General features: G+C 45.9%; 2 protein-coding genes and 2 non-coding genes across 12 annotated transcripts; 1 reads left to right on the top strand and 3 right to left on the bottom strand.

Moving 5' to 3' along the window:
* Window positions 1–18495: 18495 nt before the first annotated feature.
* Window positions 18496–40061, bottom strand: ZNF287 (zinc finger protein 287). 3 transcript variants are annotated; one of them, XM_062216242.1, is made up of 6 exons: window positions 39830–40061; window positions 38284–38880; window positions 37291–37388; window positions 34461–34587; window positions 33937–34023; window positions 18496–23027 (listed from the first exon to the last, which is right to left on the bottom strand). In XM_062216242.1, exons 2-6 carry the CDS (start codon window positions 38684–38686, stop codon window positions 21469–21471), a joined length of 2274 nt encoding a protein of 757 aa, XP_062072226.1. In that variant the 5' UTR covers window positions 38687–38880; window positions 39830–40061; the 3' UTR covers window positions 18496–21468. The 3 variants fall into 3 exon arrangements, with proteins under 3 accessions (XP_062072226.1, XP_062072227.1, XP_062072224.1); XM_062216243.1 differs by lacking the exon at window positions 39830–40061 and adding an exon at window positions 39342–39684; XM_062216240.1 differs by lacking the exon at window positions 39830–40061 and having other exon boundaries at window positions 38284–39684.
* A 19223-nt stretch (window positions 40062–59284) lies between these two features.
* Window positions 59285–59356, bottom strand: TRNAW-CCA (transfer RNA tryptophan (anticodon CCA)). The gene has a single exon. It is a non-coding gene; the product is annotated as a tRNA-Trp (tRNA).
* A 4511-nt stretch (window positions 59357–63867) lies between these two features.
* On the top strand, window positions 63868–63975 carry LOC133747374 (U6 spliceosomal RNA). The gene has a single exon (XR_009864329.1). It is a non-coding gene; the product is annotated as a U6 spliceosomal RNA (small nuclear RNA).
* Window positions 63976–67017: 3042 nt separating this feature from the next.
* On the bottom strand, window positions 67018–123505 carry ZNF286A (zinc finger protein 286A). 7 transcript variants are annotated; one of them, XM_062175710.1, is made up of 9 exons: window positions 123439–123505; window positions 122879–123039; window positions 121495–121583; window positions 118113–118227; window positions 117117–117209; window positions 88139–88227; window positions 84718–84844; window positions 81014–81109; window positions 67018–69961 (listed from the first exon to the last, which is right to left on the bottom strand). In XM_062175710.1, the coding sequence occupies exons 1-9, from the start codon at window positions 123495–123497 to the stop codon at window positions 67755–67757; spliced, it is 3036 nt and encodes a 1011-aa protein (XP_062031694.1). In that variant the 5' UTR covers window positions 123498–123505; the 3' UTR covers window positions 67018–67754. The 7 variants fall into 7 exon arrangements, with proteins under 7 accessions (XP_062031694.1, XP_062031695.1, XP_062031696.1 ...); XM_062175711.1 differs by lacking the exon at window positions 81014–81109; XM_062175712.1 differs by lacking the exon at window positions 123439–123505 and having other exon boundaries at window positions 121495–121569; window positions 122879–122961.
* Between the last annotated feature and the right edge of the window lie 2531 nt (window positions 123506–126036).

Below are 126036 nucleotides of genomic sequence, written 5' to 3'. Positions count from 1 at the left end.
AAGCCAGAAGGCGTACAGGGATGGCTGAGAGTGTATGTAAAGCTAGGATTCTAGGCCGGTGCCGCGGCTCAATAGGCTAATCTTCTGCCTGCAGCGCCCGCACACCGGGTTCTAGTCCCGGTTGGGGAGCCGGTTCTGTCCAGGTTGCTCCTCTTCCAGGCCAGCTCTCTGCTGTGGCCCGGGAGTGCAGTGGAGGATGGCCCAAGTGCTTGGGCCCTGCACCCTATGGGAGACCAGGAGAAGCACCTGGCTCCTGGCTTCGGATCAGCAGCCATTGGAGGGTGAACCAACGGTAAAAGGAAGACCTTTCTTTCTCTCTGTCTCTCTCTCTCACTGTCCACTCTGCCTATAAAAAAAAAAAAAAAAAAAAGCTAGGATTGTCACACCGTGGTGTGCAGGATCCCAGGAGAGCCATCCCAGAGTTTCTGGTACACTGGGCGGGAGCATTTGCATTCTCAAGAGTTTTTCACACTTGCTGGGCTCGAGGGTAGGAGGGAGCCAGTGGGTGTGGTTTTCTCCTGAGGTCTCACTGTGAGATTTTTGTTTCTGGGGCTGGCGCTGTGGGGTAGGGAGTTAAGCCTCTGCCTGCAATTCTGGCTGCCCCTCTTCCAACCCAGCTCTCTGCACTGGCCTAGGAAAGCAGCAGAAGATGGTCCAAGTCCTTGGGCCCCTGCACCTGTGCATGGGAGACCCAGAGGAAGCTCCTGGCTCCTGGCTTTCAATCGGCCCAGCTTTGGCCATTGTGGCCATCTGGGGAGTGAACCAGCAGATGGAAAACCTCTCTCTCTGTCTGTTTCTACCTCTCTGTGTCTCTAACTCTGCCTCTCAAATAAATAAATAAATCTTTAAAAAAAGAACAGTGCAAGGCTAATATTACATTTTTCTCTTCGCTTCTCTCATTATTTCCTCATTGCTTCATGCGTGGCTTACTTTAATTCAGTTATGTGCTTTGTTATATAACAGGTGCCCACGAACTCAGCATCCGAAACAAAACACAGCCAGGCCGGATCCTTGGCAGTAACTGGCATTGAATCCCTGGCTTCCCTTTCATCCCACGGCCCGGCCTCGCTCCACTTGAATAACCTGCTCTCACCATCCTTGCTCTCTTTGTATTATGCTGAAGCTTCTCTCTTATAATGGAAAATTTCAAACATCTACAAAGCTAGAGAGGCTCCTGTTGTCCAGATTTCTGCTTTTCAAATCACACCCAATCTTGCTTTATCCTGTCCTCTTTCCTCTGTGTCTACATTTTTAGGCAGTTGTATTGCATTTATATTAACCCTAAAGTCTATGTTTTTATGAGAGAGAGAGAGAGGGCTCCCATAAGCTAGTTCATTTCCCAAAATGCCAACAATGCCTGGGCCTGGACTTGGAGGAAGCCAGGAGTTGGGAGCTCATTCTGGCTCTCTCACATGAGCAGCAGGGGCCCAACCACCTGAGCCATCAGCGCTGCCTCCCAGGGTGCACAAGAGCAGGAAGCTGGAGTCAGGAGCGGAGCCAGGACTCGAACCCAGGCCTCCATCCAAGATGGGATGTGGGTGTCTTAATCCCTAGATCAAACATCCACCCCAGGCTAGCTAGTTTTTGATTGTTTGAATTATATAAAAATGCATCTTGCTGTGGTGTGTTTTCCAGAGAACCTATTTGTCACTTAATATTGTCTACTGAGCATGATTTTTTTTTAAAGTTTTTTTTTTCCTTTCTTTCTTTCTTTTCTTTTTTTTTTTTTTTGACAGGCAGAGTGGATAGTGAGAGAGAGAGACAGAGAGAAGGGTCTTCCTTTTTGCTGTTGGTTCACCCTCCAATGGCCGCTGCGGCCAGCACATCGCGCTGATCTGAAGCCAGGAGCCAGTGCTTCTCCTGGTCTCCCATGCGGGTGCAGGGCCCAAGCACTTGGGCCATCCTCCACTGCACTCCTGGGCCACAGCAGAGAGCTGGCCTGGAAGAGGGGCAACCGGGACAGAATCCGGCACCCCGACTGGGACTAGAACCTGGTGTGCCGGCGCCGCAAGGCGGAGGATTAGCCTGTTAAGCCACGGCGCCGGCGATTTTTTTTTTTTTTTTTAATTTGACAGAGTTATATACAGTGAGAGAGAGACAAAGAGAAAGGTCTTCCTTCCGTTGGTTCACTCCTCAAATGGCTGCAACGGCCGGAGCTGGGCCGATCCGAAGCCAGGAGCCAGGTGCTTCTTCCTGGTCTCCCATGCGTGTGCAGGACCCAAGCACTTGGGCCATCCTCCACTCCTGGGCCACAGCAGAAAGCTGGACTGAAAGAGGAGCAACCGGGACTAGAACCTGGCGCCCATATGGGATGCTGGTGCTGCAGGCAGAGGATTAACCAAGTGAGCCACGGCGCCAGCCCTCTTCTTTTTATTAAGATTTATTTATTTATTTGAAAGGCAGAATTACAGAGAGGCAGAGGCAGAAGCAGAGAGGAAGAGAGGTCTCCCACCTGATGGTTCACTCCCCAGTTGGCCACAATGGCTGGAGCTGAGCCAATCTGAAGCCAAGAGCCAGGAGCCAGGAGCCAGGAGCTTCTTCCGTGTCTCTTGTGTCAGTGCAGGGGCCCAAGGACTTGGGCCATCTTCTGCTTTCCCCAGGCTATAGCAGAGAGCTGGATCAGAGGAGAAGCAGCCAGGACTCAAACCAGCGCTCATATGGGATGCCGGCACTGCAGGTGGTGGCTTTACCCACTCTGCCACAGCTTCGGTCCCCTAACTGTTTTATTTTTAACAGTGAGGCCAAATGCCTGCCCCTCTAATTGAGCTTTTTTGATTGTGACTTTGTATTTCATCTCAGTCAAGGAGCTTTCAAATAAAAGACTTATGCAACCCTCTTTGCTTGATATTCCAGAGCTGTGCATAGTCTCAGTGGGTCTGGAAACTGATACTTTATTTATTTATATGCACTTCCGGTTTTCACCAGCCTGCATGGACTTCATCCGGTATTCCAAGGCAGTCCATTTCCTGCAAACTAATATCCGAGCTAGGAGTCTATCCACTCTTTAGTCCACTAAGTCCAAAAGGAGCAGAAATTGCCCAAGTGTTTACAATATTGTCTTGTGTTAGGTGAAGAGACAAAAATTTTTTAAAATATTTATTTATTTATTTGAAATAATCTCCATCTCCAGTGTGCACATCTCCAGTGTGCAAACCCTGGGAGAGCCGTGGGGCTGGGCACCCCTGCCAAGGCTGGAGCAGATGGGGACAGATGCCACTGTACTGTCTATTGCACCAGGAAGTGTGCCCCTCCCCTGCCCACCCTTCTTGTCTTTGCCTCCAGTCTCTGCTGCTCTGACCCAGGGAATTAAGGTGAAGGACTTGTGGAAAATTGTGATACTTTACCAGACTAACCTGCTAAAAAAACAAGAAAGTTTCAAGAAAGGTCAGTTAGAAAGTTTCAAGAAAGGTCAGTTTCTGGGAAACTGCAACTTAGCAGATAACAGGGAATAGCAGTTTGGAAACCCTCCTTGTGCAATGGTTAAGATAAGTAAAACTGATGTGTACTGAGATAAGTAGAACTGCTGTATACTAAGATAAGTGAAATTACTGTAAACAAAAGTCCCCTTCCCCTTTGTATTCACTTGCTTAAGATAATTTGTGGTTTTTGCCTTTAAATACTGCCTGTAACCCTCGTCCAGTACCTCACTCTCTCAGGAGGGAGGGGTCCGTTTTGCGCAAAACGTGAATAAACCACCTCTTGCTGTTTGCATCGCCGGTGTCCGGAGTCTGAATTTCTGGGTCCCCAGGGTGCTACCAAGGACCCCGCCAGCTTTGGGTCCTTCAAAGGGGTGGGGAGTTACACAGAGAGATGAGGAGAGGAAAAGAGAGAGAGAGAGGTCTTCCATCTGTTGGTTCACTCCCCAATTGGCCGCAACGGCCGGAGCTGTGCCGATCTGAAGCCAGGAGCCAGGAGCTTCTTCCGGATCTCCCATATGGGTGCAGGGGCCCAAGGACTTGGGCCGTCTTCTACTGCCTTTCCAGGCCATAGCAGAGACCTGGATTGGAAGTGGAGCAGCTGAGACTCGAACTGGTGCCCATATGGGATGCCAGCACTGCGGGCGGTGGCTTTACCCGCTATGCTACAGCGCCACCCTTCCCCTCCAAAAAAAAAAAAAAAATCTTGCTCACAATAGATATGTCAGGGGAGCTACACCAAGGATCTCAGGAGATCTGTGAGCTTTTACACATTTTCCTTATTGTTATTTTTTATTTGAGAGACAGACATAGAGAAAGAGAGCTCCCACTTACTGGTTCATTCCCCCAAATGCCTTCAACAACCAGGGCTGTACTGGGGGCTGGGCTCCCATCAGGGAGGCAGAAACTCAACTGCCTGACCACTGCGTGCTATCTCCCAGCGTGCACATCAGCAGGGAGCACCTCTGCTTCAGATCCGGCTTCCTGCTGATGCGCCCGGGAGGCAGCAGATGATGACCCCAGGACTCGGGTCCCTGCCACCATGTGGGAGATCCAGATGACGTTCTGGGCTCCTGGTTTTGGTCTGGCCCAGTTCTGGATTGTGGGCATTTGGCACTTGGAGGAGTGAACCAAAGATCCACACCCTCCCCCCTTTCAAGCAGATGAAAATAAATATAGAAGCATTAAGAAAAAAAAAGGGAAGTGGCTCAGAAAACCAGCCCAGGGACCCTGGGAATGGTGGGACTCTCTTCTCCACTTCTCATCTGCATTCTGCTTTGCAGTTTAGCCTCTTCACGAAGGGAGGGAGCGCGCCATCCTCCCTGAACTTGGGCCAGGGAGGGAGAATCTTCCCCATCTCCAGTGTGCAAACCCTGGGAGGGCCATGGGGCTGGGCACCCCTGCCAAGGCTGGAACAGGGTGGGGACAGATGCCACTGTACTGTCTATTGCACCAGGAAGTGTGCCCCTCCCCTGCCCACCCTTCTTGTCTTTGCCTCCAGTCTCTGCTTCTCTGACCCAGGGAATTAAGGGGTGAGGAGGGGCCTCAGGGAGCAAGTCACAGGGCTCTTCTCTCCACTGTTTAGCCCACAGCCTTGGTGGTGGTGGCTGTCCTAACCAGAACAGGAGAAAATTCTCAGCTGACTGCAAGATGCGAGAATGCATAAAAGCTGATGGCGCAGGGAATCCGCTCTGTGATGTGGATCCCAAGCATCCTCTTCTGGTACCACTGGTTCCTCCTGCTTTGTTTCATTCATAGCCCTTGTCCCACTCTGCAGTTACAGGCGTCCCTCATTGTCTGGGGGGATTGGTTCTGGGGCCCCTGGATGGACACCAAAATCCATCAATGCCCAAATTAAATAGCTTAGTGTTTGCACGGAACTTAGGTCTAGCTTCTCATATACTTAACATTTTTAAGACATTAATTTTGAAGGCTGATAGAGAGGAGAGAGAGAATTTCCAATATCCTGGCTCATTGCTCAAATGATGACAACAGCCAGGGCTGAGCTAGGACTAAGCCAGGAGCCTGGAATTCCCTTGTGGGTGATGGGGACCCAAGTACTTGAGTCACCATCTGTAGCCTCCCTAGGTATGTTAGGTAGGAAGTTAGGTATGAGCTTATGTGTGTATGACAAAGGCCTCTAGAGAAGACTTCTATGTCTAGCATATGCATCTACATCTCAAAGTCATCCCGATAATGTTTCAGGGACAGCCCAGTGTTGGCATCCTGCCCTGCCCCCTTCTACCTGATAACTGCCAAGTGGGGGGGGGGCGCCCCTTCTGCCTGAGAAATCTTCCACAATCTCCCAGATGCAGCCCAGTATCTGCATTTCAAACACCCTGCTCCAGATCCCCATTCTCTAGGGGGTCCTGCTCACCCTTCCTCTGAACCCAGGTGGCGCCAGCTAGGCTTCCCCCTGTCTGATACCTTCAAGGGAAAACTCAGATAGGAGCTTCTTAATATTTACAGCCATAAAATCCTTTATTTCAGGAGGAAATGTGTGAAGACAGAGACCCATCTCCTTAAAAACCCCCGGCCTAAATGTACTAAATGTAGACCGGGCACTCTCTCTCAGGTCCTGTCTGGAGAGATGCCCATCCGTTCTTGCGGATGTCCCTACCCTAATAAACTTTGCTACTTCTACTTTCCACTACTCTGTCTCACGCCTGAATTCTTTCTTGTGCGAAGACAAGAGCCCTCCAAATTTCTCCGGTAACAGATACACACCAGCAGGAAGCTGGATTGAAAGTGGAGTAGCTGGGGGGGGGGGGCACTGTGGCACAGTGGGTAAAGCTACTGCCTGCAGTGCTGGCATCCCATATGGGTGCCAGTTCGAGTCCCAGCTGCTCCACTTCCGATCCCACTCTCTGCTATGTCCTGGGAAAGCAGTAGAAGATGGCCCAAGTTCTTGGGCCCCTGGCTGAGAACACTCCATCTGGGTCTCCCATGTGGGTGCAGGGGTCCAAACACTTGGGCCATCCTCTGCTGCTTTCCCAGGTGCATTAACAAGGAGCTGGATTGGAAGCAAAGCAGCCAGGACTCCACCCAGCACTCCCATGTGGACATGGACCCCAGTGTTGAAATTCTTGCTGGCTGAGCCCTGAGGACATCACAGGCCAGCGTATGGCACCATTGTGTCATCTATGTGGTCTCCAACAAAGCCACCCCTAAGAGTCACTTTCCATAGACTCTCCCTCTGAACAAACATTACCTTTCACCCTTCTAGTTCCATTGACATAAGACGATGAGGAACCACACTCCTGAGTTGCAGGACAAATATTCAAACCAAACCCAGAGATGACAGTGTGTTCGAATGACGGCCACGCCCACCGTGAAGCTCTGTGAAAGGGGGGCTTTGTTGTTTGGTGCACTGCTGTGTCTTCAAGGTCCCACACGATGCCTGGTGTCCAGCAGCCAGTCAACACACACTAGGAATAAACACCACCACATCCACACAGATTGAGGATTCCGGCTGCCCGGGGGGACGTCCACATTCCACTTGCTGCTCAACAGCCAGACGCCAGCTGAGCGCCTCTGACCAGGTCTCCCAATGACTCAGAGCAGCGCCTTCCTGGGAGGAGTGGGAGGAGGTGATGGGTGACAGAAATAACCACAGGCGCAGGAGGCTGCAAGGAATCTCTGCTGGTGGCCCGGAGCAACCTGGGGGCGAATGTGCAAGTTTCCTCTCTGCTCCCCACCGCCCTTCCCCTACCTGCACCACCCCCTCCCTCCTCCCGGTCCTGTCCAAAGAGGCAGACAAACTTGGAGTTAAATGGAATCGAAAGCTGCAGCTCCCAAGCATTTTGCTTGTTCTACGCAAATATTCTTTGTAAATTCAGAAGGAAACCCACAGCCAGGAGCTGTGTCAACACCCCCACCCCCAACCGGAGGTGCTAATTCCCCGTGTTTGTCTCTCTTGCTCTTGGCCAAGGGCTTTCCCAGCCTTTGTCACATGTGATGGTCCCATCAGCCAGGACAGAAAGGGCGGTTTTGCTGAAGACGGCTCGGGACACCAAAGCAGGCTTGTGTCAGGCCGGGCGGCAGCACCTGGGGACTTGTCAGCCGGGAACATTCCGGGCTCCTCCCAGGTCTGTGGAGTCAGGACCTCCTGGAGCGGCCTGGCATCTGTCACTCGGGGCTCCAAATGATCCAAATGCAAGTGCAAGATTGAGTCACAGCCCCTGGGTGAGAACAGAGCATGGCCTCAGGCGCTGTCCAAGGCAGAGTTACACAAGAGAGGCAGAGAGAGAGAGAAGTCTTCCATCCGCTGGTTCACTCCCCAGATGGACGCAACAGCTGGAGCTGTGCCGATCTGAAACCAGGAGCCAGGAGCTTCCTCCAGGTCTCCCACATGGGTGCAGGGGCCCGAGGACTTGGGCCATCTTCTACTGCTTTCCCAGGCCATAGCAGAGAGCTGGATGGGAAGTAGAGCAGCCGTTGTCTCCAACCAGCGCCCTTCTGGGATGCCCGCACTGCAGGTGAAAGTTTTATTTGTTATGCCACAGCGCTGGTTCCCTGAGATACTAATTTACATTTTCCTTTTGCTGTCCACCTGCTCACTGTGTGTGGTCTTCCCTCTGATCCTTAGATAGTGCCATGCTAGTTCCTGTCCCAGGCCTTTGGTACTTCTATGTGGAATGCTGCACCATTTCACAATCCTACTGCTGGTACACAGGGTTCTAATTTGTCCACATCAACACTTGCTGTTTTCTGATACTCATTTTTATTTTGTATTACTTTAAAAAATTTTACTTATTTTTAGTTTGTTTGAAAGAGAGGGAGGGAGAGAGAAAGAGAGATCTTCTATCTGCTGGTTCACTCCCTAGATGCTCCCAACAGGCGGATCTGGGCCAGGCCAAAGCCAGGAGCCAGGAGCTCCATCAGGGTCTCCCACATGGGTGCAGGGGCCCAAGCACTCGGGTCATCCTCCGCTGCTTTCCCTGGTGCATTAGCAGGGAGCTGGATTGAAAGTGGAGCAGCTGGGACTCGAACTGGCATTGCAGGCAGTGGCTAAACCTGCTGTGCCACATCCCAGGCCCCGAGAGTGTGTTGAAACCAGGAAGTCCTGACATTTCAGCTAGGGAGATTTCCCTGAAGATGTAGCCGCGGAGGCTCAGGAGGGCAGAGCCTTTGCGGAGTCCCTGCCCTGCCATTTGGTGGATGGATAAGAGGATTATGCAGAATTCCCTCTAAGGACAGCGCGTTTTGTTTTGGAGGCTGAGAGAGCCCTTCGGTAAATGCACTGTGATTAGTCTAAGTTAAGGCGAATCCAGGGCAGCAGCTCCCAGCTGCTCCGGCGGCCTGATCAGCCGTTGGGTGGACATCTGTTCACGTGTGGGTCCCTGCGAAGAGTGACATCAGCCTTCTCCGGAATCAGCTCCCAATGCCACGGGAGCTGGACTTTGGAAATGCAGACATTTAGAGCTCGTGGATGGCAGTGCCCCTCTCACCCAGGGTTTTGCTTTCTCTGGATTCAGTGACCTTTGGTCAACTGTGGTCTTAAAAGGTCAAGGGGCGGAGCCAGCACTGTGGCATAGTGGGTAAAGCCACCACCTGCAGTGCCGGCATCCCATATGGGCCTGGTTCTAGTCCCAGCTGCTCCACTTCCGATCCAGCTCTCTGCTATGGCCTGGGAAAGCAGTAGACGATGGCCCAAGTCCTTGGGCCCCTGCACACACATGGGAGACCCAGAAGAAGCTCCTGACTCCTGACTTTGGACTGGCGCAGCTCCAGCTGTTGCAGCCAATTGAGGAGTAAACCAGCAGATGGACGACCTCTCTCTCTCTGCCTCTCCTTCTCTCTCTGTGTAACTCTTTCAAATAAATAAATAATTCTTAAAAAAAAAAAAAGATCAAGGGGTCCGCACTGTGGTGTAGTGGGTAAAGCTGCCACCTGCAGTGCTGGCACCCCACATAGATGACAGTTCAAGTCCCAGATGCTCTACTTCTGATTCAGCTCTCTGATATGGCCTGAGAAAGTAGTGGAAGATGGTCCAAGTCCTTGAGCCCCTGCACCCATGTGGGAGACCCAGGGGAAGTTCCTGGCTTCAGATCAGCTCAGCTCCAGCCATTGGGGAGCAAACTTGCGGATGGAAGACCTCTCTCTCTCTCTCTGCTTCTCTTCTCTCCGTGTAACTCTTTCAAATAAATAAATATTTTTTAAAAAGTTATAAAAAATATTTATTTGTTTATTTGAAAGGCAGAGTTATAGAGAGGCAGAGAGAGAGAGAGAGAGAGGTCTTCCATCCGCTGGTTCACTCCCTAATCGGCCGCAACGGCCGGAGCTGTGCTGATCCGAAGCCAAGAGCCAGGAGCTTCTTCCGGGTCTCCCACGCGGGTGCAGGGTCCCAAGGACTTGGGCCATCTTCTACTGCTTTCCTAGGCCGTAGCAGAGAGCTGGGTCAGAAGCGGAGCAGCTGGGACTAGAACCGGCGCCCAAATGGGAGGCTGAAGTCACAAGTGGAGGCTTCAACTCACTGCCCCACAATGCCAGCCCCAAATGTCCTTTCTCTTCAAGGTGGACTAAAAGTCCATTGTATGGGGTATAACACATCTTGGTTATTTAGTCATCTGTTGATGGACATTTGGATTGCTTCCTCCTTTTCATTGTGAATGATGCTGTTATAAACATGGTGCACAAGTGGCTGTTGGAGTCCTCGCTTTCAGTTCCTTTTGGTTTATCCCAGAGGTAGAATTGCTGGATCATAGGGTAAATTTTGTTTAACTTTTTGAAGAAGTACCATCCTACTTCAGATGAGCATTAAACCCATCCGTTCTTTTCACACTCATAAGTTCTAGGGGAGAGGAAAATTATGATTTTTTAATAAAAACTTTTATTTATTTATTTGAGAGGCAGAGTTACAGGGGAGGGAGCGAGGGAGGGAGAGAGGGAGAGAGAGAGATCTTCCTTCTGCTGATTCACTCCCCAAATGGCTGCAGGAAGCAGGAGCTTCTTCCAGGTCTCCCACATGAGTGCAGGGACCCAAGGACTTGTGCCATCTTCCACTGCTTTCTCAGACACGTTAGCAGGGAGCTGGATTGGAAGTGCCGTATTGTGCCACTACGCCAGCCCCTTGGCTCACTCTTTTTTTTTTTTTTTTGACAGGCAGAGTGGACAGTGAGAGAGAGAGACAGAGAGAAAAGTCTTCCTTTTCCGTTGGTTCACCCTCCAATGGCTGCTGTGGCTGGCACACCACGCTGATCCGAAGCACGGAGCCAGGTGCTTCTCCTGGTCTCCCATGGGGTGCAGGACCCAAGCACTTGGGCCATCCTCCACTGCTCTCCCGGGCCACAGCAGAGAGCTGGACTGGAAGAGGGTAGCCAGGACAGAACCCGGGGTGCCGGCGCCTCAGGCGGAGGATTAGCCTATGGAGCCACGGCGCCGGCCTTGGCTCACTCTTTAAAGGCCCATGATGGCTGGGGCTGGGCCAGGGCCGCCATGGAAGCTGGGATTGCTGTTCAGGTCTGTCCCGTGGGTGGCAGGGACCCAGTCACCATAGCCATCTCTACAGCCTCCCAGGACCTGCCTGAGCCGGAAGCTGAAGTCAGGACCCAGATTAGAAACTGAACCCAGATAGGATGCTGCAATCTGGATTGTGGGTGTCTCCGATGTCAGGCTAGCAGCTGGCTCCTCCATGAACCTCTTGATGAACCCTAGGAGAGCCAACTGGAGACCGAGCTGGGATTCACCCTCTGGCCGTCTGATCCCCAAAGCTGGGCTTTGGAGCCCTGCACTGTCTTTTCCTCCCTCCGCAAAGCAAGTGTGGGGGGTGGGCTCCCTCCCTCGCCTCAGTGAGCAGAGGCTCAGGTCCCTAAGTAAGAAGCATCTATCTTACTTGCTGGTGGTCCCTGAGCTGGATGTGCCCACAACAAAATGCTACCTTTCCTGGGATGCGCTGAGCCGGTAAGTTCATAAATCAGAGCCGGTTATTACAGAATCCCTAATTCGGCTCTCAGTAACAGCTTGCTTGCTTTGTAGTCCTCTGAGGTCGGGACTTAGTCGGGGGTGGGGGGGGGGAGCAGGTCATTTCAATTTGGAACAGGTTTTTGTAATCCTACATCTTATTGGTTCCAGGCACGAAAGAGAGAGTTGATCCACTTAAAGTCTATCGAGTCATTCAGAAATAATCCCCCCCGCTAAAGAGCTTTGCCAGCTATCTGATCTGAGGCCCAGCAGCTGATGCAGCCTGCCCAGTGAGTGGTGGGTTCTGAACTCACACCCACAGCGCCCAGACTTCTCCTGTGTACACTCACTGACAGACAGAGAGCAAAGGAGAAATGGCAGAGGAAAGCGTGGTGACGTCACACTTTGGCATCTGCTTTCTGTTTCCAACACACAAGGGTACTTCAAAAAACTCCTGGGACAAATGGAATTAAGAGTATGTGTTTATTTTGGTGCCAGGGTGTTTTTTTTTTTATAATAATAAGTGGAAAATGGATATTATGAGAAAACTATGCATGGGTTTCAAACGTCTTTGCACCAAAATAAACTCAATTATTTTTTTAAAAAAGTAATTTATTTGAAAGGCAAAGAGAGAGCGAGAGCAAGAGCAAGAGAGAGATCTTCCATCCACTGCTTGACTTCCCAAATGGCCACAAAGGCCGGGACTGGGCCAGGCTGAAGCCAGGAGCCAAGAACTCCATCCAGGTCTCCCACGTGGGTGCAGGGGCCCAATCACTTGAGCCATCCTCTGCTGCTTTCCGAAGTGCATTAGCGGGGAGCTGGATCGGAAAGGGAGCAGTCAGGATTTGAACTGGTGCTTATATGGGATGCCTGCATTGCGGGCAGTGGCTTAACCCAATGAACCACAACACTGGCCCCAATTAAACCATTTTTAATTTCAAAATTTCTTTTAAATTTATTTGTGAGGGCAAGGGAGAGAGAAGTGGAGAGAGAGAGAGAGAGAGCGAGAATGCATGAGGTCCCATCTGCTGGTTTACTCCTCAAATCCCAAATGCTCACAACACCCATCACCTGTTGTGTCTCCAGGTGGCCTTTAGCAGGAAGCTGGAACCCGGGCACTCTGAGGTGGGGTGCGGGCGTCCCAAGCTGTATCTTAACTGCCAGGCCAAATACCCACTCCCAAGCTCACACGTTCAGTTCTATTATTTCCCCCACGTTTTCTGAAGCGCCCTCCTGAAGCAGGGATCAATCACATACTGAACTAACGTACTCGACAGAGATAGGATGAACCCCTGAGAACAGGAGCATGAAGCAAGGACAGGGCCTCCGCCTCAGGTCTGATGGGCTCTGGGCTGGAAATCTTCGGAAAGAGCTGGGAGTTTGTCGCCAGTGGGATGAAGGGAACTGAAACTGCTTCAAACGAGGCTCCCTGGCGACAGTGCCGGGCAGGCAGGTTAGGTAGGGGGAAGCTGGGAAACAACTGATGCTGACGGCCAGCTGGGGAGGCGGCAGGAAGGCACAGCTTCACCTCCTGGCCAAGTCCTCTGTGTAGCTCTGAATCCACCACCGCAGGGAGACGGGGGAGCGGGGAACGAGTTCCCACACACAGAAGGCAGGCGCTCCGGGGTGGGGGTGGGGGACTGTAGTTCATTACATAGATTAATCTGACACACATAGTATAACTAAAGCAAATTACAGGGGCTGGCGCTGTGGTGAAGCGGGTAAAGCCACCGCCTGCAGTGTTGGCATCCCATATGGACACCGGTTCGAGTCCTGGCTGCTCCACTTCCAATCCAGCTCCCTGCTAATGAGCCTGGGGAAGCAGCAGAAGATGGCCCAAGTGCTTGGGCCCCTGCACCCACGTGGGAGACCCTGAAGAAACTCCCGTCTCCTGGCTTCAGATCAGCCTAGCTGCGGCCATCTGGGGAGTGAACCAGTGGATGGAAGACTCTCTCTCTCTCTCTCTCTCTCTCTCTCTTTCTCTGCTTGTCTGTAACTCTACCTTTCAAATGAATGTCTTTAAAAAATAATTGCCTCTCAAAAAAAATTGCGGAAGAATATTTTGCAACATAACCTGTGACAGTCTCTACCTATTACCCCTAGAAACATACATATGTAGTAAAAGTATCAAGATAATTTTTGATATAGCTAACAGCTGCAGAAACAGACCACGGAATGAGCCTTGGAGCGGGGTATAGGGGACTTCTACTGTATCCTGTTTTTAAAACTTTTTGCATTTACATTTTATTAAGAATATTGGCGGGGCTGGGGCGGTGGTGCAGCGGGTTAAGCTGTAACACCAGCATCCGTGTATCCGAGCCCTCCTCAGAGGTGGGCAGTACCCGCCGAGGGTCCTTGTCACTTACACCTGCAGTCAGCCCGCCCACCCCTGCAGCACCACGCCCCCCAGCCCCCCAGCCCCGGCCTCGCAAGAGCGCGCCAGGGCGCTCGGGATCCGCGGGGCCGTGAGCGTGCGGGGTGGGGCTCCGCCGGCCGGCAAGGCGCGCCTGCGCCGTGGGTGCCGAGGCGTCGCAGACCACACTTCCCAGGAATCCTGGCGCGCCAGGCCCCGCCCACTGTCCCAGAGTCCTTTTCGGGCCGGAAGCGGAGCTCGTGGCCGGCGTGTCTGTCTGGTTTGAGGTTGTGGGAGTCGCAGGGCGGGGAGGGTCTGCTGTTGCAACCAGGGGGCCGTATGGAACCGCATCCTGCGGGGAGTGCTAACCGGCGCCCAGGTGTCCTTTTGCTAGGTTTTGGAGAAAGAGTGGGCGAACACCAGCCCCCCAGAAAGGGAAGAGCGACCCTCTTAAAAAAAAACGTAAAAATATGGGTTAAAGGATTTTAGTGGGCAGTCGCTGTAGGTGTTTAAAGGCGACGGCGTGGGGGTGGTTGTCATAGGCATCACCTCCGTAACCTGCTGGGATAACCCGTGTTCGGCGGGTGCCGCACTCCAGCTCGGTTCGAGACCGTGTCGCAGGTCACGGGCAGGCCGGCAGAGGGCGCCCTTGCCCGCCCAGTGCCCTCCGCACGGTCCACCTGCTTCCCGGAATTAGTAAAAAGAAGTTTTACGCCAGTCCTTGGTGGAGAAATCAGTGAATCCGGGAATGCAGAGAGAAAAGTGCTGGCCAGAATCATGGACCTGTGGCTTTTCTGGACCTGCAAGAGGTCAGGACTACTTCCAGGCGCGCGTCTGACCTCTCCCTTGGGAGTCACAGGGTATGGATTTGGGGGACTCCTGCCAAGCAGGTCCGAGACTCCGGGGTTTCCTTCCCTCCCCAGTTTCCTACAGCCCAGCGAGTGTCAGAAGTGCAGGAAGAAATGGCCGCCATGCGAGGGCTCAGGTTTGAGACTTTTTTTTCTGGTTCCTGTTTTTCACAAGGTCCTACCCTTTCTTTGTCTTCCTTTGCTGGATCACCTTTTATAGGTTCCCCCACTGTCCGTGTTCTGGCTACTAGGAGACGCAAGGTGCCCGGGTCAGTCCTTGGCCCCTGTGGAGTCTGACACATACAGGGGAGGAGGAATGAATGTACCAGGGTATGTCAAAAGAGCTCATGGGACAATAAAATTAGGTTTAGTTTTGGTGCAAAAAATATTAACATCTGTTTTTTCATATTATGTATTTTCCTTGAATTTTCTGAAGACCCCTTGTATACATAAAAATGCTTTGTGACTACAAAGCGCTCTACAAATGTTATAGTAAAGCAAAAAAAAAAAAAAAAAAGTATGCTTGCTACCTTCCTTTTTCCTGGAGTGTGGGAAACTGTCTTTACTGGACACTTTGCACTTGGCTGAGTAGCTGTTACCTGGCCAGTATGTTGCATAGTGCATAACTAATACGGTGAATGGATTTATTAATTCAGTGGTGCCTTCCTGGTTCTCACGTGAGTCCTCTCCACTGCTGCTTTCCTGTGGCTCCAGAAGGGGAAGGACCACAGGCGACTTAGCCGCTGGGATCCCCTCTGTTTGTGGTACTAGCTTTCCCTTCATAGCCAGGGATCCCGAGGTCACTAGCACCGTGAGTGATACTCTCGTGTGAAATGCGGTGCCCACAACGAACATGATACTCTGGTATCATTTTGTAATGACGACCTTTTAAATGCAGATCTTATGTTAGCATCAGATTGCTCCTCAGAAAAAGACTTCTACTCTGTAGGCATCAAACGGGCAACTTCACCCCAAGACCAGCAGGACGATGACAACTAGTGGAGAGTGGCCTCGAGCTTCTTGAAGTTATGGCGAATTTTTTTTTTTTTTTAAGTTTCGTGGTTAAAACAATTCAGTTTTACATGAAACCACTTAAGTTATGTGAGGTCCCTCCAGATGATTATTGGCTATGAGGTTCTGAACTTGCGTGGGAGACCGAAACTTGGCATCTTGAGTAGGGTTGTTCTCATTTAAAGACTTGACTTTAAGAAACTATATGGGAGGCCGGTGCCGTGGCTCAATAGGCTAATCCTCTGCCTGCGGCGCCAGCACCCTGGGTTCTAGTCCCGGTTGAGGTGCCGGATTCTGTCCCAGTTGCCCCTCTTCCAGTCCAGCTCTCTGCTGTGGCCCCGGGAGTGCAGTGGAGGATGGCCCAAGTGCTTAGGCCCTGGACCTGCATGGGAGACCAGGAGAAGCACCTGGCTCTTGGTTTTGGATCAGTGCTGGCCACAACGGCCATTGAGGGGGTGAACCAACGGCAAAGGAAGACCTTTCTCTCTGTCTCTCTTCTCTCTCACTGTCCACTCTGCCTGTAAAAACAAAAAAACCCACAAAACTATATGGGAGAGAAGACACAAACAGGTTTTAAAAAAAAGCTTTCTTTCAATGCTCTAATCTCATAAAAATACATACTGGTATAAAATGTTAGGTTCATACTGTTTGTACTCAGGACTTCTATTTAACATTATTTTACAAGAAGAACTCAACTCAGCGCTGGCGCTGCGGGCTGCAGTCCTTACTTCTGTCACTGGGTGACACACAGCCTCCAGCAGACACTTCCACATCACGGGTTTCCCTTCCCCCGTCCATACAGAGTGGAAGGACAGATGGTGCTTACAAACTTACACACATATTTACACACACACCGTCGTGCACATGCTGTTTTTTTTTTTTTTTTAATGGTTATAGTGTTCTATGGTGCTAATAATTATAGTGAAATAGAGCGCCGGCGGGGAGAATAACAGAAATACAGGACCAGGAATACATCTACAGGCGCGTGCAAGTGACTTGATACACAAACACAGAGTGATAAGACAGCAGCCTTATGGTTTTACAGACCAAATGAAGGTCTGGTAAGAAAAACCAGTACTTAGGTTTACAGGAAACAGAGGCTCAGGAAATTTCGATCTTATCAGAAGCCCTCCTTAAGCAGTGTGATGGAAAAAACATGATTAGTCCTTTCTAGTCACATTACCCCAGGCAATGTGTTAGCTGAGACAAGAGTAGGTGTCATGTTATCTAGTTGCTCTTGAGTGCCTTCCCTTTAATCATTGTCAGGTTAACTAAGCTCCATTAACTAAGCTGATAGTTTTGGTCACAATGCCCCTTGTGAAGTTCATGGCTTTCTAGGATCTTTCTCATTTAGTTGTGTGTTTAACAAGACTTAGCTGTCTGTTAGTTTATCCCACTATGTAATTAGACCCCCTTACGGGTGGGTGCAGAGTTGTCTGTGAAAACTGAGCTGAATGGGAGTAGTGAGCACGTGAAGTGCCCGAATCTTGGTTTCTCACCAGTTACCTGTGAAAAGGAGCCAGGAAGTCTTAACAGAAGTGTTTCCTTCCACATCTGGGGCACTGAAAGTGCAAGACGAGGTTGAGATAGTATGTCAGAGGGCAATGTCAAAAACGTGTGGAGCCACTTTAAGGGTTCCACCTGGCCAAATCTGGGACAATTTGAACATCAGAACAGACCAAAATTGGCTGACATGTTTTCAGCACTGCAGATGACACCGACGCCTTACAGGCAGTGACGCTCCAAAACTGATAATTAAAAGGAATTGAGGGGGCTGGCGCCGCGGCTCACTTGGCTAATCCTCCGCCTGTGGCGCCGACATCCCATATGGGCACCGGGTTCTAGTCCCGGTTGCTCCTCTTCCAGGCCAGCTCTCTGCTGTGGCCCGGGAGAGCAGTGGAGGATGGCCCAAGTGTGTGGGCCCTGCACCTGCATGGGAGACCGGGAGGAAGCACCTGGCTCCTGGCTTCAGTTCAGCACAGCGTGCAGGCCATAGCGGCCATTTGGGAAGTGAACCAGCAAAAGGAAGACCTTTTTGTCTCTTTCTCTCTCTCTCACTGTCTATAACTCTGTCAAATAAATTTAAAAAAAAGGAATTGAGAGTGATTCTGCTCTAGTACACTCCAAGTAGATGACAGGAAAGCAATTCAATAAATGTAGAAAGAAGAATTTGAAAAATTAGCAGTTTGATAAAAAAAGGAACTGATTGAGGCAAGGACAATGACCTGGTACCACATAACCTGAATCCAGTCACACCTTTGGCCCTTTTCACTTTACAGAAATGACAAGGGGATACAGAAACAACCCACATTGGTAATATGGAAACACAACCAAATAAATCCCGAGACATTCTACAAGGAAACTGATCGGCTCTCTTAAAGACAGGAAAAACCAGGGGCTTCGATTCAGGGTTAAGCTGCCACTGAGACACCCACACCCTATGTTGGAGTGCCCGAGTTCAAGTCCTGACCCTTCTAATCCCAGATTTCTGCTAGTGCGTGCTCTGGGAGGCAGAGGTGACGGCTCAAGTGGTTGGGTCCCTGCCACCCATGTGAGAGAGCCAGTGGAGTTCCTGGCTGCCAGCTTTGGCCTGGCCCAGTCCTGGCTGTTGCAGGCATTTAGTGGGGAGTGAACCAGTAGATCAGGGAGTGCTGTTTCCGTTCCTCTCAAAAAAACACCACCATGGGGTTATTCTGGATAAACCCTTAACAAGGAAGTACAACGCAATGTGTGAACGTTGGCTGGTTCAGTCTTCAGGAGCTTAAAACATGGACTAGGTGTATAAATATTAGGGAGTTACTATACTTTTTTTTTTGAGGTATGTGATGGTATTGTGGTTATGTAAAAGATTCTTTATTTTTATGGGAAACATGCTTAAGTATTTAGAGGTAAAATACCATCTCTTGAAGTTAATTTCCAATTGTTCAGTAAGAAATATGGAAAATGTTTTTAAATCTAGGTGGTGAGCACAGTTCATTTTATTATTCTTAAAAGTTTCTGTATGACAACTTTCATAATAAAAACTTGTGGTAAATAAGGGTATTTGTTGAATTACTCATGGATCAGATAAATGTAAAAGTGGGAAAAAAGACATAAAGATCTAGGATTCCCCACTATTCTTTTACAAGGGCATCAACTGCCTGTATATTTGTGGAACACTTTACAAACACATTATTTACATAACACAAAAGCAGGAAACACAAGCAAATGCAAAGAAAAGTGCTATGGACTGTAACCCTCCAGATTCATTCTTTATATATGTTGGTTTTTTTTTTTTTTTTGAAGGGCAGAGTTAGAGACAGAAACAGAGGCAGAGGTCTTCCATCCGCTGGTTCACTCCCCAAATGGCCACAATGACTGGGCCTGGGTCAGCCCACAGCTAGGAGCCAGGAGGGTCTCCCATGCAGGTACAAGGGCCCAAGGACTTGGGCCATCTTCTACTGCTTTTCCAGGCCACACCAGAGAGCTGGATTTGAAGTGCAGCAGCCAGGACTCGAACTGGTGCCAATATGAGATGCCAGCACTGCAGACGGCAGCTCTACCCACTGCACCACAGATTCATTTCAAGAGCAAGTGCTGTGTAAGGGGTGAAGCAGCATGAAAAAAAATCATAGCTTCAATACAGCTGTTAAAGTCACTATGTAGTAAGAAAAATTTGAGTATTTTGCAACCTGTGCTTTGTGAAGGACATTATGTAATCAAACTTAGCTAAACTGAAGGAAAAGGGAAAGCAACAATTTCTTACAGAAAACACTTAACCATGTGGCCTCGAAGACGCTAGCAGTTCGGGTTTCCTTCAGCACTTGTTTGAGGGATGTTTATGTAACAATGTCCAAATGAAGCGGCATTAGCAATACATGATTAAATTGGTATGTATGGTACCAGAATTTATATCAATTTCCCATTTCGCTCAGGAAAACTGCCCTGTGCAAAGATGTTCCATGACTTCTGATTTTCCATGTCAAGCTGTCCTGATTACCCAGTCATCTACATTTGGTAAACGTCTCTCTAATGTATGCACATCCCACACTGGAGTACCAGGGTTCAATTCCTGGCTGTTGCTCCTGGCTCCAGCTTCCAGCTAACATGCACCCTGGGAGGCGGCGGTTACACTCACACGATTGGATCCCCACCATCCATGGGGCAGACATGGGCTGAGTCCCAGCTTAGCTCAGTCCTGACCATTGCTGGCATCTGAGTGATGAACCAGCATATGGCAGTTCTGTCTCTCCATTTCTCAAAATAAAATGTAAAAAAAAAAAGAAAGCACCAAGAAATACTTTTAGTTCTACCATTTTTTACTTCATGCCAGTCAATTCTTATAACTCAACTCTATGTAACTTATTCATCAATTCAACCAACAGGTATTGACCACGTGCTATATGCAAGGCACTGGAGAAACAAAAATGAGCATGAAATCTCAGCCTGGAAGATGGTCTCTGACAGTGGCACACTGTGGATATTAAATACACGAGTGTTCTCATCTACTCCTATTCGCATTCCTGCCAGTTTTCATGGTGGTCAGGACCCACAAACTCAGTTCTCATTACTGAATCCAAATTTTTTTTCCAATGAAACGTTTTTCCTGACATGTTAAGAGTTATTTCTACTTATATGTATGAAGGAGTTTCAAGCTTCTAATTACTCTTTAAAATCAATCATTTGATTTTTAGCTTTTTCTTATCATTGGGCTGAATTTTACATTTTTTTTCCTTAGCCACTCTCATTTTCTTAGTAAACAAGTCCAATTATATTTCATGTCACATCAGTTACCTGTGTATTCTTTCCTCACCCCACTGCTTTTATCTTGATTCCCCCCCACACACTTCCTGCAGTGAACTCGGATCTTCCCCTTTACGTATTTATCGCATTATTTATATTACTGCTTTATTACCTCCTTGTGCTGAATATGGAGTAGCATTCCGCAGCCCGTCTTAGCAGGTCTCATGCTCATTCCATGACATAGTGAGGTTCCTGCCCTTTAGTAAGAGTTCTCATTAAGTCAGCTGTGATTTTTAGCGCTGTGACAAGCCAGGAAAGGATCCAGTTTGGGAGTCTGGCACCTGAGCACCAGAAGTATTCAAGAAATGGACTTTCTGCAGTAAAAGTTATAGGGGACCTTAGTTTACAAATTAAGTGACAATAATGGGAACCAAATGCCTGATCTTTCCCTTCAGGATGACTTCAGATGTCCAAATCTAGTGAAACTATAGCTACCATGTTTTAAAGATTAATTCATGTTTAGGATGTTTACCTTTTGCCTGTTTAAATCTGTACACACCTAAGGGTTATATATACATTAGTTTCTCTATCCTAACAGATCATCTTTCATTAAACTCATCTTCCTTTAATATTTCAGTATCTGTGGGGAAGTGTAATTAAACAGTGGTCACAAATCTTTAAGTGACTTCCTTTCAGCTGGCTTTTACCCCAAACCTACTGGATCCACGTGGCAGTGCCTGCACAACAGGAAAGGGAAGTTAGGAAAGGGGAGGGAACCCTCTACATATCTTAAGGCTTCAAAGCTGGGAAGAGACAGAGGCCTACAGGTAGCCTTTTCTATAATCACAGGATCACGCTCTAGGGGGAAATCTCCACTTAATGGATGCTTTCTCAAGTTACACTTTCATAAGGCCTCATTAAGAAGAACATGAAATACAGTAGGAGTTGAGAGTTACAGGTTTTTGAACACCCTTTCACAGGGTTCTTCCTGGAATCAACAGAACTAATAACAGTTTAGAAGCCAATAAACTTTCCTTCTTAAATTTCGTATTAAATTTACATAGGTTCTATTCATATCACTAATTCTGATATTTCTGCTGAGTAGCATCTAACATATATTGCACTTTAGATTTCTGATACTATATTAACACACAGCGCACAAAATACAACATAAAATGATCAAGCTGTAACACCTAAATGAAGTGTCTCATATTCATTAATTACGATGTTTGGCACCCGTATGAACACGCTGATGCTGAATAAGGTTTGTACTCTGGGTGAAGGTTTTACCACATATACGACATGCATAGGGCTTTTCTCCTGTATGAATTCTCTGATGTTGAATAAGGCATGTTCTCTGGCTAAAATCTTTATCACATTCATTACATTTGTAAGGTCTCTCTCCAGTATGAGTTCTCTGATGCTGATTAAGTGACGAGGAGTAAATAAACGCTTTCCCACATTCATTACATTTGTACGGTTTCTCTCCAGTATGAATCCTTTGATGCTGAGTAAGATTTGCGCCCTGTCTATATGCCTTCCCACATATATTGCATTTAAAGGGTTTTTCTCCATTATGAATCCTCTGGTGTTGAGTAAGGTGCACACTCTGGCTGAATGCTTTCCCACACACACTGCATTTGTATGGTTTCTCTCCCGTATGTGTTCGATGATGCTGAGTGAGGTTTGCACTTTGGCTGAAGGCCTTCCCACATATGTTACATATATAGGACTTCTCTCCAGTGTGAGTGGTTTGATGTTGAATAAGCGTTGAGGAATGAGCAAAGGCTTTTCCACATTCATTACATTTATAACACTTCTCTCCAGAATGGATTCGCTGATGTCGAATAAGGTAAGTACTCTGACTAAACACCTTCCAACACTCATTGCATTTATATGGTTTCTTCCCAGTATGTATTTTTTGATGCTGAAGAAGGTGTGTACTCTGACTGAAAGTTTTCCCACATTCATTGCATATGTAAGGTTTTTCTCCTGTGTGAACTCTCTGATGATTAATCAGGGATGAACTATGGCTGAAGGTTTTACCACACTCCAAGCATTTATATGGTTTCTCTCCAGTGTGTGTCCTTTGATGGATAGTAAGGTGTGCGCGCTGGCTGAAGTCTTTCCCACAGTCATCACATTTGTAGGGTTTCTCTCCGGTATGAATCCTCTGATGTATGGTTAGGTGTGCACGCTGGCTGAAGGCTTTCCCACACTGGTGGCACTCGTACGGTTTCTCTCCAGTATGCATTCTCTGATGTGCGATGAGGGACGAGATATGTCTGAACTCTTTCCCACACTCTTCACATTCGTAAGATTTCTCTTTGGCATGGCTACTTTGGTGCTTCAGGAGGGATGGATATTTTCTAAATTTTTTCCCACACACGTTACATTTATAAGGCTTATCTCCAGGAAGTATTTTCCCATGTACAACACCATACGGGACATGATTGAAGGTTGCCTTACCTTCATTATACACAGCAGTTTTATTATCTGATTGGGTATCAAACTGTATATTTAGGTTTGAATGCTTTTCAAAATCATTTCTATATATATCATATTTAAGATACTCTTCTGTAAGATCATCTTCTTGTGAAAAGATTGACTTCAAGCGAAAATCTCTTCCACTCATAGGAATTTTCCTGAAGGTATCTGTCTCTATTGTGATATCATAGTCATAGGATTTTTCCACTTTGATGGTCTGGGTTCTATCCTTTTTGAGTCTGGAAATATCCTGTATTGGACTACATGGTTTGGCTTCCGTTTCCCATTCTGAAATAAAAAGAATGCAGTAAGTTTTCCTTTACTTGGCAAAGGAAACTGCCAAAACAGACACAAAATAGCAACAATGAATAAGATGCTGAACACCATAGCTCTGGCAGCCTCACTAACATGGCCTTCAAATTTAGGAAAGGAGAATAAAGGGCAGGAAAGCAATGTTATGACATCATTAAAAATGAAGAGGTTCCTCACTGCCCATCACGGGCACCGTGGACACACAGCAAACAAAACAGATTAGTTCATTTGCCCGCACTCAGCACAGGAAGAGCAGTGGATAACTGTGCAAGGACTTGGGCTGATTCCATGGATTTACTGACCTTGTCATTTCCTCTTCCGACCTACCCCACGGCAATTTCATAGAGTGCTTTCTGAGGTCAAGCAGCTCTAGTAAATCACCCCCAGCTGACAGTCCTGGTTCTGAGTACCAGCATACTAGCGGTGCACACATCACTATCCCCTGGGGAGGTCTCAAGTTATTGGGTGCCACCGAGACATTCTGAATGAGGAACTTTGGCAGTGGGGCTGAACAATCTAAGAGCAAGGCCTGCAGGTGGTTTTGCTACACACTAAAGCTTGAAGACCAGTAGTTTAAAGGGTAAAAGTTAAAGAGAGAAAAAGGAAAAACGTTAGAAACATTTCCATTTGGCATTCAACCACGTAAGATCTATCCCTTCCTATTCTGTGATCTCTTATTCAACCAACTTAAAGTTTAAAGTTACCACCACTTCCTCAAGGCCAAAAAGGTCATGCCAATCCCAGACTCTAGGCCTTCTCTTATGATACCTATTAAAACTTATGTTTAGGGGCCAGCACAGTGGTGTAACGGGTAAAGCCACTGCCTGCAGTGCCAGCATCCCCTATGAGCGTCAGTTCAAGTCCCAGCTGCCCGACTTCCAACACAGCTCTCTGCTCTGGCCTGGGAAAGCAGTAGAAGATGGCCCAAGGACATGGGCCCCTGCACCTGCGCGTGGGAGACCCAGAGGAAGCTCCTGGTTCCTGGCTTCAGCTCCAGCCATTGTAGCCAATTGGAGAGTGAACCAGTGGATGGAGGATCTCTCTCTCTCTGCCTCTCTTTCTCTCTGTGTCTAACTCTTTCAAATTAAATAAATAAATCTTTTAAAAAAATTATCTGTAGAAAAAAACCCTCCTGTTTACAGTCTTGCTCATGTTTCTCTGTACAGTGTTCCTTCTTAGACTCTGAAGTGCAGATTCAGCTGAATCAACCTAATATTGGGCCCATGACACAAGATCATCTCACATTATTACTTCACAATTGTTGTGTTTCTTATATTTCTAACTTAATATAAACTTTGGAATTAGCTTATTATCCTCTTTTACAATTCCTTCAGAAAATGACCTAACACTCTGGATCTGAAAGCCACTCCATGAACTGATGAATGATAACTTATAAAATGGTGAACTCAGATGAAGGTGTGCACGTGTGCATACACACAACCAAACACACACACAAAACAAATAAAAAACCTCTGACCTCAATCCTGGCTGCAAAGCAAATACATCTTTGTTGATACCTAATGGGTTTCCAGTATGATGATTTAAAACAAACTTTATGATAAAGGATGTCTTTCTCCTTTGAAACCAGGTGGGAAACATGAAGCTTATACATTTAAGCATCACACAACGGTAATATAATCAATGTTGGAATTTATAATATAGCAAAAATGGTACTGAATAGTTCAGAAACTTTCTAAGATTCAAAGTATAATAACTTGGGGCCGGCACTGTGGCGCAGCAGGTTAATGCCCTGGCCTGAAGCGCTGGCATCCCATATGGGCGCCGGTTCGAGACCTGGCTGCTTCACTTCCGATCCAGCTCTCTGCTATGGTCTTGGAAGGCAGTAGAAGATGGCCCAAGTCCTTGGGCTCCTGCACCCGCGTGGGAGACCAGAAAGAAGCTCCTGGCTCTTGGCTTTGGATCGGTGCAGCTCCGGCCGTTATGGCCAGTTGGGGAGTGAACCAGCAGAGGGAAGACCTCTCTCTCTCTCTCTCTCTCTCACTCTTTCAAATAAATAAATAAATCTTTTAAAAAAAAAAAGTATAATAACTTTAGTAATATATCCGTTCAATAGAAAAGTATGTAGTCACTGAAAATGATAGCCATACCTGTTAGTAAGGGCCTAGAGTAGGGGCTAATGGAATATTGATAACTGACAAAACCAATTAGGTAGGTCTAGATATATATATATATATATATATATATATATATTATATTAAAGATTTATTTATTTTTTACTTGAGAGTCAGTGTTACACATAGAGAGGAGAGGCAGAGAGAGAGAGAGAGAGGTCTTCCACCTGCTGGTTCACTCCCCAATTGTCTGCAATGGCCAGAACTGCACTGATCTGTAGCTAGGAGCCAGGAGCGTCTTCCTGGTTTCCCAAGCGCGTGCAGAGGCCCAAGGACTTGGGCCATCTGCTACTGCTTTCCCAGGCCATAGCAGAGAGCTGGATAGGAAGTGGAGCAGCCGGGACTAGAACCGGTGCCCATATGGGATGCCAGCGCTTCAGGCCAGGGTGTTAACCTGCTGTGCCACAGCGCCGGCCCCAGGTCTAGGTATATTGATAAGAAAAGGCACGCAGGATACCTGATAAAGTGAGAAAAAGGCAGGTGTGTGCACAGCATGTACATCAAGAGTCCATCTGTGTAAAGATGCTGTTATGTATTACAGACACACAAAACATACACACACACTGATAACCCAGGGGGAGAAGTTCTTGGTAATGAATGAGGGGGGAGACACATATTTAATTTGCTTTCCAGTACTGTTTGAGTTTACAAAACTACTTTTATTCAAATATAAAAATCAGTAGTATGGTTGGTGAGCCTTTGGCCTAGAGGTTAAGCCACCAGTCGGGAACCCACATTCGCTATCAAAGTGCCTGGGTCCTGGCTCCATCTCTGCTCTCAATTCCAGCTTCCTGCCAGTACAGAGCCTTGAGGACAGGAGGTAATGCTCAAATATCTGGGTCCCTGCCACCCATGTGGGAGACTTGGATTACATTCCAGCTGCTGGCTTTGGCCTGGCTCAGCTCTGATTATTGTGGGCACTTGGGGAGTCAAGCAGTAGATGAGAACTTGTTCTCTTCCCACCTCTGCTTCTCAAACAAATATACAAAAAAACCCGTTAGTTGACACTAGAAGATGTTTAAGAATAGGGAGCAAGGTTATATGAAAACACATTAGCAGTAGAAAAAAACAGTACAATTATAGGTTTTCTTTTCTAATTTTCAATAAATTGGCTATATTGCTTTAATTGCTATTTAGTACTAGAAATGTGGTTATTTCACATTATTATTTCACATTTATAGAGGTAAAAAAATTTAAAACCAATTTTCACACACCAGGATGTTATTCCCTTCCTCAAAAGGACAAACTGAGCGAGTGGACTGCACAGGAAGGTGCACACACACACAGGATGAGATGGCACCAGGAGCTGGGTGCGATAGCTGTGTAATGGAAACAGTCGATGGTAGTCCACAGTTATAACTAAGAACCTCGAAGCAACAAGTCTGCCTAATGGTCATGAGTAAATTGTTATACTATAATAAGTATACATTTTTGAACAAATACGCATCTTACAAATTCAAACAGATCATTAAGCAGGGCTCATATGTGTGTATTTCACTACTGGCAAGTATTTACTAGTCAATTAGGCCAAAACTGGTCTCATACTTTCAATGGAGGAGATCTGTGTTGAACCTGAAACAATGACCAGGTCTCACATAAAGAACTATCATAGGTTCTGAGATAGTAACAGTCACTGGAGACTAAAATTACTATTTGTGAATTACTCATGGTTCCACTTCTTAAAATCTGACTGGTTAGATATTCCTGTGGCGAAATTAGACACACAAGGCAATTCAAAGATGGCGCCCAAAGGAAGTAAGGTGGGTGGAACCCAAAGTTGTTTACCACCAAAGCTAATTGGCCACGCAACATCAGGGGAAGTGACAACAACTAATGACAAGTGTACAGGCATATGGCTAGTTCTATAAGAAATCGCCCTGTAAAATGACCTTTAAGTGATTGATTAGTCCTTATGCCCTGCCCCAATGACTGCAGTTTTGTGCTTTAAAAGGCTTTGCTATGAGCGGAATAAACAAGTTCTTGCCTGACTTGACTCCCCGTTGCGTCTGATTGCCTCCGGGATCGTGAGGCTGGGAAACAGGCGAGCGGCGCACTTACTTTTCCTTGGACCCAGTCCATCCTCGTTCGGGTGGACTAAGACCCTGCATATTCCAACTAAAGGCTTAACTTTTTCTTTTTTAAAAGATTTATTTATTTATTTGAAAGTCAGAGTTTTACACAGAGAAAGGAAAGGCAGTAAGAGAGAGAGAGGTCTTCCATCCGATGATTCACTCCTCAGATGGCTGCAACAGCCAGAGCTGCGCTGATCCGAAGCCAGGAGCCAGGAGCTTCCTCTGGGTCTCCCACGTGGGTGCAGGGGCCCAAGGACTTGGACCATCTTCTACTGCTATCCTGAGCCATAGTAGAGAGCTGGACAGGAAGTGGAGCAGCCGGGTCTCGAACCAGTGCCCATATGGGATGCTGGCACTTCAGGCCAGGGCGTTAACCCACTATGCTGCAGCGCCAGCCCCCTAAAGGCTTAACTTATATATCTCTGAGTTGCCAAGAAAGTAAACTCCTCAGAGGCCAAAATCTAGCAAAAGCAGGAAGGCAGGAGGGCCGGGCTTGGGCGCTGTGAGAGCTCCTCAAACCTCTTGATGACTTTACCCTTCTGCCCTGAGGGTGCAAGGGGCCTTGTGGTTGGAAGATGAAGCCTGGGGCCTGACCCAGGAGAGGGGTGGACAGGAGTCCCTTGCACAGAAGACAACACCTATGTAATAGGCTGGAAAAACAACCCTCTCCACCTCACCTCTAGATCAGGAAAACAGGAATTCAGCTTTCTCAATCTTGGTACTCTCTGGAAGGAGCAACATCTCTCAAAATGCATAAGCATAAACTGTCCCTCTTGTGGACTTACTGCTCTAATTCGTGCTCTCTGAATGACCTGAAATATTCCTCCTGATGCAAAATAAACTTAAGTGGTCCCAGGCTGCCAATACCTCCCAGAAGACCACCCTGACTCCAGTGCAGGCATATTTCCATTACATGGTATCTACCTAGATTTCCTAAAGAATTTCATGTGCTCAAGGTGTATTTTGTATCATTTTGCCAACAAAGACAAAACAGGGCCATAAATTATGGAGAATTAGCTTTTCAAGCAGTTTGATGAACCTTAAACTAATGACTAAAGTTGACTTTTAGGAAAAAGTGAAGCAGTTTATTCTAAGGTAGCATATTAAATTACATCATACTGTTACTATTATAGTATAATATCAATATTGAGAGATAGACTAGAATTTAGTGTCTTGGACCAGCACTATGGTGTAGTGGGTAAAGTCACCACCTGCAGTGCTGGCATCCCATACGGGAGCCAGTTCGAGTCCTAGTTGCTGCACTTCCAATCCAGCTCTCTGCTATGGCCTGGGAAAGCAGTGGAATATGGCCCAAGTCCTTGAGCCCCTGCACTGGCGAGGGAGACCTGGAAAAAGCTCCTAGCTCCTGGCTTCCAATCGGCACAGCTCCAGCTGTTGTGGCCAACTGGGGAATGAACCAGTGGATGGGAGACCTTTCTCTCTGTTTCCCTCTCTCTTTAACTCTACTTCTCAAATAAATAAATCTTATATTAAAAAAAAAAGTCTTCAAAAATCTCATACAAAGGCATATTGTGAAAAAACTATGTAGGGATTTCTTTTTTTTCAACAAAATTAAGTTCAGTTTTAAAATTCCATTTCCGGGGCTGGCACTGTGGTACAGTGGGTTAAAGTCCTGGTTTGTAGTGCCAGCATCCCATATGGGTGCCGGTTTAAATCCTAGCTGCTTCACTTCCAATCCAGCTCTCTGCTATGTCCTGAGAAAGCAGAGCAAGACAGCCCCAAGTTCTTGGGCCCCTGCACCCACGTGGAAGACCCAGAAGAAGCTCCTGGCTCCTGGCTCCAGATCAGCACAGCTCTGGCCATTGCTGTCATCTGGGGAGTGAACCAGCAGATGGAAGACCTTTCTCTCTCTTTGCCTCTGCCTCTCTGTAAGTCTGCCTTTCAAATACATAAATACATCTTTTTTTTTTTAATAAAATCATTTCCATAGCTTTCTGAAGTACCCTCATATATGAGCCTCACAGAGAAAAGATGAGGCTACATTAATCGTTCATTTTTGCAGAGAAACATATGAAGGATACACCAGAGACGAGTAAACATGGATTCCTAGGGAGTAGACAGGAATGGGGAAGAAGGCAGGGAGTATAGAGCTTTCTATGCAGTTTTGGCTTCTGAACCATGCCAATGTTGAAATGTAAAATAGAAAAGACTGAAGCAAGAAGGGGACAGGCGTTTGGTGCAGCGGTCAGCTGCTGCTTGAGATGTCCACACTCCACATCAGACTCTGGTTTGAGTCCCACCTCTGACCCCAGCTTCCTGTAATGTGCACCCAGGGAGGCAGCAGCTGATGGCTCCAGTGGTTGCAGCTGGGTTCCTGCCATCTGCACAGCAGACTCAGAGTTAGTTCCAGGTACCGCGCTTTGGCCTGGCCCAGCCCTGGCTGTTGTGGACATTTGGGGAGTTAGCTGGTGGACAGAAGCTCTCCCTTCATCAATTTATCTGTCTCATGCTGCCTTTCAAATAAAATGAAAACAAATAAATAAATCTCAAAAAACAGGAAAGCACTCTGTTATTGGGATATAGTCTAGCAACAAAAAAGGACTTCAAAGACATATTGAACTTTCCAGATGGTTTGTTATTGGTGGTGGTATTCCTATAATTCTGAAACTACTTTTGTGTGTGACACATGATAGGACAAATAAATATACTGACGTTGTTGGGAACCAGGTTATTCATTGTGTGGGAAAGCAATGCAAAATGGAATACTCTTGGGGTGCTGGATTTGAATTCGAGGTACTGGTATGAACTAAGGATCTTTTTTCTTTTTTTTTTTTTTTTAAACTACACACATACAGGGACCAAGGCTGTGGCACAGTGGGTTAACACCCTGGCCTGAAGCGCCAGCGTTCATATGGGCGCTGGTTACATATTTCTCAGTTCTATCTACTAAACAGATCTAGGAGCAATGATACCCATAGTAGTAAGCACATCCACTGCCCAGACCGTGGCCTCATTAAAATGAACCAGGGTTCCTTGGAGAAACTATAGGTGCAAGGAAAGCACAAGGTGAGCCTTAAAAACATCTCACGCCAGAAGGCAAGGAAACACTCCACCTCTAATGGGGACGTGTTAAAAGGATGCTGGACTGGGTTTGAAAGGCTCTTACTGCCCAAATTTGGATATTTTGTTTTTGAGCATCAAAAACACAAAACACAAAACAAAAAAACTGGAACTCATGCACTGTTACCATACTGACTTTTTAAACATTCCATTAGTCCATAGTGGCACACACACATAAAAATGGGATAGAGGGACCAAGAAGTATTCTTTACAGAGAATGCTATCAATCCTTTAGAAGCGATGCATAGATTAGAAAATCATCATTTTGCAGCCAGAAATATAACAAAGCAAGGATCATCAATGAATGCTAAAGTTATTGAGGAATGGAATAGTAATGTGGCCCCAGTTATCCCTCCGTAGATTACTTATTAATTACAAAGAAAACAATGCAGTTTTAAAGAGGGAGTGATCCTGGGACACCAGGTTAATCACAAAGAGCATGCTCGGTGATGAGACAAAGTGATGTCACGTGCCTCTGAGAGCATGCAATGCAAAGTACACGTCACCTTTGGACAGTCCTGGCAACAATGTTTAATCTGAATCTAGCTACGATGAAATAAACAGGTAAATGCAGATTGTGGGTCATTCTGCAAAAACTTGGCCTGGATCCTTCAAAACTGGCAGTATCATGGAAGATTAACACAAGAAAGAGAAAGAAGAAAAGGCTTAAGAGTGGCTCTATTTTAAGAGACTAAAGACATGAGGAATAAGTGGAACATGTAGGCTGAATAGTCTGGATAGGGACAAAAGCATCTGTAGAAGGTATTTTTGGGACACCTGGGAAAATGTGACTATTTGACTATACATATGATGACATTATTGCATAAACGTTAAATATCTGGAGAATGGTATTGTGCTTAGATAGGAGAAGGTCATATTCTTAAGCTATTTAGAGATGAGATGTCATGATGCCTACAACATCTTTTTTTTTTTTTTTTTTTTTGACAGATTTATTTACTTGACAGGTAGAGTTACAGAGAGAGGAAGACAGAGAAAAAGGTCTTCCATCCACTGGTTCACTCCCCAAATGGCTGCAATGGCCAGAACTGGGCCAACCTGAAGCCAGAGCTTCTTTTGGGTTTCCCACACGGGTGCAGGAGCCGAAGCATTTAGGCCATCTTTTACTGCTTTCCCAGGTCACAGCAGAGAGCTAGATCGGAGGAGGAACAGCCAGGACTAGAACTGGAACCCATATAGGATGTGGGCACTGCAGTCAGAGGCTTAGCCCTCTATGCCACAGTGCTGGCCCCTGCAACAAATTTCTAAATGCTTTAATGTAAAAACAAAGTGTGTGTGTAAAGAGATATAGCAAAAGTGGACAAGTAATGACAATTAGTTATTACAAGTGAAAGGTATATAGGTGTTCAATATACTGTAATCATGAGTTTTCAAAGGAAGTTGTTGTGGAAGACAGGAAAAAAAGGAACAGAGACTACCAGGTTAAGCCACTGCCTGCAATGCTAACATCAAATGTGAGCACCAGTTTGAGTCCTGGCTGCTCCAGTTATGATCCAGTTCCCTGCTAATGTGCCAAGGAAAGCAGTGGAAGATGGTCCAAGTCCTTGGGCCCCTGCACCTACATGGGAGACCTGGATGAAGTTCCTGGCCTGGGCTTGGCCCAGTCCCAGCCACAGAGGCCATTTGGGGAGTGAGCCAGCAGACAGAAGTTCTCACTCTCTCTCTCTCCCTGTCTCTCTCTCTAACTTTACCATTCAAATAAACAAAATGATATTATTTTAAAAAATAAAAAGGGAGGCTGGCGCTCTGGCATAGTAGTTGAAGCTGTTGCCTGCAGTGCTGTCATCCCATATGGGCACCGGTTCGAGTCCTGGCTGCTCTACTTCTGATCCAGCTTTCTTCAGTAGCCTAGGAAAGCAGCAGAAGATGGCCCAAGCCCTTGGGCACCTGCACCCACCTGGGAGACTTGGAAGAAGCTCCTGGCTTCAGATCGACACAGCTCTGGATATTGTGGCCAATTGGGGAGTGAACCAGCGGATAGAAGACCTCTCTCTCTCTACCTTTCCTTCTCTCTGTGTAACTCTGACTTTCAAATAAATAAATAAATCTTTAAAAAAAAAAAAAAAAGGAATGCAAACTAAATAGTCCATCAATTAAGGAAGAGGTTCAATAAATTATGAATCATGATAAAATATGATATACATATTTAAAAAAGGAATGAGGAAGCTTTTTTTTTTTTTTTTTTTGACAGGCAGAGTGGACAGTAGAGGGAGACAGAGAGAAAGGTCTTCCTTTTTGCCATTGGTTCACCCTCCAATGGCCGCCGCAGTAGGCGCGCTGCGGCCGGCGCACCGCGCTGTTCCGATGGCAGGAGCCAGGTGATTCTCCTGGTCTCCCATGGGGTGCAGGGCCCAAGCACTTGGGCCATCCTCTACTGCACTCCCTGGCCACAGCAGAGAGCTGGCCTGGAAGAGGGGCAACCGGGACAGGATCGGTGCCCCGACCGGGACTAGAACCCAGTGTGCCGGCGCCGCAAGGCGGAGGATTAGCCTACTGAGCCACAGCGCCGGCTGAGGAAGCTTTTTACATACTCATTGGGACCACTTTTGCAAGGTATAGTTAAAATATACCTTGAAAATACAAAGTACAGTAAAATTTCTAAGTAAAATAAACAAGGTACAAAGCAGTATGCATAGAATGCTACCACTTACAATAAAAATATGGAGAAAAACTTTTTTTTTAATGTTTATATTATGTTCAAAAAAATCCAAAAGAAAAAACTATACTAAAACCAAACCAAAATAAAGCCTGGATCAACTATTTATGCTGATTAGAGTTTACTGCCTGACTGCTACTTACCTGAGGGGACGAGCCTCTGCAGGAAAACAGTGGTTCATGGGCTGATCTAGTGACAGGCTGCATTTTTGGGGAGAGGTAGGAAGTGGGCTGAAGGTGGGATGCAGGCAGGAGACTTTTGACTATATTTAAAAATTTTCAGTGAACAGAATAAAAGAAACTCAAGGGGCAGAAGTTGTGGCACAGCGGGTTAAGCCACTGCTTGGGAGGTCTGCACTGCATTATCAGAGTGCTGGATCAAGTCCTGGCTGCCCCACTTCCAATCTAGCTTCCTGCTAATGCACCTGGGAAAGCAGAAGACAGCCCTAGTACCTGGGCCCCTGCAACTCACGTGGGAGAGTTCCTGGATGGATTTCCTGGCTCCTGGCTTCAGCCTGGCCCGGACCTGGCTATTACAGGCATTTGTGGATTGAGCCAGTGGATAGATTGAGTCTGTCTCTTTTTCTGTCACACTTTCAAGTAACTGAATCTTAAAAAAAGACCAAAAACGGTGGTGGTTTGAAATTTAAAATTTTAGGGGAGATTCATGTGTGTTTAAATATAAAGAGGGGAAACTGGCACAATGAAAACCCTGCTGTAGCTCTAGGAGCTGGGGGCCAGGGTTCACGTAGAGCACACCACGGGAAGAGACAAGGGAGACAGGTGCAGAGACGCTGTTGGAAACGCCCTTCCTGAGCTGGCCTCTATGAGCAACGACGCCAAATAGCTCGGGGTTCGGCAGATTTCAGCACAGTCAGGATTCGGACTCTGAAGCACAAAGCAGCTTGGGGCTGGTTTTTCTCTCACCTTGGCTAGGGCCTTCTAAAATTTCTTTTATCACCATCCACGGTTCTTCCAGTATGGGAATCACGGTTGGCCTGTACACGGTGAGTCCTGTTCAGGAGGAAGATCGTGACTGTTACACTGGGATAGAGTTGCTCAGAGTTTATTAGCTGACTTCTACTTGGACCTTGACAGGAGAACAACGGCTTGTGGACAGGACCTAGTAAGAGTTCAGAGCTGGGATAAGAATTTCCTGCCGCCCGAGGATCTGTGCCTGGAGACCCTGGGGGAAGAGTCTTTCCCTCAGGGCAGCAGGGACAGGCCAGGCAGTGATGGGGGCAGCACCGTAACGCTGGACATCACGGTTTTTAACGACTTTTCATTTGGAAAACGAGGGTAGATCAGAGCCAATTTTGTACCCAGAACACTCATCTCTAGCTCCAATTTTAGCCAGGTACTTCAGAGATCCAACCCAGTTTTAACTACTGGGAGAAGGAAAGTACTCCAGTGCGCATGCTGGGAGGAGCCGGGATGGAAACAGTTCTTACCCAGAGAAACCATGTTCCAATAGTTCTGTAAGGTCACAGTTTTGTACAGTTCCTTCTGCACAGGACGCATCAGCGCCCAGTCCTCCTGGGTAATGTCCACAGCCACATCTGTGAATGTCATTGATTCCTAAAACGGCAAATAAAGTGGATTCAAGAACTAGTGGGACAGGGAACAGTGATAACGCTGGGTACATGTGTGGCAGGAGGAAGAATCTTCAGGATCCTAAAAGTTGCCTAGTCAAGACCCTCATGCAGAAGCAGGCATTTGGCTTAGCAGGATGCCTGCATCCCACACTGGAGTGGCTGGGGTTTGACTCCTGGCTCTGGCTCCTGACTCTAGCTTCCTGCCAGTGTGGATGCTGGGAGTCAGTAGTGACGGCTCAAGCCATAGGGCTTCTGCCTCCCATGTGGGAGACCTGGATTGTTTCCGGCTCTTGGCTTTGGCCTACTGCAGGCATTTGGGGAGTGAATCACTGGATCAGAGTTCTCTCGGTCTGTCTTTGTCTGTTTGCCTTTCAAAATAAAACTCAAACCCTCACTCAAAACATGGGTGTCCAGGGGCTGGTGCTGTGACATAGCAGGTAAAGCCGCCACCTGCAGTGCTGGCATCCCATATGGGCACCAGTTTAAGTATTGACTGTTCCACTTCTGATCTAGCTCTCTGCTATCACCTGGGAAAACAGTGGAAGGTGGCCCAAGTGCTTGGGCCCCTGCACCCACGTGGGAAACCTGGAAGAAGCTCCTGGCTCCTGGCTTGGGATTGGCCCAACTCCAGTCATTGCAGCCAATTGGGGAGTGAGCCTGTGGATGGAAGACCTCTCTCTGCGTTTCTGTAACTCTGCCTTTCAAATAAATAAATAAATCTTTTTTTTTTTTTTTTTGACAGGCAGAGTGGACAGTGAGAGAGAGACAGAAAGGTCTTCCTTGCCATTGGTTCACCCTCCAATGGCCGCCGCGGTAGCGCACTGCGGCCGGTGCACCGTGCTGATCCGATGGCAGGAGCCAGGTGCTTCTCCTGGTCTCCCATGGGGTGCAGGGCCCAAGCACTTGGGCCATCCTCCACTGCACTCCCGGGCCACAGCAGAGAGCTGGCCTGGAAGAGGGGCAACCGGGACAGGATCGGTGCCCCGACCGGGACTAGAACCCGGTGTGCCGGCGCCGCAAGGCGGAGGATTAGCCTAGTGAGCCATGGCGCCGGCCATAAATCTTAAAAAACAACAATAAAAACCCACATGAGTGTCCTTCCAGCATATCAGTGGTCCTAAAAGGAAATTTGAAAATAGTTTATTGCTTTCAGTTGGTACTAGTGCAGGTATTGATGGCTCTGACTTAAAAAAGAAAGAGTTGTCATCATAGGTGAGAGACTGATTTTGCCTTTCAAGCTTTTTCATGAAAGCAAATCCAACACATTATAACTTAAAGCTTCTGTTTACATGCTCTATAATAAACCAGAGTCTCTCATTCCTTTTTAAAATAAAGCTAGAACCAATAACCACACTATTGAGCTACCACAGTTTCAGGTGCATTTTTATACTCTGGTAAGGTTAGTTTCCCCTTTTGTTCCTTTTTTTTCCTCTTGTTAAAAAAATTCTTGATGATTCTTTTTATTTGTTGTTTTTAAATTTATTTGTTTACTTGAAACTCAGAGTTACACAGAGAGAGAAGGCAGAGGTAGAGAGAGAGGTCTCTCATCGCTGGTTCACTCCCCAGTTGGCTGCAATGGCCGGAGCTGTTCCGATAGGAAGCCAGGAGCCAGGAGCTTCTTCCGGCTCTCCCATGCGGGTGCAGGGGCCCAAGGACTTGGGCCATCCTCCACTGCTTTCCCAGGCCATAGCAGAGAGCTGGATCAGAAGAGGAGCTTCCAGGTCTCGAACCTGCACCCATATGGGATGCCATCACTGCAGGCAGCAGCTTTACTGGCTATGCCACAGCGCTAGCCCTTCTTGATATCTTTAAAAAATTATTTTTGGATTTTAAGGTCATATTGGCCAGCACTGCGGCTCACTAGGCTAATCCTCTGCATGCAGCACTGGCACCCTGGGTTCTAGTCCCGGTCGGGGTGCTGGATTCTGTCCCGGTTGCTCCTCTTCCAGTCCAGCTCTCTGCTGTGGCCCGGGAGTGCAGTGGAGGATGGCCCAAGTGCTTGGGCCCTGCACCCGCACGGGAGACCAGGAAAAGCACCTGGCTCCTGGCTTCAGATTAGCGCAGCGCGCTGGGCACAACTGCCTGTCAAGAAAAAAAAAAAAAAGGTCATATTAATTCTATAGATAAAACTGACAGTTCTACAATATTCAGGTTTTCAAGAAAAGTTGTATCAAAGGAATGCAAAGGAAGGCCATTTCTTTTTTTTTTGGACAGGCAGAGTGGACAGTGAGAGAGAGAGAGAGACAGAGAGAAAGGTCTTCCTTTGCCGTTGGTTCACCCTCCAATGGCCGCCGTGGTAGGCGCGCTGCTGCCGGCACACCGCGCTGATCCGATGGCAGGAGCCAGGTGCTTCTCCTGGTCTCCCATGGGGTGCAGGGCCCAAGCACTTGGGCCATCCTCCACTGCACTCCCTGGCCACAGCAAAGAGCTGGCCTGGAAGAGGGGCAACCGGAACAGAATCGGTGCCCCGACCGGGACTAGAACCCGGTGTGCCAGCACCGCAAGGCGGAGGATTAGCCTATTGAGCCGCGGCGCCGGCCAGGAAGGCCATTTTCAATATAGCACATTCACCTACCTTAGTAGGCCAAGCTAACTAAGAGGAGAAACTAAGACTCAGGTCTTATAGGGTTTTGGGGACACAGTAGTTCAGAAGACATGTAAGAACACCAAAGAAATTCATACTCACTTTGGTCTCCAGGTCATTTAGCCAGCCTGCCTGGAAAGCAGGTCTTCCGTTGGGGTCTTCTTCTGGGGTTTCTTGGGAAAGGGCAGAGTTCTGAGGAGCTGAGAATGAGATCAGGATGGTTAGTCTTGTTAGAAAAGCCTAGGAAAGCGTTCACTGCACAGACCCCTACACTTTCTTAAAGTAAGGTCAGGAGAACCAGAAACAGTACCCGTCCTTCCAAAATCAGTGGGAAGACCAGTGGCTTGTCCTTAGAGTTCAATGCCAACGTCAAAAACAACTCTGGGGGCCGGCGCTGTGGCGCAGCGGGTTAAAGCCCTGGCCTGAAGTGCCGGCATCCTCTTCTGATCCAGCTCCCTGCTCTGGCCTGGGAAAGCAGTGGAAGATGGCCCAAGTCCTTGGGCCCCTGTACCCATGTGGGAGACCTAGAAGAAGCTCCTGGCTCCTGGCTTCAGATCACCACAGCTCCGGCTGTTGCGGCCATCTGGGGAGTGAACCAGCAGATGGAAGACCTCTCTCTCTATCTTTCCCTCTCTCTGTAACTCTTTCAAATAAATAAAAAATAAATCTTAAAAAAAAAAAAAAAGTCTGCTTGGGGACTCTTATGGACATGTGCACAACTCACAATTTCCTACAAAATTCTTACATGTGATAAAATTTGTGAGTTGGCTCTTTTTTTAAAAAAGGAATATTCTTTGGAAACATGTTATTGCAAAGACCAATTCACAGAGCAAGTGATTAGTAGAATAGTGCAAACCTCTCCAGGTTCACTTCCTGAGGGCTCACCCCGGTAACGACCAGCAATTTGGTCATTCTTTTATGACATTTCTCCTCTGGGTTGAGGTGATGTGCTTGGGCTCAGTCTGGAAGGGGAGCTGATGTTAAGAGGCCTGGTTCTGACCCACAGACTGACCTTGGCTCTTCCCAGATTCTTTGGTGTGCCCGTTGTCCCTTCTAACCACCCGGGATTCCTCCCTTCTGCTCTACAATTCTCACCTTCCTCTTCCAGAAGCTGAGTCAAGTCCTCCACCAGAGTCACCGCCTCCTCGCTGCTCTCTGGGTACTGGGATTTCACCCATGTCCTAACCTCCCCGGGCAGGATGGTCAGGAATTGCTCCAGCACCAGCAGCTCCAGGATTTGTTCCTTGGAGTGAATCTCAGGTCTCAGCCACTTCAGGCAGAGCTCTCGGAGTTGACTCAATGCCTTTCGAGGTCCAGCCAGGTCTGGGTACGGAAAATTCCGAAAATTCTGCCGGCAGGTCTCAGTGTCACGCAAGAGCCTTGAGGTGAAGGTTTGCTTCTCAACATGGCGGGACCCACTCTGGGCCTTGTCTGGCTTCCACATGAGAAGGATTTGAGAACGCGGAGAACTGGCCATCCTCTTGCTTGAGGCGAACATGGCTACGGACAGGAGGTATGATCTGGCAATGTCCTTTAATTCTCCAGGAGTGAGCTAGTTGCTTGAAGTCTCATGCTAGAGCTGTGAGGACATGCTATCAAGGGCTGCTGCACCCAGGGGCAGAACAGAATCAAGGCCAAGTTGGCAGCCTTAGGAACAGATTCTGAGCCCAGAACGGGGATGGGGAAGGGATCCTGAAACACAAGAATGGACCACACAGTCAAGGTGCACCCTGCTATACATATGTATGCACAGGAAAGACTCCCCAGTGTGCACAGCCTTAGACTGATAAGAAAAGGGCTACCTGCTTGCAGGAGGCAGTGGAGAAGTGCAGCTGCCTTAAAGATGGGGGCAGAAGCAGTTTTTCAAAAAACCACGAGCAAAAAACGACAGATCGAATTTCTAATGGCAACGACAATTAAACACTTTGACAGGAGAAAAGACACAAGTGAGTCGCTGATGGTACCGAAGCTGTGAGGACTGGGGTAGGCTCTCAACCAGCCACACAGGCACATCCCCCTTTACTCGGAACACCTGGGGAGGGGGCTGTCTTCTAAGGGAAGCTAGCAATCAAGGTTTCCAAGGGAACCTTCGGGTAACAGGGGCGGGCCATTTATCTGCTTTGTAAGTCAAGGCCAGGGAATGCCAGGCTTACCCGATCCTGGGAGGCCAGGGAAGGGGAGCCGGTTGGACCGGAATGCAGATGGAGGGGTGGGTGTGACTGCTGAGGCCCTCCAGGGGAGACCCAGCCCGAAAACACCATTCCGGAACAAGACCTCAGAAACGGACCCGATCAGGCGAAGCGACACCCCCTGTCCCCGTCGTCTCCTGCTCCACCAATCGTGTCACTCAACCCCAGCGTTCACGAGGCCCTGCGGGGGCGATGCGGCGGCCTGGCCTCAGCCGCCCCGAGCCCGGCCTCTCCCCTTCCGGGCGGTCCCCTTTACTGCTCTCCCGCCCCGAGGGTCGAGGGCCGCGGGGCAGTCGGTGAGCCCACGCCGCGCTGGGCTGGGACTAGGCCCCCGCACAGCAGTCTCCACCCCGTCCTCGCCCTCCGCGCAGGCCGCGAGCTGCAGCCGCCGCTAGGGAGGACGGGCTCGGGCTCCGGCTCCGCCCGCGCCCGCCGCCCGGGGACATCGTTACCTGTAGCCGGGACCCAGCCACCGCTCAGCCGGAGCGACCCGAGAGGCCCCGGGCAACAATGGCGGCGGCGTCGCGGTCGCCTGCGTGGCGGGCTCGGTCCCGCTCTGCCGAGGGGCCCTCTGGCTCCGCCACGTCCCTTTCCCTCAGATAGCACAAGGTAGCTGGGCCGCTAACCGCACGTCCCAGCCAGGTCCTCACAAGCCGGCCCGGAACCACCTCCCCCCCCCCCCCTTCGCGCGCCTCCGCTTCGCTGCGACCTCGCCTCGGCGCCACTGCGCATGTGCGCCAGGGGAACGCTGCGCGCCCGCACAGCCAATCGGAGGCCGAGCTCCGGCCCCCCCCTCCCACCTCCGCCCTCCGGAGCCTCTGGCCCTGGACCTGTCTCCATGGCAACCTCCTCCACCCATCACTATGACTTGCTTGTTGAACCTGCAAGGCTCTGAAGCCAACTTCAAAGTTTCGCCGGGCAGAGACGGGTCTGGTAGACAACTTGGCGGTCCCAGAAGCTAGGGCAGCCCTTGGGAGTTGAAGCCCCGCGCCGATCACCCAGAGGAAACTGGAGGTCAGAATAATTGGAGTGGAAAGGCGCGAGTCTAAAGGCAGAAAGACCTGAAGTGCTGGTTTAGGATTTACTTGGCGAAAACATTCACTGTTAAAGGTTCGGCGTGTCTCCTCAGACTCAGATGGAAGAAGAGTAATATAAAACACGAAACGAAAATCCATAAAATTCGGGAAAATAAGAGGATAAAACATTTCAGTTGTTTCTACGATCTATTCTGTTAACAAACCACCTCAGAACAATCATTTTATTGTGTTCTTGGATTCTGTGGGGAGGAGCTCTTCTCCCCCATTTTGTTTGTAGCCTCGGTTGAGATGATTTGATGGCTGTGTTTACTTCCAAGATGGAGTTTTTGCTCACATGTCTCATACCTGGATTGAGATGGCTTATAGACGAGTTCAGCTTGGATTTCACAGGAGTGCCTAAATATGGTGTCCGAAGCAGGAAAGACTCGGGGTAGCTGGATTTGTTACAAGGCGACTCTGGGCTTCCAAAGTGAGTAGTTCAGTGAGCAGGGGGGGGGGGGACACTCCATGGCTGATTATGACATAGCCTTGGAAGTCACGTGACACCATTACTCTCCCACTCTTGGTCAAAGCAGTTACATAGCAAGTCTGTATTTAGACTTAGATACAGATACAGACAGAAGCCTTTTGTTTGCAATAAAACCAGTGCCCATCTCAGGATATACCCTTTCTTTCCCTCCTGGCTCCTAGACCAATAACTAGGGTCAAGTTAACATAAACCCAAACAGGAGATTCTGGGCCTGACCTGTGTGTTATGGGTTGAGATTGCTGCAGGCTGTAACTTTTAGGTGTTGGTAGGAATCAGAGCAGTGTCTAGGGTTCTTGATCCTGAGGCTGCTGGACCAAGGAGGGCAGAATGTACAGTGCCATACAGGGGACTCTATTGAAAAGGAGCACCTTCCCATAGTATGTGATTGGAATACTCTGCCAAGGATGTCGGGGGTGGAATTTTTGGAGGATTGAATGGCTCAAACTCAACAGAAACACCAGAACTGTTGACAAAAGGTAAAAGAAAGGATACAAAGTCTCAGAAAATTGGACATACCCTGTTTTTCAAATAAATAAGTCTTTTAAAGAATAAATCTTTTTTAGGCCGGCGCCGTGGCTTAACAGGCTAATCCTCCGCCTTGTGGCGCCGGCACACCAGGTTCTAGTCCCGGTCGGGGTGCCGGATTCTATCCCGGTTGTCCCTCTCCCAGTCCAGCTCTCTGCTATGGCCCGGGAAGGCAGTGGAGGATGGCCCAAGTCCTTGGGCCCTGCACCTGCATGGGAGACCAGGAGAAGCACCTGGCTCCTGGCTTTGGATCAGCGAAATGCGCTGGCCGCAGCGGCCATTGGAGTGTGAACCAATGGCAAAAAGGAAGACCTTTCTCTCTGTCTCTCTCTCTTACTATCCACTCTGCCTGTCAAAAAAAAATTTTTAAAAAAAGAATAAATCTTTTTTAAAAAAGTTCTGGAGAATATTAATAGAACATAATCTCTCTACAACAAGGTCTATGGGCAGACAACAGGAGCACTGATCAACCTATACAATAAAATCAAATAAAGGATGCATGAACAAGAAACCGAGGCTGGCCGGTGCTGCGGCTCAATAGGCTAATCCTCCGCCTTGCGGCGCCGTCACACTGGGTTCTAGTCCCGGTCGGGGCGCCAGATTCTATCCCGGTTGCCCCTCTTCAGGCCAGCTCTCTGCTGTGGCCAGGGAGTGCAGTGGAGGATGGCCCAGGTGCTTGGGCCCTGCACCTGCATGGGAGACCAGGAGAAGCACCTGGCTCCTGCCTTCGGATCAGCACGACGCACCGGCCGCAGCAGCCATTGGAGGGTGAACCAACGGCAGAAGGAAGACCTTTCTCTCTGTCTCTCTCTCTCACTGTCCACTCTGCCTGTCTTAAAAAAAAAAAAAAAAAAAAAAAAGAAAGAAACCGAGGCTAATAAAACAGTCTTGGGGCTGGCATTGTGGCATAGCTGGTTAAGTCACTGTCTGTGGCTCCAGTTCAAGCCCCAGCTGCTCCACTTCCAATCTAGCTTCCTGCTAATGGCCTGGGAAAAGCAGAAGAAGATAGCCCAAATGCTTGAGCCCCTGCTACCCAGAAGGAAGACCCAGATAGAGTTCCTGGTTCCTGGCTTCGGCCTGGCCCAGCCCCAGCCATTGCAGTCATTTGGGGAGTGAACCAGATGGCAGTGTTGGTTCCAACAAGGATGTTATTATCCAGGGGGAAGTTTACACTTCTCAATCAACACAATACACAACGAAAACCAAACACCCAAGGGTTCCAAAATGCCTTTGGTACTCCTTGCGAGGTAGTCTTAGCCACAGAGGCTGGAGCGTCCCAGTGGGGATTTATTCCCAGCAGAATGGAGCTGCACAGTGCCTGCACAGGTGGTACCTCTGAGCCAGGAACAGGTCTCGTTGGGCAGCCGAGGTCTCAAAGCTGGATGAGCACAGGGCTGACTGGAAGGCTCTTGCAGGAGACATTGGGGTGTCGGCTGGGTCGACCTGGAGCTTTCGCTTTACCATTCTCAGGAGAGTCTGTTCAGAGTCTCTCTGGACCTCTGCACTCTGCAGTTTATATACACTTTTGGCAGTCAGTGTAGGGCTGAAACATCCCCAGGAGGGTGTGTGTGAGCCATGGATGGTTCTTATCCAGTCCACGCTCAAGCTCTTGCTTATTTCTTGTTAATATTATGATGAAACTATTTAATTTCTGCTCCTTACACTGCATCTCATAATTGAGAAGTAAAAAGAACATTTTGAGTCCTTTGGAAAATTACAAAAGGGGACGTATAATGGGTAGAGGTATTATATTGAGATTTAAGTCATGGATGTTGCTAACAGCATTGTGGCCATGTTAGAGAAGGTCTCAATTCCTAGGAGAAACCCTTGAAAGTGTTTAGGGGTGAATGGCTGTTAACACATTTAACAACGTCTGATAATTCAGGAAAAATATTATGTGTGTATGCATGTGTGTGTTTGTGTGTGTGTATATACATTATGAGAAAGGAAAGAAAATTTGAGAGATATTTCTATTAAGCAGACAAATAATATAGTGAAGAAATATTAAAAGTTATGTGAATATAGGTAAGACTATACCACTGTTCTTTGTTTTTTATTATTTATTATTTTTATTTATTTATTTTTTTGACAGGCAGAATTAGACAATGAGAGAGACAGAGAGAAAGGTCTTCCTTCTGCTGGTTCACCCCCCAAATGGCCGATACGGCTGGCGCTGTGCCTATCCAAAGCCAGGAGACAGGTGCTTCCTCCTGGTCTCCCATGCGGGTACAGGGCCCAAGCACTTGGGCCACCCTCCACTGCCTTCCCGGCACAGCAGGGAGCTGGACTGGAAGAGGAGCAACCGGGACAGAACCGGTGCCCTAACAAGGACTAGACCCTGGAGTACCAGTGCCGCAGGCGGAGGATTAGCTTAGTGAGCCACGGCGCTGGCCACCACTGTTCTTAGTACTATTTCTATTCTCAGCAATCTTTTTCTTTAAGATTTCTTTTATTTATTTGAAAGAGTTACAGAGAAAGGTAGAGACAGAGAGAGAGGTCTTCCATCTGTTGCTTCATTCCCTCAATGGCCACAACAGCTGGAGCTGAGCTGATCTGAAGCCTGGAGCCAGGAGCTTCTTCAGGGTCTCCCACGTAGGTGCAGGAGCCGAAAGACTTGGATCATCTTCCAGCGACTTCCCAGGTAATCAGCAAGGAGCTGGATCGGAAACAGAGCAGCCAGGATTCGAACTGGTATTCATATGGGATGCCGGTGCCGCAGACCGGGGCGTTAAGCACTGCGCCACAGCGCCAGCCTCTCATGGCAATCTTTACACTGCATAATATCTTGGTAATGTATCCTTAGATATCCCACTTTTTCAACTTTTCTAGGAAAATAATTTCCACATTGTATTCAAAGTCAAAGGATGAAAACAAAAGTAGGGACCTAGGGTATGGTAACAAGATACTGTATGTACAAATACTGTGGAGAAAATGAAACAATAGGGATTATCTAAATAATGGAGAGCAAAGCCTTGTTGTTAAAGTTTTTCATGAGACCCCTAGTTCATCAGATTGACACAAAGATGACAATCAAGATAAAATCTTTTTAAAAAGATGTATTTATTTATTTGAGAGGCAGAGTTACAGAGAGAGAAAGGGAGAGACCAAGAGAGAAGATCGTCCATTCACTCGTTCACTCCCAAATGGCCTCAATGGCTGGCCGAAGTTAGGCCGATCCGAAGCCAGGAGCCAGGAGCTTCTTCCAGGTCTCCCACGTGGGTGCAGGGGTCCAAGCTGTTGGGCCATCTTCCACTGCTTTCCCAGGCCGTAGCAGAGAGCTGGATCAGAAGAGGAGCAGCCAGGACTCCAACCAGCTCCCACATGGGATGCGAGCCCTGCAGACAGAGGCTTAACCAGCTATGAGGCAACCCAGTCCTGCAGCAAATTTCTTCCCAGAGTCCTTCAGTGTGCCCACCTATGGAGAAGGAGCTGTGCTGTTAGGAGGCTGGAGAGGGAGCTGAGGCCGCTGAGGACCTATGCTCCCTTCCTGCTGGGTTCTGTCCAGGAAATGTGCCTGGGGAAGCAGTGGAAGATATGGCCCAAATTGCTTAGGTCTCTGCCACCCAGGTGGGAGACCCAGATGGAGTTCTTGACTCCTGGCTTCAGCCTGAACCAGCCCTGGCTGTTGCGACCACTGGGAGAATGAACCAGAGGATGAAAAATCTCTCTCTCTCTCTCTCTCTCTCTGTTACTTTGTCTTCCAAATAAATAAATTTTTTTTAAAAAAAGACCCACCATGATTTTTCTGAGGAGTATGTGAAAATTCTAAAAGAACAGCCTTGTTGAGGCCTGACCGCCACACACACAGAATCACAGACTTCAAGACTACAGTTTGGTGGGGCTGTGGCGTAGCCGGTAAAGCCGCCGCCTGCAGTGCTGGCATCCCATATGGGCGCTGATTTGAGTCCCAGCTGCTCCACTTCCGATCCAGCTCTCTGCTATGGCCTGGGAAAGCAGTGGAAGGTGGCTCAGGTACTTGGGCCCCTGCACCCGCATAGGAGACCCAGAAGAAGCTCTTGGTTCCTGGCTTCGGATCAGCTCAGCTCTGGCCACTGCGGCCAATTGGGGAGTGAACCAGTGGCTGGAAGATCTCTCTCTCTCTCTCTCTCTCTCTGCCTCTCCTTCTCTCTGTGTGTAACTCTGACTTTCAAATAAATATATAATAAATCTTAAAACAAAAAAAAAGACTACACTTTGGGACCAGCGCTGAAGCGTAGCAGGTAAAGCCACTGCCTGCAGTGCCGGCATCCCATATAGGCACCAGTTTGAGTCCTGGCTGCTCCACTTCCCATCCAGCTCTCTGCTATGGCCTGGGAAAGCAATAGAAGATGGTCCAAGTCCTTGGGCTTCTGCACCTGTGTGGGAGATCCCGAAGAGGCTCCTGGCTCCTGGTTTTGGATTGGCACAGCTCTGACCGTTGCAGCCAATTGGGGAGTGAAGCAGTGGATGGAAGACCTCTCTTTCTCTCTGGTTCTACCTCTCTCTGTAACTCTGTATTGCAAATAAACAAAATGAATCCTTTTTTTAAAAAAGACTACCATTTAATGAGTATATTCCTGTGTGAACCCATCGTCCCACTTAGGTTGTGAACAGTCACATTGGTGACCCTGAAAAGCATCCTCCTGGTTTTTGTGGTCGCCCTCTGCCCGCCTCCCTCACTGAGCGACCAATCATCTGCTCTGCTACTGTTGATTAGGCTGCATTTTCTGGGGGTTTAAAATAATCGATCTCACCACACAGCACACGGTGTTTTTGCCTGGCCCCTTTCACTCAGCATTGATTCTTTTGAGATTTATCGGTGCGGTTTCTGTGTCTGTGGTTCAGCCCGGCATGGCAGACATAGCATGAACATACTAGAATTTGCTCTTGAATTCATCTGCTAATGCCCCCTGCATTGTTTTCAGTTATTGTGTACTGGAAATAAGCTCCTACGGATATTCCTGAAATAGTCACTTTATGGTCATAGGTTGTTATTTTCCATAGTGGGATGGCTGGGTCATTCACTCCCCAAGTAGCCACAACGTCCCTTTCAGTTTGGGCCAGGCTGAAGCCAGGAGCCTGAAACTTCATCAGTTCTCTTATGTGGAGGGAGGGGCCCAAGCACTTGGGCCATCTTCTCCTGCTTTCCCAGGCACATTAGCAGGGAGCTGGATCAGAAATGGAGCAGCTGGGACTTGAACCAGTGACTATGTGGATGCTGGCACAATAGTCAGAAGCTTAACCCACTGTGCCACAACACCAGCCCTCTATCTTCAACTTTCAAAGACATTTTCAAGCTGTTTCCCAAAGTGACTGTATCATTTTGAAGTCCCACTAACAGTACATGGGCTATCCTGTTCCTCCTGTGTAGAGTTTTAACTCCTACTGCTGTCACATTTTCAACATTTTATTTGTTTTTGCAGAGTCAAATAAATAAAGACCATTTCATTATCTAAAAGTAATTAAATTTGCCTTAGTGAACACCCAAAAAATGAAATAGCAGGCAGGTGTTTGGCACAGTGGTTAAGATGCCACTTGGCTCAGTAGGTTTGCCCTCCACCTGCAGTGCTGGCAATCCATATGGACGCTGGTTCGAGTCCCGGCTGCTCCTCTTCTGATCCAGCTCTCTGCTGTGTCCTGGGAAAGCAGTGGACAATGACCCAAGTGCTTGAGCCCCTGTTCCCACATGGGAGACCCGGAAGAGGCTCCTGGCTTCTGGCTTCTGATCAGTTCAGCTCTGGCCATTGTGGTCATTTGAGGAGTAAACCAGCGGATGGAAGACTCCCCCCCACCCTTGCCTCTGCCTCTCTGCAACTCTGTCTTTCAAATAAATAAATAGATCTTAAAAAGCAAAAGAATACTAGTAAACTCTAGACATACCCAGCACTGCTCTTCTTCTTCAAGGCTCAAGGAGATTTCTTAAATCTTTCAGGGGGCATTTAGTCTAGTGATAAACCTGCATGGGAGTACCTGGGTTCAGTCCTAGCTGCCTGCTAATGCACACCCTGGACAACAACAGGTGATGGCTCAAGGATTGTCTGGTCCCTGTCCCCTACATGAGAGACCTGGATTGAGTTCCCTGCTCCTAGCTTTGGTCTGGCCCAGCCCCAGCTGTTGTACGAATTTGGGGCATATAAATCTCTCTCTCTCTCTCTCTGCCTTTCAAACGAATAAGTAAATCTTTAAATAAAAAAAATACACCAGTGGGGAAAGAGCACCTCTTGCTGCAGGCTCAGGAGGGGAAGACCCAAACTTGAGTCTCGAGGGAGGATCAGGGAGAATTTTGCTTCTGGCCACGGATGAGGTGGTGGGGATTCTTTGATCTCTCTGTGAGAACAACAAGAAATGCTGAACGGAATTATGAGACACTGGGACGATTGCATCAAACATCACAAGGCCAAGATCCAGGGGGAACACGGAGACCCAGCAGGAAGTGAGGTCTCCCTGCCCCTCGGGGCCACCTGCCCCTGTGGGCTCCCAGTGTTGCAGACACTGCTGAGACCCCGAGACTCTGAGCAGGGTGTGCGCATGCGCAGGGCTTGTGGCGACTGCAAGTAGTGTTCAGGGTGTCACTGGGAAAAATCCCGGGGCTTGGGATGGGGACCCAGAAGAGCTCTGCCCTTAGGAATGACTGGTTTTTGTAGGAATTGAGCTCCTGGTGAGTGATCTCAATTGTTGACTGAGTTAACAGATGCCAGGACTGTTAACAGCCCTGACTGCCTGCAAGAAGCAAAGACTAATTTTTCTGGAACAGACCTCCATTTTTTTTTCTTTTTATTTTTTAAAAAAATATTTTATTTATTTATTTGACAGGTAGAGTTGCAGACAGTGAGAGAGAGAGACAGAGAGAAAGGTCTTCCATCCATTGGTTCACTCCCCAGATGGCCTCAACGGCCGGAGCTTCCTCCTGGTCTCCCACATGGGTGCAGGGGCCCAAGGACTTGGGCCATCCTCTACTGCTTTCCCAGGCCATAGCAGAGAGCTGCATGGGAAGAGGAGCAGCCAGGACTCGAACTGGCGCCCATATGGGATGCCAGCACTGCAGGCGGAGGATTAACCTAGTGCACCATGGCGCCGGCCCCGATTTTTTTTTCCTAAACTTTTTCATATTTGTTGACTAGCACTCTAAATAAATAAATAAATAAATGTTGTCCAGGCACACAGTAGGACAAGGCGTGCTGTAACACAGGGGATTCTGATCACGATGTGTTCACTTCAACAAACCCCCGGGCAACTAAGCTTGTAGGTAGAAGCTTCAAGTCAGGATTACACATTTCGATAGAGAACCTGAATCTTTATATTTGAAAAACAGGGACAGGTTTTTAGCCTAGTGGTTAGGATTTTGGTTAAGATGCCTGAATCCTTTATCAGCATACCTGAGCCCTGTCACTGAATCCTGACTTCAGTTTCTTGCTAAAGCACACCGAGGTGGCAGCAGGTGATAGCCCAAGGAGTTGGGTTCCTGCTATCCCATGTAGGAGACCTGGACGGAGTTCTTGGCTTCCAGCTGTAGCCCTTGTCTGTCCAGCCTTGGCTATTGCAGCCATCTAGGGAGTGAACCAGTAGATGAAAAAAGTCTGTCTCTTGCTTATACACACTTCATTCTTTGCGGCTAATTAAGCTGAAGAAGCCTGGGAATAAAGTTTGAAACAAAGGTTAATAAATTTCTTTGTAAAAAAAAAAAAGTCTGTCTCTTGTCTAATTCTATCAAATAAAAAAAGGAAACTTGAAAAATGATGTAATTAAAATGAATAACAGTGAAATATTTTACCAGCAGATCTGACCATAACCAAAGGTGGGTTTAGGGCACATGAAAATTTCCCAGGGGCTGGTGCTGTGGTGTAGCAGATAAAGCTGCCTCCTGCAATGCCAGCATCCCCTGTGGGCACTGGTTCGAGCCCTGGCTGCTCCACTTCTGATCCAGCTCTCTGCTATGGCCTAGGAAAGCAGTGAATAATGGGTCAAGTAAAATGGGCCAAGTGCTTGAGCCCCTGCAACCACGTGGGAGACCTGGAAGAAGCTCCTTGAAAGAGGTTTTTCTTGGAAATCCTGGTGGTGGTGTTGGGGGAGGGAGTTAGGGGTGGTGCAGGCAGAGTTGCGCTGCAGGGTTGGACTCCTGATGAGGTTCCTGATCAGGTGATGCCTCACTGTGAGACCCCAGTGTTGGAAACTCTTAGGCCACTGAGGCCGGATAGAACCCATTAGGTCACTGGGGTCTATGCAATTGGGTGCAGAGAGATAACCTAAAGGCTGCTGGAATGTTTATTGCTTGGACAAGCCCCCTGTAAGTTTCACCCAGGAGCCTTGCTGCAAGATCCCCACCCCCCACCTTCTCAGGGTCCATGTGGCGCTCTGCATACCCCCACCCAACAAGGAGATTAAGAACAGGCTCGGTGTGCTGCTCAGATGCAATGCCAGCTGGCTTCACACCCCCGCCCACTGTCTGGGCAGGCCTAACCCCCACTCTCTTTACCCCACTCCCAATTCTGTCCCTGATAAAGTCTTTTCTACTTTAACTTGCCACCTCCTGGCCTTCTCCAAGCCCCTAAAAATCCTAAAACCTAGCACCCAGGAGGGTAAGAGTGACAAGTGGCCAGCCCTGGACAGTCACAGAGATCTGTGTGCAGAGCCCCACAGAGCAACCACATGGGCTGCAACCAGCAAAGCCTTGGGGTGGGCGTGCCTCGGCCCTGGGGTACTCTGGGTGCTGTCCGTGGAGCTTTAAGATTTCCTGTTTGACCTCCTGGCTCTTGGTCTGACGTTGATCCAGTTCATTCTTTCTGTTGGCCTGTTACTTCCATCTGGACTGGAAATGTGTCTGCAGTGCCTGTGCTACCTGTACATCTGGGAATATGTCACTTGGATTCTTACAGGCTCACAGCTGCAGTTTATCTTCAGTCGCCGATGAGACAATGGCTTTTGGATTCATGCTGGACTGAATTAAGATGGAAGCCGGGGCCAGTCTTGTGGTGCAGTGGGTTAAGCCGCCACTTGTAATGGACATATGAGCACCAATATGAGTCCCGGCTGCTCCACTTCCAATCCAGCTCCCTGCTAACGCACCTGGGAAGGCAGCAGAAGATGGCCCAAGTGCTTGGGCCCCTGTCACCCACATGGGAGACTCGGAGTTCCAGGGGCCCCGGCTGTTGTAGTCATTTCAGGGAGTGAACCAGCGATGGAAGATCTCTTTCTCTCTTTGTCTCTCCTTCTCTCTCTCTCTCTGTAACTCTGCCTTTCAAATAAAAATAAATAAATAAATAAATAAAAAAAAAGAAAAAGAAAAGAAAAAAAAAAAAGAAAAAGGCCTGGGGATGGAATGGTTGCTGTGTGTGAGAAGGACAGAGTTTCAGGGACCAGGGCTGAGATGCTGTAGTTTGAATACAACTTGGTCCCTGAACTCACGCACACATTTAAACCCCAAAGTCATAAGTAAGTGGTACTAAGAGGGTGGAGACTTGGACCCCCCAGCTGGGCCTCTTCCAAGTTCATGTCCCCACGTGGAAGAACTCAAGGAGACAGCACGGTGCACAGGAAAGCACGGTTTACGGAAAGGGATGGCACACACTCAGACGCGCAGCCCACCTCTCAGCGTGAGCAAGGAAGAGCTGGGGTCCCCACCAAGCTGGGGTCATCCCCTTACTGGGTAGGAGGTGGTGCCTTAACGGAATATTTAAATGAGGCAGAAGTTGGGCGGGGCTTGAGCGCCGCTCACTTCCTTGTCCCTTTTGTTGCCAGCGTGTGGTTGTCATGGTGACTCACGCACGGTGGGAAGTGAGGCTCAGGTGCGTGGCGAGGGAGGTGGGTATCCAGTCTGCAGCCTTGCGGGGTTTGGGTGGCGAGAGGCGGCCGTGCAGATGCTGCCGGAGGTGGTCAGCGCCTCTTTGTTTCCTAGCTACCTACCCGCCTACGTCACAACTGCGGTGTTCAGGAGGTGGGCCTAGGTTACTGGGGAGGGGGTGCTCTCAGAAGGTAGCTCTCAAGAGAGAGGTGGCTGGGAAGAACGGGGCGGGGCCCGGCTTGTGTCTCTGCTTCCTGGCCCTCCACGTGGTCCCTCCTTTGCCGGCAGCCACGACCAATAAGGGCTACTCGATCTTGAACTTGAACCTTCAAAATGGTGAGCCTTTTCTCTCTATAGAATTTGTTTCCTTGGGTGTTTGTTTATAACACCAAGAAGCTGGCCAACACGAAGGGTATAAAGGTTAGGTTAGGGGTGTAGCGGGTAAAGCTACCACCTTCAGTGCCGGCCCACCATGTGGGTGCCAGTTGGAGACCCAGCTGCTCCACTTCCGATCCAGCTCTCTGCTGTGGCCTGGGAAAGCAGTTGAAGATGGCCCAAGTCCTTGGGCCCCTGTGCGTGGGAGACCCGGAAGAAGCTCCTGGCTCCTGGCTTTGGATTGGCATAGCTCCGGCCGTTGTGGCCATCTGGGGAGTGAACCAGTGGATGGAAGACCTCTCTCTCTGCCTCTCCTTCTTTCTCTGTGTAACTGTGACTTTTAAATAAATAAATAAACCTTTTAAAAAAAGGTTAGGCAAGATGAATAAATGACCTCTGAAGATCTACATAGCAAGGTAACTATAGTTAATAATGTATATTTGAAATTTGCTAATCGAGTCAAGCATTTTCATAACACAAGAAGCAAATGATAACCAGGTGAGGAAATAGATTTTAATGATCTTTATTGTGATGTTCATATCACAATGTAGTCATATATTGAAACATATAAGTTTTATATATATGCTTTTTAATCTGCCAATTATACCTGAATGCTAAAAATACTAAAGCGGGGCCAGTGTTGTAGCACAGTGAACTAAGCTGCTGCCTGCAATACTGGCTGCTGGTTCAAGCCTCGAGGTTCCCCTTCTGATCCAACTTGCTACCAATGCACCTGGGAAGGCAGCAGAAGATGGTCTAAGTGCTTGTGCCCCTGTCACCCATGTGGGTGACCCGGATGAAGTTCCAGGCTCCTGGCTTTGGGCTGGACAAGCCCCAGGTATTACAGCCATTTGCGGGGGTGGGGGTGTGAACCTGCAGGTGGAAGATCTCTCTTTCTGTGTCACCCTGCCTTTCAAATAAATAAATCTTACAAACAAAAACAAAACAACAAACCCAAGAGCCGGCAGGGTAGGGGCTGCAGTGTTAGTGGCAGGGAGGAAGCTCAACCATCCCCAGAGGCCGGCCCCCAAGAGCCATTCTGGCTGGGAGACCGGGTCTTCTCACTGCTGGGAGACAGCGGGTTCCCGAACTAAGTGCTTGGGCCTGCTTCCAGATAGCGTCATGACTCTGCAGAACAAAAGCCCTTATGTGGATTTGGGAGCAACATTAAATGGCTGCTCTCCACAGAGCTCGCAGCTCTCCATGGACCCTTGTGCATCTCAGGTCTTCCAGGCAGTGTTTTGTTAAGTGTTTGTGGCTGTGTATTGTTTTGGATTCTTTCCAGTCCTGAATATAGAGAAGGGATGAATCAGAATGAGGACTAGAAATCGATGATGCAAAACGGGAAGAAAAAAAAAAAAACCCTCTGAGACGGTGTCCGGTAACATCCTGCACCTGCAAGTGGCAGCGTTCCTGGAGAGCTCATTCCGTGCTGTGAGGTCCTGGAGAAAAACACATTCACGTTCTATCCTGTGGACAGCGCACACGGGGAAGAGAGTGCTAACCCACAAATCAGGAGCCGCCACCTTCTTCTTGTTTTTAAGATTTATTTATTTACTTGTAATTCAGAGTTACAGAGACAGAGGGAAAGAAAGAGAGATCTTCCATCACACATGGGGCGGGGGCTAGTGACTTCAGGCTTGCTGTCCTAAACTAGCTGCCTGTGGAGTCCATGTCATTTTTGCCTCCCTTGTGGTGGGGCAGAAGCCCCCAAGCAGTTTTGTCTGGGTCCACGTTGGGCCTCTTGTGCATTCTAATTTGCAAGTGCGCTGACGAACCTAAGTCGGTATCAAAAAACACAGTCTTAAATTCAGTTTTTAATAATCAGTTCATATTCCTGTTACCATAACGACTGTGCCCTTTTAGACTTTAGGAAAAAACACTTTTTTTTTTTTTTAAAAAAGATTGATTTATTTATTTGAAAGGCAGAGTTACAGAGAGGCAGAGAGAGAGAGAGAGAGAGAGAGAGAGAGAGAGAGGTCTTCCATCTGCTGGTTCACTCCCCAGTTGGCCACAATGGGCGTAGCTGCACTGATCTGAAGCCAGGAGTCAGGAGCTTCTTCTTTTTTTTTTTTTTTTTTTTTGACAGGCAGAGTGGACAGTGAGAGAGAGACAGAGAGAAAGGTCTTCCTTTTGCCGTTGGTTCACCCTCCAATGGCCGCCGCGGTAGGCGCGCTGCGGCCGGCGCAGCGCGCCGATCCGATGGCAGGAGCCAGGTGCTTCTCCTGGTCTCCCATGGAGTGCAGGGCCCAAGCACTTGGGCCATCCTCCACTGCACTCCCTGGCCACAGCAGAGAGCTGGCCTGGAAGAGGGGCAACCGGGACAGGATCGGTGCCCCGACCGGGACTAGAACCCGGTGTGCCGGCGCCGCAAGGCGGAGGATTAGCCTGTTGAGCCGCGGCGCCGGCCAGGAGCTTCTTCTATGTCTCCCACATGGCTGCAGGGCCCCAAGGACTTGGGCCATCTTCTACTGCTTTCCCAGGCCATAGCAGAGAGCTGGATCGGAAGTGGAGGAGCCAGGACTCAAACTGGTGCCCACATGGGATGCCGGCACTGCAGGCGGTGGCTTCAACCGTTATGCCACTGCACTGGCCCCTGCCATTGCTTCTTAGTTTCCTAATTTATTATTCTGTGCTCAGAAGTTCTGATCATCTCCTTACCTGGTCACGGTAGGGCCCTCTGTGCTCCTGTTGCGGATGCGCAGTGCCTGGGCTGCTGGCCCACTGGGTGCACAAGGAAAGACAAAAGAAGGAGAAAAAGTGAAATTTACAATGCCTCAGTTATTGTTAGTTGTAGTAGCTAAAAGGTAAGTGAGACAAGGACCAGGCTTCCATTGTGGCCTTGTAGGAACTGCAGCCTCTTGTCTCTGGGCCCCTAGGCAGAGGGTGTGTTGGAGAAACCCTCACAGTGGGTAACTGCCCTGTTCTGGCCAACCTGAGGTACAGCCCTCGGCCTCAGAGCCCCTTCGCAAAGGGAAAAAAACATGTGCTGAAGCCACGCACAGTGAGGAGAGCTAGCCTGAGCCCCAAGGGAGTGGTCTCCATAGTGACCGATGACCTGGGGCAGGTCTGGTGCCTTGCACCTCTGGCCACTCCTGTCTGCAGCTCAGACACAGTTAAAGCATGTGACACGTGAGCACTTGACCTGTTAGCAAGTGAAGTTCTAAAACCTCAGGACAGAGATGTTTGAATTTCTTGAGATGGAAGACTTGCCGAACGAGAGAGGGCTGACTGTGGGAAAAGATCCAGAGACAAAGCTTAGTAACAAAGAGTCTGGAGGAAGGATTGAGCTCAGGTGCACCAGGAGGGGAGGGATGTGTTCGTGTCTTTTGTCTTTGTCACTGAGCCCAGCGTCATAGCCAGCTCCGTGTTTATACGTGGGATGGTTTCATGGTTACGATGATCTAGTCATTTTACAGAATCATAAATCATCAACGCTGGATCTTATATTTATGTCTCATGCAAAATACTCATATTTTTTAAAAAATTTATTTGTGTATTAGAAAGGCAGAGTTGGGGCCGGTGCTGGGGCATAGCGGGTAAAGCTTCAGCCTGCAGGGGCGCCGGTTAGACACCTGGTTGCTCCACTTCCGATCCAGCTCTCTGCTATGGCCTGGGAAAGCAGTAGAAGATGGCCCAAGTCCTTGGGGCCCTGCACCCGCGTGGGAGACCTGGAAGAAGCTCCTGGCTCCTGGCTTTGGATTGGCGCAGCTCTAGCCATTGTGGCCATTGGGGGAGTGAACCAGCAGATGGAAGACCTCTCTCTCTCTCTGCCTCTCTGTAACTCTGCCTTTCAAATAAATAAATAACTCTTTAAAACAAACAAGCACCCATGGAGGCTGTGGCACTGATTTCCAGCATGGCTGCACACAGAGGTCATGGGCCCCGCCCCTGAGAGGGGCATGGAGGAGCAAGTACAGAACAAATGGGACAGCATAGGAGCTGGCAAAACTCAGTCAACCGACCAGAAAGTACAGCGCTCCAGGAGTCACTTGAACCCCTGCAGATCCCTCATTGGCAGCAGTGGTCGGGCTGTCCTGTTCCCCGGCTGAGCAGGCGCTCACACGGCAACAAGATGCACAAAGGAACCACTCTTTAAGACTGCATTGCCTTGTCTGGCGCCGCGGCTCACCAGGCTAATCCTCCGCCTGCGGCGCCCACACACCGGATTCTAGTCCCGGTTGGGGTGCTAGATTCTGTCCCGGTTGCCCCTCTTCCAGTCCAGCTCTCTGCTGTGGCCCGGGAGTGCAGTGGAGGATGGCCCAAGTGCTTGGGCCCTGCACCTCATGGGAGACCAGGAGAAGCACCTGGCTCCCGGCTTCAGATCAGTGCAGTGCGCCAGCCCTAGTGGCCATTTTGGTGGTGAACCAATGGAAGGAAGACCTTTCTCTCTGTCTCTCTCTCTCACTGTCTAACTCTGACTGTCAAAAAAAAAGACTGCATTGCCTGAGGCTATGTCTTGCAAAATTTCTTCATCATTTATTCGTGGTAGGTTGTACAGTCTAGAACCTGTATTCACGTCTAAGTCATTCACTCTGTTGGTGTATAATTATTCATCATGGTCTTCTCTCATTTTCTATTTCTGCTGTATCTGTTGTTATGTCTTCCTTTGTATTTCTGATTTTATTTGGTTTGTCTTGTCTCTCTTTTTTAGTCTATCTGAAGCTTTGTAGATTCTGTTTACTTTTTCTTTTCTTTTTTTAAAAAGATTTATTTATTTATTTGAAAGGTAAAGTTACACAGAGAGAGGAGAGGTAGAGAGAGAGAGAGAGGTTTTCCATCCAATGGTTCACTCCCCAGATGGCTGCAATGGCAGGAGCTGTGCCGATCCGAAACCAGGAGCCAAGAGCTTCTTCCAGGTCTGCCATGCGGGTGCAGGGAGGGGCCCAGGGACTTGGGCCATCTTCTACTTCTTTCCCAGGCCATAGCAGAGAGCTGGATAGGAAGTGGAGCAGCTGGGTCTTGAACCGGCGGCCATATGGGATGCCGGTGCTTCAGGCCAGGATGTTAACCCGCTCCACCACAGCGCCGGCCCCTCTGTTTACTTTTTCAAAAAACCAGCTCTCAGGGGCCAGCACTGTGGTATAATAGGTAAAACCAATGCTTTCAGTGCCGGCATCCAATATGGGCGCTGGTTTGAGTCCCAGCTGCTCCTCTTTTGGTCCAGCTCCCTGCTAATGTGTGTGGGGAAGCAATGGAAGATGGCCAAGTTATTGAGCCCTTGCACCTGCATGGGAGACCCAGAAGAAGCTCCTGGCTCCTGGCTTTGGACTGGTTCAGCTCCAGCCATTGCAGCCATTTGGGGAGTGAACCAGTGGATGGAAGACTTTTCTCTCTGTCTCTCTGTCTCTCTGCCTCTCTCTCTCTGCCTTTGCCTCTCTGTAACTCTGCCTTCCAAATAAATAAATCTTTTTTAAAAACCAGCTCTTAGTTTTGTAGGCCTCTTCTATTGTTTTTCTAGTCTATTTCATTTTTGAGTATTTCTGCTTTGATTTTTATTATCATTCCTCCCCCTCTTACTAACTTTGGGCTTTGTTCTTATTTTTTCTAGATCGTTGAGAGGTCATGTTAGATTGTTACTCGAGATCTTTCTCATTCATTTATTTGTTTTCTAAAGATTTTTGGGACCAGTGTTTTGGTGTAGTTGGTAAAGCCGCTGCCTGCAATGCTGGCATCCCTTATGGGCACCAATTTGAGTCCTGGCTGCTCCACTTCCATTCCAGCTCCCTGCTAATGGTCTGGGAAAGTAGCAGAAGATGGTTCAGGTCCTAGGGCCCCTGCTCCAATGTGGGAGACCCAGAGGAACCTCCTGGCTCTTGGCTTTGGCCTGGCCCAGCCCTGGTTGTTGCAAGCATTTGGGGAGTGAACCAGAGGACAGATGGTTTCTCTCAGGGCTGGCGCTGTGGCGGAGCAGGTAAAGCCGCCGCCTACAGTGCTGGCATCCCACGTGGGTGTTGGTTCAAGTCCTAGCTGCTCTAGTTCCAATTCTGCACTCTGCTATGGCCTGGGAAAGCAGTAGAAGATAGCCCAAGTGCTTGGGCCCCTGCACCTGCATGGGAGACCTGGAAGAAGCTCCTGGCTCCTGGCTTCGGATCAGTGCAGCTCTGGCCGTTGCTGCCATCTGGGGGAGTGAATCAGTGGATGGAGGACCTCTCTCTCTCTCTCTCTTTCTCTCTCTCTCTCTCTCTTTCTCCATGCCTCTTTGTAACTCTGCCTTTCAAATAAATAAATAAATATTAAAAAAAACAAAGAGAGAGATTCATGTGCCCACAGGGGATGCTGGTATTGCAGGCAGTGGCTTAACCAATTATGCCAAAAAGCCGGCCCCCACTTCCGTCCTTTTTGATGCATGCCTTTGTTGCTGTAAATTTCCCTCCAAGAGTGGCTTTTGCTGCATCCCACAGGTTTTGGTGTGGGGCTAAGGGAACTGGGTGCGATCGTGCCCAAGAGCTGTGATGTCCCAGGTAGGCCCTGAGTGGATGGGGCTGTGGCAGGCAGCAGAGGGAGGGTGGGCCTGGGAACACAGAGGGGGAGTTCTGCTTCCCTTGTGAGTCCTCACTGCGGAGCAGGACTCCAAGCAGAGCTGGGAGGAGACCACACTCTGGCTCTGTTCACCAGTTCTCTGAGGCTGGAAACCAGCTCTGTTCACAATCCACCCATGGAGAGACTTCCGGGGCTGCGCCCGGGCTTGGAGGCTCACGTTCCTATCGGTCCGCTCCAAACATGAGATTTAAGAATGTTGTAGATCTTCACATCACTGGTGGAAGGTAGGGCTTTCAAAATATTAGAATCTATGGGAATAAAGCTTAATGACAGGATTTACTTTAGCAAACAGTAATTACATGGTATGACTGTATCTTTTTTATTTATTTATTTTTAAGATGTTTGTTTATTTGGAAGGCAGAGTTACAGAGAGATATGGAGAGAGAGAGAGAGAGAGAGAGAGAGAGAGAGAGAGAGAGATCTTCCACCTGCTGGTTCACTCCCCAGATGGCTGCAGCAACTGGGGATGCATCAGGCTAAAGTGGGGAACCTGAGGTCCATCGAGCTCTCTCCCAAGCACCTGGGCCAGCTCCTGCTGCTTTCCCAGGTGCCTCAGCAGACAGCTGGGTTGCCAAGTGGAGCAGCCAGGACTTGAATTGGCACTCACGTGGGATGCTGGCATCAGAAGTGAGAACCAACTTGTGTCATAGCCCTGGCTCTGGTATGTCTATTTTTTTTTTTTAAGATTTATTTATTTATTTTTGAAAGCTAGAGTTTGAGTGTGGGGGGAGAGAAATTTCCCATCCCCTGGTTCACTCTACATGGTCACAACCAACTAGCACTGGGGCAGGCTGAAGTCAGGAGCCAAGAGCTTCATCTGGGTCTCCCGTGTAGGTAGTGGGGGCCCAAGCATTAGCTTTGAGGACAGAGTAATGCAATTCACCATCCAGATAGCAACTCAACCCGTTGAAATTTAAATTTTCATTGTCACTTCTCTTAGTATGAAAGAAGCCCCTTTTCATTTGTTTAAAAGGGGCTTTTTTTTTTTTTTTTTTAATACTGCTTACCCAACGGTGGGGGAGGGGACGGCGCAGGTGAGCGGGTAAGCCCACTAGAATCAGGGAACTTTCGGTGAGATAGGGCTCCAACTTGTTGCCTGTGACCCCCGACACCTAGAAAATGACACCTTGGGAACCGGAAGTGACCCCGACGTGACTTGAACACGCAACCTTCTGATCTGGAGTCAGACGCGCTACCATTGCGCCACGAGGTCATCCGCGGGGGCGACGCTGACATTTGATACTTTAAAGCTCTTTCATTCTGAGCCCTGGCCGCTTCCTTCTGTATTTATTTATTTATTTATTTTTTGTGATGCACTGCAGATCAAACGGGAAAGAGCTCGCTTCTGCTCCGCTGCGCGGCTGCAGGGCCGGGCGGCTGCGTCTCTGCAGCCCCAGAGCTGCCCAAGCTGCTGGCGCCCGGGGCTCGGAGCCTGCGGTCGGGAGCCGCGGTCCCCGCGAGGCCGGGCGGCGGCTGCGGCATCCGCAACGCGGTCAGCGCGCAGCAGCGAGGGCCGGGGTTCGCGCGTGCTGCCCGGGGCTCCGGTCCCCAGCGTGCTGATGGAAGTGGCCAGAAAGACCCCGCGGCCACGCTCAGGAAGTGACTTTGTCACTCGGCGGTCAGCACAGGTGCCAAACTAAGGCCCGTTTTTGAACATTTGGACGTTACGGAAAAGTTGTAAAGAATGCAAAGCAATGAGTCCATCCCCCGCTGGCACCCTAAGGGGCGGGTCCACCTCAGTGCCCGCCCCTGGGTTAGTGCTTTCCTTCCCCAAGCCCTCATTTGTATTCCAGTTGCCTTGTTCCTTAGCACACACACGCCGATGGGATTATAGAAAAGGCTGTATTAAAGCCTCGGCCACTGTCCCATCATCTCAACGACCCCCGTTTCCCCCATCTTCCGCCCACTTGCCAACCGCCCCTGTAAATAATCTGATCATTCCTGTATTCTGCACACCTGGGCAGAGAGGATGCCCTTGTGATCTCCTTCCTTATACAAAGCACATTAGACCATAAATACCCTTGTGCACTTCAGTTTTGCACACTTTATCCTGGAAAACCCGTCCCTAGCAGCTCACGGCGCTCTTCCTTGATTTTTTAGGGTTGTTGTTGGTTTTTTTTTTTTTTTTTTTTTTACAGCTAGGTTAGAATGCTTTGCCACATAGCTCATTCAACTTCAACTACTTTCCTCTGGTTTTTGCATGTTTCCAGGATTTGTTACTGCACTTCTCAGTACTCCGTGCTCTTTTGTTGGGGGATACAATTCCATTGTGTGGCAATACCATATTTCATTTATTCATTCACCTGTTTGGGTTGTTCCCCTGTTTTGGCTATGCACAGTGGTGCCGTGAACATTCCCGCACACTAGCTGACTGACAGATGTGCCACAGATCTTTAGCTGACTTCTAAACAGTGTGATGGTGACAAGGGATGAACATAAATTCCAGAGGCTCCCCAAGGTTGCAAAGGCAGAGATTCTGGATCAGGATCGAGCTGTGCCAAGTCAGAGGAGCTTAGTAAACACCTTGGAGCTTCCATTGGCTCCCAAGAGGACCATGCGCTAGGATGGAGGGCAAAACTGAAGCAAAGTCCAAAGCTGACCATCAATGGGATTGGGGTGACCCACTAGAATACTGCTGAAATGAAGCTTAGCCCACTTTGGTGGAGGATAAATTAGGGCTCCCTACAGTGGTCTCATCTATACTTTCTGGTATCAAATGAAATAGTGGAAGGTATGTGGAGAAGCAAAAAGTTCATGTGACCAGACAGCAGGAAATAGGAGTAAACCCAGAAGTGAAGAAGCTACTGCAGCTAAGAGCCAAGGACTTAGACAGCACTACAACAACCAGCAAGACAGAGCAAAGTACGGAGGGTTTCAGCAGATAACTAGAAAATCCAAATAAGATGGAAGTTTCAGAAATAAACTGATGAAAATTAAAAACAGGTCTAATAGATTAAAAGCAAGCACAATGGATGTTAGAAGACAAAAATACAGGTGAGCAAAAGGTATCCACTTTGATGTACAGAAAGATAAAAAAGATGGGAAATACTGCAAACGACGAGACATTTGGAACTCAGTGAAGAGTTCTAGCCCATCTATAATTGGAATCGGAATGAGGGGGAGAGAGGGCATGGGACAGATGCAATATTTGAAGAGAGCCGGCTGACAATTTTCCCACACTGATGAAAGACGTCACAGGACTGTCTCAAGCTCTACAAATTTCAACTATGATTTCAAAACAAAGTCTACACCCAGGGACATTGCAGTGGAACATAAAAAATCCAAGGGCAAAGAGAAACTAGTAAGTAGCTAGAGAAAAATGAAAACAAGAAACTCATAACTACTTAAAATGGTATCCTCCCCCAGTTACAATTTTAATTTATTTGAAAGGGAGAGAGAGAGAGAGAGAGAGAGAGAGAGAGAGAGAAAGAAAGAGATTGTTAAAAGGCATGGTGACATAGACATACACACACATACACACACACACGCGCGCACACAATCTTTGATCTGCTCTTCAACTCCCCAAATGCCTGCAATAGCTGGGCAGGACCAGACCAAAGCCAGGAGCCTGGAGCTTCATTCATTTGGATTGCCCACGTGGGTGGCAGAGACCCAAGTACCCAAGTCAGAGTTACACAGAGAGAGCAGGAGAGCCAGAGAGAGGGAGAGGGAGAGGTCTTCCATCCGCTGGTTCACTCCCCAATTGGCTGCAACTGCCGGAACTGCGTTGATTCCAAGCCAGGAGCCAGGAGCTTCTTCCAGGTCTCCTATGCAGGTGCAGAGGCCTGAGGACTTGGGCTATCTTCTACTGCTTTCCCAGGCCATAGCAGAGAGCTAGATCGGAAGTGGAGCAGCCGGGACTCAAACCCATATGGGATGCCAGCACTGCAGGCTGCGGCTTTACCCGCTACACCACAGAGCTGGCCCTGGTATTTGAAATTAAAATGATAAAAGTTAACAATATTTATTGAAAAAATAACCCACAACATGATATTGGAAAATCTTAATACAAATATTTTTAAGCCAAAAAATTGGATGCAAAGAGTGGTAGTGTTTTCCATTCTAGCACGTCTCTTTAACGTCTTAGTTTGCAGGGCTGTGGTAATAAAACACAGCAGACTGGACGGCTTACAGGATAGAAATCGGTTTTCTTGCAATTCTGGATGTTGGATGGAGGTCCAACATGAAAATGCCTAGAGGGCTTGCTTCTCCGGAGGTCCCTCTCCTTGGGTTGCTGATAGCTTCTCTCTTGTCTCGCCCTGTTCCAATGTCCCCTTCTTATTTGGAAAAGTGGTTGGATTGGAGTAGGGCCAATCCTGAGGCTCTCATCTTTAATTAATCACATCTTTCAGGATTCTGTTTCCAGACACAGTCACATTCTGAGATGCTGGGTGTTAGGGCTTCTATACAGGAGTTTTGGCAGGGGTGGTGGGTGGAGGGGCTGGGTACTGTTAAGTTTGTAACAAGGGCTTAAGGTAGGTGAATTAGCATATTTCCTTCTGCACTAAATGTTCTGCAATATCACATGTCATGTAGTTTCTGGAAAACCTCACTGTTCATTCAAGAGAACAAGAGTGAAAAAGGCAAATAATGTCTCAGAGTTATTATGAAAGTAGTTTTTAGAACCACTGCTCTAAATAATTAGTGAGTGTATATTACATCGAATAGAGTAAAAAAAATGAGATAATGAAAAACTTCTGGTTAATGTACGGAAAAACAAGAAAGGGGAAATAAAGAAAGAAATGGATTAAATAACAAAATGAAAAATTTAAATCTAACTGTACTAGCAATGACATTAAATGTAAATGGATTAAACACTCTGATTAACAAAGATCATTAGACAAGATAAAAATGATGCCTACATATATACTGCTTACAAGAAATTTGCTTTAAGAAGAGATTAGCTGAAAGTAAAAGAGTGCAAAAAAGATACACAATGTGTAATGTTTTCTATTGCTGTGTAAGACCAACCTTGTATTAGCTCACAGCTGTGTCGGTCAGAAATCTGAGCATTCGCTGTCTGGGTCTCAAGTCTGAAATCAAGGGGTCAACTGGATTGCGTTCCACCTGGGGACTTGGGAAGAAGCCACGTGCAAACTCGTCAACTTGTGAGCAGAGCTGAGTGCCCCGTTTCTTTGCTGGCTGTTGTCCACACACTGCTCTGTCGCCAAAGTTTGCCTACACTCCTTGGGACATAGCCCCGCCATCTTCAACATCAGCCACAAAGCTGATGTCTCACCCTGATTCTGCATGGTATGAAACCTTTCTCACCAGCAGAGCACCACATTTCTCACCATTTCTCACCTGGTTATGTCACACCCACTGAGGGCCATTTTCCTTGGGGTTAGTTGACTTAGAACCTTAATTAATTTTAAATGAATTAAACTTGTAAAATCCCTTCACAAAAGCACTTGGTTTTTAGTGTTTGAATAGCTGGGAACTGCATGCACACCAGGAGCTGGGAATTTGGGGACCATTGTAGAATTCTGCCTACCATACCATACAAATACTAACCAAAGGAAAATTGCCTCAATTATATTAGGATCGGAAAAAAAAAACAAAAAAAAAACCCTGATTGTAAAAAAAGAAATTAGACAGCCAGAGGAGGCTATTTATTATTGACAAAAGTATCAGCTCAACTGGAGGATGTAAGAATCCTAAATTTGTATGCACTGAAAATAGCTTGATAGTGGTGGTGGTTCTACGTTTGTGAAAGCCCATTAGGTGCTCACTTCGACAGCACATAGACTGACACTAGAATGAGACACAGAAGATTAGCATGGCTGCTGCACATGCAATGCATTGTTCCATTAAAAAAATCATCAAAATGTTAAGGTGATAGGGGCCACGGGTTAATGCCCTGGCCTGAAACATCGGCATCCCATATGGGCACCAGTTCTAGTCCTGGCTGCTCCTCTTCCAATCCAGCTCTCTACTATGGCCTGGGAAAGCAGTAGAAGATGGCCCAAGTCCTTGGACTCCTGCACCCATGTGGCGCGGCTCCAGCCATTGTGGCCATTTGGGGAGTGAACCATCGGATGGAAGACCTGTCTCTCACTGTGTAACTCTTTCAAATAAATAAATAAATAAATAAATAAATCTTTTTAAAAGAAAGTAAGGTTAAATTAGATACAACTTGTTCCATGTTTATTATGCCTCAATAAAAATGATAAAATAAAAACCTATTGGATGCAGATAAATAGGTACTCATGAAGAAATGCATAAATACAAATATTAGCAACCATCGAAGATCTCATTCAAAGAATCTACAAAAGGAAGTGAATCATATCTAAATAGAATACATAGGAGGTAATAATATGAAAACTGGCTGAGTAAAAGTTGAGACTTTTTTAAAACATTGAGGTATTAAATCCCTAGATAGCCTGATCAAGAAAACTTTAAAAAGAGAGCACACAGTTACCAATATGGGGACTGAAAAGGGGGTCTTCACTTTAAATTGTACAGATATGTGATAAGAAGATATTATGAATTATTGAAAGTCAAAAATTAGGTTATTGTGGTGAAATGATATGGACAAATTATCAACAAAAATTGCTTTCCAAAACTTACATGAGATAGAAAATTTGAATCATCCTATATAAAATTAATAATTAATATCAAGCTAATAGAATCCATAATTGAAAACTTTCTTCAAAGAAAACTAGCCCAAGAAAGCTTCATTGGTGATTTTTATGGAAAATACATATGGCAAAAAGTAACAGCAATACCAGTGATGCCACTCTTTTACAATCTTCCAGAGGACTAAAAACAAGTAACACACATACCCCACCCTGGAAAAAATGAAATGAAAAGAAGTGTCTTCCATCTGCTGGTTCACTCCCCAAATGACCACAGTCACTGGGGCTGGATCAGGTCACAGCCAGGAGCCCAGGAGCTTCTTCCAGGTCTCCCATGCAGGTACTGGGGCCCAAGGACTCGGGCCATCTTCTACTGCTTTCCTAGGCCACAGCAGAGAGCTGGATCGGAAGTGGAGCAGCCGGGACTTGAACTGGAGCCTGTATGGGATGCTGGCACTGTAGGTGGCGACTTTACCTGCTGGGCCACAGTGCTGGCCCCTGGAACTATTTTTTTGAGACTTGTAGTCTTCTGGTCTACAGCCTGTACATAAGTTCCAGATATTTTGGGGCATGTCATTCATTTGAACTTTTCATTACTTCCTCCAAATGAAATTCAGGGAGTGGAAGGAACAGGAACTGGGTGTGTTTTCAGGAGTCTACCCAACATTAGAACCAATTCTCATGCTTTCAGACCCAAGAGTGCCCTTCCCTCACCAATGTATAAGCAAACCTATAGGAGTTCCTGGCACACAGTAGGTGTCAAATAAATTTGCTTCACAGGAAAAATGTTTTTCATTTTTTATGTAAATATTACATACTAATTGTAAAGAAAAACTTACACACACAGAGAAGTCAAACAAAAAGCACCTGATAGTCCACCAACCCTGAAACAACCACCATTGTTTCCAGAGACTACTTCATTTGTCTCTTCAAAGTTCACATAAATATAGAATATTACATACAGTTTTATGCCATATATGCTACATTTGCATGTTTCTATTTTTCCAGTCTCCTCCTCTTCCCTTCTCCCCACAGGTAACTAGTATTGATACCTGGTGTATAGTCTTCCATTCCTCTCTCCATGCACATCCAATCACATACACACAGAAGTACATAATGCTTGGTGTGATCATTAACAAAGACAAAACCTTGGGTATATGCATTCCTGCTATAAAACAATCATTTACCAAAACATTGTGGAACTATCATGAAGTTCTCCCGCACAGAGAGAACCCTCATGTGGCTTCAAGATAAGGATTTATCACAATTGATCTAGTAATGTGTGCTTACTTTTTCCAAATGGGGCTTTTCTCCCTCTCCCTCTAAACAATACTTCAGGAAACACTCTTATTTATTTGTATTCTCATACAATTATATTATTTTCATTTCCATGGGAAAAATTCTCAAAATTGCATCTTCTAGGTCAAAGGATAAATACATATATTTTAAATAGTTTGCATTGCTGGACTGCTGGTACAAATACAAACTAGAACACTTTTGGGTAAGAATAACTGGTTATTTGTATGGGCTGCTCCCTTAATTTTATGAAAACATCTTAGGGGCTGGCCCTGTGGTGCACTAGGTTAATTCTCTTCCTGCAGTGCTGGCATCTCATATGGGCTGCTTGCTCCACTTCCAATCCAGCTCTCTGCTAAGGTGCCTGGGAAAACAGCAGAGGATGGCCCAGGTCCTTGGGCCCCTGCACCCACATGGGAGACCCAAAAGAAGTTCCTGGCTGCTGATCGGCTCAGCTCCAGCCATTGTGACCATTTGGGGAGTGAACCAGCGGATGGAAGACCTCTGTGTGTGTGTGTCTACTTCTCTCTGTAACTCTTTCAAATAAATTTTTTTTAAACAAAACACTTAAATACTTTTTTGACTTTTAAATGTGCCATCTCCCAAAATAAACCAAAGTTCCTCACAAACAAGCAAAAAAACAAAAATACACATGTCTCCCAAGTCCCATTAGCAACAGATCTCTTAATTTTTTCCATCTCCATGAGTGGAAGCTTGAACTCATTGGTAGTTTAGTCTGCATTTCCCAGAGTACTACTTGGGTTCAAATCTTGTCACAGGTTAATGGCCATTTGGAGTAGCTCTTCCATGAACAGCCCCCTAGTTTAAGTGGATTAAAGATTTAAATGTAAAAAAGAAAAAAAAAAATCAAACTTAGAACAATGTATAATCTAGGAATCAAGATCTTTTTTAAATAAAGTGTTTGGGGCCAGCACTGTGGCACAGCGAGTTAACACTCTGGCCTGAAGCGCCAGCATCCCATATGAGTGCAGGTTCTGGTCCCGGCTGCTTCTCTTCCGATCCAGCTCTCTGCTACAGCCTGGGAAACCAGTGGAAGATGGCCCAAGTCCTTGGGGCCATGCACCCACATGGGATACCTGGAAGAAGCTCCTGGTTCCTGGCTTCGGACTGGCACAGCTCCAGCTGTTGTGGCCAATTGGGGAGTGACCCAGCGGATGGAAGACCTCTCTCTCTCTCTCTCTCTCTCTCTCTCTCTCTGCCTTTCCTTCTCTCTCTGTGTAACTCTGACTTTCAAGTAAATAAATAAATCTTAATAAGAAAAAGTGAATCAAGAAATCTAAAAAGGAAAAGATGAATTTTATTATTAAAAATTAAAATGTGACTTCATTGACGGGTATAATGACAAATACTAGATTGAGAAGAAAGATTTCCTACACACAACAAGATTAACCTCAAAAATACATAGAGTACTCCCAGTCTTACAGGAAAAGACAGATAAACCAAGAGCAAAAAAGTCAAATGCATGTATGGGCGACTAACTGAAGTTATCTGTTGGATGAGTAAATGATGAAATTAGAATGAAGGTTTTCATTTGTCCATTATTTTCCTCTAGTGTGAATTTTCTCAAAGTTGCTAAAATTTAGTATGGTTAAATGCCTCTCCACAATTCAATGTATTTATAGAGTGTCTCTCCTGTAATTTCTGGTGAATTCCTCAGGTTCCTTTATGGCGTTGGCATCTGGCTAAATGATTTATTGTCTTCTACATTAACTGAATTTATCTCTGATGTATCCTTTGATGTACGGTAAGGCTTGAGCTGCTCCTGAAAGCTTTTCCACACTCGTTGCATTTGTAGGGTTTTTCTCCAGTGTGCATTCTCAGGTGTACGGTGAAGTCCGAGTTAGTTCTGAAGGCTTTCCCACATTCTTCACATTTATAGGGCCGCTCCCCAGTGTGAATTCTCTGGTGTAGAGTTAGCTGTGACAGAGTAATACAACCTTTGCCGCAGTCCTTACAGGTATAGGGTTTTTCTCCAGTGTGTGTTCTCCAGTGCACCGTAAGGTAGGAACCCCTCCTGAAGGCTTTTCCACAGACATCACACTTATAGGGCTTCTCCCCACTGTGGATTTTCTGATGTTCTGTGACATGTACCATCTGGCTAAATGCTTTCCCACAGTCATTACATTTAAATGGCTTCTCTCCAGTATGTGTTCTTTGATGGGTATTAAAGCCAGAATTACTTGTGAAAACCTTCCCACATTCATTACATTTATAAGGTTTCTCTCCAGTGTGCCTCCTTTGATGCACAGTAAGCTGTGATGTATTAGTGAAAGCTTTCTCACAGTCATTGCATTTGTAGGGTTTTTCTCCAGTGTGGGTCCTTTGGTGTACAATAAGGTAGGACTTAGTCCTGAATGACTTTCCACAGTCGTAACATGTAAATGGTTTCACTCCAGTGTGGATTTTCTGATGCTCCTTGAGATTCACCATTTTGGTGAATGCTCTCTCACAGTCAGTGCATTTGTAAGGTTTCTCTCCAGTATGAATCCTCTGATGTACAGTTAAGTGTGACTTTATTCTGAAAGACTCCCCACATTCGTTACACAGATAAGGTTTCTCTTCAGTGTGAATACGCTGATGTATGATTAGAGATGAGGAACGCATGAAGGCCTTTCCACATTCATCACATTTATAAGGTTTCTCTCCTGTATGCATTCTGTGGTGTACAGTAAGGCATGAATAATTAATGAATGCTTTCCCACATTCACTGCATTTATAGGGTTTTTCTCCAGTGTGGATTCTCTGATGTTCTGTGAAGTTTGCTATGCGGTTGAATGCTTTCCCACATGCAGTACATTCGTAGGGCTTTTCCCCAGTGTGAGTTCTGATGTGTACAATAAGGCTTGAGTTACTTCTATAGGCTTTCCCACACTCATTGCATCTGAAGGGCTTTTCTCCAGTATGAATTCTCTGATGAACATTAAAAATTGTTGTATTCTTGAAAGATTTTCCACACTCAGTGCACTTATATGGTTTCTCCTCAGTATGGGTCTTCTGATGTACACTAAGATACGACTTATTCCTAAAGGCTTTCCCACAATCACTACATTTGTAGGGTTTCTCCCCGTTGTGAGTTTCCTGATGTCTTCCCAGTTTTGACTTATCACTAAAGGCTTTCCCACACTCACTGCATTTATAGGGTTTCTCTCCAGTCTGGATTCTCTGGTGCTGATTAAGGCGGGCACACTGGCTAAAGGATTTTCCACAGACATTGCATTGATAAGGTTTCTCTTTAGTATGAATTCTCTGGTGTACCATAAGTGACGAAGAAGCAATGAAGGCTTTTCCACATTCATTACATTTGTAGGGTTTTTCTCCAGTGTGAATTTTTTTATGCTGACTAAGATACGAGGGCTGGCTGAACATTTTCCCACACTCACTACATTTATAAGGTTTTTCTTTAGTGTGCGTTCTCTGATGTTGAATGAGTAATGACCTATAGCGAAAGGCTTTTTCACATGTGCCACATTTATAGGGTTTTTCTTTATTATTTGATTTTTCCCTCAAAGTGAGTTCTGAAGTCTGCCTTGTGGATTTGCTGCCCTCTGGATCCTTGCCAATTATCTTCCCCAAGTGGATATCTGTAATCAAATTTAAATTTGTTGTGAAACCTTCCTCTTGTGTTTGGAATTTTCTGTGGGGCTCTTCTGTGACAACTTTTGGTTCTGGAAAAAGAACAGATCCAAATCTAAAGCCTCTGTGACCAGTGGGCATTTTCTTGTGTGTAACAATCTTTTGACTCAAGTGATTCTCCTGACTATTTTGCAGTCTCAAAATCCTGTCATTCCATGTCCATAATCTTCCCATTCTGGAATCCCATAGGCCATTTTCTCTGAGTTTCTCCACTATGGTCTCCTGTGATAAATCTTCAGAAGTATCCTCTGTTAGTATAGCATTCCTGGTTGCAAGTTTAGTTTCCAAGTCTAGGGAGGGAAAAAGAGAAAATCAAATAACTTCTACTTCCTAAATTGAGGAAATCTCACTACATGGGATAATTCATGTGAAAAATGACTGGTAAATGAACATTTGGTTTTAACTGCTGCAAATTGACCTTAATTTCTAGGAAGAAAAAGGTAAGATTAAGGGAAGGTGGTTGAGCAAATAATCAAAGTGGCACATTCAATGATATTTTTTCCTATTAAAAAAAAATCCATGGAGCAGGCATTTAGCTTAGTGGTTAAGATGCTAGTTAAGGTACCTGCATCCCACAACAGAGCACCTGCATTTGATACCTGGCTCCAGCTTATGCCTCATGCAGACCCTAGAGGCAGTGGTGATGGGAGACCAATGCCTGAGAATTCTCCATGAAATACGTGAGACTAAATAGTTAAGAATTTTTAATAGACTTGTATGGAAAGACAAGATTTGAATTTAGGGTGACCAAAGGGATCATCACTGGGACTCATAGGATTTGCTTGGAACTTCAAGGTGATATGCTCTAAGGACAGGATGAATAAAAAAATCAGACCAGGTTGTTCAAGGAATAATCAGCTCAGTTAAATTTCCAATTGAATCAAGGTAGCTGAGGATTGTTAGATCCCCTAATACAGCAGCCCATCAAAAGCAAATATTAATCCTTGGTGAGAAAAGATTATATACTATACAATTTCAAATTACTGCTATAGGTTTTAATAGCCAATTCTTGACAACCAAAACTAATAGGCATACACAAGTAGACAAAGGTCATGTGAGAAAAAAAAAACCAGGAACAGATCTAAAAATTAATCCATATATTTTAAAATGACCATAAACTTTAAAATTAATCTATAAATTGTTTATTTTTTAAAAGATTTACTTTATTTACTTGAAAGACAGTGTGGGGGGGGGAGGGAGGGAGAGAGAGAGAGAGAGATCGATCTTCCATCAACTGTTTCACTCTCCAAATGGCCTCAATAACCAGGGCTGGGCCACAATGAAGCCAGGAACCAGAAGCTTCAACTGGGTCTTCCATGTGGGTGTGGGGCCCAAGGACTTGGGCATCCTCTGCCGCTTTCCCAGGCACATTAGCAGAGAGCTGGACTGGAAGTGGAGCAGCTGGGACTTGAACTTGTGTCCATATGGGATGCCAGCACTGCAGGAGATACTTACACCCATTATGCCACAACACCGACCCCCAATCCATAAACTTTAAAATAACCTTAACAATGTTAGGTAGGAAGGCAGAAATTTAGCCTATGAGTGTGTGAGAAAGGCCTGAAGACCAGCACCTACTATGGAAGCTCCAGAAGCCCAGCATCTTGCACTTCAAAGTCCTGCTCAGACCCTGTTGACCTCCCAGGTGGTCCCAGCCCGCCCCCAAGGAAAGCTCCCAGGAGAATTCTCTCTCCAGGCCCAAAGGGGTTACCTGATAACATGGGGCAATAAAACCTCAGTCGCCCTAAGGGAAGACCCTCTACTCTGTCCCACCACCAGCAAATCCAGCAAGGAATTTGCTAATTTTCACCCAAGAAACCCTTCTGTCAGAACTCCCCATCCTTTGTCCTGGAGGAGAGGGAGAGGTGCATAAACAGGCTCCCTTAAAAATCTAGGGAGTCCAAACAGACTGTGCGCTCAGTCCTCAGCCTCTCTGCTGAGCCGCCCACCTGGCCTGCCCAGGTATATTTTCTCCACTCAACCATGTAACCTTGTTCTACCCCAGTCCAAGAGACTGGGCACTTTCTCTATCTGTCCCTTCTATTCTATGTAGGAAGTCAGATATGAGCTTATGTGTGTGTGACAAAGCCTAAGGAAACATCTAGGTCCAGCATATGCATCTCAAAGTCATCCCGATAACCTTCCATGTGCAGCCAGTATCTGCACTTTAAACGCCCTGCCCCTTCTACCCGATAACCATCCTTCCTCTAAGGCTCCTCTAAGGCAGGGGCAAGGCTGATAACTTCACAGGGAAAACTCAGATAGGAGTTTTTCTATTTACATCCAAAAAGTCCTTTGTTCCAAGAGGAACAGAGGCGGGAGGGCAAGACCCATGCTGAGCCGCCCACCTGGCCTGGTCAGGTGTATTCTCCACTCAACCAATTAACCTCGCTCTTCCCCCAGTCTGAGCGACTGGGCAGTCTCCGTCAGGTTCTGTCTGGAGAGGTGCCCATCCGTTCTTACGGATGTCCCTACCCTAATAAACCTTGCTATTTTACTTTCTACTACTCTCTGTCTCATGCCTGAATTCTTTCTTGCGTGAAGACAAGAACCCTGCCATCCACCAGTAACAAAACTTTATCACTTTGCTCTCTGTCTCATGTCTGAATTCTTTCTTGCATGAAGACAAGAACCCCACGGCTTCCACAGACTTTTCTCTAATGACAACAATATTCAATAACATTAAGAAAATATTAATAATTTCATCAAACAATTATAAAGCACAGGGGCCATGCCTGGGAAGGCAGTGGAGGATTGCCTGGGTGCTTGGTCCTCTGTCACCCATCTGGGAGACCAGGAAGGAATTCCTGGCTCCTGGCTTTGGTGTGACCCAGACCTGTTTATTGCAGCCACTTGGGGAGTGAACCAGCAGATGAAGATCTCTCTGTCTCTCCCTCCTTCTTTTGCTCATCTTTTCAAAACAGGTAAAAAATCTTAAAAAAGAATTATAAAATATAAAATAAAAACCAAATGGATGGGCCGGCGCTGTGACACAGCGGGTTAAAGCCCTGGCCTACAACACCAGCATCCCATATGGGCACTGGTTCGAGTTCTAGCTGTTCTGCTTCAGATCCAGTTCCCTGCTAATGCACCTGGGAAAGCAGCAGAAGATGGCCCAAGTGCTCAGGCCCCTGCACCCACGGGGAGACCCAGAAGAAACTCCTGGTTCCTGCCTTTGGACAGGCCCAGCCCCAGTCATTGCAGCCACTTGGGGAGTGAATCGGCAGATGGAAGATCCTTCTCTCTCTCTGTAACTCTGCCTTTTAGATAGATAAATATTTTATTATTTTTAAAGATTTATTTATTTATTTGAAAGTCAGAGTTTCACAGAGAGAGGAGAAGAGAGAGAGAGAGAAAGAGAGAGAGAGGGGGAGGTTTTCCATCTGCTGGCTCACTCCCCAACTGGCCACAACAGCCAGAACTGTGCTGATCCAAAGCCAGGAGTCAGGAGCGGGTTCAGGTGCCCAAGGACTTGGGCCATCTTCTACTGCTTTCCCAGGCCATAGCAGAGAGCTGGATCAGGAATGGAGCTGCTGGGACTTGAACCGGTGCCTATATGGGATGCTGGCACTGCAGGCAGTGGCTTTACCTGCTACGCCATAGTGCCGGACCCAGATAAATATTTTAAAAAACATATGAAGTCTATGGGAAATGCAGATTAAGAAAAAACAATGTATGGATCTCAAAAAATTTTTATACCAAAATAAGCTTATCTTTTAAAATATCCATGAAAAATTAAGGTGAAATAAAGACCTTTTGTGGCAACAAACAAAAAAATCCAACCAAACCAAACCAAACCAAAGGAAAGTCTTTGACAGAAGCAATCTGAATAGAAGGAAATGAGTGTTCATTATCCCAGATAAGGCTCAGAAATGAAAAAAAAAAGTAGACATAAAGAAACAATAGAGGGCCAGCGCCGTGGCTCACTAGGCTAATCCTCAGCCTGCGGTGCCGGCACACCAGGTTCTAGTCCCGGTTGAGGCACCGGATTCTGTCCTGGTTGCTCCTCTTCCAGGCCAGCTCTCTGCTGTGGCCCAGGAAGGCAGTGGAGGATGGCCCAAGTGCTTGGGCCCTGCACCCACATGGGAAACCAGGAGGAAGCACCTGGCTCCTGGTTTCAGATCGGCGTAGCCAGCCACAATGCACCAGCCATAGTGGCCATTTGGGGGGTGAACCAACGGAAAAAGGAAGAACTTTCTCTCTGTCTCTCTAACTCTGCCTGTCAAAAAAAAAAAAAAAAAAAAAAAAAGAAAAAAAAAAAAGAAATAGAAATCAACATAAAGCAATAAATAATAATATCTGATGAGATCTGAGATACACAAAATTAAAATATATAACTTCAATAAAATCTAAGTAAAGGTAAATGGAATAAGCTGTTATAATTTCCTTCTATTTCTTGGACAGGAGAGAAACCTGTATTAGATTATTGATTCAAGAAGGCATGCTTTCATCTCAGTTTTAACTACTAAACAAACAATTAAAAATGATATAGGAGGCGGCAAGATGGCGGAATAGGCAGGGAGCACACTTAGTCCGGGGCGAGAGAAAGTTTAATATAAGTGGAGATACTGCAGGGTCAAGGAAGAGTAGGGGATGAAACAGCAGAGGAAACTCTTCCAGAACTAGTGATTCACAGTGGACCTGCGTGGAGAGCGTGGGAGCCCAAGTTCGGGACACCAGCGGCAGACCCAACGCACCAGCGCTGGAACACGAGGTGAGCCAAACCTCCATAGCCCGAGATACCAGCAGGCAAGCGGAAAGAGGAGGCTAGAGGGAACGAGGCTTGAAACTCCGTGGGGAAAAGTTCACCAGGCTAACTAGAAGAGAGAGAAAAAAAAAATAAAAAAAGTGACTGATACGGACACAAGTTTCTCTCTCTCCGCTCACCTCTCAAAGGCGAGCAAGACAGAGCAGGCGCCATTTTGGACATACGTCATAAGCAGGGCGACCTCAGGTCTGCACCAGCCCTGAGCCTAGCAGAAAAACCTGACTCTGGGGGGAGGGGTGAAATAACAGGAGATTAGCATCTAACTTGGCAACCCAGTGGGAGACTGCAGGAGAATTGGAGCTCACACTGAGGGCAGCAGAGATTCCCTGTGTGGTCCTTGGGAAAGAGCTTCTGATCTCTGGCTCCTGTGGGTATATCATTTGCCTGCTAACTACCTCCAATTACGTTCAGCTGTGTGGAATTACTTCCCTTTTAAATCAAAAAAAGAAAGAGAGATTTACCACACCTAACCTGGGAGTGTCATCTTTGACACACCCTCAGCCCTGAGGAACCAAACACAGCTCTCAGTCCACACTCATCTCAAGCCTCTAAGGCTCCACTGAAAGCAGACAGTCCACTTAATATAGAGCCATAGTGTAACAAGAAAAAACACCACAGTGAAGAAACCAAATATCTCCAACATGCCAAACAACAAACGCAAAAACCAAGCTAACAAGAACAAGGAAGAAACTATGAAGCCCCCAAATGAAAAAGACACCCCAATTCAAGATTATGAAGATGATGAGATCGAAGAAATGCAAGAAGCGGATCTCAAAAAATTGATAAGAACATTAAGAAGTTCTCAAAAACAAATTCTTGAACTACAGAAATCCTTCATGGACAAGATAGAAAATCTCTCTCATGAAAATGAAATATTAAGGAGGAATCAAAATGAAATGAAACAACTACTAGAACATGAAACTGTGATAGTGACGAGAAATCATAATGAAATGAAGAATTCAATAGATCAAATGACAAACACATTAGAGAGCCTTAAAAACAGAATGGGAGAAGCAGAAGAGAGAATATCAGACTTAGAAGACAGAGAACAGGAAAGGAAACAGGCAAACCAAAGAAAAGAAGAAGAAATTAGAAATCTAAAAAATATTGTCAGGAATCTACAGGATACTATTAAAAAACCCAACATTCGGGTTCTAGGAGTTCCTGAAGGCATGGAGAGGGAGAAAGGATTAGAAGGCATTTTCAGTGAGATACTAGCAGAAAATTTCCCAGGTTTGGAGAAGGACAGAGGCATCTTAGTACAGGAAGCTTATAGAACCCCTAATAAACATGACCAAAAGAGATCCTCACCACGACATGTTGTAATCAAACTCACCACAGTGAAACATAAAGAAAAGATCCTAAAATGTGCAAGAGAGAAACGTCAGATCACTCTTAGAGGATCTCCAATTAGACTCACAGCAGACTTCTCATCAGAAACCCTACAAGCTAGAAGGGAATGGCGAGACATAGCCCAGGTACTAAGAGAGAAAAACTGTCAGCCCAGAATATTATACCCTGCAAAGCTCTCATTTGTGAATGAAGGTGAAATTAAGACTTTTCATAGCAAACAGAAACTGAAAGAATTTGTTGCCACTCATCCTGCCCTGCAAAAGATGCTTAAAGATGTGTTACACACAGAAACACAGAAACATGGTCACAATATGAAAGAAGGTAAAGGAAGGAAACCTCACAGCAAAAGATCACAGGAAGCTCAATTTCTCTTTGACATAGAATTAAACTCTGATGCTCTGTTAAAGCAATGTGTTAAAGTAATCTATTATGTTCTCTTGATGTCTGTTAAATTCTAATTGTTCAAAAACAGCTGAACTTTTATTAAGAGCTATGGGTTATTTAAATATGTGCTTTTTTCAAAAATTTGAATAATCACCTTGTAACAATGATCAAATTTGGTCTATGTTATGTCATGATTTTAAGAAATCTTATTTCAACCAGATATTTTGGATTTTGAGCCTTCTTGGCATTCTTGACAGGCATTCAAAAAATCAAAGTTTCAAACAATCTGATCTCTAAAATTTCCAGTAAATCCAGGACTTTGGTTTTTCCAGTTTGGGCCCAACTGAAAAAATCGAAGGACCTATGTCTCTCATCTTATAGAGACACCAACTAATCAGTCTATTTGGAGTATATTAGAAGTACTGTCAAGATGTGATGTGGTACCAGACTTTAAGTTTCTATAATGGAAAATGCTATTAATACAAATGTTTGAGAATTAAAAAGTCTAATGATCTTGTGTTACTAGACATGATAGTTATCTTAATGAGAAAGCCCCAGAGGCTTAAAGGGTTAAATACTTGTAAAATCCTACAGGTGCTTTCAAAAATACTGTGAAGTAAGCAAGTGTCTCTTGTTGGTTGATGAGTTTATAATTTTAAACATGGCGACTTAAAGTCTTTTGTCATCCACAGTTATATATGATGTGCTGCTCATAAAACTAAAGCGTTGTTGGTTCTGTGTTTAGCTGTCCTCCTATAGGTTCCTATGGACTTTTTCCAGCCACTTTTATTGTATTCAGTACTTTGGGATGGCTCTGTAAACAGATGAAGCCAATAATGTATTAACAGTACCAACTGAGAGAAAGTATGGTTAACTGAGGTTACTAAGAAGAAAAAGCAATTCAAATCAATTGGCAATCTACAAAAAGAGTTAAAGATTTTAAAAGCTATTATTAAAATTGCTATCTTGGTCTATTATGCTATATTATATGTATGTACATATTGTATGTCCACATGGGGAAATTTTATTAAGAATTTTATTTTAAATGGCTTATAGATAAGATTGTCCATAAATTTAAGCTGCTAAAATCAATCAAAGATACATTTTAATTTGTGTGACCTGAATCTGTGTATCATATGTTTTAGACTTATTGGTAGAAAGAAACTAAAAACATTTTAGATGGTTGTGCTTAAGTTTACTGGCTAAACAAACTACACCATGTTAGATATTTAAGAGGTGTTTTCAAATACATGATTCTTAAAATTTATAGAAGGCATTGGACCTTCTGGTAAATGTTTTCTTAAGTTGTTATCTAATGGTTGAAACGGTTTGCTAAGTATTCATGTAATATTGCTATTGTCAGCAAGCGATCTAGGACTTGCTCCCTCATTTCTCTATTCTAAGCCCAACTTGTTCTTTCATTTCTCTATTCTCTTCAAGGTAGGAAACTAATTCTATTATGAAGGAATCTGTAGGATGCACAATTTAATCTTTAGACCTCATAAAAGAGATGGCTAACATTTTTCTGCAATAGCATAGCCAAAATAAGAACTTAAATAATAATCTCATAGCTAGATTCACTTCGCCATCAGCGAAGTATACAGTAAGTAGAAAAAACCTCCCTTTCAGACCAAAGGGAAAGAAAGTTTTAAAGTGAGAATATAATTTTCCTCATGGGCATTGTCTACCTTAGAAAAACTACTACAGAACATGCCTGTGACTATAGACTTGTAGTTCAGGCCACCGAAGATTAGAGATGGGAAACGGGCACTCCCTTGACTTGCATCCTCTGGTCTGCTTTAACACAAACCAGGAGGAAAAGAAAGCTCGGCATCAGAAGCAATGGGTGGCAGGCCTATTAATGGCTGATCTGTACAGTGATCTGCCCTCAAGGAGACCCAACAGGCCAGTCCACTGCAGTGGCTTTCAATGTGGTAAGCCTGGGCTTCAGCAGAAGTCAGCTTATGAAGAGCCCTGGCAGCTCTGCCAAGAGTTGGATCACTGGAAATGGACCTGCCCTGGAGTCGAAGGATGCCCAGGTCAGAGCCACAGATCTTATTGGCTCTAAGCTGAAAAGCCCTTCACTCAGCCCAACTTCCAAAGTGACCACTGCAGCTGAGGGGATGGTCAAGTAAGGTCAGCAACATTGCAGGCAGAACTGTAAATTTCTTGTTAGAGATGCCCCCTGCCTTTACCTGGCCAGCTCTCCTCCCAGCCCAGCCAAGTAATGAAAGTCAACAGAGTGCCTTCCCCTAGGAGGTTCACACCTCCCTTAGGATATACCCCATGTGAAGAGATAGATAGGTCTGGGCCTCTGAATTTACAAGGCCTAAAGCCCACCAGATTATTATCAAGCCCCTTCTATCAGGTTCTATTTGCCTCTCAATCAGAAAACTTAATTGTAGCTTAGACAGCACCTTTCTTAGCTCCTCTAATAATCACTCTGTCCTTTGTTCTAGGCCCTGTCTAGTGCACTTGGGCCTCATTCCTTTGTAATCATAACCTCTACTCTACCACCAATGGCTCTACTCCCAACCTGTGTGTACTGATGGTCCTCTTCCCCACTTAATGCTGTATAATTGTTCAAACCTGGTAAATGCCACTCTTAGGATCATTGGTTACTATCCTCACTCTGTCTTTTATGACCTTGTCTAAATATGATCAGAGTCGGCAAACTTGGAAGGCTTCCATAGCCTTGGCAACTCATGACGACAGCCTAGGGTGGTTACTGGCGCCATAAACTAGAGTGTCAATTTGTTGGGTCAACAACAGGAGCCACTGTGCACTTGCTCCCCATGTGGGATCTCTGTCCTTAATGTGCTGTCCATTGTGATTTAATGCTATAACTAGTACTCAAACAGTATGTTTCACTTTGTGTTTCTATGTGGGTGCAAACTGTTGAAATCTTTATACTAAATTGATCTTCTGTATATAAAGAGAATTGAAAATGAATCTTGATGCAAATGGAAGGGGAGAGGGAGCGGGAGAGGGGAGGGTTGCGGGTGGGAGGGAAGTTATGGGGGGGGGAAGCCATTGTAATCCATAAGCTGTACACTGGAAATTTATATTCATTAAATAAAAGTTAAAAAAAAAATGATATAATTACCAACTGATTAATAATTACCAAGGAAGCAAAAAGAACAATAAAAGGTAGTACATCTAAAGGAGGTAGTATATCCAAAGATGGCAGAGTTAGATTAATATATAAACATATTATATGCAAATGGACTAAACACTCCAAAAGACATAGACCATGTTATTTATAAAAGAAATACATAAAAACTAGAAATGAACAGATGAAAAGAGGTAACTGCAGAGAAAACAATTACCAAAAGGAGGATGCTTTGGTGATATTAATATTGGACAAAACAGACTTTAAGGCAAAAACCATGAACAAAGATAAGACAACTAGAAATCCACTTGTCTTTCCAAGACCATGATCCTAACCAAGTTACTATCTTGGCGAGACTGTTTGAACAACTTCTCAACCTAGCCTGCTTTATGCCCCTCAGAGTTGTTTCCTAAAAGTCTTTCATTGAAATCTTTCCATGCTTTGCATTCACTCGGATTAGAACCCAAGCTCCTTACCATCATCTACAAAGCCCTGCAGGGGCAGCTTCCCCCCAGCTCCAGCCTTACTCCCTCCCAGTCTCTCCCCCTCCCTTGAGCTTCTGTAGCAGCAAATCCCTCTTGATTTCTAGGATGTATTATAATCCTTTTCCTATCAGGTATATTGCATTGCTATTCCCTTTGCCTGGCAAGATGATCTCTCCACTTTCCCAGGATGGCTGCTTCTGACCCTTCAGGGCCCAGTTTAAATGTCCCCTCTCCTCCGGGCTGGTGCTGTGCTCACTTGGCTAATCCTCCGCCTGTGGTGCCGGAATCCCATATGGGCACCGGGTTCTAGTCCCGGTTGCTCCTCTTCCAGTCCAGCTCTCTGCTGTGGCCCAGGAAGGCAGTGGAGGATGGCCCAAGTGCTTGGGCCTTCCACCCGCATGGGAGACCAGGAAGAAGCACCTAGCTCGCTTCGGATAGGAGCAGCTCCAGCCATGGCGGCCATTTGGGGGGGTGAACCAACGGAAGGAAGACTTTTCTCTCTGTCTCTCCCTCTCACTGTCTGTAACTCTACCTGTCAAATAAATAAATAAATAAATAAATAAATAACGTCCCCTCTCCAGAAGCCGCCCTTGTCCACTTGATCTGAGGGAAACACTTTCACCCCCATCCCAGTTACTCTTTCATATTCTCCAGCTTGTCTCAAAACAAAAAGGCATTAAGTACTGACAAAGTGGGTACTGCATTTTCATTCTCAACTGATTCATTTCTTGTTTTTACTCTCGATTAGTTAAAGAACTGGAGGGAAGAAAGCTCCCCTCAACGTTTCAACAGGCTTGCAAGTGAAAAATTAAACCATAAGTTTTGGTTTGAAATAGGTTTAGCTTAAAAGAAACAGGTCTAGCTTAAAAGAAATAAGGTTAGCATAAGAAAGCATTTTTAGGAAATGAACGAAGGCCAGATAATGGTGAAACAAATAAGAAAAACAGAATTAACTGGAAAAGATAAAGTGACAGGGATATTTTGTGCATGTTCTAATAAAAAGGAAGAAAAAATTCTGAAAATTAAGAAAGCAGAGTAGGAGGAGACAGGAAACCAAAAGTAGAGAACAGAGAGAGGAGAGGCAGAGGGAAGAGGATGGGGCAGGGGGTAGGGGGAGATTGTTTCCTCTGAGACAATGCTGAGCAGAGGTACCCCCCAAAATATTTCAGATATTCCGTTGAACATTCCCCAATGATATTATTTGAAATAAAACCATTTTTCTTGATTCTGATTAATTTACCTGGATAGGGGCTTCTTGAAATTTCTCTCACCACTGCCCAGGGTCCTTTTCCATTCTCCAAATGAGATATCATATCTGGTTTGGAAACTGCAAGGCCTATTCAAAAATAAATAAATAGAATTTGATTGATGTTGTGAGAACTACTGACAAATTCAGTCTCAGTTCTCAATGTGCCACATAGAGTGGCTATTACAGGAAGATCCAGAGCTGTACTGTCTAATACAGTTGCTAATAGCAATGCATGGCAGTTTAAACTGGACTTTAAATTAAATAAAATTTAAAAATCAGTTCTTTAGGTGGAGCAAATTTGAACTGCTCAAAAGCCAGAAGTGGCTCGAATGTGCAATATAGGCTAGCAGAGATACAGATTTCTTTTTTTTTAAATTTATTTTTATTTGAGTGGTAGAGTTACAGAGAGAGAGAGGGAGAGACAGAGAAAGAGGTCTTCCATATGTTGGTTCACTTCCTAAATGGCTGCAATGGCCTGAGCTGAGCTGATCCAAAGCTAGGAGCCAGGAGCTTCTTCCAGGTCTTCCATGCAGGTGCAGAGCCCAAGGACTTGGGCCATCTTCCATTGCTTTCCCAGGCCATAGCAGAGAGCTGGATCAGAAGAGGAGCAGCCAGTACATGAACAATCCATATGGAATGCCAGCACAACAGGCGGAGGCTTAGAGCCGACTATGTCACAGCGTTGGTCCCCCGATTTCTATCATAGCAGAACATTCTATTGTACAGTAACAACCTAGATAATTATAAAGGTATTTATCTCAAGGGAGCTTAATACTATGGTTTCATGGGATAATGGATCACAGGAATAACTCGAATTTAAAAACAAAATGGGGGGCAGTGCTGTGTCACAGTGGGTAAAGCTGCTACCCACAGTGCCGACATCCCATATGGGCACTGGTTCAGGTCCTGGCTGTTCTACTTCCAATCCAGCTCTCTGCTGTGGCCTGGGAAAGCAGTGGAGGAAGGCCCAAGTTCTTGGGTCCCTGTACCGACACTGGAGACCTGGAGGAAGCTCCTGGCTCCTTGCTTTGGATTGGTGCAGCTCTGCCCATTGTGGCCATCTGGGGAGTGAATCAGCAGATGGAGGACCCCTCTCTCCCTCTGCCTCTTTGGAATTCTCATTTCAAATAAATAAATAAATATTTTTTTTAAAAAATCGGGGTAGGTGTTTGGCATAGCGGTCAAGATACTGCTTGGGACACCCACAACCCATATCAGAGGCCTGGGTTTGAATTCTGTCTCCATTTCCAATGTACACCCTGGGAAGTAACAGGAGATGGCTCAAGTAGTTGGGTCCCTGCCATCCATGTGGGAGACCTAGGCTGAGTACTGGAATCCTGGCTTCAGCTTGGTCCAGCTCTGGCTGTGAGACATCTGAAGAATGAGACAGTAGATGAAAGATTTCTCTCCCTCTCACTCATTCTGTTTTTCAAATTAATTATTAATTAAAAAGAAAATGAAAACATTTGTTTCGTTTCTTTCTAGAAGCACTGATAATTCCTTTATGGAATAGACAAGAATAAGCTTTGGAACTAGATTCCAACAGAACATATGAAAAGGCTTCAAAAAGTTCATGGATAAATGGAATTAAAAAGACACAAAAAATAAAATGTTATTTCTCAACATGAACTTACAAGTTGAAGATTCTTGTAAACAATGATACCAAGCCAGCGCCGTGGCTCACTAGGCTAATCCTCCGCCTTGCGGCGCCGGCACACCGGGTTCTAGTCCCGGTCGGGGCACCGATCCTGTCCCGGTTGCCCCTCTTCCAGGCCAGCTCTCTGCTGTGACCAGGGAGTGCAGTGGAGGATGGCCCAAGTGCTTGGGCCCTGCACCCCACGGGAGACCAGGATAAGCACCTGGCTCCTGCCATCGGATCGGCGCGGTGCGCCGGCCGCAGCGCGCCTACCGCGGCGGCCATTGGAGGGTGAATCAACGGCAAAAGGAAGACCTTTCTCTCTTTCTCTCCCTCACTGTCCACTCTGCCTGTCAAAAACAAAAAACAAAACAAAACAAAAAAACCAAAACAAACAAACAAACAAACAAAAAAAAAACAATGATACCAGCCACTTGGTCCAACATGAAAGAACTGAGGGGTCTGGGATTTTAACCACATCACTATAGCTTTTTAACTGAAGAAAAATGGGCACTCTTTAAAGATCTTTTCAGATTAGGAAACAAACAAAAACAAGTCAGAAGGATGATTTCCCTACAAACACTCACAAAAGCACCCTTGTTCGACAAGCGGGATGAGGAGGAGCAGTACCGTGGTGAAGGACACTCCGGGAAAGCTTTCCTGCGTGGTTTTTCGGCTGAGCTTTGACCAACTTTCTCAAAAACACTCTGTAAGCAGATGTTGTTGTTCTTCAGCCTCTCAGAGAAAGTCAACAAGCAAAATGCCTTAAGCATCCCAGAAACCGGCTGCCATGACCTTTGCTCTGACAAGACCACTTCCACCTTCAGTAGTCGTTGCTTTGACTGTGCTGTATCTTCTGGATCATCCTGGTAAAGCCATGATTCGTCTCCTCTTACAATTCTCGAAAGAAATGATCTTGATCCAGGTTTACAATTTTCTGTGGTAGCCTCTGCTCTTATCTGGGGCTGACCTGGGGGATCGAGCGGAAAGTCTGCTCCACTTTGTTTTTCAGTCAGAGCTAGGCAGACTGAGGCAACTGGGGTGTTTAGGGCTGGCTACTGTTTGTGCTATTGTCAGCCCCCTGTAATTAAAGCACAAGCAAGATTAATTTTTCCCTTGAAAATTGTCATGGACTGTCTGCTGCTAATGTGTTTATCTTTAACATCACCCTGCTGCTTCTTAAAATGAGTTTTCTATTTGTAAACTGCTGATTTCTCTGCAGGCACTGTTCCTGAAAACTTTTCTTTTTTTCAAAAATTTTATTTATTTATTTGAGAGGGAGAGTCTCAGACAGTGAGAGGAAGAGACAGAGAAAAAGGTCTTCCTTTTGTTGGTTCACTCCTCAAATGGCTGCAATGGCCAGAGCTGAGCCAATCAGAAGCTAGGAGCCAGAAGCTTCTTCCCAGTCTTCCATGCGAGTACAGGGGCCCAAGGACTTGGGCCATCTTCTACTGCTTTCCCAGGCCATAGCAGAGAGCTGGACTGGAAGAGGAGCAGCGGGGACTGGAACTGGCACCCATATGGGATGCCGGCCTTGCAGGTGGAGGAGTAACCTACTGTGCCATGGCGCCGGCCCCCCTGAAAACTTCTCATACGAATAAATTATTTCATCATTCTTCCACCCCATGCTTCACCATAAATATGATGTTTGTTTTGTTTCAATTTTAGCAGAATTTAGAATTCATGTGCTCTGTTAGTGTCTCCTTTCAAACTGATGTTTTATCCTCAAACTAGAACCTATTCAGACATGTTACAGCAAGTCAGTATGAGTTTATTTTGGAGTAAAAATGTGAAATCCATGTAGTTTTTTTTTTTTTGTCATAATACGCATTTACATAAACTTTCTGAAGACTCCTTGGATTTATTATTCTACAATAAGCAGATCATTTAGTTAAGGATGAAGAACAGCACGATGACCAACAATGTTCTCCAAAGATTCAGAGAGTTTGACACCTAAACTCAAAACTAAAATTCAGTTAGGTACTTTAGAAGCTCTGTATCCTCAGTAAACTGGGTCAAGGGGGCAAATTTGTCAACACAGAAGAGGAATTAACCTTACCCAGGGAGACAAGATTCCTGTAATTCTCTAGCATCACATCCTTGTGCAGGCTCCTCTGTGTAGGGTCCATCAATCTCCATTCCTCCAATGTGAAGTCTATAGCCACATCTTTAAAAGTCAGTGATTCCTAGAATAAATAAATTGTGATCACCCAGAGACTATACTATCAGCCCTGTTAGGCAGAATAACATGGATAAAACTGGAGAAAAACCCCAGAAATTAGAATCACCAAATGATTATGTATGCTAACTGCTTAATCCTTTTTTTAAAAAAATTTTTTGCCAGGCAGAGTTAGACAGTGAGAGAGAGAGACAGAGTTATAGACAGTGAGGGAGAGTTAGACAGTGAAAGAGAGGCACAGAGAAAAAGATCTTCCTTCCGTTGGTTCACCTCCCAAATGGCCGCTAAGGCCGGCACTACACCGATCCGAAGCCAGGAGCCAGGTGCTTCCTCCTGGTCTCCTATGCGGGTACAGGGCCCAAGCACCTGGGCCATCCTCCACTGCCCTCCTGGGCCACAGCAGAGAGCTGGACTGGAAGAAGAGCAACCGGGATAGAATCCGGCGCCCCAACCAGGACTAGAACCCAGGGTGCTGGCGCTGCAGGTGGAGGATTAGCCTAGTGAGCCACGGTCCCGGCTGCTTAATCCTTATAGGACATATAGATCTCTCCAATGATAAGAACTTGAAACCGTAAGAGGAAGCCTATTCCATCTTTGGAGTTTCACCTGAGAGTAGTTTTACCAAACTAATTCAAATCTGGTTTTCTAAAAACTCTACATATTGCTCTTACTATACTTTCTGCAGCCAAATAGCATGGCTTCTTCCTTCTCTAGAAAGTCTTTAAAATATTTGCGTACAGCTAGTGGTTTCTACTCAAATAATCTGTTATCTCAGAAAACCCTGACTTGTGTAAAAAATCACCTTCTTTCAGTTCTAATCTGTAGAATATGGCTGAATAAAAGATACTGCATCAATCAGACCACAGGTACAGAATGCTATAAGTTCTCTCTGAGACAGCAAAGAACACATGGGACTTTGGGGGCCAGTTCTTTGGTTAGGATATGAAATATGTACAAATGCTTGTATAAAGAATGGAAGAATGAGTCCAAAGTATTTTTAATGATGAACTACTGAGAGAAGGAGGAAACAGAGTAGAGAAGACTGAAATAGGACCCAGGCTCTTCTGAATATTTCTTGTTTTGTATATTTGACTTTTGAACTGTGTAAATATTTTATGTTGTTTTAAAACAAGGATTAAACTTCAAGAAAGCAATCTCTAAACTTTAAAAGTAGAGTGCAACTAGCTGGAATAGCATACCCATTTATCAGAGAGGAACTATTCTGAGTGATTTTAAAACACAGTAATTTTTCTGTACCTCTGAGTAAGAACTCCGAAACAAAGACAGTAACAAAAACAAGACATTTTCAGTAAGTAATCTTATTGGTGGTAGAAATAGAAATGATATTCTGTAACTTCTGTGTGTGCAGTGCTGGAAAAAACAAATTAGTCTTTCAGTTTTCCTAAAAACTAATCAATTTGGTATGGGAGAACGAAGATATAAAGAGGATATAAATGTAATACTGATGAGATTGGGTTAAAAACTCCATGGTTCTGAATTTGAATTAGAAGTCTCTGTACAGACTCAAGAAATACTTCATGTTTAAGGGAAAGAACTAGCTTTAACAATATGAAGTAAGAATGCATTATGCTGGGGCTGGCATTGCAGAGTAGCAGGTAGAGTCGCCGCCTGCAGTGCCAGCATTCCATATGGGCGCTGGTTTGAGTCCCGGCTGTATGACTTCCGATCCAGCTCTCTAGTATGGCCTGGGAAAGCAGTAGAAGATGGCCCAAGTCCTTGGGCCCTGCACCTGCAAGGGAGACCTGGAAGAAGCTCCTGGCTCCTGGCTTCGGAACGGCGCAGCTCCAGCCGTTGCAGCCAATTGGGGAGTGAACCAGCGGATGGAAGACCTCTTTCTTTCTCTTTCTCCTTCTCTCTCTGCGTAACTCTGACTTTCAAATAAATAAATAAATCTTTAAAAAATAAAATTAATAATGATATGAACCTTAACCTCTGAAAATTAGGGATGCGTGTGACCAGGCTACAATACATTATTAAACCAACATAGTTGGCACTACTGATCAAGTGTTTCTTACAAACTTATATTTCAAAGTCACTGTTAAAACACTTTTTAAAATCAGATTAATACCTATTCCAAACACATATACACTTAAATGTTTTTAGGTAAAATTAAAATATTCAGCATTACATCTAATTTCTAGTCTTGTCTTTTATAGCTTTCCAACTTGATTCAGTAGCTTAGTCACTGCTCACTACTTCAAAGCCTTTCCGTAAGCTCTCTTCTCACCAGGATACCCTCACAAATACTTTTTGACAAGTTAAATCCCACCTGTAATTGGGTACCAGCTTAAATATATTCTCACGAATTTTCTGTTGACCAACTGAGCTAGCACTAATATCCCAACTGAAAGATTCTTTAAGAAAAAAATCTATTTTTAATTTTTTTAAAAATTTATTGTTTATTTTATTTTAGCAGATATCTCCACCTGCTGGTTTATTCGCCAAGTGTTCCAACAACCAGGGCTGCACCAGGCTGGAGCCAGGAGCTGTGAATTCCACCTGGGTATCCTATTTGAGTGGTAGGGACTCAACTACTTGAGACATTACCTGCTGCCTCCCAGGGTGCACATCAGCAGGAAATTGGAATTGTGAACAGAGCCAGGACTTGAACCTGGGCACTCCCATATGGGATGTGGGCATCCCAAGCAGTAGCTTATCTGTTGAGCCAAGCACTTGCTCACTAATGTCCTATTTTCCCCACTATGTAGCACTGATTTTTAAATCATACTGCTAAGCAACAATTCACCTAAACTCCATGTAACTATTTCTTTTGTAGGCTTTACCCTCAGTGAGACTGTAAGTTCCCCACAACCAAGTACTGTCCTTCACATCTGTTAAGTTTAATCACTTATTAATGGGTAGAAAAGTAGACATCACTGAGAGCGGGCACAAGGCAAACAATTCCTGTGTGTGTGTGCACACGCACACATTTTTTCCTAAAATTTCCTAAACAAAATTTCCCAACTGAAAGATGTTCTATTCTACTACTGAACTGAAATTTCCTGGGAACAATACAAATGAACATCAAAATTTAGATATAAGATGCCCTTTTGTATCTAAAAATAGACCAGAATTTTTGGAAACATATTTGGTTCAGTGTCAACAGTGAATCTTGTAATAGATTGGATCTTTTACCATGATGACCCCAAATTTCCTGTGTCAAACTGTTAGGTTCAGTTTCCAGAGAGGGTTTGGGTGAAGCACAGTCCCAAACTTCAGGAGAAGTAGAACACGCGCAACTCAATACAGCAGGTTGGAAACAGAGGAAACCTTAACTCACCAGAGGTCCAATGGAAAAAACCACAGCAGCCATAATCTCTGCTTCGGTGTTTCCCTCTCCGGAAAGAGTTGCGTCCGGCAAAGACATATCTGCAGAAGACAGGAATTCACACAAACCAATCTCGCTTGGGAGTTTCAGATACAAGTGAGCATGATCTCCCTAAGGGAACACAAGAGTAATGTTCAAGATGAGAGAAGACCAAAGACTTTTGGTCCAAGAGATCTTGAAACCTGTTGTAATAATTATTTTCTGTAATTGTTTTAAAAACTGATTCTAAAGGCAGTGAGAGAGAGAGAGAGAAAGAAAGAGGGAGAGAGGAAGAGAGAGAGAGAGAGAGAGAGAGAGAGAGAAAGAGAGAGAGAGAGAGAGAGAGAGAGAGAGAGAATGAATATCTCATTCACTGGTTCACTCCCAAATGCCTGCAAAAGCCAGGACTGGGCCAGGTCAAGGTTGGGAGCCAGGAAATCAATCTGTCTCCCATATGGGTGGCAGAGACTGAATTACTTGAGCCATCACCTGCTGCCTCCCAGAGTGAGCATTAGCAGGAAGCCAGAACCTGGAACAGAGCCAGTACTTTATCCCAGGCAGTACAATATGGGATACAGGCATTCCAGGCATCTTAACTGCTACACCAAATGCCCAGCCCAGATCTCGAGATTTTAATACTATTACAGATAGTTACAGTTAGCAGGCCAGACACTGTACAAGGGTTTTCTTTTTAAAGATTTATCTATTAACTTGAAAGGCAGAGCTACAGAGAAGCAGAGAAAGAGAGAGGGGGGTCTTCCATCTTCTCCAAATGGTCACAACAGCTGGAGCTGACCCAACCTGAAGCCAGGAGCCAGGAGCTTCTTCCAGGTCTCCCATGTGGGTGCAGGGGCCCAAGGATTCAGGCCATCTTCCTACTCTTTCCCAGGCTACAGCAGAGAGCTGGATTGGAAGTGGAACAGCTGGGACTCGAACTGGTGCCCAAATGGGATGCCACCTGCAGCTTTATCTACTAAGCCACAGCGCTGGCCCCAGAGTTTAAAAAATACTCTTGGGGCTGGCATTGTTTTATAGTGGGCAAAGCCAGCACTTGTGATACCAGCATCCCATATGAGCATTTCTTCAAGTACTGGCTGCTCCATGTTTGCACCCGGGAAAGCAGTGGAAAGTGGCTCAAATACTTGGGCCACTGCCACCCATGTGGGAGATCCCTGATGAAGCTCCTAGCTTCAGCCTGGCTCAGCCCCAGCCATTGTGGCCATTCAGAGGAGTGAACCAGTGTATAAAAGACATCTTTCTCCCTCTCTTTTAAATAAATCTTAAGATTAAAAAAAAAAACTCTATCATTTAATGTTCACATCAAGCCAATGAAGATTATATTTCTATGCCATATATAAGGCGAGGCTTAGAATAAGGAAACTACTTATTTAAGGTCATGCAGATATATGACTTTTTTTTTTGACAGGCAGAGTGGACAGTGAGAGAGAGAGAGAGAGAAAGGTCTTCCTTTGCTGTTGGTTCACCCTCCAATGGCCACCGCGGCCGGCGCACCACGCTGATCTGATGGCAGGAGCCAGGTGCTTCTCCTGGTCTCCCAGGCGGGTGCAGGACCCAAGCACTTGGGCCATCCTCCACTGCACTCCCTGGCCACAGCAGACAGATGGCCTGGAAGAGGGGCAACCGGGACAGAATCCGGCGCCCCGACCAGGACTAGAACCTGGTGTGCCGGCGCCGCAAGGCAGAGGATTAGCCTGTTGAGCCACGGCGCCGGCCATATGACTTCTAATCAATGTTATTTCTTTTTTTTTCTTACAAGATTTATTTATTTTATTTGAAAGGCAGAGTTACAGAGAGAGAGAGAGAGAGAGAGAGAGAGGAACAGACTGAGAGATCTTTCATCCTCTGATTCACTCCCCAAATGGCTGCAATGGCTGCAATTGGCAGATTAAGCCAGGAACCAGGAGCTTCTTCTGGGTCTCCCACATGCATGCAGGGGCCCAAGCACTTGAGTCATCCTTCGCTGCTTTCCAGGCCATTATTAGGGAGCTGGGTCAAAAGTGGACCAGAGGCAGGGGATTAACTGAATACACCACAGCGCTGGCTCCTAATCAATGTAATTTCAAAGCTCATACCTTTCCCACTAAATCAACTTGCTGTATAAAGTGGAAGACAATTCAATCTTTCTTTGGCACAGTCACCTACTCATCAAGCAAAGAAATATTCCAACAATATCTTTTTCCTTCCTTTTGTGTGAACAATTTAAAAAAAATACTTGTTTTTATTTGAAAGAATTACAGAGAGAGAAAGAGATATCCTCCATTCACAGGTTCACTCCTCAAATGGGTGCAATGACAGGAGGTGGGCCAGTCCGAAGCCAGGAGCCAGGAGCTTCACCCAGGTTGCTCACATCCATGCAAAAGCCCAAGAGCCTGGGCCATGTTCCACTGCTTTCCCAGGTGCACTGCAGGGTGCTGGATTGGAAATGGAGCAGCTAGGACTTGAACCAGTGCTCATATGGGATGCTGGCACTGCACGTGGCAGCTTTACCAGCTATACCACAGTGTCAGCCCTGAAAGAACAAGTATTGAATTTTGGACAAACTCTAACTTGTGTAATTAAATGTTTCCTCATTTAGGGACTCTGTTATCCTTAAACATAACTGAATCTGCACCTGCCATGAATAGTCATCTTACTCCCCATAAGGTTCAATAGCTTGCCTTATAAATAAAGCAGAATTTAATCTAACTTTAATACAATCTATGCCAATCAGAACCTCATCTGAATGATACTCGCAGTAGTTAACCATTACTTTGTTGAAAAGCAAGAATTAAAAAATATAAAGCAGAGGCGCCAGTGCTGTGGCATAGCGGATAAAGCCACCACTTGCAATGTGGGCATCCCATATGGGTGCCGGTTTGAGTCCCAGCTGCTTCACTTCCGATCCAGCTCTCCGCTGTGGACTGGGAAAGCAGTGGAAGATGGCTCAAGTTCTTGGGCCCCTGCATCCACGTGGGAAACCCGGAAGAAGCTCCTGGCTCCTGGTTTTCGGATCCGCACAGCTCTGGCTGTTGTGGCCATCTGGGGTGTGAACCAGCAGATGGAAGACTCCCTCTCTGCCTCTCCTTCTCTCAAGGTGTAACTCTGACTTTCAAATAAATAAATAATTCTTTATATATATGTATGTATATATATTCTTTATATATATATATATATAAAGCAAGACTGTCATAAATGCAAAGAATTTTAAAGATACAGAAGTTAAACAGATGTGAGTATAATGAAACGAACATCTAAAAGTTATTTTCAGGCACTCAGGGAGCATTTGCTAAGATTTGCCACAGACCACAAAGAAAAAGTTCCAATCAAAAAGAAGAAATTGAATAGAGTACATTCTGTAAACCTGATGCAATAGAATATAAATGTAAATGGAAGTATGGAACAGGGTGAATTTTTTTTTTTTTTTTTTTAGCCTGGAACTTAAAACAGGTACTCCTTAGTAGCTAGTAAGTCATAAAGAAAACTTTAAAATTTAATTGCCAGTGAGACTGGAAATGAGAGTGTTATACCTTAAACATACATGGTCACTGCCAAAGTTTTAAGGAGACTGAATTTGTATTCCCAAATACTTTCAAGTAGGTTTTGGGAAAGAGTAAAAACATCACACATTCAAAAGAAAAAAAGAAAAACACTTAACAAGGTAGCCAACTAAGAGGTAAACATGATTAAGGAAGAAACTAATGAATTTAAAAAAATCAAACAAAAAACAGGTGACAAAGCCAAGATCTGATTCTCTAAATAATGAAATCTACAAGCCACTGGCTAAAGCAGGAAAAACAAAACAAAAACAGAAACAAGAAAGAGACTATAATAAACATTTTAAAACTGTGTGCCAATAAAAATAAACTTCCCAAAGGATAATTTGTTTAAACATGTTTTGTGACTGGGGGCAGGTGCTTGGTGCTGCTTGGGAGGCCAGGGACCCATATTTGAGAGCCTGGGTTTGGGTCTCAGGTCCTGATTCCAGCTTCCTGCTGATGTACAGCCTAGCAGACAACAGGTGGAAGACCTGGACTGACTTCTGAGCTGCAGACTTTGGCCTGGCCCAGCCGCTAGGGCTAGCAGGCATCTGGGGGGAGTGTCTGTCTTCCCCGCCTTTCCAATTAGATAATTAGATCTGTAGAGATGACTAAAGTCTCACTTGGCAGCACACTCTGTAGATTATGCTTGTAAAATATGTTTAACCACCAGGCTGTGCAATTAGCACATTTAAAATTGTAGACGCAGAAGACGCCATGCTGGTTAAAATTCAGTATTATTCGGCTTTCTATCAGCCGTATCTACACACCCACAGGAAGAAAAGGCTGCAGGTAACCCAGCCAAAACTCTCCTGAGACCTGCGCTCCACGGGGCTGTTTCCCACTCCTCATGTTCGATGCGGTCCAGGTGGACAGTGAGAAGCGGCCACACACAGTGCGGAAAGAGCCTAAAGGAGGAGACTTCCCTGGCTTGTCCAGACCCCAAGTCGGTGCGGTCGTCTAAGAGCGAGGAAGGGCCCCGCGTTCCCCAAGCAGCCTGCAGTGGCCAAGGACGCCGCCGTCAGCTCAGGGGGCGACAGGTGGTGTCCCCGTGATTCTCCGAAACGCCCCCAACACGGCCCGCGAGGAGGAGCGGCGCAGGCTGCCCGAGGGGAAACCCAGGTCCACCCGCCGGCCTCGCCCTCTCCCCCTACCCGCTCTGGGCTTCCCCTCCGGGAAGGGCCAGCCCCAGCCCAGGCCCCGCGTCCGGAGCCCGGCAGGACCCCCGACCCCGGAGAGGGGGCTCGGGACCCGGGCGAGCGGGGCGCCCAGGACGAGGGATGCCCGGGCGGAGCCGGCGCCCGCGGAGCGGCCCAGCCCAATCATCTCCCTCACAGGTGGGCGGGCCCGGGTCCGCCCCGGGACGGGGGCGCCGCAGCGAACGGCCACGCCCCGGACGCCGCCGCGAGCCCAGCGCCGAGGGAGGGGCGGGGGGCGACCGAGGCCTGGCGCCCGGGGCAACGACTACCTGGCGGCCACACTGAGGACAACCGAGGACGCTCGCAGAGCAGGGCGGGAGCGCTTCCAGCAATGGCGCCGACTCGGCGGGCGAAATGCCAAGCAAGCCAGTGCGCCTGCGCCAACGCGGCGCCGGAACTACAATGCCCAGAATCCTCCGCACGTGTGGCTCCGCCCCCTTACGTCGGCCTTTGTGAGGGAGTTGACTGTGTTTAACCCTGCTCTTTGGGGGACCTCTGTAATTCAGCCGAACACCCTGTTCCCTGATCCTCAGAGGCTGAGTGGGCAACCCAGACCTCCACCGTCGTCAGAGGCTGAGTGGGCACCCCAGACTTCCACCCTCACCTGACTGTGGAACAGATTAGTTACTACAGGGGTGACGTCAGCGCGTGCAAATCTAGACAGCTGCTGGTACTGTACCTCCCCTCAGTCTTAACTGGAGCCCTGTGGGAAGCAGGAGTAATGAGCTTCCTCCACTCACAGCCAAGGTGTTATCAGCGGTGGCCTACCGGGGCGCCTGGAATATTCTCTCTGCTCAACACTAACAAGGGACTCCCCCTCCCCAAAGCTGCCAAGGGAGGCTGGGTCCAGAGTTTGGAATTCCACTCTCAGCCACAACCAGGTAAGTGACTTTCTTACCCACCAGGCTGGTGCCAGGCGAGGCTGGCTTGCTGTAAACCCAAGGTTTAAGTAACATCCGGGTTACCATAATACTCAAAGTGTACCCAAATTTGGCAAAAGACATGAATCCACAAATTCAAGAAGGTAAGAAAATGCCCAGCAAGATAACACACAAAGAATTCCACACTGAAAGATAATAACCCCTGGAGAACTGAAGACAAAGACAAACCCTGAAAACATCAAGAGAGGAGACAATGCCATGCAAGTAACAGCAACAACAACACATTCAAATACCCGTGGATTTCTCATGAAGCTGGGAGGCCAAAAGGAAGTGGAATATTTTTCAACCACTGAAGAAAACAACTGTCAACTCAGAATTCTCTATTAAAATATACATAGGATTTTTCTATGAAAATACACATAGGAAATCAAAGCAGTCTCAGATAATGGAAAACGAAGATAATTTATCATGGGCAGATCTACTCTAAAAGAATGGCCAAAAAATTGGGGTTACAAGTAAAAAATTTCAGTCATAGGAACCTGAGAAAATTCATTACCAGCTGTGACAGGCAAAATAATATCTTCCGAAAGATGTTCACATTCTAATCCATGGAATTCAGAAAAGGAGCTTGGCAGATGTAATTCAATTAAGATTCGATTAAGAAGGGGAGAATACACCAACTAACTCAGGTGGACACAATACACCTATCATATGGCCCTTTAAGGTGGAGATCCTCCCTTCGCTGTGGTCAGAGGGGGATGCAACTACGGGAGAATGGCACAGGGGCTGGTGTTGTAGACAAGCAAGTCAAGTTGATGCTTGTGATGTTGACATCCCAGGCTGGAGTGCTGGTTCCATTCCTGACTGTTCTGTTTTCCACTGTTCCAGCTTCCTGTGAATGAGCCTGAAAAGACAGCAGAAGATGGCCCAAGTACCCTGCTACCAATGTGGGAGATCAGGATGGAGTTCCAGGCTTGGCCTGGCCTAGACTTGGCTGTTGTAGTCTTTTGGGGGAGTGAACCAATGGATGGAAGATCTCTTTCTTTCTCTATCACTTTGCCTTTCGAATAGATACATCTTTAAAAAAAGAGGAACACACAGAGAAGCACAATGATTTTTGAAAATCAATTTATTTGAGAGGCAGAGAGAAACATAGAGAGAGGTCCCATCTGCTGGCTTATTTCACAAATACAGTCACTCTGGCTCCCAGGGTCTGCTTTAGCGGGACACTGGAATCAGGAGCCATAGCTGAGAACTGAACTGACAGAGAGGAGAGAGAGAGAGAGAAAGAGAGAATCTTCTATCCACTGGTTCGCTCTCCAAATGGCTGCAATGCTTGAGTTTGGGCTGGTTTAATGCCAGGAGCCAAGTGCTTCATGTGGGCGGCAGAGGCCTGAGGATTTAGGCCATCTTCCGCTGCTTTGCCAGGCACATTAGCGGAGAGCTGGATCAGAAGTGTAGCAGCAGGAACATGAACTGGTGCCCGTATGGGAGCCAGCATTGCAGGTGGCAGCTTTACCCACTATGCCACAATGCCAACCCCCTTAACCAGAATCTTAACTGCTAGGCTGAATACCTTCCCCAAATAGCCACGATGGTTGGGGCTGAGCCATGCCAAAGCCAGGAGCCTGAAACTCCATCTGTGTCTCCCACGTGGGTGGAAGGCCCAAATACTTGGGGGATCTTCTGTTGCTTTCCCAGCCTCATTAGCAGGGAGCTGGGTGGGAAGCAGAGCAGCAGGGACTCAAACCAGCCCTTTGATGTGGGATACTGGTGTTACAGGTGTCTGCTTAACCCACTGTGCCACAATGCTGACCACAATGAGGATGATTTTAAATGAGTTTTGTTCCTTTTTGGAACAGCACACACATTATAAAAACTTAATAATCCACACTATCTGAATTTTCATAGATCTTCTACTGCAGCTCTGTATTTTGCACACTTTCTGGCAGGTTCTGAGTTTTTGTTTTAGATGGAGTAGCACAGGAAAATCTGCCAGCTTAGTGCTTTGGCTACTCATTTTCCTCAGAAAGGTCATTACTTTGACTTATTTATCCTTCCCAAAAGCTGTTTTGATACATCAAACAGTTCTGAACAAGTGATTCTAGTTTCTTGTATAAGATTATATAATTTAATGTATCAATGCATAAACAATCAAACTTGGCTTCTTTGGATGTTTTTCAATGGCACCCTCCGGTATCGATTAACATGTTGGGAAAAGCAGACATAACTCCTTATGCAGCCACAGTGCCCACTGCCAATTGGTTTCACTCAAGTCCATTGACAATGTGTATTTCCTTGTCCTTTACAGGAAATTATTTTGGGGGATGGAGTTTATTGAGTGAGAGAGAAGGAGCAAGTACTAAGTCAGAAGATTACCCCAGCTTCAAGTGGAAAGCTCCCTTTGTGAGAGAAAATGCTTTCTGAGAAATTGACAAGTACCTGTGCATGTTACCATTATGAAATCTGTAATCTTATGCAAATGGAAGATATCTCTCTTTCTCTGCTTTTCAAATAAAATGAGAACAAAAATCAAGTTTAAAAAATTTTAGAGGTCTTCCCCTTTCGAAGGAGAATTGCTTTTTATTATATCACGTAGTAGTGTATGTGTTTTGATATTCCACTGTTTGAACCTCCTTCTTGAAAGATTCTCAAATATGCTGATATTAGATGTTCAGTATGTTTGATACAAAGCAATCTGAAAAGAATATAATTTTTTCCCTGGGGTAAGATCAAAATGCTAATTTTTGGTTTATTATGTAAGGCTATGAATATTTTTGTCTGAGTTTTGTTTCTGTTCTTTTCATTTGCCCAAGAAAAGGGGGAAAATGTGAGAACTCTCCTTGATAAGTATATTAGTTCACACTGTGCTCTTTTAAGAGTTCTGAGAGGGGCTGGTGCTGTGGCGTAGCGGGTTAAGCCACCGCCTGCAATGCTGGCATCCCTTATAGGCTCCAGTTTGAGTCTCACAGCGTCACTTCTAATCCAGCTTCCTACTAATGTGCCTGGGAAAGGTGGAAGATGGCCCAAGAGCTTGGAGACCCCTGCACTCATGTGGGAGACCTGGATGAAGCTCCTGGCTTTGGCCTGGCCAGCCCTAGCTGTTATGGTCATCTAGGGAGTGAATGGAAGATCTCTCTTTCTGTCTCTCCCTCTGCCTCTCTGTAATGCTGCCTTTGAAATAATTAAAATCTTGGGCCAGCGCCGCAGCTCACCAGGCTAATCCTCCGCCTGTGGCGCCGGCACCCTGGGTTCTAGTCCCAGTTGGGGCGCCAGATTCTGTCCTGGTTGCTCCTCTTCTAGTCCAGCTCTCTGCTGTGGCCTGGGAGTGCAGTGGAGGATGGCCCAAGTGCTTGGGCCCTGCACCCGCCTGGGAGACCAGGAGGAAGCACCTGGCTCCTGGCTTCGGATTGGTGCAGCGCGCCGGCCGTGGCGGCCATTTGGGGGGTGAACTAACGGAAAAGGAAGACCTTTCTCTCTGTCTCTCTCTCACTATCTAACTCTGCCTGTCAAGAAAAAAAATTAAAATCTTAAAAAACAAACAAACAAACAAACAAAAACACAAAACCCAGCACTGTGGTGTAGTGGGTAAAGCCACGGCCTGCAGTGCCGGCATCCCATATGGGCTCCGATTTGAATCCTGGCTGCTCCACTTCTGATCCAGCTCTCTGCTATGGCCTGCGAAAGCAGTAGAAGATGGCTCAAGTCCTTGGGCCCCTGCACCTGTGTGGGAGACATGGAAGAAGCTCCTGACTCCTGGCTTCAGATCAGCGCAGCTCTTGCCATTGTGGCCATCTGAGGAGTGAACCAGCAGATGGAAGATTACTTCTGAAAGCTCTCCCACATACATTGCATTTGTATGGCTGTTCTCCAGAATGGGTCCTCAGGTGCCCAGTAAGATGTGGGTCACTGCTAAAAGCTTTCTCACAATTGCTGTATTTAGTGGGCTTCTCCCTAGTGTGAATTCATTCATATCTGGCTAATTTGATGTTGTCAGATGCTTTTCCACGTTCATGACATATGTAAGGTTTCTCTTCAGTATCAATTCCTGGATGTTGGGTAAGATGTGCATATTTACGGAAGGCTTTTCCACAGACAATACACTCATAGGGTTTCTTCCATATGAATTCTCTGACAGATTGAGTTGGGGGAACAAGGGAGGGCTTTCCCACATTCATTACATTTTTTTCTTTCTTCTTCTTCTTCTTTTTTTTTTTTTAAGATTTATTTATTTACTTGAAAGAGTTATACTGAGAAAGAAAGGAGAGGCAGACAGAGAGGTCTTCCATCCGCTAATTCACTCCCCAAATGACGGCAATGACTGGAGCCTCCCTGATCCGAAGCCAGGAGCCAGGAGCTTTTTGCGGGTCTCCCATGCAAGAGCAGGGGCCCAAGGACTTGGGACCTCCTCTACTGCTTTCCCAGACCATAGCAGAGAGCTGGATTGGACGTGGAGCAGCTGGGACTTGAACTGGCGCCCATATAGGATGCTGGTGCCATAGGCAGAGGTTTAGCTTTCTATGTCACAGCACCAGCCCCTACTATTTACTCTTGAGTCATACAGGGCCTATGTGTAGTCACCATTGACTTATAAAAAAGATAAAGCTGTACCAACCAGTAAGTTGTAAATGATTTTTGTTTGGTAGACAAAATGGTTCCAAAGGTTATGGCAGTAGCCCTACAGGACCAATTTTCTAATTAGCAATCTTATTTGAGCTTTTATTACTTCACCACACACACACACACACACACACACACAAATACCCCATCTCTGGTATTTTCTTTCAAGCTGGCCTACTAGTTTGATAATTCCTTCAAGTCCAAATCTTTATCGACTTAAAAAAATTATACTTTGGAGCCGGTGCTGTGGCTCAACAGGCTAATCCTCCGCCTAGCGGCGCCGGCATACCGGGTTCTAGTCCCGGTTGGGGCGCCGGATTCTGTCCCAGTTGCCCCTTTTCCAGGCCAGCTCTCTGCTGTGGCCAGGAAATGCAGTGGAGGATAGCCCAAGTGCTTGGGCCCTGCACCCGATGGGAGACCAGGATAAGTACCTGGCTCCTGGCTTCAGATCAGCGCAGTGCGCCGGCCGCGGCGGCCACTGGAGGGTGAACCAATGGCAAAGGAACACCTTTCTCTCTGTCTCTCTCTCTCACTGTCCAGTCTGCTTGTCAAAAAAAAAAATTATACTTTGACATCTTGTCTCCCAAGAAAACAGCAACATTTATTGCCTCATTTTCTGTTTTGGATAATGGAAACTGCTTTTGTTTTAAGAATGTGGCTTATACAAAGCCAAAACAATGTCTACCCAGTGTATGTGTGTATAACTGTGTGCTGAAGAGATCTTAGTTATAGCTGTGAACCAAGATGAGCAATGGGAGAAGACAGAGAGCCCTTTACAGAGATGAGAGGAGGAAGCTTTATCTCAGATGCCACTGTCTCTTCCCTACTTGCTGATGGACAATTCCACACTTGCTCCCAGCCATCAGTTTTGCTCTTCTTCCTTCTATTGTCCACAGTGCAAAAACTAAACTTGGTCTGTGTTATTCACTTGCTAAAAATGACAATTGAAATCCTCTAGTTCCTTGCTTCCATATCTGAAGCGCCAGCATCCCATATGGGCACCGGTTCAAGTCCTGGCTGCTGCTCCACTTCCGATCCAGCTCTCTGCTATGGTCTGGGAAAGCAGTGGAAGATGGCTCAAGTCCTTGGGCCCCTGAACCCACGTGGGAGACCCGGAAGAAGCTCCTGGCTCCTGGCTTTGGATCAGCACAGCTCCAGCTCGTTGCAGCCAAATATGGAGTGAACCAGCAGATGGAAGACCTTTCTCCCTGCTACTCTGGTTTTCCATGCTCTACGCAAATATAAACACATAATATGTAGTTCCTGAACATCACAATCCTTCAGCTCATACCTTCTCCCTCTAGAACATCGTGCCCTTCCATATCATTTCTTCACGCACAATTCCTTCTCCCTGGGATGCAGCTCTGATGGCATCTTTCTGGCTTTCTAAGGTGCCAACTTCTCTGACCATGAAACACTGTGCTGGGTGTTCCTCCTGTGTTTCTGGTCTCTGATGCGCCCTGTGAACTAGCACTTCTCATACCAGACTGCAGCAATCCATTTGCATAGCTATCTTTCTTAGCTAAGGGCACTGTGTCTTTGCCATCATTTTACCACCAGCACCTAGCACCTGGCACATAGAACTTGCCCACAAGGACCTGTTGAACAATACTGGGCGTGGACAAGGAATATACATGGGAACCAGTCACCAGAGTGAAAAAAAAATCATTATTAAGCTGAGGAGTTCAAATAATTATAAGGTCAAGATGTCAGGCATAGTACTCAGAATGATAGAGAGGAACACACAAAGATACGACAGAAGAGTAAGAAGTGAGCGGGGAGTCAGTAGATGTTAGCAAGGGAGAGAAAAGTGTTGTAGGCAGAGGCATAGCCTCAGAGAAGCTCTTTGTATATGAGAATTGATGAGGATGGCTTATTATTTTTTAAAGATTATTTATTTATTTATTTGAGATTACAGTTACAGACAGAGGGAGAGACAGAGAAAGGTCTTCCATATGCTGGTTCACTCCCCAAATGACCGCAATGGCCAGAGCTGAGCCCATCTGCTCTGAAGCCAGGAGCCAGGAGCTTCTTCCCTGTTTCCCACGTGGGTGCAGTGTCCCAAGCATTTGGACCATCTTCTACTGCTTTCCCAGGCCATGGAAGAGAGCTGGACTGGAAGAGGAGCAGCCGGGACTAGAACCAGTGCCCATATGGGATGCTGGTGCCCATATGGGATGCCGGCGCTGCAGGTGGAGGATTAACCTAGTGCGCCACAGCACTGGCCCTTAATATTATTTTTTAAAAATGTTGTTGAATGTATTTAAGAGGCAGAAGAGCACAGAGCTCTCATCCACTGGTTCACTCCTCAAATGCCCACAGGAGCCAGGAACACAATCCAGGTAACCCTAAGTTTTTGGCAGGGACCCAACTCTTGGAGCCATCGCTGTTGCCTCTTAGGGTGCTGGTGATAAAATGATGATAAGATACATTTTTGAGAAGCATCAGGAGGAGATGGAGCTAGCAATGGAACTCAGGCCCTCCAATGTGGAAAGTGGGTGTCTCAGTCCCTAGGTTAAATACCCACTCCCCGCAATGCTTTTAAAAAGTCAAGAATGGCTATCTTCCACTAATCTGATGATGTGTGGTGAGTGGGAGACTGAACCTCTTCCACAGAAAGCTGCAAAGGAGACTGTATTTTATGGACCTCATTAGAGAAGTTTGGATGGGAGCAAGAGGTCTGTTTTGGAGAATAAAATTCTAAGTAGAAGTGAAGGGTGTCAGTGCAAGGTCCCTTAGTTCTTGTCTTTCTATCTAGCATGGCGAAAGCTATACAAATTGAGTATCCCTTAGCTGATGTCCTTGGGACCAGGAGTGTTTTTGATTTTGAATTTCTTGGGACTTTGGCATATTTGCAAATATATAATCAGATATCTTGGGGTTAGGATCCAAGTCTAAAAAATTCATTTGTATTTCATCTACACATTATACACATCACTAAAAGGTAATTTTATACAATGTTTTTAGTGTATCTGTGTTTGGACAAGTCACATGAGTTCAGACATGGAGTTTTCATGTTGGTGCTTAACATTGTTTTGATTTCCAGATTAGAGATTTCCAGTCTGTATCTGAGACAGTGGCTATTTCAATAGAGTGTTGTGGGCAGTAAGTTAAGCTGTGGCCTGCAATGTTGGCATCCAATATGACTGCCAGTTCAGTTTCCAGCTACTCTACTTGCCATCAGTTCTCTGCTAACATGCCTGAGAGAGCAGCACAGGATGACCCAAGTCTTTGGACCCCTGAGCACATGTGGGAGACCTTGAAGAAACTGCTGTCTCCAGGCTATGGCCTGGCTCCACCATTGTGGTCGTTTGGGAAGTGAAACAGCAGATGGAAGACCTCTCTCTCTGCAATTTTGCCCTTCAAATAAATAAGTATATATAAAAAGAATAGGATTGATCTAGCAATGCCTGAATCTGGTTTCACAAGGTGAAGTATGCACATTTGATTTAGAGTAACTCAATCTAAGGGCAGATTATCTGGTTTATGGATGAACAGGTTAAAAAAACAAGAGGTTACATAGTGAAAAAATGTAAATGATTCAGTGAAAACATCTAATTTTTTAGGGCATTAACTGAAACAATACAGTAACCCATAGATGCCACATTGGATGTATTATCAACTACAGGGGAATACTCTTCCCTCTGACCAGTAAAATTTATGGTGAAGGAGAGCTCAGATGGCTTTGGGCCCCAATATTGCCCATTTTAGGCCAAGAATAAGTATAAGAAGGGAAGAGAGAACATGGGAACATATAGCTTCTAACTTGAATCCTATTCTAGTATTTTATTTTTTAAATATTTATTTATTTATTTATTTGCAGGTCAGAGTTATAGAGAGGAGAGGCAGAGAGAGAGAGAGAGAGAGAGAGAGAGAGAGAGGTCTTCCATCCGATGGTTCACTCCCCAATTGGCCGCAACGGCCGGCCGGAGCTATGCCGATCCGAAGCCAGGAGCCAGGAGCCTCCTCCAGATCTCCCACGCGGGTGCAGGGGCCCAAGGACTTGGGCCATCCTCTACTGCTTTCCCAGGCCATAGCAGAGAGCTGGATCAGAAGTGGAGCAGCCGGGTTTGGAACTGGCACCCATATGGGATGCCACTGTGCCGCCCCCTGTTCTAGTATTTTAAAAAGTGAGGATTTATCTAAGAAATAAAAACTATGAGTATCTTTTAAAAGATGACTGAACACTTTACCAGCAGATTTGAATGTTTGATTATTCGTAGTCATTTTATACCTGTGTGGTGTTTAATTGCTTTCCCCCAAACCACATATATTTCAAACTTCACTCAGTGTTTTAAAACCTATTTTGCCTTCGGCTGGCGCCCCGGCTCAATAGGCTAATCCTCCGCCTTGCGGTGCCGGCACACCGGGTTCTAGTCCCAGTCGGGGCACTGGATTCTGTCCCCATTGCCCCCCTTCCAGGCCAGCTCTCTGCTGTGGCCAGGAAGTGCAGTGGAGGATGGCCCAAGTGCTTGGGCCCTGCACCCCATGGGAGACCAGGAGAAGTACCTGGCTCCTGGCTTCGGATCAGCGCGGTGCACCGGCAGCAGCGCGCCAGCCGCAGCGGCCATTGGAGGGTGAACCAACGGCAAAAGGAAAACCTTTCTCTCTGCCTGTCAAAAAAAAAAAAGTAAAAAAGCCTATTTTGCCTGGTTTTACTGTCTTCCTTTTACTGTTGCCCCATTGCCCCTGCAAAGGGAACAGTGCCTGTACTTGGCCTGAGATTCAGTACTACATGATAGAAACCACCCTCTTCTCCTCCTCAACTTACAGATATGAAGGCTCCTAAGGGCATCGCCATCCCATCTTCCAGATGAACAATTAGTAATGTGATTGGCTTCCTGGATATGGAAATAATTTGTTGGTCCTTCTTTACATCATAAAAGATTCTATATTAGGTGAACTTAAAAGCAATTTACAAAAGTTCCTGATAATATATGTATATATACAAACAACATCTTTATTGACAATGGGATAGTAAGAACAAATTGCTTATAGGTAACCAAAATCATTTGAAACACACAACATTAAAACTTTCAACATATTCGCTGGAGTACAAACACGCAGTCAAGTTGAACATTGGGTATAACGAGGACAACTACTGAAACACAAAGGGCCAGATTTCCCAGTAAAATTAACAGTGGAGTTAAGTCCCTTCACGTGAAATTGCAAACTTGAGTTTCTGGAGCCAGTAAATAGCTTCTGTTTAAGTCAGACCCACAAGGAAAAAAGCACGTTCCAGGAGATCTCAAGGAGGCTGTGCAGGGAACAACACCAGAAAAGAAGCAAGAGCAGGAAGAAGTAAAGCTTCAACTCTGTGACAGGGTCGGGAGCAGGGCGGTCATGGTCCTTAATAGGTTAAAAAAAAAAAAAAAAGTGTGGAGAATACAACGATTCTCAACTTCCATGGGCTGATTCTTAGCCCATCATTTTACACACACACACACACACACAGAGGCTTCAGAAAGCTTTTGGGAAATCTGAATTATGAAAATATATTATGCATGGGTTTTGAAAAAAATTTTTGCACCAAAATAAACGTACTTTTAATTCCACTGAGTTTCTGAGGCACTCTTGTATACAAGTGTACACAAACACACACACACAGTCTGATGCTTAACTGCTTCATTTAGGAATAAATGTAGACAGTGAAGGGGGAATTGGGAGTACTTGCTCACATAAGTGGAAGGGGGGCTCCTCATGCTTTCGTGCCAGATCCTTCAGATGCACTGTCTTATTTAATCCTCATGACAACCTTATGAGAAAGGGATGATTTATTTCCATTTTACAAATAAAGAAACTGAGACAGAATAAGCAGCCTCCCAAGGGCACACAATTGCTAACTGGGGGTGGTAGATTTTAAGCTCAACTTTCAAACACCCATGTTGGGCGTTCTTATTTTGTTAGTTTAAATGTGGCCCCCAAATGAATTTTTTTTCACTGAACCATATGGCATATTTAAAACATTTTCACAGCTTCAATTCTCTCCACAATATATTTAGTAACATCCTGAGTTAAGAATATCTTGATGCATTTCCCATCACTTCTATTTTCCTTTCACACAAACTCACATGGTTCTTCTTCTTATTAGTTTATTGTTATTAGTTTATTATTAGTTATTGTTATTAGTTTATTGCTAAGATTTGAGAAGCCACGGGAAGCTCTACTTGGGAGATGCTTTCTGTCACCAAGAGCAGCTGCAGGCGGGCCCCTAAGTCACTGGTTTGTTCCTGAGGTCCAGCCATGTGTTGGCCGGGCTGTCTGTGCCCCTCTCCGTACCCCAGCTGCTCCTGGCTGCTACAACCACTTCCTGAAGTCCCATACAGTGCACAAAAAGCAGCGTTTGTGCAAAATAATAATAATAAACTAATAACAATAATAAATCTTAACAATAAACTAGAGGGACAGGGCTACTGCTATGGAGTAGTAACAACTCAGTGTTCATCTGCATTGCTCTGCTTACCAGTCTGGTACATGGAGGTCACTTCATGGCTTTAGTCCCTAGTGCAGGATTGCTTCACCATCACTACAACCTCTCCAATTCCTCTGACTGCTTTATCTGTCTCTACCTTATTTCTTGACAGACGCTCTAGCACAGGAGCTAGCATTTTCTGTAGAGCGAGATAGTAAATACTTTAGGGACATACAATCTGCTGTTGACTGAATGTCCAAAATCCATACCCTGAAACCCAGTCATTACCTATGTGATGGTCTTTGTAGGTGCAGCCTTTGTGAATGAGATTAGTGTCCTTATAAGATGGGCCCACTTCTACCTAGCGAGGACACAGTGCAAAGGTGCCTTCTATCAACCAGGAAGTAAGCCTTTATCAGACCCCAAATCTGCCAATGCCTTGATCTTGGGACCTCTCAGCTTCCAGAACTATGAGAACTATGTCTTGGCTGTTTATAAGCTACCCAGTTTATATTTTGTTAAAGCAGTCAGAAGATACGATTTCTGTTGCAGCTACTCGATTTTGCCACTGCAAGGAAAGGCAACCAAAGACAACATGTAAATGAGTGTGTGGCTGAGTATCAATAAAATTTTTTTAGAGAAATGGACTGTAGGCCCAAGTTGATTTATAGGTCTGGGCTACAGTTATCTGCTCAAAACTATTAAAGTGGTGAAAGAGTTCCTTTTCCTATATTGTGATGTCAGCCATTATCCTATCCAAACCCTTCAGACCCAAGTCTTCCCTCCCAACTCAATCTCCTTCAATTTTTTTTTTTTTGTTGTTGTTCATTCTACACTCTGTCAAGAGCCCTTTTGTTCTCATTTCTATGATTTCCATCATCGCTGGATTTATATTCCATACATCCGTAATGATAGTGCTCTTCACTATCCCTACTTCTTTTTTTTTTGACAGGCAGAGTGGACAGTGAGGGAGAGAAAGAGAGAAAGGTCTTCCTTTGCCGTTGGTTCACCCTCCAATGGCCGCCGCGGCCGGCGCACCGTGCTGATCCAATGGCAGGAGCCAGGTGCTTATCCTGGTCTCCCACGCGGGTGCAGGGCCCAAGGACTTGGGCCATCCTCCACTGCACTCCCGGGCCACAGCAGAGCTGGCCTGGAAGAGGGGCAACCGGGACAGGATCGGTGCCCCGACCGGGACTAGAACCCGGTGTGCCGGTGCCGCAAGGCGGAGGATTAGCCTAGTGAGCCGCGGCACCGTCTTATCCCTACTTCTTTAAACTATCTCCCTACTTTTCTTCAATCATAAAATTAAGTTCTACTGAGAGGGAACTGTAGGTAACTGGAATAATGTGGAAGGGACAAGAGTATGGACTGATTGATAATTGATCATGAAGGACAGGAGTCAGGAGAGAAGAAAGTAGAAATCTGTATTTTTTTTTATCATTTTACATAATTTTCTTTATATAGACCATATATAGAATAAAAAATGGCATTTACATAGTGTTTGACTATTTATTTGAGCTTTTGCTTTTGTGTTTCCAATCCCACCACTGGTCTTGGTCACCCTTGTAACTTATGCTAATATATCACTGTGATTTCATGCCTTGTCCATCTTTAGAACTCTGGGATAAAGACCAACCAACACATGGATAACAACAATAACAACAGTAGGGTAAACATTAAGGACAGAGAAACTGCTTTTTCAGCTGCTTATCTCAGTGAGTTGCTCAGGACTGTCCTGTGACTATTTTCCATACCTGACAGGAATGCATGAGCTGCTATCTCACAGCTGCTTCAGTCTTTCTTGACTGGAACCTTAAATATAATAACACATTGATCCAATCCACCAGCTTTCCAAACGCTCAATAGCCATGGGGTCTTTTCTCAAAGTGACACAGCACAATTTACAGAACGCTAAATATCGTGGAGAAACGATGCTTCCTGGATACTTGTGGACGTTAGAAAACCAAGGATTTATTCAATGCCAAGGATAAACAAAGAGGGGCTTTATCAACACTTAAGATTCTGACCAACTCTGTATTTCAGGCTAACTCCAGGAAAAAGTGGAAAACGAAGGTAGATTTCTATAGACAGGGACCACAGTATCTCAATCTATAATCAATATAACTCATATGCCCATTAACTCAGAACCTGCTGTAAATACTTTGTTTATATTCATAAAAGTAGATAGCGGCTTTTGGGAGATAGGAAGGAAATCCAAAACAACTTTCAACTCTTAGCTTATTTAGCTTTTTTGGGTAATAGAAATTACGTTCTCTGGAGAAATGATACCACCTGTCTATCTGGATCTCTATTTTGGATTCAAAGATTAATAACTTTGTGAACTCTTCATAATAAGGATCTACTATAAGCTATCAACCTAACCTATTGAATGAGAATTTCCTTTCCAAAGTGAGAAACTACAATAGGGCTCTGATATGACCAGGAGAGGGGAAAACAATTTCACAATTTATAATGCTACCTTCTCTGGGATTGCATGAATTTCCTTGGATAATATTTGAGAGGTTGAAGATTAAAATTTTGAGATCTCTGGACAGAAGTTTTAATAAGCAAATCAATGGACATAAGGACCATCCTGTCTGTGGCTCAAAACTACGTATTATGCGAGTGAAATTAGATGCTTATATAAAATTAGTCCTCAAGTGCATACAATGGCTTTACATCTAAACACTCAGGTACTTAACACAGTTATAAACCCAACTTACATTATTTCACATTCAGGGATGTTTCAGGGTTGTTCTTCAGTGTGAATTCTTTGATGTCTGATGAGGGATGAACTACACTTAAAGCTTTTCCCACATTCATTACATCTAAAGGGCTTCTCTCCAGTATGAGTTCTCTGGTGTTGAATAAGAGCTGATGAGTGAATGAAGGCTTTTCCGCACTCACTACATTTGTAGGGTTTCTTTCCAATATGAATTCTTTGATGTTTAGCAAAATTTGAGCTCCGACTAAAGGTTTTCCCACATTCACTACACTCATAGGGTTTCTCTCCAGTATGAATTCTCTGATGCTGAACAAGATGTGTGCTTTGACTAAAAGTTTTTCCACATTCGCTACATTCATATGGCTTTTCCCCGGTATGAACCCTCTGGTGCTTAGTAAGGGATGAACAGTGGCTAAAGGCTTTCCCACATTCTTGACATTTATAGGGTTTCTCTCCAGTATGAGTTCTTTGATGTTTAATGAGTGCTGATGAATGAATGAACGCTTTATCACATTCATTACACTCATAGGGCTTAACTCCAGTATGAATCAACTGATGTTGCACAAGATGTGTACTTCGGTTAAAACCCTTCCCACATTCGCTGCATTCATAAGGTCTTTCTCCAATGTGAATTCTCTGATGAATTGCAAGGGACGAGCTTTCTGTGAAGGTTTTCTTGCATTCATTGCACTCAAAGAGAATTCTAGTATGAGTTCTCTGATGCTTCGTTAAATTAGCTCTGTGGCTAAAAGATTTCCCACATTCATTGCAGGTATAAGGTTTCTCTCCAGTGTGGACTCTCTGATGTCTAATAAGTACTGAATGGTAAGTGAAGAGTTCACCACAATCATTGCACTTATGAGGCTTTTTCTCTTTAAAAGTTCTCTGCTTTTTCATTAAGTTTGACTTCTGTTTCAATCTTTTATCACGTGTATGAAAGGAACAGGATCCTTTGGGAATTCTGTCTTGAGTGGTGAGAACAGACTTCTGACTGTAGTTCTTCCAGTCAACGTCATGTTCATGATCTGTTTCATCAGGTAATGAACTCATGTGGGTGAACATTTCTCTCAAGTGTCTCTCCTGACTTCCTTGCAGATTCTCTAACAAGCTGTCACATTCAAGAGCTGTTTCCAAGCCATTACTCTTTGTCAGTCTCTCTATTACTGCAACCTTGCAGGAATCTTCTTTGGAAAAATCTTGCACTGAAGTTGAATCCTTGCTCTTGGGTCTTGTCTCCACGTCTGAAAGACATTGGAAATGCAAATTCCCTTCGTTTTCTGTGCTCAACAGAAAGGCAATTCTGTAATAGGTAAAAGTTAATGAAGGTGAAAGGCATGCCTTCACGGAGTAAGTGGATCTGACTCATTAGATGATTTGTAAAGAGAAGCAAATGGAGGGAAACAAATATTCAGTATATGTAGAGAAAATGAGTATACTCCATCCAGGAGAGTCCCAAGAGGGAAAAGACATCCAGAAATATAGGAAAATGCGAGTTATATATGAAGCAATATATCCGTTTATGAGAAGACTGAGTACATCAGGTCAGATGGGAGAAATAACTTTTTATACAACACACATTGCTGCAATACATATCCAGGCAATTATCTCAGTATATAGTTATGACTTCTAAGTTCAGTCTTCTAATCTTGCCACATCCAAATATACAACCCACTGCCAGTTTAATCTTCATGATAATGCTTTTCTACTATGCCCCTCATCAGAAACCTTCTACAATCTCCCAAAGTAATCTCTAAGTAAAAAAGAGTATAAATGAGCATGCACAGTTTGCTTTTGGTGTAGGAAAAAAGGGAAGGGTAGCAAGAGTCTTCAAAAAGTTCATAGAAAATGCATATCATGAAAAAAACCACACAGGGTTTTCAAATCTTGCCACACCAAAATAAACATCTTTTAATTCCATTTTCCACAATGTTTGATGTACCCTGTGTATACAGTATTTGGTTATATTTTCAAAAGCCAAAGGATGCATGAAAAACTAATGAAAATGATTACTTATAGAGAAAATAACAAAACATAAGCAAGAAGGCAGGAATGAGAGCTAAACTTTTCTAAATACCTTTAATATAAATATACTGCAATTTTTATATCTAATAAGCTTTTATAAAGACAAAATAAACTGTGGTTCAAAGGAACAAATATATTAGTGAAATAGAAGAGCAAATTCAGAACTAAATTCAAGTATATATAAGAATTAAGGATAATATGAAGGTGGTATTTCAGTTAGTGAACAAAAGATTTGTCTTTCTAACAAATGATGCCATGACAACTAAACATTTCAAGAAATTAAGTTAGATTTAGTTATATCTCTCTCTTTATTACACCCAAATAAATTCTATTCACCCATTTATCTACTATTTATTGATTGTATTCAATAGTACTCATATCTAATGAGTATACACCATGTGCTACATATACTGTTAGTCCCTGGGGAAAACCACATATAGTTCCTATGCACATGATGGGGAGAGAATTTAATCTAACATTCACAAATACAAAACTATACTTGTTAAAAGTACTGAGAAGTCAAAGGGATATGATGCTATGAAGATAGACTAAGAGGAGGAATATGAGGGAGACACTTCTCTGAAGGAAGTACATCACTGAGCTGAACCAAAGGAGTTGGAGCTGGGGTTTAGGATGAATGTTTGAATTAATAGGTACACAAGTGGGCTGGTGCTGTGGTGTAGCGGGTAAAGCTGATCCCTGCAGTGCCGGCATCCCATATGGGTGCTGGTTCGAGTCCCGGCTGCTCCACTTCCAATCCAGGTCTTGCTATGGCCTGGGAAAGCAGTAGAAGATGGCCCAACTCTTTGGGCCCCTGAACCCATGTGGGAGACTCAGAAGAAGCTCCTGTCCTCTGGCCATTGTGACCATCTGGGGAGTGAAGCAGCGGATGGAAGACCTCTCTCTGCCTCTGCCTCTCTGTAACTCTGCCTTTCAAATAAACAAAATAAATCTTTAAATAAAAAAAAAAATAGGTACACAAGCACTGATGTGAGTGTTGCAGGTAGAGGGAAAGAAATGTAGGAAAGTCCTGTGGGGAGGGGGCAGTCAGGAAAAGCACAGTGCAAAGATGGGCTCTGCAACCAGAACATATGAATCTGAATCCCAGCTCTGCCTTGTATGGGGGCAGCAGGGACATAAGCGTTTGAGCCATCACCTGCTGCCACCCCTCTAGCAGGAAGTTGGGATCAGGAGCACAGCCAGGATCTGAATCCAGACTCTCTGATATGGGAGTCTTAACCACTAGGCCAATGGCTGTCCTTGTACCTAATCTTTGATCAACTACCTCCTATTCAGTTTGGGAGTCTTATAGCAGAACAGTCATAATTATATCTGAGAAGGATTATAAATATAAAACACTTCTCCCTTTTCCAACTATCTAGGTAATACTGGATTTTCTTCATACACTTGAAATAGAACAGCATATCACAGGTGCTGGCACTGTGGCACAATGGGTTAGGATGCAGCCTGGAATGCCAGCATATCATATCTGAGTGCTGGTTAGGATCCCAGTTGCTCGGCTTCCAATCCAGCTCCTGGCTAATGTGCCTGGGAAAGCAGTGGAGGATGGTTCAAGTACTTGGGCCCCTGACACCCAAGTGGGAAACTTCCAGCTTCTAGTTTCAGCCTGGACTAGCTACAGCCATTGTGACCATCTGTGCAGTTAAAGCAGCAGATGGAAGATCTCCCTCTCCCTCTCCTCCTTCAAATAAATAAATCTTTAAAAAACAAACAAAAAACAACCCCAACATATCACAAAAAACTGTATTCAGAAGCAACTATGAGAATAATTATCTTCAATGAAGCCATATTTTGGAGAGATTTGCAGAAATGTGAAAAAATAAAAATCCTGTATGGGTGTTGGTTTGAGTCCTGGCCACTCCACTTCTGATCCAGCTCCCTGCTAATGAGCCTGTGAAAGCAGCAGAGGATGGCCCAAGTCCTTGGGCCTCTGTACTCACATGGGAGACCCAGAAGAAGCTCCAGGCTCCTGGCTTTGGCCTGACCCAGCCCCGGTCATTATGGACATTTGGGAAGTAAACTAGCAGATGTAAGACCTCTCTCTTTCTCTATAACTCTGCCTTCCAATAAAATAAATCTTTAAAAAAAAAAGTCAAGAAAACTACAAAAACCCACCACTTTTTTAGGTAACATATTTTTTGTTCATGAAATCTTCATAAAAATTGTAATGCAGTAGAGGGTAATGAGTTTATAATTATTTTAAAATTAATAGATTATTTTTGCTCAGTCTTAATTTTTTTAATATTTCCTCCTTTTTTGATTTATTTATTTACTTGAGAGGCATAGCTACAGACAGAGAGAGGGAGAGACAAAGAGAGCGAGTTACCTTCCATTCACTGGTTCACTCCCCAAATATCTGCAATGGCTGGAGCTGGGCCAGGCTGAAGCCAGGAGCCAGAAGTTACATCCTCGTCACCCACGTGGGTGCAGGGGCCCAAGCAGTTGGGCCACCTTCCATTGCTTTCCCGGGCCATAGCACAGAGCTGGACTGGAAGTGGAGCAGCCAGGACTAGACCGGTGGCCATATGAGATGCAGGCGCCGTAGGTGGATGCTTAACTTACTATGCCACAAAACTGGCCCTTCAGTTATAATTTCTAATGTGGTAAATATTGGTAGATATCACCTGTATGGACAAAAGCTCTTTACAATAATTTTTAGTTACACTAGGTCTTTGGATGCGAAACCATTCAAGAACTGCAATGACATAGCCCAGAGAAGGAGGGAAAACAGGTGAGATAAAAATGTCGAAGTGAGGCCGGCGCTGTGGCTCACTAGGCTAATCCTCCACCTGTGGCATTGGCACCCTGGGTTCCAGTCCTGGTTGGGGTGCTGGGTACTAGTAACGGTTGCTCCTCTTCCAGTCTAGCTCTCTGCTGTGGCCTGGGAGGGCAGTGGAGGATGGCCCAAGTGCTTGGGTCCCTGCACCCGCATGGGAGACCAGGAGGAAGCACCTGGCTCCTGGCTTTGGATTGGCGCAGCGCTGGCGTGGCGGCCATTAGGGGAGTGAACCAACAGAAGGAAGACCTTTCTTTCTGTCTCTCTCACTGTCTAACTCTGCCTGTCAAAATAAATAAATAAATAAATAAATTTTTTAAAGATTTTTTTTCCTATTTTTTATTTTCAATTTTTTTTATTTTTTGACAGGCAGAGTGGACAGTGAGAGAGAGACAGAGAGAAAGGTCCTCCTTTGCTGCTGGTTCACCCTCCAATGGCTGTTGTGGCTGGCGTACTGCGGCTGGCGCATCATGCTGATCCTATGGCAGGAGCCAGGTGCCTATCCTGGTCTCCCATGGGGTGCAGGGCCCAAGCACTTGAGCCATCCTCCACTGCATTCCCGGGCCACAGCAGAGAGCTGGCCTGGAAGAGGGGCAACCGGGACAGAATCCGGCGCCCCGACCAGGGCTAGAACCCGGTGTGCCAGCGCCACAAGGTGGAGGATTAGCCTATTGATCCGCGGCGCCGGCCAATAAATAAAAAATTTGAAAAAATGTCAAAGTGAGTAAAAGCCAGAGTTTTACAAGATTTTGTCAGCCTCAAGGATTTTGGTCATTAGGCCAACGGGTGTGGGAATCCCTGAAGTATTTGGAGCAAAGGGAGAACTTGATTGGACTTGATTTTGCAAACATCACTCTCAGTACCAGGTAGAGAGTGGAGTGCATGGGCAAAGGCAGAGCTGGGAGATCCATCATAACCGTTCAGGCAAACAGCAGGCCTGTGGGTGTTAACAGTGCGTGAGTGTTCGCTCATTACATTAAATGTAAGTAAGTAAATGTGTTCATGCATAAAGGAGAGGAGGGAATGTAAAAACTGTCCACAGAGTTCTGGCATGTACAATCTGATAAGGCAGGGAGTGTCAGTGAGACAACTACTGGAAAAGCATCCTGTTTGCATGGGGAATTTGGGCATATTTCAGGCATTCAGTTTTAAGTACGTTTTATTGAGATGTCTTTGACATAAGCAAATAAAGACATCAAATAGTTATACTCTGCTGGTGTTCAGAACAGGCTCTGAGGAGAGGCCTAGGATGGAAATAGCAATTTGGGACTCATCTGGATAGATGACAGTGGGTTGTGGGAATGATGAGATGACTAAGGGGAAGGCAGAAGCTACAGGTAGACGACCTGTTGGCCAAGTCTGACTGCTTTGTTTCGTTTGGCCCATACTGTTTATGCAAATTAAAAGCAATTAGTTGCCAACATTTAAAAATAGGGAGATTTTACAAAGTAATCTAAATTTTGATGTCTCTTGAAAATTACCATAGAAGGATACTCCATGTCAACAACCAGTGAGGGCAAGACTTGGCAACAATCACCTGCTACCTACTTTTCTAAATAAAGCTTTATTGGAACATAGTCATACCCATTTATTTGTATACATTGTTGAAGCTGCTTTCACATGACCAGGGTGGGTTGAATGGTTGTGAAGACCACATGTGCCACAAAATTCACTGTTTGCCATCATCCAGCCCTTTATAGCAAAGTCTGCCTGCCCTTGAGCGACAGAGAGTTGAGTGAAGGCTTTTCCTTTCAGGTGCATGTGTTCTAGCTTCCAGCACCCACCCAGCTCGCTTCACTTAGTAATAGTACGTGACAGCCATCTAAGCACTCTAGTTTATGGCTCTTTATGCAGAGGAGAGGAAACTAAAATCAGAGTCTGAACAATTCAAACATTTAACTGCTCTAGAAAGAGGGCCAAGAGGATGCTCCCAGAGGAGTAGGAGGTGACTCCGAATGGATGAAGGATTTCAAGGAAAACTCAAAGGACAAATATACCAGAAAACAGAGGAAAATGTTTATATAATTTGGGGATGAGAAAGGACATCTTAGTTGGTACCCAAAAGACAAGTGCCAAAATGCATAGTGGAACTGAAAGGCAAAATTTAGAAAAGAACATTTGTAACGTAAGAAAGGGAAGATACCTCCTGTGCTTCTTACAGATCATTAAGAAATTCTACAGAAAAGGGTGGTGGGTAGGCAATACAAAACTGACAGGACCACAGGAGAAACTGGCATAGCTACACTCACAGGGAAAGACCTTAAAACTTTCTCAGTATTCAAAAGAACAAGATTTAAAAATAATAATAATACTCAAGATGGACTTTCAGTAAGAGATACAGACACTATTTAGCATAGTAATTGAAATAGTAATGGTAGCAGGGCATAGATAGGTAAATATGCCAAGACAGCCTAGACAGACATCCAAGCATATAGAGAAACTGGGTTTCCCAAAGAATTATTATTACAAATCAGTAACAAAAGATTATGTAATAAGTGATGCTAGATTGTTGGCATAAGCATGTCAAAAGATAAAATCAGTTCCCTATTTCATACCATATACAAAAATACACACCTGAAAAACAAAATTCAAAAAACTTAAATACAGATTATCTTTCTGAAATTAGGATAAGAAAAAATTCATAGAAAGCAAATGAGTAATTAAAAATAAATAAATAAATAAATAAATAAATAAATGTGGTATTAAAATATAGAATTCTATATGCTAACATCATAAAATCAAATCAGCTAAAGATCAGAGGGGTCAATATTTTATGACTTATTTGTAATGCTACCTCTGCCATGTACTAACAGAAAGGATGTCAATCAATCTCATATGATAACCTAAAGAACTCCAACAGATCAAGAGAAAGATGTAAATAGCTCAATTTTTAAAAAGGAGCAAAGTATCAGGTGATTCACAAAAGAGATACCTGAATAACCAATAAATATGAAATTCTCAAACTCACTATATTTATCACAGAAATGCAATTTAAAAAACATGAAATTGGGGCCGGCACTGTGGTATAGAGGGTAAAACTGCTGCCTGCAGTGCTGGCATCCCCTATGGGTGCTGGTTCAAGCCCTGGCTGCTCCACTTCCGATCCAGCTCTCTGCTATGGCCTGGGAAAGCAGTAGAAGGTGGCCCAAGTCCTTGGGCCCCTGCACCCATGTGGGAGACCCGGAAGAAACTTCTGGCTCCTGGCTTCTGATTACTGCAGCTCTGCCCCGTTGCGGCCAAATACAGATGGAAGACCTTTCTCTCTTTCCTTCTCACTGTCTGTAACTCTACCTCTCAAGTAAATAAATAAATAAATATATATATATAAATATGAAATAGCATTTTACACCAGTCAGACTGATGAAATTAACAAGTCTGAAAACATTAACTGTTGGCCAGGATGGCAATAGGAGCTTTGCATCCTAATAAAGCTAAACCTGTGACACATTAAGTCTCAGTAATTCCTCTTCTAGTTACCCATCCTAAACCAACTCTGAACATGAATATATAAGGAGCCAATAAATGGATGATCATTGCAACTCTGCTACTAATAGCAAATAAATAAAAATAAACTGCTGAGTTTATTTATATCGTGGACTTACTCCATAACAGTTAAAATAAACAAATATGATTCTTATGTGTTAAAACATAGCTTAATACAAAAAGACAATATGAAGTTAAAAAAGATAACAGAAGGAAAAAATAACAAAATATATATATTGTTTTATGTACACACATATCTGTATATGTGTGTATACATACATATGCATGCAAACAGGGAAGTGATTCATATCAATTTCAAGATATAGTGTTATTTCTAGTAGAGGAAGAGAAAGGGTTTTAACTGAGTCTGTAATATTTTTTATCTCTTAAGTAAAAAATATCACACACTCATAAGAATGGCTCAAGTGAAGACAGACAGTTAGGTGTTGATAAACATGTGGAACAAACAGAACTGACAAATTGTGCTGGTGGGTAACTAGAATGATGATGTTGCAAACCTCTTTTGGTGTTACCTACTAAAAATGAACACACAGCTACCTCATCGCTTAATAATTCTAATTGTATATATCCAATAGGACTGCATGTACGTGTTCAACAAGACATGTAAAGAATGTACATAGCAGCAACGTTAGCCCCAAACTGGAAACTATTCAAATTCCTACCTTCAGGAGAATGGATAAACAGTATACGGACATAATAGAAGCATCTACAACAATGAGAATGAGGGAAATACAATGATATGCACAAGCTAATGTTCTGCAAAGGAAGCCGGACACCAGAATATATACAATATGGTTTCATTTATGTGAAGCTCAAGAGCAGTCAAAATTAGTCTGTGGTGTAACCAGTTAGGATCAGGTTACCCTTGGGAGAAGAGAGGTGATGCAAGGAGGGGCCTGGAGGGGTGCTGCCGAGTTGTTTTCCTGACCTGGCCACTGGGTACGTGGATGTGTTTAGTTTGTGAAAATTAGGACTGTACAGGTAAGATGCAGTTATAATGCTTTTATGTATTTTATATTGCGAAGAAAGAGGCAAATGAGGCAAAATATTACCATGTATTTAATCTTGGTGATGGGTACACACGTATTACTTTCTTTTCTGAACTTCTGTATGTATTTGAAATGATTTAGAATTTAAAAGATTTAAAAAATAAAGGCATGTTACACTCCTAATATTCTTTCTTGGGCAGTGAAAATGCCATTTCTTCACTGTGCTGCTGGGCTGTCATGTCTGAAGACGCCCATCGCCAACTCACCCGGATAGCTGCTACTGGGCACTTTTCTCTCAAGCTTCAATGGCTCTTTTCCATTCTCCAAATCGTAGCTCTCAGGTTTGGAAATGGGAAGCCCTATTCATAAAAATAAAAGAAAAGGAAAGAACGAAGAAATGGGTCTTAGCTACTTGTGGTATGCATAAAGATCTACAGCATGGTTTCCACCCCCTGATCTACAAAGAAGACAAGTTATTACACAAAGATCTGCAGTAAATGGACGGGTAAGAAGTAGCTAAATGGATTTGTACAGATGAATGGTTCACCAGTCCAAATATGAGAATGTCTTTTAATTGTGTCAGGAAATTGCAGAGACATATTACATATTAGTTCTAATCTTAGGAAAGAAAATGGAAAAAGTAGGACCTCCTGGCAGCAGGACAAAATTGTGACTGCAGTCATTAGAAGTTTTGTCTGGCTTTTCCTTCCCTCCTTCTTCAGGTAAGAGTGATGGAATTTGTTATGTGAGGTATGGGAGGGGTTTATCCCCATACAAACATATGCATACACGTTTGCATACACACACACACACACACACAGGCAAAGGATCCAGAAGAGGCCAGAGAGTCCCTGGCTTTTCCGGCACCAGTGCTGGGCTTGTGACCCTATTTGCAGGCGTTTTTCTGTTTTCAGTGAGCTCTCTAACAGGAAGAATACCATAGCCCTGGGGCTGCCTATGGCCATCTCTGCCATGTGGGGAGATGTAAGAATAAAGCTGAGTGAAGCCCAGCCGACTACCTGAAAATAAACAGGAGAAACCCTAATGAGACATTCGATTCCTTGAACCAGGATGTGGATTTTGTTTCTGTCACTTGAATTCCAACTCAGAGCAAGGACACACATTTTACCAAGAACCTAAAGCAGAAACAGATTTTTCTCAACGTTCCAAAGAATGGACACTTTGTTAAGCTGTTTTTACTTTTATAAAGTGAGGACATCCCCCTGAGCCGGGTTCAAGTCAGAGAGCGAGTCTGTGCTTACACAGCGAGACCAGGTTCCTGTAGTTCTCCAGCATCACCGCCCTGTGTGTGGGGTCCAGCTTCCCCCACTCTTCCGGCGTGAAGTCCATGGCCACGTCCTTGAATGTCACTGTTGTCTGGGACACAAAACACATTTTCAGTCACTTTCATGTGACAGCCTCTTTGTCATCCCCCACTTTCTGCTGGCCATGGAATAAAGACACTCAACAAGGAAAGAAGCTGTGACAAATGACAGGCTTCTTAATAGTATTAAGATTACAAATCTACGGGCTGGCGCTGTGGCACAGTGGGTTAAAGCCCCAGCCTGCAGCCCCAGCATCCCATATGGGTGCTGGTTCAAGTACCGACTGCTCCACTTCCGATCGCGCTCTCTGCTGGGAAAGCAGTAGAAGATGGCCCAAGTCCTTCGGCCCCTGCACCCACATGGGAGACCTGGAAGAAGCTCCTGGCTCCTGATTAGTGCAGCTCCGGCTGTTGCAGCCATTTGGGGAGTGAACAGTGAACCAGCAGATGGAAGACCTCTCTCTGTGTCTCTCCTTCTCTCTGTAACTCCGTCTTTCAAATAAGTAAAAATAAATCTTTATTTTTTAAAAAAATTACAAGTCTAAAGTCACTGTGCTAGATTCAATTAGAGCCAAAAGAAATAAGACCATGGTTTTTCCACTGAAAGACTACATTGTTTTTTCCTGGAGAATAAAGTATTAAAACAGGAATCAGGAGTGCACATTCCACCTAACAGTTGTGCTGCTGCACTCCCTGTCAGAGTGCCTCCGTGCAAGTCCTGGCTCTGTCCCCAGTTCTAGCTCCCTGTTAATGCACACCCAGGGAGGCAGCAGATGACAGCTCAGGTGGTTGGATCCCTGCCACCCATGCTGGAGACCTGGACTGGGCTCTTGGCTTAGGCCTGGTTCAGTCCCGGCCACTGCAGGTACCCAGAGGGTAAACCACTGGATGGGAGTTCTCAGTCTCTCCAACAAAAGTAAGGAAAACCAAAACAAAAACCGAACAACCAAGAAAACCCCACCACAATGTAGTTTGGTAAAGTAAACGGAAGATAAGCAGAGGGGGGAATAAGGCATGTTTGCATGATTCCTGTGAATCCTCAATGAAAGACAGAAGATGAATTCTAAGGCAACCAGAGGGGAACTTGTAATGTGGAACTTGTGAATGGAGACATCAAGGAAGGAAGAGACTGGCAACAAGCACCAAATTCTGTGAAGCAGAGAATTCAAGGAAAAAACAGTAAACTGGAAAACGACTGCAATAAAATCGGGGCAAAACTAGAAGTCAGACATGTTTATGTATCAAATATTGTGAGGCTGCATTTCTCTAAGAGAAAAATTATAAAACTATATAGAGTTAAGATGCGTATCAGTATCAAGCATTCCACTTTAAGTAAAGCCATAAAGCATGGGAGTATTATTCCAAGGTTGGTGGAATAAATATATACCAAAAGTTATAACTGGAGAGGAAACACCTTCTAGTTAAACGTTCATGAAGCATTTGCAAAAAGTAATAATGTAAATTTCAATAAACTCCAAAACAGAACTAGAACAATGATCGATAACTAAAAAAACAAAAATGAAATATAAATAATGAAACAAAAACACAGCAACTAGCGTCAGATGGCTAAAACTATACTGAGTGAATTTCAGAGCTTTAAACACTCCCATTTATTGACGAATTGCATGAACAAATAAGCTAAGCATACAAATTGAATTAGAAAAAGAACAACAAACTAAGGAAACAGAGAAAGCAGAAATTTCAAAAACAGAAAAATAAGACAGCTGGGAATTCTGAATAAGGTCCGCAGGTCATAGTATCATACCAATGTTAATGTCTTGATTTTGGAAAAAGAATAATATAAAATAAAATGTTAACTTTTGAAAATCTGGATGAGTTTAAAAGAAATCTTTGTACTATTTGCAGCATTTCTTTTGCCTAAAATTATTTCAGAGTAAAGTTTACAGTGGCAGCGGCCCAAGCACCATCAGCAGGAAGCTGGTCTGGAAGTGGAGCAGCCGACTCAAACTAGCACTCTGAGACGTGATGCTCACGCCAAAAGTGGAACCTTAACCCACTGTGTCATATTGTTAGTCCCAAAAATTCTTAATATTGGCTATTCTGGCCCTTTGTGGGGAAGGGCAACAACTAAAAGTCGTAGACACACTACCTCAGCATTCTTTTTTTTTTTTTTTTTTTTTTGACAGGCAGAGTGGATAGTGAGAGAGAGAGACAGAGAGAAAGGTTTTCCTTTTGCCGTTGGTTCACTCTCCAATGGCCGCTGCGGCTGGCGCGCTGTGGCCAGCGCACCACGCTGATCCAAAGGCAAGAGCCAGGTACTTATCCTGGTCTCCCATAGGGTGCAGGGCCCAAGCACTTGAGCCATCCTCCACTGCACTCCCGGGCCACAGCAGAGAGCTGGCCTGGAAGAGGGGCAACCAGGACAGAATCCGGCGCTCCGACCGGGACTAGAACCTGGTGTGCCGGCGCCGCTAGGCGGAGGATTAGCCTGTTGAGCCATGGTGCCAGCTCAGCATTCTTTATCTTGGAGGGCTGAATTCTAATTGTGACCATTGGATTCTCATAGGCCTTCCTTTTAACTATCTGGACACTTGTTTTTACAATCACATCAGCATTTAAGGTGCTTTCCTAAATTCCTTCAAAGGCATATGTATATTGTTTCCCCATAAACAAGTTTTAAGTGACATGTACCACATTATCTGCAAAATAGTTTCCCACATGACCAAACGGAAATTAGCACAGCAGGTAGAAAGAGGAAAATACTGCTTATTTGTCTGCCAAACAACAATAAATATGGATGGAGAAGAAAGATACTATGGGGGGGCCGGTGCTGTGGCATAGTGGATAAAGTTGCCGCCTGCAGTGCCAGCATCCCATATGGGCACCAGTTCAAGACCCGGATGTTCCACTTCTGATCCAGCTCTCTGCTATGGCCTGGGAGGGCAATAGAAGATGGCCCAAGTCCTTGGGCCCCTGCACCCGCGTGGGAGATCCGGAAGAAGCTCCTGGCTCCGGATCGGCGCAGCTCTGGCCATTACGGCCAATTGGGGAGTGAACCAGCAGATGGAAGACCTCCCTCTCTCTCTCTGTCTCTCTCTTTCCCTCTCTCTCTCTCTCTTTGCCTCTTCTTCTCTCTCTGTGTAACTCTGGCATTCAAGTAAATAAATAAATCTTAAAAAAAAAAAAAAAAGAAAGGTACTATGGATAAGTAGGAGGCATCTTCTACTGAGCCCTTTGTAATCTCTTAGAACTTGGCTCTCTAAAACAGCTCTAGTGGACAAAGAAACTCTGTACCACAAAGGAATGCACCTTACTTTGAGAAGAAAGGTGGGATTTCCGCAGTCAGCGCTCACACTCACCTGGGATCTGGCTGTGAGGCGCAGAGCTGCCACTTCGCCTTCTTCTGCACTCTTTTCTTGGGAAAGGGGAGACTCCTGGAACGACAGAGCTAAGGGCAAGGAAGCAGTAATGATGGGGCCTCAGCCGCTCATGTCCTCAGAACTGCAAGTCTAAAAATGCTGCTTCCACACAAACTGTGCTCCCTGCAAACACTGAGACTGAGGGGAGCCCAAGTCAACCCACTGCCTCGCAAGACCATGGAAAGTGTCTGTGAATGTTGCCACTCGGGGTTTATATCTGAACACATTCTGGAAGGTGGCACTCTCTGATCCAGAAATTAGAATACATCAGTTCCTTTTGTTGGAGAAGCAGGCTCCATGGCCCTCAAAAATTATTCCTCATGCTTATTTAAAATGTAGACTGCTGGAGCCAGCACTGTGGCGTAGCAGGTAAAGCCACTGCCTGCAGTGTTGGCATCCCAGTTTGACACCAGTTCAAGTCCTGGGTGCTCCACTTCCAATCCAGCTCTCTGCTATGGCCTGGGAAAGCAGTGGAGGATGGCCCAAGTCCTTGGGCCCCTGCACCCGCATGGGAAACCTGGAGGAAGTTCCTGGCTCCTGGCTTCAGATTGGCTCAGCTCTATTGTTGCAGCCACTTGGGAGGTGATCCAGCAGATGGAAGACTCTCTCTCTCTCTCTCTGTAACTCTGCCTTTCAAATAAATAAATCTTAAAAAAATAAATAAAATGTAGGCTGCCGAACCCCACCTCAAATTAACTTTCACTGGTTGAGTCCAGGGTGCAATCTAGACGTTTCTCAAGTATGAGAGAAGAAAGAGAAATCCCACACCAAACTTCAAGTGACCATTGGTCTAGCAAACTGGAAGAGAAATCCCACACCAAACTTCAAGTGACCATTGGTCTAGCAAACTGGAAGTCTCTGACCAACTTCCATGTCTGTTTTCTTGTATGTTCAATGACAAAATTCGCTTTTCTTGTACGTCCAATGACAAAATTCACTGTATTGAAATCATAGGGTAATTGTACGGATAAAGCGGGTAGCAGGTGTGGGGTCCTGTTTTTTGCCAAGTGCAAACCTGAATTCTTAGACCACCGGATGGAGACCGCTGGGACAATAATTTGGGAGGAAAAACGTGAGAAAAAGTAATTGGGGACACTATGCTCACGCCTCTGGAGCTTAGCATTTTGCTGTTTTTGGTGGTTCTGAAGGGTCTACCTGCACCCTGCAGGGCTGTGGCTCCAACCCAAGCCCTGCATACTCCAAAGAGCCCATGCATCCCCAAGGCGATGGCGACAGCCAAGCAGGGATCTCCCCCGAGGCAACCGTTTTCCCTTCCAGAGTAGAATCCCGCCCTTCCACACGTTCACCTCGGCAGCAATCCTACCTCTTCTCTCCGGCATTTCGGCCAAACCTGTGTCCATGACCACAGCCTCCTCCATGCGCCGAAGATGCTGGGCTTCTCCCCAGCTCAGGACTCTGCGTGCAGAACAGCCAGAAGCCCTCGGGGGTCTCGCGGTCGTCCTTGCTGCCTTGCCGCGGGGGGATCTGCAGAAAGGCCACGGTCAGGTCTGGACGGCGTCTGGCTCACGGTGGAGCTTGCCTCAGTCCCACCGAGCGGGAGCCTGGAAACCCGGGGGCGGCACCCTGAGGCTGGGTCCCTGCCCGTCCCTACCCTCGCAGCTGTCCTGGGGCTGGGGGTGGGGGCCCGAGATGATGCGGGGGCCGTCCCCGGGGCACAAGCAGCGTGGACAAGTCCCCCTCCGCTCCGTGCGCTGGCCCCAGACCCGCGCCCGCCCCGCCCGTCGCGCACCCCGGTGTCCCAGAGGGGAGGGCTTCCAGCTCGCGGTCAGTCCCCCCAGCCCCCTTGCACAAACGCAGACTCCGGCTCGGACTCCTCAAGGAACGATCCCCGGGCCCACCACCCAGCCCGCACACCCAACTCACCTCCCATCCCGGGCCTGACAAAGGCTACGAACTTCTTGGGCCAGCTCGGAGTCGCGCATGCGTAAGAAGTAGCGGAGCGAGGCTGGCGGGCCTTTTCCCGCTCGGAACTACAGTTCCCAGCAGCCCCCGCGCCCCGCCAGCCCGTTTCTCCGCAGGTGGGAGCGCGCGTGGCGCGGTTGGGAGACTCCGAGGTTCCAGCAGGATCCTTCCCTCTCGCGAGAGTTTTTGGCGCGGTGTCTTGCGTGTAACTGAGTGGGGGAGGAAGCGAACACCAGAGATGTGAGGCCGTGGTTGGGCTTTGTCTACTCGTGTGCTCATAGCGCGGCACTTAGGACTGCTGAGTTCAAACCAGGTTAATGTGCTGTTGGAGTATTTGGCTTTTATCCGTGCCTGTGCCCTCCTCAGACTCATCCTTTGCCTTCAAACAACGTGAACGGTTGTATGTTCTTAGGAACAGGGTCTTGGTTGCAGACTCCGTCCGAGGTTCTTGCATCCGTAGGCTACCTGTAATACTTAACATTCACCTGTGTGAGATGAGCTGGGAAAATTGAACCATTAAAATATAAATGTTCAAGCAATAGCCTCTTTGGAGGCATAACAATTAGTTTCAATCGATCAGAAACGTTTGTTCTTGCTAGGGATGTACTCTGATTCAACACCCTCAAACTCAGCATGTCTAAACTGTCATCCCTTCTCGGGGAATGATACTGCTGCCCACACCGGTGCACAACCCAGAACCGGAATATTCTCCTCTTCTCCCTCACTGGCTATTTTTTTTTTTTAAAACACCAAGTCCTATTTATTATATGACTTAAATAGGCCTCCAATTTGTCCACCTCTGTTTCCACTAGCGTTCCCTTGGTTGGGGGCCCCACCATTTCTTTAGGAATACAAACATAAGCTTCCTAAATGGATTCCTTAAGTCAAGTGTTCTCTCCCACCCATCTGTTCTCCATTCCTTTTGGGTAGTGACCATTGTAAAGTCAGAATGTGATGGCGCTTGACTGCTGAAAACCCTTCAATGACTCAAAAATTTCGAGGAAAGATGGTTTCCAGATCCCACAAGAGAGGGCGTGTGACTTGCATTTCACAAGTCTCCTGGGAAGTCACGTCCTTACGTGGTCCCTTCCCCTTCAGTGTGGTTGGGATGCGATGCGCTTCCAACCAGTGGAATACAGCAAAAGCTGACAGAGTCTAATGCTTGTCTTGCTAGGAGACTCTTCTCTTCCTGGCTTTGATGCAGCTGTGTGCTGATGTTGAGGAGGTCCACATGACAAGGAACTGGGGATGGTCTCCAGCTAAGGTGCAGCAAGAACCCAAAACCCTCAGTTCCAGAGACTGCAGGGTCTTGAACCCTTTCTCCAGCCCACGTGGTTGAAGTAGAGCATTCTTTTTCTCTTCCCATGAGAACCCAGTCCTGCCTGACACCTTGATACAGCAAGCTGCAGAGGCCCCGGGGGGCCATGCCCAGACTCTCACCCACAGAAACTCTGAGATACTAAGTGTGCTCTTATTGCTATGTGTGGTATTATTATGCAGAAAAACAGAAATAGCACAGGCATTCTAACATAAGCTGCTGTCTTTTTTTCCCAAAACGGTAGCCACAATGGAAGATTCCTAGATGCCACAGGGGTTTTGTGGGGAGGTGCTAGAGGCAGTAAGGGTGCATTTTAGGGTTTTATTGTGCTGCTTCCTGTCTACTTCCCACATTACTCTGGGTAAATCTTTGCCCACTTTTCACTATTGCAAGGGATAGTTTGGAGCTGGGCTGGGAGAGAGGTGGATATCAACAGATATAAGCAGACCCACCTCAAAGGGTTTTATTTACATTCCTCTGAACACACACACACACACACACAAATACACTGTGACAGATGATTACTGTACAAAGAGGTGGAAATAGGTTTTCTGAGGGCCAGGATCCCCTGGTTGAAAGAAAATGGTAGACAGAGCTCGGTCTCACCCAGTTGGAAAACCACAGACTCCCTGCTTTAGGATGCTCATAATACAGCTTCCTGGCCATACTGACCCTGCGAGGCAGCAGGGTGATGGCTCAAGTAATTGGGTTCCTGCCTCCCACATGGGAGACCTGGATTGTGTTCCCTGCTGCTGGCTTCCCTCCCACCCCCCCTCCCTTGGGTTTTGCAAGCATTTGAGGAGTGAGTCAGCATTTAAAATCTCTCTCTTAAATCAATAAATGAGTCATTTTAAACATAAAGAAAAGTAATGGGGCCGGCACTGTGGCATAGTGGGTAAAGCGCCGCCTGCAGTGCCGACATCCCTTATGGGTGCCGGTTCAAGTCCCAGCTGCTCCATTTTTGATGCAGTTCTCTGCTATGGCCTGGGAAAGCAGTAGAAGATGGCCCAAGTCTTTGGGCTCCTGCACCTGCGTGGGAGACCCAGAAGAAGCTCCTGGCTCCTGACTTCGGATCAGCACAGCTCCGGCCATTGCAGCCAATTGTGGAGTGAACCAGCGGATAGAAGACCTCTCTCTCTCTCTCTCTGCCTCTCCTTCTCTCTCTGTGTAACTGACTTTCAAATAAATAAATAAAATCTTTTTTAAAAAATAAGAAAAGTTAAGGACCTTACATTGATAAT

Source organism: Lepus europaeus, chromosome 18, assembly GCF_033115175.1.
Source record: "Lepus europaeus isolate LE1 chromosome 18, mLepTim1.pri, whole genome shotgun sequence".
NCBI lineage: Eukaryota > Metazoa > Chordata > Mammalia > Lagomorpha > Leporidae > Lepus > Lepus europaeus.
Note: the sequence above shows the minus strand (reverse complement) of the source record. Positions and strands in the feature narration are given on the sequence as shown.

Coding starts and splice junctions, on each gene's coding strand:
- ZNF286A (XM_062175710.1), bottom strand. CDS start 123,497: ATGCGCGACTCCGAGCTGGCCCAAGAAGTTCGTAGCCTTTGTCAGGCC. Junction 123,040..123,438: donor TGTCAGGCCCGGGATGGGAG/GTGAGTTGGGTG, acceptor GCCTTTCTGCAG/ATCCCCCCGCGGCAAGGCAG. Junction 84,845..88,138: donor TTTTTTCCATTGGACCTCTG/GTGAGTTAAGGT, acceptor TATTTATTCTAG/GAATCACTGACTTTTAAAGA.
- ZNF287 (XM_062216242.1), bottom strand. CDS start 38,686: ATGTTCGCCTCAAGCAAGAGGATGGCCAGTTCTCCGCGTTCTCAAATC. Junction 37,389..38,283: donor TCAGCTTCTGGAAGAGGAAG/GTGAGAATTGTA, acceptor TCTCATTCTCAG/CTCCTCAGAACTCTGCCCTT. Junction 34,024..34,460: donor TTGGAACATGGTTTCTCTGG/GTAAGAACTGTT, acceptor CCTCCTGAACAG/GACTCACCGTGTACAGGCCA.